This window comes from Brassica rapa, chromosome A02 (assembly GCF_000309985.2).
Source record: "Brassica rapa cultivar Chiifu-401-42 chromosome A02, CAAS_Brap_v3.01, whole genome shotgun sequence".
NCBI lineage: Eukaryota > Viridiplantae > Streptophyta > Magnoliopsida > Brassicales > Brassicaceae > Brassica > Brassica rapa.
The window spans coordinates 24,361,218-24,505,396 of NC_024796.2; the positions used below are offsets into that span (position 1 = coordinate 24,361,218).

The following is a 144,179-nucleotide window of genomic DNA, read 5'->3' on the forward strand; positions in this document are numbered from 1 at the left end:
TTTACTTTTTTTGTTTGTTTATAATGTTTTTTAAAAAATCAATTTTTAATGTTTTATAGAACTTCAAGATCGTTATAATGGAGAGGAGTGGCACAAGACGACAAGATCTGGTGGTAGATAAATAGAACAAGCTATCAGTTAGAGGTGGAGAGGATGCTATGAGGATCAGCGAGAGGCTTAGCCGAATGTCAAGATATAGGTGAGACCAAAGCGAGAGTGACACAAAGTACGAGATGAAATTGTGAAGAGATATGAGATTTTGCCGACTCTAAATTCTTACAACCGTAGGATCGACTCAAATCCAGGCGCAAATGTTACTGGGGAACACCATAAGAAGTGATGTTGACCAGAGAAAAAGTTAGGAGTGGGCGTTTAGATACCCGTTCAAGATCAGATTGAATATTTTGGATTTTCAGGTATTTCGCTGTAGAAGTATAGAATCCGTTTGGGTATTTTTATGATTCGGATCGGTTTCAGATATTTGCAGTTCGGATTTGGATATTTCGGGTCGGGTAAAATTACTTAAAAAAACAAGATCAGGATGAATATAGCTCGTCAATCAAAATAAAAATTCTGAATCACATAGTAATGTGTACGTTGTAAAATTGAACAATCTAGTATTAAGAAAACAACAATAAAATAAGTTTTTAACCAAAGAGAGAACATCAAATACTCAAAGATGAAGACCAATACTTCACCAAAACAACCTTAAAAGAGTGCATCATCTAGTAAAATCAAAAGGTGCGAAGAAATTGAAGACGCGTCCATTAGGTCCACAGCGGGGATGGATTTTGGTTTAGTTTGATTATGAAGAAGAAATAAAATTGTCTAAACTATTAGAGATTTAGGATTACTATATATATTCTCAGATATTTTGGATATCCATTCACGTATCGGATATTACCCGATTGGGATCAAGTATCCAATCTTCTCTAACTTAATACTCGTTTGGATATTTTTATAGATCGAATCGGGTTCGAGTTCAAGTTTTTTGGATTGGATTCGGATTTGGGTAAAATGTCCGTGCCTAGGATGATTAGCTGGAAGAAGATTTTGTTGCGGCAGCTTTGGTAGTCAGACATGAGAGAGAAATATTTTAGGCAGCTCCCTTTCTAGTTTGAGAGTTCAATATCTTTCTTCCTTTAATCTGGCCTTAAGCGTGGTTTTTATTCAACCACGCAATCATTGATGGCAATGTAAATTATGAGGGTAATTTCCAACTTGTTAATTAAAAAACATATATGTTCACACACTGAAGTTATATATAGTTACGTAGAGCTATAATATATTGATGCAGAAAGAAACCAGTGATATCCACATCATGCCGCCTCACATATTCCACACAACAATCGAAATGGATGCATAGTTTATAAATAAACACTCTCAAATTATCATATGTTTAACTCTCTCTCTCTTTTTAGAGGAATAATCTTTAAAAGAGACCAAAAGTCTTGGATTTTTTGGACACTGTGGATTGGTGAAGAACATTGCCGGAAATGTCATAGAAGACGAACTTAACTTCAGAGTGAGTGATGCGAAGAGACATGAAACCTTGTCCGTCGTAATAAAGTTTGAGTTCTTTTGGATCCCATGGCTGAATATCTCCTCTCCATGCCTTTGATCCTCCTCCGCTTGTCAGAAATTGAATTTCACTTCACAATTCCAAAAAAAAAAACTTAAAAAAAAAAACATTTAAACTCAACTAAGTTCATATAAACTCACGTTCACTATCAAAATAACTGGTATAATTAGAATTAATAAATGAAGATTAAGTAGAATTTTACCCGATGTCAAAAGAAAAAAAAGAAGTAGAATTTTACCCTTCAGAACCAATGTGTTGCAAACAATGATCATGTCCGTTTATGTACAAGTCCACTTTATTCTCCTTCAAAAGTAAATACATAACATTACGACAAACTACTTACTAGTAAAAATTTCGGACAAAAAATAAAATAATAGTAATTACCAGAAAATGATTATTGCAAACTATTTCTAGAAAACTGGAAGTAAACAAGAAAAATATTTACCTCTAGAATTGGAAGAAGTTGATCTACTAGCTCTTGGGTCACCCCATGTTGACCTGCTGTTTTGATCCCATGATGTCCCACGACAAATTTCCATGTGGCGCGCGACTTCTTAATCTCTAAATCTAAATCCTAATAACTCAATAATAGAAATTAGAATAACTAGAAAAATTCAAAACCAAAACGAGATTTCTGATTATTATTCGTTCTGAACAAATTGTATTACATGTAAGAGGTTGGAGATATATTTCTTTCTGGGTAAGACGTTGCTCCAATCGTAAGTGTGATCTTCTGGATCTGTGAAGTATTTTTTTACAAATGGATTTGTGTCCACGAAGAAAAACTCCACCATTCCTATATCACCAAAAAAAGAAGTATATATCAATCTTGGACTTATTATGCAGTAGTACATTAAAAATCCAAACTTCTAGTCTGAATCTGTTATAATTAATAAATCATTTGTGTCCAATCCAACTTCCTAAAAGAAATAGAATATGTATTGAACCTGAGCATAAGACAAAAGATCTGCGACAAAACCATCTCCAATCTTTTTGGGTGAGAACTTGACTTAGTTGTGCTGAAACATTTCCTCGGTAGTCATGGTTCCCCAAAACTGCAAATTGAGTTTTGACCACAAGCGGTTAAGAATGTTTTTTCACTAGCTTAAAGGGTTAAATCATTCAAAAACATAATTATGTATTAGTTAAACATACAATGAATTTAATTTTGAGTAAGTCAAATTACCAGAATACCACTGTTTTTGTAGACTAGGATGAGTGTAGATATGAGAGAAAGAAGCTTCAAAAGAAGTATCAGTGTCTCCTTTTAAACCATCGTCATAAAAATTATCTCCAACTGATATCACAAAATCTATGTCTAGTTGCTCTCCAACAATTCCCATCTGCCAAATTGTCAAAATTTTCACTCTTTAAAAAAAAATATATAAATAAATACTTAATTTGTCCCAAAAAAAATCGTAGCATGGTACATTTGACCATGTCAAATACTTTCAGAAATTAGTTACATGTGGTGTGCAATTTATTTATTTGATTAATAATAAAAATCTATTATTGAAGAGACCTTTTACTGTATTGCCAAACAAAGTGCGTTTAAGTTAGGATTTAGGCTCCGAATGGAGAAAGCGGATCAAGCGTTGCGGATCTGGCGGATCAAGTGGATCGAGTGAAACAAAAGCGGTTCTAGCAGATCTAATAGATAAAGTGTGGATCAAGCGTATCTAGCGGTTCAAACACATGTCTGAATGGTAAAAGTGGATAAAAAGCGGTCCAAAATACTGTACAAATTTTATGTAATTTATATACTATTTATTTTCATAATTAAAAGGGTTATTAAAAATACATTGTAATATGAAATAATTATATTTTGACAAAAACGGTGTAAAATCAATTTAAATTATTTCTCAAAAAAAATTAAATTTTATTTACTTAAATTTATAATATTTTATATAAATTTATATTACTATTTTTTAGAATTAGAGTAGTTATTTAAAATATATTTTATAAAAAATTAGGTATTCGGAATTAGAAAAAAAAGAGTTCCACTAGATTTTTTATAATTTTAGATGGGTTCGTTGGTTTAGATACCATTTAAATTATGTAGTAGTTCAAAAAATCAAATACACCTTAAGATTTTCGAAATCTACAAATAAATTGATCGATGAACTGAACTAATAAATGATTCTTAAATCATTCAAACTGAACTAAAACTATAATTAAACATAATGTAAAAAACATAATTTTTTGTCAGTTTGGTTCAAGTAAATTTCAGAATTAAAAATAGAAGACATAAACTAGAATAAAGAATAACGTGAGTTTGAATAATTTTATAGATGATATGAATTCTTATTTTTTTGAGACTAAATTTTGTAAACATTTATATGACTGAAACCATTTAGATATAAATATAGTATGTATTACATATTATTTAAACAAAATAATAATTTACTTTACAAATAAAACAAAAGAGAAGAACTGCTAGTACCACTCAAAAAGTGTAGAGTAATTACTGTAGTTAGTGGTTCCTATTTTTTGTTCACAAAATTGAACCACTTGCGGTTCTTTCACAATTAAAGTGAATCATTCTACAACTAAACATAATATGTTGAATGGCAAATCATGGTGTAGTTCGCACATGTGTACCCTCCATCTTTTTACTGTCTCCCATTCGAACTCTTAATATATTCTTTTGTAAGCCGTCTTATTTATGTTGTCTTATATTAAATAATCAACATTTAAGAATGTATTTAATTTAGGATTTAGAGTAGTTTGTATTAAAATAAATAAACTATTAAAATAAAAGTTAAAATATTTGATAGAATTCAATGTTATTAAATTTATAATTTTGTAATATATTTTAAAATCAAATACTAATATATTTTGGTGGTATCCGAAAAGCTTGTAAAGCTTTTTTCCCTAAGGATAGATGTGTCAAATTCGAGTTTCAGCAGCTACGAAAAATTAATTTAAAAATTGGTTCATATTTCGAGTTTCAAGTCCAAAACTTTTTATCTTAAAAGGTTATGGTGGAATTTTAATTAATAAATTAAATCTTTATTTTAATATCAAATTATAATAATTAATTAAAATTATAATAACTTTTTTTATTCACATAAATTTTATAATTCATTAGAAATTAAATCATTTTGAATTGTCTTAAATGTAATGAAAGGTGCATTTGATATAGGGGAGTGTATTTAATTTAGAATATGGAATGATTTGTATTAAATGAGAGTGTATTTAATTTAGAATATGGAATGATCTGTATTAAATGACAAATATTATATTTCTCATATATAAATTTAAAATATCTTTTAAAATCAAGTATTATTAAACTTATAGTTCCAAAATGCACTATAAAATTTATTATTATTCAAATATTTAATTGAAAGATTTGTTGTAATTCTAAGTGTTTTGATGAACTCTAGGTAAAAATACAAAAACAAATCTCAATTTCATGGTTTCAGATGATATTTTATCTAAAATCCTATAAACTTCCACAAGTTAATAATTTTTATGATTTTGCGTGAATAAATACTTTTTATTTTTAGTTAAAACACTCCATCTAAAAATGAAATTTCATATTTATATTTTTAGTCAAGAAATTCCACTAAAAATCTTACAATCACAATAATTGTCCAATATTTAAAATATTTTTAGTATTAATAGATCTCAAAATTAAAATTCAATAACATTAAAGTTTAAAAGAAATCTCCAATAACAATATGCTTTGTAATGAACCGTATCGGCTCTTCAATTTGCAATTATCAAGTCAATGTCTATATATTGCATAGAATGAATGTCTTCTTATTAGGAAGATATGGACGCAACATACGCATATATATTCACATATTGATAATCTAATACTATTGTTTCTTCTATAATTACGCGTATCGTAAAACCCGATAAAACAACTTTGACAAAAAGAGTATCAACTTTCAAAGTTACAATGAAAAATAACAAGATCAAATTAAGTACACATTTCCAATAAAAGATCAAACCTAATCACTTGAATGTATACACAAATAAATATTTATGATCCAAAATGTGCATTTCTATCCTACAAAGCCAAACATCTATTGTGTTTGCATCATAGATCTAAATTCGGTAGTAAGTGAGTAAGTTTATACTCCATCCGTTTTATAATGTAAGTAGTTTTGGTTAAAATAAAAAAAATTAAAAAAATTATTATGTTTTAAAAAATATTGTATAATAAATAAGTTAGATATAATTTAACCAATAAAAAATAAATATATTTAATTTGATTAATCACACTATGTTCAATAAATTTAAAAGTTATCTAGAAATATAAAAACTATTTATATTTTAAAAAAACTTTTTTTCCCTAAAATTACTTACAATCATAAATGGAAGGAGTATATGACAAGACAAAGTCCAAAACTTTAACCACATAACTAATATTTTTTCCTTCAAAAAAGAAAATTGTATTGCTGCCATCAACAACTATGTATGTGCTTTACACATTCAAACATTAATATCGTTTTTGTCACTTTACAGAAATATAAATCTTTTTTTTTTTTGCTAAAAGAGAAATATAAATCTTGAGTGCGTTATATATGATCAATAAGCTGTATTAGTTATTACCTGGTAAAAAAAAATAGTTCTTACCTGGTGAGCAACAAGTGATTGATTAAAACCTCCTTTCCGACCCCAATCTCCAAAGACAAGAATGTCCAAAGAGCCATCAGATTTCGTCACCGGATGCCCCAACCTTTCAAGCTTCGAGAAAGAACCATTGATGAAAATACATAGAATTAGAAACATCAAACGCACACTAAGCGTCAACACACCCATTTTCATCTGACTTCTTAGTTATGTTCTCTGATCTAAGAAATCCAGAAAACAATGTATATATACAGAGAGGAGTCTAAATGCCAATTAATATTAGATGAATCCGCAAGGAAAACACGGTCTATAAAGTATTGCAAAACTGATGTAATCATTTTACTATAGAAATTAAGAGGACTTTGAGCCTTTGACTCTCAAAATAAAAGTTAAGAAGACTTGACAGCTTTTTCTTATCTCAACTATTTTAAGCAAGATACTAGATCTTGACCCGCACAAAAAAAATATAGTTTTTGTTTGTTTTTATTCATATTTACATAGATATTTTGTTTTTACTTTAAAATAGTATATATTATAATAATCACATATTTTGAAATGTGTAAATCACTTTTTTCAAACTCAAAATTGTAAAATTTTACTTATTCTTAATCAAATTAATTGTTTCAAACTATCACATTAGTTTTTTATTTTCTTTACAATATATTGTTTGTTGAATTTTTGTTTAATTATTAAACTCGGTAAGCTCTTCTAATTTTGATAAAATAGAATTATTGTAATGTCTAAAAATATATTACATATGAAGGTTTATTATTAAAACACAAATTTATGTGACTTTACATGATAAAATGACTTTACATAAATAGACAAATCCTATCTAGTAAAAAAAAATAGTTTAAACATTTAAAAATTAGGAAAATGTACGAAAATATACTATCTATCTATAAATCCAATGGGCGTTAACATTTTAAATTCAATTATTCAAGAAATATGTGATCTATTACTAATATCTTTTATATATACACTTAGAATATATGATTAGTAAACCCACACACAATATTAAATGATTATGAATTTACCTTTTCAAAATGGATCTTGTGTACATTAGCTAAGGTCGATGAGCTTTTTATGGAGATCAATAATAAATCATGTCAATATTATGGTTTATAGAAAATATTGTTGAGAATCGTATATTGCAATCAAAAGGTTTAAAAAGCCTTTTAAAATAAACATTCGTCTTAACTAATAAATCCATAGAAGTTAATCATATTTTTATATAGGTATAATATGTACTTGGTTCTCAACTATAATTTATGAATTATGAAAGTACCCAAAAAGATGAATAGTATTTCATTCCAAGTACCGTTCAAATCTTATTTTGTTAGTTTTATTTACTGCATATAACGAACCGGCTGAATACTCAAGCTAATAATGTATTATGGCTTTGATTGGTAACATGTATTAGAGTTGATTTAGTTTGAGTTATGCTGAAAAATCAAAAATGTCACCGATCATGAATTAGTTTTAAGTTTTTAATGTTAGGTTTGAGTTATAATGTATTATTGTTGAGTTACTAGTTTGAGTTATATCCTTTGTAAAAATGATAAATCAAATCTTAAATCAACATCAATGAAATTCTCATGTATTAAGACTTGAGTTAAATAATTTTTTGGTTTTCTATTAACTACCCCACGTCCCTTTTTTATTTTTTTTAACAAATTAAAAAATTATAATACATGATCACATAGTGTACGTTTACTTGTTACTAATTAATACAGTATTTTAATAAATTACCTACTTGTTATCCAAAGACTTTCTAATTATTTTTCACTTAAGTTAGTTTTTTACAAAACAAAAAACTCTAGTTAGATAATCCAAATTGTTTTTATATTTTTAATTTTGTTTGATGATTAAATGTTATATCCTATGATTTTATTTGTTAATTTTAATTATTAATTTTGTTTTTAATATATGTTCTTAATTTTTAAATTATATTTAGTTTTCTAATTATTTAATTAAATATATAATAGATTTTACTATTTATGATATTTAGATTTTTTAAAGAAATTATACATACTGCAATTTATACATCAAAAATGTTACCAGTCAATTATTTCAAAATATATTAACTCAAATTTATATAGCAAACCTACTGCATAAATCTACAGTTTCTACCACATAATTTTTACTGTAAGTTACATCGAACTATACATTTTTTTGTAACTCAAAGCTAATACTATATGTTCCCCTATTCATCAAAGCTAAATGATGATCACTTGATGTTCGGTTAAGTCCAATATGTGATGTGGTTTATTTAGTGTTTAAATCGAATATGTTGAATAGTCAAACTAATCATATATTGTAAATGATTGTTAGAACCGGTTTAATCAAATGCGTTTTTTGTTTATTAAGTGTATAAAGCGAGCCGGTTCAAGAGTGAATCTTATTATAGGTTCGATATATATACATGTCCTGTATGTGATTTATAAATGATGCCACGATTTTATAGGCGTAAGTAATTACAGCCGAGTAAGTCAGAAAATATTAATTAGAAGTAAATGAAACATAATTTTTTAGTAAGGTCCATTTTTAAAAATATCACACATGAATTAAGGTTGTGACTTCTTTTTTAATATATACGATGGGTCATGCTACCTGTTACTTACACGTTTACGTCAGAGGGCATATCTTCCTGATTTGGTTTTCTAATTTTATTATTTATTTGTAATTATATATACTATTTTCCCCTATTTATGTCAATATTAATTTTATTGGATAATTGATGACTGAATATAATCTTTAAAATTTTGTTATAATTAGTAAAATATCCAAATAATTCTGATCTTCGAGGTTTAAGAAATTGAATCATAGAAGATTATATTAAGGATTTCTTTCTTTATAGGAACACGCATAAATAATAATTTGAAACATATACATATAGTGAGATATTATACTAATGAATTATACAAAGTAATGTGGACACTTTAACCGACAAACAAAATAAAAGGAAGGCAAATGTGTACACGCGTATCTTTTTTTTTACTCGGCTATATATATATATCAGAGTAGAAATAAAGTATAAATTTTATAAATTAATAAACATGATAAATTATTATTTTTTGAATTAAATACTGTAAGATATTATATAATATGTATGATAAAATAATAAAATAATTAATTTTTCAAACAGTTATGTAAATTTATAATTTAAAACTTATGTAAATATATAATTTGAATATAAATATAAATTAATAATAACTATATATAAGTTTATATATATAAATATAAAAAATGTTAGATTGTTTGTTCTTTATTTACACTGATATTTATTTTTATTTTTTTTCAAATGTTTCAAGATATTCGTTATTTTGTTATTTTACATCTACAAGTCTATTAATTACATTTAAAGTACATAATTTATATACATTAATTAATCAAATAAAAATAAAATGACATTTGTATTAGTAGGATTTCATCAATAGATACCGTAAAATCATTGCTTCTTTTTATTATTACGTAAATAAATAAATAAATAAATATGTATATATATATATATTGAAATATATAAATCTAAAAGAGTTATGTGATTTAATAATTATATGAATTAATAAAAAAATTTATTTTGAATATCATTAATTTATAGAGTTTTTACTGTTTGTATATGTCACATGCAAATTTTTCTTTCTTAAACAATTTATGCACTGGAAAATAATTACCGATCATTATTAATGATTATCCAACATGAATTATTAAGCATCATTATTGATAAGAGCACTTTGTGTATTTCCTATTTATATGACGACATGAGAGCGCTCTCAAGAACTTTCCAAGATGCCGTGACCATTTAATAGGAAAAAACATTGAACGACTTAATAGTCTAATAATAAATTTGTTTTCTCAACTTTTTGTAGTCTCAGATTGTTGACTATATAATATCGGAACTCGGAATAAGTGTTCCAACGATGCAAAACATGCCCATAACCATCGTAAGAAAACGACGAGTAGTTCTGATTCCGATAGATAAACCAACATGAATACTTGTCCATCGTAGTAAAACTTCATCTCTTGCGAGTCCCACTCATTCACTTCCTCTTTCCATGCCTTGGATCCACCGCCACTTGTCAGAGTATTCCACTGGAGATAACACAAAACATGTTTCCTCTATAATGAAATGTTTTAATCACCTGTCGGTGCTGCTTATGTGCTCCAAGGATCATGCCCGTTTATGTAGAGATCCATTTTATTAGCCTACATTTCAGGAAAACTAAGTAATTGTAGCGTTCAAAAAAAAAAAAAAACTGAGTAATTGTGTTTTCATTTTTTTTTTACTATTACAGAGTTTAAATCTGTATGATAATAATATTTGCCTCAAGGATAGGTAAAAGATGTTTCTCAAGCTCTATTGTAACACCATGGTGACCTGCATGCACTCTTGATTGTGTGGTGACCTAACACTAATTTCCATTTCGCCACATCGACATCCTATAATTTTTATTTATCCCCGATAAGAGTGATCAAAATATTTATCGATTTTCAAAAATAATGATATAAGTTGATATGTGACGTAGCTTATGGGAGAGTCAGAAGTTAATCACCGCTAAGAGATTGTTAAGATACTTATTTCTTGGTAATACGCCTCTCCAATCGTAAACATGGTTCTTTGGTTCAACAAAATATTTATCTACGAACGGTGTTGTGTCCACGAAGAAAATATCGACGACATCTACAAAAAGATTGTTTAAAGAAATTATAATATAACTTTAAATGAATATAATTTTCTGTTGTAAAGTTAAATAAAAAAAAGAATTAATTACAGGCGTTAACAACGCAAGTTCGTAAACAAATCAATCGGCAGTCCAAATCCGTCTTCCCTTAGTATGGGGATGAGTTGCGTTTCAACGTTTCCTCTATAATCATGACTAGACTTTGTGCGGGTATACTTTTATGTATATTTAATTAATATAAAAATATATCAAAAATTTTTTTTTTACAGTTTGAAGTTTTATATAACTTTATAAAACTATTGTTTGGTGCATTTTTCGACAAAATTGATATAAAAATGCTTATATTTTTATTGGTATTTTATTTTGTTTATAAATATTAATGAATATCAATTTGTTCTTTCAATATTTGGTATATAAAATTTTAATTTGAAATAATTAAATACAAAAATATCTTCAATATATAAACAGAACGATTTCTGATTATACAAAGTGTACATAAATTCTATTTTAAATTTTATATATTAATATATTTATTTCATTATATTTAATAAATTCAATAAATTTTACAAATTCAATAAATTTTACAAATTCAATAAATTTTACAAATTTTACAAAATATTATTTGTATTAAATTTTAGAATATTTTAAAATTTAATCTTAATATGTATATAGAATCCAAAGTTATTTGCTGTTATTTTAAATAAATATAAAATATTTTATCCCTAAACAAATTTAAATACATAATTAACCAGTTAAAACCATGAATCTTATTAAAAAATATAAGCTAATAATAAAAATGTAAATAAATATAACAGTACAATTTATTTATGTTTTCTGAAAATTTAAATTGATTATCAACAATAAAAAAAAATTACAGGGCACTGAAGTTTATGTTTTTAATAATGAACACAATCGATAGAAGAAACAAGAAAAACAAGAAATAAGTCTGATGTTTATCATCAGTATGCTGATCGAGGATGGTGGAGGTTTGGGTTGCTCAGTCTCGGGGAATACTTGATTATGGTTTCGTTAATGTGGAAGTGGGATTTTGAGGTTACGATTATAATGAGTATCTTTAAACCCGTATTTTCTGGCTCCAAGGAGCAATATAAATATTCTTATATATGAAAATATTAAGTTGAAATTGTACGAGAATTGAGAGTCATTGGACCATAAGCTATCTCCGAGAGATACGACATAAACATAAACCGGATTTTTTATTTTTATCTGAAACGAAACAGGATTTCGATTTTGTACAACGGTTTCAATCACACTTTGGCTATGATTGTTTGGTTACTGTGGATCCAAATAGAAGGAACCGTGGTTTAGTCCTTTTTTATAATAATGAGTATCAGGTTAAAATATTATACTCTAGTAACAGGATGATAGATGTTGAGGCGGTGGTTAAAGGAAAACAAGTTTTTCTTACTTTTGTCTATGGGAACCGGTACAAAAGTTAAGAGACTAGGTTTGGAAGCGACTAACTCGGTATGGATTAGCACGGTCTGAACCTTGGTTTATTATTGGAGATCTAAATGAGATTACTGGAAATCATGAAAAAGACGGGGGATCCCTACGATGCGTAATATGATAAGGAATAGTGGACTATTAGAGTTCCCGGCTCGAGGTAATAAATAGTCATGGCAAGGAAGAAGATGTAAAGAAAAAGTGGCAGTAACGATTAGATGTAGACTGGATAGGACATTGGCAAATGAGGTATGGCATACGCTTTTCCCATGTTCCTACACAGAATATTTGAGGATGGTGGCTTCTGATCACCGTCCAGTAGTAGCGTTTTTGGAGGATATTGTATCAAGGAAAAAAAGACAGTACAGATTTGATAAAAGATGGATTGGATAGAAAGGGCTTATGGAATCAATTGTGGCAGGCTGGACAGAAAATCAGGAAGGTCAAATAGAGGATTTTGTTACAAAAGTTTATAATTGTCGTCATTAAATTTCATCATCGCGAAAAGACAATCAACCATATGGGAAGGACAAAATTCACGATCTTCAACTCGCACTTGAAAAAGTTCAAGCAGATAATAGTAGATCACAAGAGGAGATTGTTGAGGTTTCCAAAAAGTTATAAAAGGCTTATAAGGATGAAGAGGAATATTAGCATCAGAAAAACCGGAATATGTGACACTCATCTGGGAATTTTAATTATTTATATTTAATTTAATGAAGAAATATTCTATGAAACACTATTATTGAGGATGCTCGGTAGAAAAATTGCATGATTTCGTCAATGTATTTATTTTAACTGATTTTAAAAAAGTAAATAATTATTATATAGACTTATTATAATACTAAATATATTTATTTATTTATAATATATATTTTTATTTTTTATATTATTGTTGAAAATAATGTTTAAACTTACTAAATTATATTTTAAATTAAATATATTAATTTTGAAAAAATATTATTGTTTTTAAGATTTTGTTTTGTTAATATAAACATATTTTAACATCATTAGATGGAATAAATTAATAATATAAATCATTTTAAATTTTCATAAATTTAATATGTAGTGTTACTAAAATTTTGATATAAGAACATAGAAGAGTGATCGGTCATTTAAAAGAGCGAGCATCTGCAATTTTTTAGTATTTTTTAATGTTTTTATTAACAATTATTAATTGGCCAGCAAAAAACTTGATGAACTAAAACCTAAGGGGGTGTTAGTGGGGATGAGATTTATAATGAGTCTTAGAATTTCTAAGTTTAGTGTTATTGGTTTATAGATTCTCATATTCTCATTAAAATCTATTGTTATTGGTTTGATGATTCTATAATTCTATACAAAGTCATTTGTTATTCAAAAAGTTAAAATTTTAATGATTCTACAAATCTACTAAAGTAAGTGTTATTGGGAGTTGAATTCTTATCATTTTAACTCACAAATTTAGATTTTGAGAATACTACATGTTTACTTTGAATTCTTAGAATCATTACATTACTCTATTTTCATAGATTTTCACAATAGACAAAATTCTCTACATCTCTTTCTAAATTTAACAAATCTCTCAACTTTTAAAATCAACAAACTCTATAGAAATCTAAGTCCCACTAACACCCCCTAAGTTGCTCTCTTGATCTGTCTCCCCCCAAAAAGTTTTTCTTTTGATGATTTTTGTTATAGATTTTCACATATATATATACATATATATAAGTTTTTCTTGGTATTTGTCTTTCATCATCTAAACTTACCTATAATAACTTTATATATATATATATTCCTCAATTGTTATCTAAACTTACCTATAATAACTTTATATATATATATATATATATATTCCTCAATTGTATACAAATATTAATATAGAATTGCCATGATTCTTTGTTAGGAAAGAATAATATTTCTTTGTAGAAATTAATCAGTGTTTTTTTTGTAAAAATGTTAAGATTCATTACCAATTTTAAGTTTTTTACAGAACAACATAGACACCAAGAACAAATTAACAGAAATAAACTAAACATAAACTCAGACATGGACAATAGAATGAACCGACTACAAGAGGAGCAGCTAACTAGCAAAAACGCACCAGAGTTGGAACCTACGCTTGCCGCAAAATCAAACCTGCAGTTATAACGAGGACTGAACCCGGTAGAATATGGCGAATCCCGATGATCAGTCCTTAAAGATCCAGGTTGTCAAGAACAGCTCGTGCAGCCCTCCTAATCCGCAGCCTCCACGAACAAACAGCTTCCTTCGCAACAGAGCGCACCCGCTCACACCAAGTCGAGCTTTATTTGGAGAAGAAACCACCAAGAGCCGCCACAGATTACCGGACCTACATCAAGAAAACAGAACGAGCAAGCACCACCTTGAGGCAAAGTGGACAGGAGGCAGCCCCAGACCATGCCCCTGAAACAAGCAGGCTCTGAACGTGCCGCCACCGAAGGAAGAAGCCGTGGTTGACAAGGCCGATGACTCTCCACCTCGCACACGCACCGCGACGGAGAACCCGTAGCGGACCTTCACGATATCGAACCGAAATCAACCCCTGGAAGCCCCCGCAAGATAGACTGACCGGTCTAACAAGGAACACCTGCGGAGAACACCAAGATACGCAGAGAAACACCGCAACGCCACCGCCTGGAGAAACCGAGAAGCGCCTTCAACCAAGTGAGCCTTCTCACCCACACCGAGAACGAAAGGTAGAGGAAGCAGAGGAAGGAGACGGATCTACTTCCGGAATCCAGATCTGACGCCAGATCGAGACTTCCACGACCACACCCGACCGAAGGAACCTCACATCCACTCCTCCTCCACGCTTCTCCGGAGTTCCAAGAGAGACAACACCAGATCTGGAACCGCGGTGGCGCAAGCCCCCAGAAGACCGAGAAAGGAAGCAAGAAGAGGGAGGGAGAGGAGAGGCGAAGAGAGCAGCGACTGGCGGGGGCGGACCGGAGCCGAGGAGGCCGCCAACCACCCAACGAGATCTGCAACTAGGGTTTTCTTTTTTTTAGAGAGAGAAGTATAAGAGAGAAAGGAGAGCGTTCTTTTTCTCTTCTTCTAGAAATTAATCAGTGTTTTTTTTTTGAATAATATTTTTTTGTAATGATTGTTTACAGTGTTTGTAGAATTGAGTCATGACTACTGATCCTTTTTGAAAAAATATTTTTTTGAATAATATTTCTTTGTAGAAATTAGTCAGTTTTTTTTTTTTAATCAGTGTTGCTTCACAATGTGTGAAGTCGAGTCAGTTTGATTAAACAAGTTTGTAATGATTGTTTACAGAATTTCTAATAAAACACAAATGTTTGGAAGAATCAACGTGTTTCTGTTTCTGTGTTTTCTGATTTTACACTGCACACATGATTAAAAGCAATGGTTATAAATGATCACTTTGACAGATTCCTTGGATACTACTGATCCTTTTATAAGGACTTCCATTTATCAAAACCTAGTAGGTGACTAACATGACTCAATTCATAATCATCATAACCTATAAATCTTATATTTTCGAACGTAGGTGATGGTGAATACAGTAGTTTTATTTCGAACGCTGATGATAGATTGATAGGAGAATATTTTTCATTTTACGGGTTTTGTGTTCTCCGTTTTCCTCTCGACAATTTTGACGTAAAAAAACAACTTTGACGTCCACACAAAAAGGATCTGATGATTTTGATGTTTCGGTGTGTTATCATGTTATTACCGGATTAACGAATGAATTCTGAATAAAAATGCAATTTTCGGATCCAAGAAAAACACATATATAGGCCCATAAATCTTAGTTATGCAATTCCTCATAAAGCCCCAGCGTTGGTCCAATGTTCAATTCAATTGATCAATTTCATCTTGCAACTGTTTGACTCTTGACCATCAATTACGTTATTCCTCTATACTTTTGGGTTATATAATTTAAATTATGGGTTATTCATCTCATATCTTGACAGCTGGCCATAAAGGATTTGATTTTGTTAGGAGTAAACATAAGTTTAAAGAGATGATTGGTAAGTGCTGTGGCTTTTATTTTTTGGCTTTAGAAAAATAGTTGTAGATTTTATTGCTCTAGCTGTAGATTAATTATTTTCAGAGCACTAAATATAAAGCTCTAGGAAAATTGATTTCCAAAGCTATTTTGTTTTCTATTTTAGTTTTTACGGCTGTAATTTTAAATTTTTTCTTAAAGCATGATTGGTAAACCAAAGTGGATGTAGAAAATATTTGAGCTGTGGAAAGCACTCACATCAATTACCAATCACCCACTAAATTTTAAAACGCTAATCCTGCCTACGATATTTTATTGTTCCAATGGTCCCCAAATATTGATGAACTTAAACTTTTTTACGCAAACATATCTATCTTTAAGTTGTATTACAATTTTTATAATTATTGAGAAATAAAAAGATGGTAATACTCGTAATTTTCTAACATTAAAGATACATGATTATTCATTTGTAATATTATAGAAATTATATATTTACATAAAAGATTAAATAGATTTTTTTTAATCTTCCTATCAAATTTTATTAATTTTCTACGAATCCAATTCCAGCCTAATAAATTAATTATTTATAATATTTCTTATTGTATTCATAATGTTTTACTGTATTTGTATTTTCAATCTAATCTAATGTACAATGACCAATAAACATAAAAGACAAAGTAGGAATAGTAAGAAGCTTACCAATATATATGGGCATAAAATAATTATTATAGTAAATTATTTAAAATAATCTTACAAAGAAAAGATAATGTATTCTCTTTACCGGCCAGCCAATAGAATCAGGTTCCTCTATTTTTAAGCGGGATTGAAATGATTAAGATTTTAGTAAGATACATTATATATCTATGTTACTAAAACTGAAATACATTTGAGAAATTTATTGTATTCTTACTTCAACTTAGTATTTATCAACTTATACCAGTAAAATTTAAGCCATTATATATTTCTTCTTTTTATAACTGTAGAGTATAATTTTACTTACAGAAAAGTGATCTTGTATTTGATTGCTTAGTTAGACTACAAAATAAAAGTTACAAAAGCACTGTATCCTAGTGGTTAAGGTTTAAAAGTTTTTACATCCAGTTTTGAAGTTCAAATTTTATGCTATGCAATTTCTTACAGATTGCACATTACAGAAAGTTCAGGTTTCAATTTCTAACAAAAGCGATTTATTAGACAATTATATAGATTACATAAAAAAGACTTACAAGAAATCTTCAATATGGTGCAAGTAATTCCGGTCATGCGTGGATCTTCATAGGACGACAAAGGTGATGCAGTCAAGCATAGATCTTCATAAGGCATATAATATTATCGGTTATCGAGTTATTTATGTAATCTTTCTCATAATTGTAATATCATAATAAATCAACGTTAAGAAAAAAAATTACAAAATAAGAAAATAAAAGTTAACGTTTAGTAACGTTCCATAAAGGGTTAACTAACTAAAACAGAAAATTTAGTCAAGAATTCGAAGCTACAGTTCTGAATTTATAAATCACAATATATATATATATATATGGTGGAATTGTTGTCCATTTGCCACCAAAACATCAAAAATCTTTGAACTCTATATGATTTTTATGGCGTTATATACTATATTCTTATATATAATTACCTATCTCCTTTATAAAGAAAATTACGACGACGACATCATATAAGTACAGGGGCGGACGTAGCAAGGATGATACGGGGGCATGTGCCCCCAGCTAAATTTTTATTTTCTTTTAGAAATTAAGGAAAATTAGTGATAGTGCCCCTTCAGAAAAATAAATATAGTGACAAAATGTTATGTGCTTCTTAAATCTAGTTTTAGATTCGCCCCTCTTTAAGTAGTTTATCTTTTTACCCTATGTATGCTTTTAAAAACTACTAGTTACTATATTTTTTCTAGAAACGTTTTATGATCTTAAGTCCAAATATGACTACAAGACTTGTCATTAAAAAGTTTGTACGCCGAAGAGAATAGTAGTTGGTTCTAAAGACATCTCTAATGGAACACAAAAATTTCTTTTACATTTTACACTAAAATATAGTAACTCTATTATAGAGTTGAATTTGCTCTAATGATTCACTCTATAATAAAATTACTCTATGATAAAGTAAAATATAGAGTAATGTTACTTTTCCACTCTATATTTGGAGTAAAAAAGTAACAATACTCTATATTTCACTATATTATAGAGTAACTCTATTATAGAGTGAATCATTAGAACAAATTCAACTCTATAATAAAGTTACTCTATTTTAGAGTGAAATATATAGTAAATTTTTGTGTATTATTGGAGGTGGTCTAATACATGCTAAGAAGTAATGCATGGTTTAAAATGTTGTTTTATGAGATTATATAGGGCTCTCATCTATACTACTAAAATAGAAATAACAATTTCTTTTAATGTGTGATATTTTAAAATGGACCCATCCTAAAAAAATCATCTATTTTAAAACATATCATTTAATTACTATTACTAATGGTTAGAAACATTGTTTATTATATAATAAATAATATTAATTTTTAAAAAATTATCAAATCTCATTTAAATAACTCATTAAACAGAAAATAAAATCAGACCAAACCGGTTCATGTTAACAGTTGAACGATTTAACATATTTTTATTTGGTCAACAATTTGGAATATATAAACCAAGTATAAAAAATTATAAACAACTACAAAAATATCTTAAAGAACCAAATTTAAATTGAACTCATGGCAGATGGTAGACTAAGAAATTATTAACCACTTGAAATCATAATATATATCGATCAGTTTTAAACTTATAATACTCCATAGAACATCAATAGTAAACTTACAAATGCAACTTACGCTTGACGTGTGCTAATTTATATGCATCGTTTCCTTGCATCCACACAAACACGGGGTTGTGGACAGAGTTCTTATTTCATCTCAATATTTGTTAGGGTTATTGTAGCTATTAATTTGACGTTTTCGGTTGATCATTTTTTTTTCAAGTTTTTTATTGTTATAGGATTAAAGTTGTGATGATGAACTGTGTATGCACTATTCTCCACTCATAAATGCCTAAACTATGTTAGTAATGTGATTGATATAGTTCGTGGTGTTGATTGTTGTGTCTGAGACTTATTGTTTATTTGTCTTTTTAATTTGTTACTTGTACTTGTTGAGATTACATAAGTTATATTAAGGTTGTTGAGAATACCTTTTGTTTCTGGATATTTTTCTCCAGTTTAGTTGTGTAAGTTGTGTATATTAAGTAATAATTTTTTTATTCTTATTATGTTGGTTATATGTTTTTTTTAACTTATTACTTTTACCGGATCTTTAAAACAAATACATAAAGACTTGTAAAAATAACTATAAAATGAGTGACAATTAGTATTTGAGCCTTAATGATCGAATATATGAATTTCTCATAACAAGACAATAGCATTGACCTGTTGACATTGGGCATGTAAGCTATTTTTATAAGACAAGAGGAGTGAGAAGGTGGAGATATTGTTGCCGCCTTTGTGTCTGTTGGGATTGTCTCTTGTATCTCCTGGTGCGGTTGTGTTTGTTTCTCTTTTATTTGATGGGTAATATGTAAACAAAAATCACTGTTAGTTGTATTTATCAAAGCTTGTAACTTACTCTGCTTTTTTGTTTAGGTAAATTCACTGATCTTGGTTGTCGTCTTTGTTTTCTTCGTAAGCATCTGCGAAAGTAAGTTTGTAAATTGTTAAATAGTTGGTCGTGTAGTTTGTATTTGTTTAGCTGATTCAATTTATGTGTCGTTGAGTTTTAGTTGAGTTGATTAGTTTGGTATATATTTGTTTTGAAGTTTATTTGTAAGATTAGACAAAAAGAGAGGTGATCATTAATGATTTGTCTTTTTGGGATTCTAGTTTTTGGTGTTTTGATTGTTTGGGTTATTGTGATTTCTTTTAATCTGTAAAATAAAAATTTGTGTAAAATTAAATTGCTAAGTAATGGAGATAAATAGACGACCACAAATCTTGGGTAGGAAATATTTTTGATTATTGATATTAGCACAATATAGACAATAATATAAGGGAATTATGTGTTGATTGTTTCTTACGGATCAATGAGGAGACGGATAACGACTCGAGTTGTTTCTTTGGTGAGGTCAGACCCTGGACAGAACAGATTTGCCAAACCACATCTACGAGTTTAAATATCAGTTATGATATCGAAACATAATATAAACCCATATGCAATATGATAATATGCCTGGGAGTTCTAGGTTTGTGCTCGCAATCACTTGAATATTTTCAAACAGTCTAATCTTGACTGGAGATTGATCTCAGAAGCACCCATGATGACTTCATTAATAATGGTTAGTGAGATGAAATGAATGAGGAATGAATGATCAGTTATCTTGTACATGCTTGAGCACCTAACAACCTCAAAACGATCGACTTTCACAATGGAACCTCCTTTCAAAGATGGCATATAATGATTAGTACGTTCGTCGAGAGTAAATCCACGAATCACAAAATCTGCAAATAATATTATTCAACAAAGAATAAGTGTGATAGATCGAAGATTAACTTACTTTTTTTTATCAAGGAAGAGAACCATGATTCCCACAAACTCCTTGTCTTTCATGAAGTTGAGGGAATCCCAGAAGCGGAGGAAGCCAGAGGCTATGCTCTGACTACTATGACCAAGACGGAGAGACTCAGAGGTTGAGTGACGGACAGCGGAACTCCGGTTTGAGGAATTGGAGAGGCACAGAGAAACATTTTCTAGAAGATGGTTAAAGCTAAGATGAATCAATGAGTTTTGTGGAGATGCAGATTGGGTTCATCAAAGATGAGAACAATATATATAGGTTTACAGAGGGGCTACAAATCAGGTACATTTATGATCAAGCGATTTAAGATGGAAACATGAAGAGTTCACCGGTGAAAAAATAGATTGCGAACAGACACACAGTGCAACTCTGTAACTCAGACTTATTTGAGACAATGATGAAAGAACCTAAGCTCATGTTAAATGACAACAATTTACAATATGAGAAAACTATAACTGTTGCAAACTTGAACCTTTTTCATATAACGTGATGAATATCATTTAAAAATGAAACCCATAATACACTTGTAGGCCCGATGCTCAGAAGAAGCCGAAGAAGTAAGGGCTTCCGACCTTTATAAATATATATTAGGTTCAGCCATCAATGTACAAAGTATCATTTTACTTAATGGTGTAAATGTTAGTGTTTATATCTCAATAACCCTGGTTCAAACCATGAACTTGATACATTTTCACACTTTTTAAAAGTGAAACCCACGAAGACATGATGTGCTGAGGAGTGAGAAAAAACTCAATTATTATAATATAGATTGATATGTATATTGTTATTTGTGATAACTATGGTTAAAACTTAAATTAGAAGATATCCAATTGATTTTCATGTATAACTTAACTTGTGGTACACTAATAAGTTATTAACTAAACTACTCACGAATACCATGTGCTAATTCATATGCATGTGCTTAACTTTATTGTCCACATTCTGGATTTCATGTATTTAAAAATTTCCATCCTATAATTTTAAGCTTAATAACTAATGATCACGATCTTTAAAACCTGTACAAAAATTGCAGCAAAATTTTATTATTTAAAGCATAATTAATGAATATTCCGAGTAGGCTGTAAAAAAAAAATATTCCGAGTATCTACATTTTTATCCTAATTCTCTACCAAATTTTCCATAAAATATAGGATGATCCAACAATTATAATATATTTAATTTATTTTTCAGATTTTACGAAATTTACATAAAATGCTATCCAAAAAATTGCAATATATTCAAAAAAAATATCGTTTTAATTTTTTTGTTTTGAAACAAGTTAAATAAACAATTTTTTTTTTGTTAATGGAAATTTTTTAATCTTGCTTTTTGAAAGTGTAGATAAAAATCTGATATTCATAATAGTGGAATATGAATATTAAACATAATCACACAAAAAATTATTAATATTTTAATAAAACCACAAAATATACTATATAAAAAAATAAAAACCAAAATCATCTACTATTAATATATGGAAAAATTCAAAAACAAATCTCAACATATTATATTTATAGATTGAAATTAAATCATAATGTATTATATTGAGTTTTCTTGCTACCTTAAACGTGATAGATACTTTAATAGAATAGCTATTCATTGTAAGAAAAAATGATAGATACCTTAATAATCACTAGCACAAAAAAAATAAGATTACACATAATGTTTTTCTCATTTAATACAAAAACGACAAGTACATACGACAGTTTGAAACAATTATAAATTATAAATTATTATATTTTAAAAAGTCGTATACATATTTACATATATGGTTAATGCTAAATATATATATCACTAATAATATAAAATAATCTTATGTAAATATAAATAAAAATAAATATCCACGTGGTTGGGCGGATTAAATTCTAGTTATCATTTATAATGAAACTTATCCACGCTGTGGAGAATTTGAAACCTCCTCACATCTCTTCCTCCACTGCCGCTTAATCGTATTTTATATAAACAAACATGTGTTATATACCTGATTTGATAAGTATCTAAGAATCTTTGTTCTGTTATTATGGATTTGATAAATTTTTAATGTCTCTGTATTTTGGGTCGATAAATTACATTTATTATATTTAAGAAGGATTTGATTTAAAAAATCATCTTACAATGAAACTTTTAGTATGATGTCGAACCAGCTTCCACTTTCCGCTTTTCGCTTTAGCAAACATTAAAAAACAATTATGGAAAGAAATGATTATATATTAAAATAATGGAAATAAATGACTATAAAATGTACATGCAAGTAAAGAATGCATTTTGCTAGTTAGCCGGAATACGGTTTACATAAATTATGGTTCTTGTTCATTTTAGGTTAGGTTGGATACTGTTGCAGCGTCATATGCTACTATATAATACATTATGAGGGGATCCACATACAAAATTAATATAATTAAACTGATGTTATATACCGTCCAAGTTACAACAAACCACCAAATTAATACGACGAATATTTCCCATGACCACTTGCCATTGTTGGTCGAACTAGCTCGTCAAAACTAGAAGCTGACTAAATGGAGAAATTAATTCCAGTAGATATCGAAATTAACATTAAATAGTTCAAATAGTGTTGACAAAAAAAAAGAGGTTCAAATAGTTTTTTTTTTGGTAAAAATGTTAAGATATTATTACCAATTTTTTTTTTGACAGAACTACAGAGAAAACAAGAATCGGAAAAAAAAAAACAAAAAACTAAACAATACTCGGATTAACCTAACACAGGAAAGACACAACAAGAAAGACATCTAACCACCGGACTAGACAGAGTCAGAACATCCCGCTTGCCGCAAAAAGAAAAACCTCAGTTAAACCGAGAGACAGAACCTGGTAATTTTGGCTTCCCCGGTGATCTGCTCTTTATGATCAGGTTGAACCAAGAACAGCTCGCGGGCGACCTCCAAAGCTGAGACAACTCGGTCAGACATCAAGAACTCGAGGCCAACCACAACGCAAGGCAAGTCGAGCTTTTATTCATGTAACAAGAAACCAAGAGCCAAACAAGCCATAGACCCACAAGGTTCAAATAGTTAGATATCAATGTAGCGGTACACTGGGATTGTGATCAGAACATCTCTAATTCTACTCTATTTTCCATTTTAAAATAGAGTTTAGAATACAAATGTTTCAATAAGACTCTATTTTCTACTCTATAATAGAGTAGAAAATAGGCTTACTCCAAATATATAATAACTTGTTTATTTTTTATTCATCATTCTATTTTTCACTTTAAAATATAATATCAATGCAGTATAATTCAACTATATTATAAAATTACTCTATTTTAAAGTGAAAAATAGAATAAACTATCGGAGATGGTTTCCGCTTTTACCGATCTAAGAAAGTTTTGATATAATACAACTACCAGTTTCAAAGACAAATACTAGAATTTTATAATTATAATTTATAAGTTAGTATTTTATCTTTTCACACTACGGTGTCAGCTCATTTATTCTTCTTCTTTGTATAGGTTATAAAAATGTAACAAGTTGGCTCGTGTCGTCTTGTTCAAAACCATGTAAATTAATTCGTAATTATTGAAAAAATCGTTTTCAAAGCCAAATTTGTAGTACAATTCCGAGGAGGACAAACAAAATGATTGGTTGAAAATTAATAAGCGTGGGATTTAAGGACGTATATAATGTAATTAACGTGGTTTGATGTCCAAGCAGTCCAACAACCAGTAGTAATAACGAACCAATCATCAACCTTCATTTCTTTTAGTATTTAAATATAGGCTTAATAATATCGACTAACCAATTAATAGATGTATAATAATCATCGTCCACGTCAGAATTTCACCTCTTTCTCTCCAGCTTTGCATGGCTCTTGCTTTCTCCTTATCTCCCTCCCTCTCCCTTATTACTTCCTCTCCAAATCCGCTGCTCCTCCAATAATCTCTCTCCTCTCTCACTTTCTCTTGCAATGCTTGGAAGTTATAAAGAAGTGAGTAATCTGTTTCTTTTTAATACCTAAATTGAAATAATTGATTATCCCATGCATTTTACTCATCGTTATTAATTACCTCTTGATCACTGATATACACAAAACACCACGATGTTGATGCTATATCTATTTGTAAGGTTATGTGGCCAAGACTTGTGGCCAACAAGATCCTAAGGAAAAGCGTTGGAAGCAACAACTTCGTTGCCGATTTTCCACCAGATGCTGATGAGCTGCTTCTAGAAGCTCCTGGATTAGTCGACGAACAACCTTCTTTCGATTCTAAATCAATCTTCGTCAATCAACACAAGACTACTAATCTCAACTACAAGTACATATATATCTTTATTCTCTTCTTTTTCCATTAAGAGCTTAGCATATGCTTACTTATGTGTTCAAATGCATATATATATATTGTTACTCGATTGTTTAATAAAAATATATTTTTACCGGTATATAGTTAGTGAAATTGGGGTGACAATTGACAACTAGCCCCTTAATCTTGAAGGGCTTCTGAATTAATGCTACCGAGGAATCTTGGTTCCTCGTGCTCCGTGAATCTACAACATTAAAATCATATTATATGAATATATTAGTTGCACGTATAAAGTTTTCTTTACGTGTAATTTAATTATATGTTTTAGGGTTCACGTTAGCACATGGAACGTTGGTGGAATCGTGCCGGAGGATGGATTTGACATGGAGGATCTCTTGGAAACACATAAAACCCCGTGTGATATATACGTTCTTGGGTAATTAATCAAACACTACAATAGCATCAAAAGTGTATAGTTTAATGATTTAATTGTCTTCAGCTTTTTTGAGTTAAATATACATGTCTGTAGGTTTCAAGAAGTTGTGCCACTCAGAGCTTCGAATGTTTTGGGATCAGATAACAACAAGGTCTCTGCGAAATGGAACTCGTTGATAAGAGAGACCTTGAACAAGAGCGTGGCCACTAGTGATGATAGGAACAAGGGAATTAATGGTGTTTCCCAAGATTTTAAGTGTATCATAAGTAAACAGATGGTCGGAATCTTGATCACCGTTTGGGTCCGAGGCGATCTCAGGCCGTACATCCGTGATCCCAGCGTCTCCTGCGTTGGGTGTGGCGTTATGGGATGCTTAGGAAACAAGGTAATTATATTAAAAATTTCCACTGTTCTATTTTGTTTTCTAAATCTCACTGTTATATATATTATATATAACGATTTAGGTGTTGACTGGTAATAGAAAATAGTTACGTATGCTTTCATGTTTGTGGCTGTATGGTTATTTTAATTGGCGGTTGTGGTTGAACCTATATATAGAATTAAATAAGATGCATTATGTTATGGACCTTATGGTCTGTGTTCATAACTTCATTTTACTTATATATTTGTTTATTCCTATAATAATACAAATAAGCAGTTAACCATAACTTATGATTTTTCTCTACAATTACCGAAATCCAAAGACGTAAAAAAAAATCCAAGTACGTTACAATTCATGTTTACAATTTTTTTTAAAAGTGTATAAATGAGTACTAAATGATTGAGGAGCACTTACTTAACTCTATAAACCGTTTATTTTTAGTTTAGGTGTTATATTTTATGTTTCTGTATAAAATTGGAGAAGAAAATTAGTTTAAAAGCGTCATTTGTATTTTATCATTAGGGATCAGTATCGGTTAGATTCCGGTTGCACGAGACGAGCTTCTGCTTCGTGTGCAACCATCTAGCCTCCGGTGGTCGCGACCGTGATGGAAGGCAAAGAAACTCCGATGTCATAGAGATTCTATCGAGATCGACTTTTCCTAGAGGCACATATCTTGAAGATTTGCCGAAAAAAATACTTGACCACGAGTAAGTTTTATATTTAATTAATTAAGTGCATAACAATAAAGTTACTAAGATACTGAAACACTAGGTAATTCAATCTTCTTGACTAATCTATATGTTTTAATTGTTTCTTAACGTATGTGTTCGAATTAACATACCTAGCATTGTACTTGTTGTCGTTGTAAAATGAAAATTACCAACTTGTTAGTAATTAAATGGTTATGGTCAGACCATTACTGCATAATACTATAGTTTAAGCAATTTGAGTGTTCAATTTAAAAAGTCTTGATATCCCGGGAAAAGTTTAGTTTGGTTACCTAGTTGTTAAAAACTATCAACTTGTGATATCTATTATTAATACGATTTTATCAACTATATGATTTTGGTTTGTTTTTGTTGAATCAAATTAAACAGCCGAGTTATTTTTCTGGGAGATTTGAATTATAGAATATCTCTACCTGAGGAGAAGACAAGATTATTGGTGGAACGAAAAGAATGGAAGACTTTACTCGAAAATGATCAGGTAACTATATATATATATATATATTTCTCTTTTTTTTTGACGTCATATATATATTTCTCTTAAACAAATTAATTAGTATATTAAAATATTATAATCTCACGTTAATTTATTTGTTTTGAAATTAAGCTAAGTATGGAGATCATGAATGGCCAAATTTTCAGAGGGTGGCAAGAAGGAAATGTCACATTTGCTCCAACGTATAAATATATTCCAAATTCAGATTTATATTATGGATGCATTGCATACAAAAAAGACGAGAAGAAACGAGCTCCTGCATGGTGAGTCTCTTGTTGAATTTACATGTTAAATTACTGTATTTTTGGTTTTTTCTTACATGCATTGTTTTCAAATAGGTGTGATCGAATAATATGGTACGGAAATGGATTGAAGCAACATGAATATACTAGAGGAGAAGTGAAGATATCTGATCATAGACCCGTCAAAGCAATCTTTACCACAGAAGTTAAAGTGTTACGATATAGCAACAAAATTCGTGATCTCTTTTTCTCAGAGAGATTTGAAGACAGAATTGATGGATATGATCAGATAGATTCCAAAGACTACTCGTGGATTTCTACCTAATTTATGAATTGGGATGAAATCTCGTTGTTGTACATATATATAGTACACCCAATTATAGGCTCTTAAGAAAACAAAAGGCATATAGAGTGTTCGTTTTATTTGTTTTTTAGATCATACTGCTTGTGATAAGAATATATATTGTGAAAGACTAACTTAGTGTAACAATATATTGGTGCGCAACTAATAAGATTTGTATGTTAAATAAGTATCTTGGGGGCGGGGGTGTTTCCTATCCATTTATTTAATAAATATGTTTATGGAGTTCAACAACTAATATATATATATGTTCATGGTGTGAGATTAATCTCTAAATTCTGTATAACTTATTACTGTACTCAATGGTGTTTGGAAGATGACTTTCCATGCAATATCACTAATAAATGAGTTAACTGGATCAGAGATGTGTTATGGTGGAAACAAAAATTCAATGAAGTGGAGTTTACATGGACCAATAGAGAGAGCAACAGAGCTGCAGACAAAATGGCGAAGCAACAAATTCCTTTTGATAATTCTTTCTACTTTCATTATTATGTTCCAGACTCTATCACGTTGGATCTCCATAACGATTACGTAACCTCTCATTGATTAATAAAGCAGACGTTATAAAAAAAACATTAATAAATGACTAAGGTAATATAATAACTCAAAACCCGAGCTTGATAATTAACGACTACAAATAAACGTATGTGGTTACAACTTACAAAAAAGTATTAAAACTATACTTGTTTATGCGTATATATGATTAATGGCGCGACTATGGATGAATGGACAACGGCATATGGTTTATTTGGCGTTATGTGTAGTGGAGCAAGAACAATTGGGGCTTTTATAATAATATTAGATCAATAAAACAAACTTTTTTTTATTAATTTGAGATTTAATCAAAAAGGAAAGAGATATGGTCCGGTTTAATTATAATAGCAAGTGGTTTTAGTAAATGCATATGGGTTGTTGTCGTTTGTATTCCAACATTAGTTGTTGAGAAAGGATAATATCAAATTATGAATATTTACTACAAAAAATAGATATATAAATGAGAATACGAAAATATCTCATTATAAATAAACAAATCAACCTTTGTCCAAAAAATGGGAAATATATATAAAACCCCCGTCTCCATTACCAACAAGTACAAAAACGGAATCTATGCATCACATATTTGTTTTTCCTTCACTAATTCAAACGATTATTGGAAAGGAAACCCGACCAGGCTACTTGATAATAGGCCACGGCCCAACATCTTAGGCCTAATTCTGATGGGATTAATTGTGGTTTGGATAACTTAGATCTGGATTAGTGTTTGTTTTCCTAGAATTGATGGATTAACGATGTTACTGCGACATCGACTGATCATTTCATTGGACTTTCGAGCATTATTTAATCTATTATTTTATGATCATATTATCTAAATAGAGAAAAGAGAAAGAGAAATTGGTTTGTATTATTCCATGAATAATAAGTCATTTATATAGGATTACAATACCATGGAGACAAAGTATAACTTGGAAAACAAGTAGACTTGACAATCAAGTAAATCTAAGACTTTTTATATGGACATCACATAATATTCATAACACTTTCCTTTGATGTTCATTATACCGAAGTGCTTTCAAAACACCGTAGATGTTGCCTCGTTAAAAACCTTACCACGAAAATCCAATGGAAAAAACTATAGTTAAAAGAAAAAGAGTGCAACGCGTAATAACTTCCCTTCATGTGTACATACGTCGAGATCTTCGAAGTGACATAATCAGCTAAGTTATCACTTGAACGAACATGTATGAAACGAATATCACCATTCTTCTGCAGTACATGAGTTTTGCTATGATTTTGATAATTTTCATCGATTCTCTTGATCTCAAAAACTTTAGAATATAGAATTCTATTACTGGAATTCTAATATTTCCCTTGAGTGTCTATCATATGTGTGCTTTTTGTTGCCTCATTAAAACTTTGTCATGGAAAAATACAGTGGGATAAAAAACCATGATAAGGGAAAAGAGTACAACCACATATATTTCACATTTCTTTCCCGGAAAGCAATATCTTCAGGGTATGCATTCCAATCAGATAAATGTACTTTTGAAATTGAGAATATCATAATACTCTTTCCATTAGAGTATTTAAGGTTTATAGACTTCTGGTCCACAATTCTTATTTGATATAGACAATATTTTCTTAGTCTATTTGGATTTCAAACCAAATTTCTTACATACAATCGTCTTGACATTCGTCTTGTACATGCGAGTAACTCATTCGTAACTATGAAAGTTACTATTATGACTTCCTTTCTTGTCATATGAAATTATATCTTTTAATTATGAAAAAGATTAGTAATTTGCTCAATAACACTTTAAATATGGTACTTCAAGACCAAACATATATTGGTCAATAAGATTAGTAATTTGCTCAATAAAATTAGTAATCTTTAATAAAATCCTTCAAGGATCTTTATGATAACATCTCATTTTAGATCTCCAGTTTAGAATACATAAAGACAATATGATATTGTTAAGAGTTTTCTTCCAAAATACAACTTTTCTATAACTCTTCATGAGTTTTTGATTATATTCAAATCAGTGACTCTATTGATCTATAATCTCTTGATAAATATAAAGATGTATAGATTAAATTCAAATATTTCATATATACCATAAAACATATTTCGATCGAATAGTTAGAGTTCCCGGGAACATGATTTTGATATCGCCAATCCTTCAAAGATTCTATCTTTTAGGGATTCAATCTCTTAGGGATTATTACTTTCCAGTAGGTTGTATAATTCAAGTTCTTCCTTTATTGCCAGACTAATAAAGAACATGAAAGTAGTTGCATCTACCACATGAGACTATATCTCTTCAAAATTCATTCCATATTGATCTTTCTTTGGTGCAACGATTCATTTCTATCCCACTTGCTTTATACCTTCTAGTGTATGGACGACTGGTCCAAATACCTCTATTTCACAAGAGTTTTTATCTTTGTCTATTGTTTTTTTCCTGATTTCGCCAATTATCTCTTTGTGTACACTTTTCAATATACTTTCTTTTATGATCATATTTCTTATTAATCATATCAACTGTCACTTTGCATGCAAAAATATCTTTTGCTTATTGGTTCCATTTTGTTTCATACATGACATAACATATCGAGATCTCTTCATTGTCATAGGTACCTGAATTTCTTTCAGTCATGTTTAAAATCTCTTCCGGAGATCATTCAAAAACTATATTTCCTCGTTTTGACCATTGTCAATATATGCTCCTTTTCATTTACGAGGATTTTTATCTTTGGAACCAACATGTACTAGCAGTTTGATATTGTTCTTATAGAACATCAATTCTTATTGGAGCATTTACATCTAGTATATGTGACTTGATCACTATTTATCTAGGTCAGTAAATGTGTCTGGCAACAGCTTTACTAAGCTATCTTTGTATTATCTTTTGGACTTCAATTTCACATTCACTTTAGGCTGAGGATCAATGATAATTCATTTCAACTTATTTTCGTTTCCAGCTGTTTATTTTCTCCTCTTTATGTTGTAAATACTAATTCACTTTTAGCATCCAAATCGGGCCTTACTTATATCTTTCATGGATGGCTCTAGATTCTTAAGTATCAATGACGATTCATATCCAACATATAATTCCAACCTCATTTGAAAACTCATCTTAATTTAAGCTCTATGGTGGAGCAATTGGAATGTATATCGCATATCAACATTCTTTGATGGAAAATGGTTGGTTTCTGACCCAATACCAATGAAGGGGAGAACCAATGATTACTTGTTAGCTTGATGCAAATTAGTGTTGCTCAAATTTTTTAACACTAATCCCAATGATTTTTCTATAGTCGTCAAAGACTTTAAGAAGTGGATTCACCAGTATTATAAAGATGCATAGTGGGTGATCAGTCTACTAACATCTTCTTTATTCATGCCAATAACTTCATTTGGCTGGTGAAAACCGTATTACCATTTTAGCTTATGAGCAAACAATATATGTGAAATCATTCGCAAGAATCTTCTGATTCTTCAATGAATTTTCACATAAATATTTATCTATCTTTTTGCATCATTACTGAACCAAAATGGTCTAACTGGTTCATACCGCATGTTTTGTTAACTTCTGGTTTACTATATATTTATCTCCATCACACTAATCTTTGTGTAGTACAATATATAAGAGGATATAGATACTTTTTTCTAAAATACTTATACTGCATTGATAAATATTTATGATTTGAAATGTATATAGCATTTCTTTTGCTTATTGTCTCAAAATAAGTGTCTCAAAATTCCAGAGATTTACTTTGAGAATGATTCATCAATCTTAGTTTTAGTGCAAACATAATCTTCTGGATGATTCACTTATCATAAAATGTGAGATTCTTTAACTCTTCCCCTCGAAATGATATTACTATGGGTTTATCAATCTGGAATGAATCTCATTTTTTTGAATCCACAACATACCCGACATGTGTCATGTATTCTTTCTCAAATCCTTTTAACTTTTGAGACTTATAAGAATAGAATACCGTAAGACCTTTAAATTTCATTCTTAGAAACTTTAAATTACATTCTTATGTACAGTAATACTATGTACTCTTCTTTATATATCTTCCGGAGCATTCATATATCTTCTTCTTGAATACTCTGTAAGCTTTATATTAGCTTATATTGTACTCACAATAATTTTCTTTCATCTTTACATGAATGAACATATCTCTTCTTTATTACCATGTTTAATTTCTCAACTTCAAGTGAAAGTATGAGTTTTATAAAAAAAACTCTTTGGATCTTGACATCGTTTATGTCCATGTTCATGTTTACAACCACTTTTATGTTCATTTTCTTGACCAATACTATTTTTGTGCTATAGTCCTATTCTCTTCCGGAGAATGGATCATAATCAACTAGACTTGATTTATGATCTTACATCAATAGCTCATTCTTCTTCTTTTTTTTGAGTCTCAGGGAGACAAGATACAAATATAAACTTGTTAATCTCTTTTTTTCAGTCATGTGTCTGCTGAACAACATTACTTGTATAAGAGATTATATTTTCTAATACATATGCATCTTTAAAAATTTCTTCAAGAAAATTTACTTTTAAACTTAACATTCAACATAGTTGGATTTATTTACAGACTTCAGGTCTTGTAATTTTTAAATGCAAAATACATAATGAACTTTAGGTAATCACTTCAGGTGATTATACCTTCTTTGGATTTTCTCCAAAACTCATGGTTTTTTTAAGATCAAGCCTTAAGCTTAAAACCCACATATATAAATGGTATTGAAATATGATAATAAAATTATTTCACGTTCTATACAGATATGTATTATCACAAACATTTTATTAAGAAATAAATAATACATATAGTAATTACTTCATTCATTACTTTTTTTTATTACTAATATGCTATTTAACAAGGTTCTTAACCACGCAATCAATTTACTGAATAAAGTTTATATCATTTGTGCCAACTTTTACATAAATTACTTTATTTAATCCAGATTTAATTAACCTTCTAAATAAAGCATACAAATAAAATACTTATCTTGAAGAACGCCCGGAGGTCGGTGATCCAAACACTCATATTTCAGGCAGTTACAGTCTTCTCTTTGATAAATAATTCTGAAAGACTTAAAATTTGCTCATACAAAATATGGCAATTATGCAAAATCAGAATACTAATTATAATACCAATAAAGTGAATACTAAATCAGGCAGAACAATGACCAATTGTTTACAAAAACTTAAATGGTTCAAATGAGTAGCCAATGAACATTGAACCAACAAAATAATAAGACAAACAATAATTATGCTTAATTATGCAAGTATGGCTATTACATTCGTAAACATTGATATTTGTAAAACCATATATCTCGAGTAAAGTGACTTCGTTTGCTAAAAAGAAATTTTACTAATATTATATCTATTCATATATACACATAATATATTGCATGCACTCAACGATAAGACTTTTACAGTATTGTATGCACTCATATATGTAAATAATATAGTATATGCATTCAACCGTAACAAAAATAATTCGTAGGTTCTAACTTTTAGTTCGCAGTTTCAACAATCAAATAGTTAAGTTAGCTATTGGTTATAATTACATGTTGTATGAAATAACAGTGGCAATATGCAACCGTATGAAAGTATAGGTTAATAACAATACAACATGTTAAGCGTAGATTTATAGCAATACTACGAATGAACACTATCTTGTTTAACAATTAAGTGATGACATGTGAAACATATAATAAAATCTAAAGCAACCACAACCGATTATGAAATCAAACACATACGAAATAAAATATGAACAGATTGAGCATTAGCTTGTAAACGTTGACGAGATCTCTGATCAAATGATTCTCTTTTCTTTGGAACAAGGCCAAATCAGTATTGTCGACTAAAGCTCATAAGCTCATAAGTGTGTATGAATCCACTCTTACAAACCATGAATTGATATAAACATGATTTGAAGAAAGATTAGACATAGACTATAACAGAATAAAAATCTATATTTATTAGCTCAAAGTTGCTTGAGTTTAGTGCTGATAACGTGTTATAATTACAGAAAAAAAGAAATAGGAATTTGTTTGTATTATTCTATGAATAATGAGTTCTTTATATAAGATTACAATAGATTGGAGACAAGGTATAACTTGCAAAACAAGTAGATTTGACAATCAAGTAAATCTAAAACTTTTCATATGGACATCACGTAATATTCATAACAAATCAACATTTGTCCAAAAAATGGGAAATATATATAATTATTGAATAATTATTTAATAAATAAAATAATAATGATATAGAATATAAAATATATTAAAATAATATAAAATATATTAACCTAATATATATGATTTAAAATTAATTTTCTTAAAGCGAAATGTGTTTGATTAAGTGTGAGTTTAATAAAATAAGCGATACATAATAATATTTGATGTGTGAAAAATATTTTACGGTTTTGTTAGATAAATATTAAAAATAGTGTGAAATATAAAATTTGGTTTCGATTCTTGGTTTCTAGAAATATAAGATTTGTTCAGGTAATTGGTATGGTCCAAACCCGAACCAACCCAAAAAAGAGGTTTGATTCGGTTCGGTTCTTCGGTTCTGGATAAATGTACACATGGTTATATATCCTTATATTTAATAAATTTTGTTTTGTTATTATTTATTATTTTTATCTTTGTAATTACATATTTTTAAAAATATTTCTTATAATTATTAACAAGTTCAGTTTAAATATCTATGACGTAAAAGTAAGTAAAGACTTATTACCTATAATATAAGGTTTTATAGTTCTGTTTTACAAATCTGATTAAAATAATGTGGTTTGAAACTTTTAAGAGTATAATTGTCAAGTAAATATTAATAACAATATTTATCTATATTTCATCACTGCAGAATTTCGTGAACGGCTACGTGGAGAGTGCGTTATTTATACCAAATGTGTTTTGCAAAATGGTGAACAAACAAAAAAATGTTGTTTTTGTTTTTGACAAGTGCGTTTTTTACGTAAAATATGTCCCGTTTTAGCATATTTGTGTGAATGGCAATTTAGTGTGTTTTATGTTCAATAACTACAAATACGCACAATGTGCTACATTTGAAATATGCAAGAGTCAATAAATACACATATACATATTTGTATGTATGATATAACTTTTACATTAATTAACTAAATCAAATAACTCTGACAACAGGTATCTCACTAATTAGTTAGGTAGTACCCTCTCCAACAGAGTCAGAACATATACGGTATAATATTTTGCTAAATTTTCACAAACCAAATGGTTTTTTAAGAAAACATTGTTTTATGCATGCACTTTTACATTATGCATGCACTTTTACACCACATATTGTCTACCGACTTTGCTAACTGAATTTTTAATAAACATTTATTTGTAAAATAGTACACAGAAAAGTATTTAGTAAAGAATATATTATGGTTAGGAATGGTGAAAGTTAATTCGCAGAATTTACTGCAGAATTGTCAAAACCGCATCATGTTTACCATTCGCAAATTTCTTTTTTAAATATGCGGTTTTCAAAAAAAAAAGTAAATACAAAACCGCGAACGCCAAAATTGCTGTGTAAAGTAGTGGTTTGTTGTCCAAATCCGCACCACATCTCAAACCTAGCGTTTTTAGAAAAATGAACTTATTTATTGAAATTTATCTTTTATACAATATATATTTACACTGTATTTAGTGTCTATTCACAACTTCATATATTTAAATAAAACTGCAATTGTACCGTACCGCACTTCAATTCTGCACGAACCGCAGTTGCATCGTACTGCACTTTAATTTCATACTGTTTTTATTACCAAATCCGTTGTCGTCATTCGAACCCTATATATATTCTTAACATAAAACAGAAGTTTTATTGTAAAGTCTAAACTTCACCGTCAAAACACAGCTACTTATGTCGGTGACTCTTCTTCTATCACCCTTACAAGAAAAAATTACTAAAAATACTCTCTCTTAACTCTCGTGCCCCTCATCCTTCAGTATTTTTTTTATAAGCCTTATCGGCTGATCCATTAGCCCCGGGAGGAACACGATTAGTGCTACAAAGTGGACTAACCCGAAAGCGTACCACACTGCCTGGCCCGAGTTTGGAATACCTTCCGACTAATGCCATGAGGTGGACCAATCATCTGTTATGGCCCAACATATAAACCACTTAAGCCAAAACCTAATCCCAGACTGGCCAAGTTGTGATATTTCTCATCCTTCAGTTTTATTGCAGCATATTCTCCACGCTGCTATCATATGGCAACGCACTGATCGTCTGGCCAGTTAACGCACTTTTCCGTGAAAGAGAGAATAATATATAATCAAATACCAACCAACGTTATAAATGAATGATTTTTTTTTGTCACAGGAATGAATGAGTATAATACAGTAAATTTTATATTAAAAAGAGGCTCATTATTGTTTGTTTTTTTCATTAACTTTTTTTTAAATTTATCTTTTATAAATCAACCCGAAAGAACGGGAATTCAAGTGTCGATTACAAGCTTGATTTGAACAAAAATTTTTAAATCTAACATTACGACACTAGCTTTGTTTGCCCACCATATCGACACATTCGGCTAGAGCGCTCTGCTGTCTTCATAAATCATTAACTGTTCTCTGCCACCGATGATAACCACTTAAAGGGTGAGGTTTACCTTGTTGCCTCGGATGCCGGTCTTTTCGTGTCATCAACGGAGTAGCTAGTCTCTGATGATCACTTCAAGCTTGCTTTCTACACTGACATTAAGCGCTAACCCGAGTGGAATCAGAGATGAGATAGCATACCAATGAAGCCGCCTAACCTCGCAACACCAACGGGAAGGTGAATGGAACCTGCCATAGCCATAGCCAAAGCCACAAACACACTCCACACCCACCGGACAAAGATAGGTCGCAATGGTGGCAATTCAGGAACAAGTTGACTTCTAAACCTGCAAAAGAAAACAGAGAACAATCTGCCAGACCATCCAAGAGGAATCCCTGACACTGGGATGATCATTCTCTAGACAAGCCTCCAAGCCACAAAACAAACCAGTCTGACTCAACCAGAGAAGCTGCGCGACAACCTGAGAAGGATAAGAGAACCTTATCCGATCAACCTTTGCGATTCAGACATCAAAACCCGCTGGAGAACGAGACGAAGTAACAAATTTGGAAAAAGAAGTGTCCATGCCTTGCGCGAAAAGGCTAGACCATCTTGAAGTCTAAACCATGAGGATCACGAGCAAAAATAGAGCAACCGCCGGAATGAATTTCCTCTGCCATAGACGACAGTATAAAACTCTAGACCTTAAGATGCACACGAAAACCACAGGGATGAGATGACCACACACCACTGAGAACACGCCGACAGTGCCAGATCACCATCTCCTTTGAGCACCAGCCATTCCAAAAGCCGAAACAAGACACCAAGCTTCGACAGACAGGAACGCCGATAGACTCCTCTCCACAACGAAGGAGACCTTCGGAAAATAGCATCAAGAAGAAGACCAGAGGAGAGAGCCCGTATCGTCACTCACGCGCCACCACTGCCGGAGACAAAACCCAAATCTGGAAAAGGAAAAAACAGATTTGTTGTGTCTCCACCTTCAAAAGCCGACTCTATCACCCCCCGGGAGGATCTAGGGTTCCAACTTCAAAGCCATACCAGAGATTGCACATATCGGAGAAGAGAAGAGACAAGTGGCTAAAGCAAAGGAAAAAGGAGAGGATGAGGAGGAGGCGCCTCCGACGCCGGAGCAAGACGGAAAGGAATTAGCTTTTACTTGTAGAGATGGAAGGGAGAAAGAAGAGAGAGGAGAGAATCAGTGGATTATGTATTTTGATTTAGGCAAATGCATGATTTTTTCCATTAACTCTTCTCTGTTGCTACCTGTCTTTCTTTTTGTTCATTCCCATTTTTAGAAAATGATTATCTTTGTTTGTGTATTGGTCTGGAAAGCAATGAGTGCTTCGTATAATCAAATAATGTTCGTCTGAAGCTTCAGATTTGCTTCTTGTTTCTGCAAAGTAGTTGTGTTCTGCTTTCTTGCTTCAATATTCTACTTTTGGAGTTTGTGAGTAATTAAGAGTGAAAAATGCTGGAAGTTGAAAGTACCAATGCTCTGTTTTTTCCGTACGAACATTACTTGTAATAATCTTCTCCGAGAGCTTCGGGTTTGTTCTTCATTCCTCTTTATTTTTTTCTTTTTAAATTGGTTTTTTTTTCAAGATAGTTTGTATGGAGAAAATGATTATTTTTTTTTACTTTATGATCTTTAGGTCATCTTGAGTTTACTAGTCTTTTGTTTTTCATTATCATTTCCTCTCTAGGTCAAAGGGTTCCTGTTTTTCATCATCATTTCCGCTCTGTGTTTCTTTATCTTATAGTCACCTTCCCAGTTATATCTCAGTTCTTGGAAGTTTTTTTATTTTTAAAGTCTACATGTTACTGTTGATGTTCTTTGGTAACTTATGTTTTATGTAGGCTAAATTCATGTGTTAAATGGCGTTTTTTTTCTTGGTGTATGAAACAGAAAATATGGGTTGAGATTGGCGAGAGTGAGGCTGAGAAAGACAGGATGCTGATGGAACTGGAGAGAGAATGTCTTCAAATCTACCAAAGAAAAGTTGATGAGGCTGCAAATTCTAAGGCACAGCTTCATCAGATTGTAGTATAGTGGCAAGTATTCCCGCCTGTCACGCGGATGACCCGGGTTCGATCCCTAGCAACGGCGTCAATTTGATGATAGGAGTTTCAAGGCTCCTAATCAAATGTTGTAATATAAAGATTGTCGAATCAGTTCTAAGTGATTCTAAAGCAAAGGAAATGCAAGACCATGCTTAATCTAAGTGCTATCAAGTTATGAGATGATTTTTGACTAGATTACTACTAAAATGCAATAAATGATAAAGCTTTCTTTCTCAATATGAAGCAAGAGGACTCATGGGGCTAGGCATTTGATCTTGGGTGATGTAGATCCAATCTAGAGGTGGCAAGCTATCAATCAAACACTTTCCTTATGCCTAGACACTTAGCTAAACAAGCTCTATGTCTAGATGAATGTTCTTTTGATAAAGCAACTCAAACATCTAATCTCTTAGGTTGAATGTTACTAAATCAAACATGGAGAACAAGTCTAATAGCAATCTTAACTCCTTTAGCAACTAATCTATTAGGTAAAGCAAGCTAAAAGCATTGAAGAGTTGGTTAAGGCATTTCAAAATACACCTTGTGGGCAGGAAATGCCTAGAGATCTATTTTAGTATGATCATGACTAAAATAACATTGAGAACCCTCAACAAGCAAGGAAACAAGCAGATCTATCAATAAACACCCTAGATCTTCTCTAATCACCCTTAATTACCTTAGCCCATAAATCTAAGATAACCTACTCACTAATAAACATGAATAACCCCAAAATCATGGATGATTCAAAGTTAATGATTAGAGAGCTAGATAATCAAGCAAAGATTAGATCTTTGAACTAGAAGTTCTTTTTGAATAGATAGAAATTAAGATAATTCTCAACTTTGTGAGTACAAGAGTATTTATATGTCTTTGGTAAACCTAGTGATTCCATTTAAAAAATCTAAAATACCCTTTAAAAACATTAAAATTCGACTAAGACAAAGATTCGACCCGTTGAAATCGCCAACTCCAATTCGAGTCACTCTCCCCGCGTTGGACCGTCGTTGAAACTCTTTTGTCATGCGAGCGGGTAGGCGAACCCGCGTGCCCCAACCCGCTTCAGGCCGTCGAGAGCTTCTCTTCGTGGGCGCGGCAAGGCTGTCCCGCGTGCCTTCAACCCGAGTCGAGGACGTCGACGCATCTTCCTGGCGGATGCACGTTAATGACTACGGGGTCACGTGCCTCCGATTAATTCTAGATAATATTTGTTTCCAGCCTAAACATTATCACTTAATTTGCTCAGTTGCTTATAGTGCCCCCATTAAATTTTAGAGCGACAGTTTGATTCTTCCGTTGTACGTCTATTTTTTTTTACATTTTCCTTCTTTTTTCTTTCAATTTTATTTTCTCATTTCATCGAGTATTCCATCGAGTATTAGACGTAATGTATGGATGTCATCTCTTCGTGTATTACTTTGTTACCACGTTTATGTAGATTTTTTGTTTGCTTTTTTCAACTAACTATTTCCTTTCTATTTTGTTTCAACAACTAATCTAACTCATTTTATATATTTACACTAATTTACACTACTAGTAAATTTAACTAACACCCTTGGATAAAACATTTAAACAATACAAAACAACTAAAATAATTTTAAAAATAAATATTAAAATCCAAAATCTTTTAAGATTTGTGTTTAGTTATAGTTTATGTATGCTATAGGATACCAATTTAAATGTACTATATACTTTGAACTTACTTTTGGTAGTTTATTTTAATCATACATATTATTTAATCTTTATAAAAAATATGTTATTAAATTATATATATTATTTTAAATATTTGTGCCCCCGATCCAAAAAATTTCTGGATCCGCCATTGGGTCGACGTATCTTCCTCTTCGTGCGCGTGGGTTCAGCTCTGGTAAGGCTGTGCTCTGCTGCGTGCCGGCTTCGTCTTCGTCGAGTTCGTCATCAGCTTCACACCGTCGTGGTCATCAGCTCCACGATTCAATCTCCTCCAAGCAACCGTGAAGCACCGTCAAAGTCGTCTCCTCCGTTGCCGTGCTTCTGTCTTTGCCGTCGGGATCAAGCCTCACCGCCGTCCGTCGGAATCAAGTCTCGCCGTCGTTCGTGTTGAAGCCAAGCTCTCGATCTCCGCGTCGTGGCCGTGCTCTTCCTTGCCGTGGTAATCTCTCCGTCGTGCTCTCAGCCTCCGCCGTCAACGGAATCGACAGTGCTTCAGTCGCAGGTGAAAGCTCGAGGAGCAGCAATGGTGGAATTTGGGGGTTTTGCACATCTGGCCCTTGAGGTTTCAGAAAATTACAATTTGACCCCAAAACTATCAAAAGAGAAGAAAGGTCCATCGGAATCAACCCCAAAGTTTCCAATCTTGCATTTAGCCCAGGCGAATATTCCAAATTTGCAACGTTGGTCCCTGGATTCTTGTTAACATCACAGTGGACCCAAAACTTTCAAAATGTACAATTTAACCCTTGAATTTCGCCCCAAACTTCCAAATGAGCATTCCAACCCCTATGATATGCAAATGAGTATGCAAATGCAACACAAAGACCTAAATGAAACCTAAAATGATCATAATAAGCTAAAAAGTTGAATCTAAAACTTATTAAAATCATGAGATATCAGCTATAGAAGCAGAAGTTGCTTCTCTAATGGCTGCTCTTGGAGTGTTGAACATCAACTCACCGGTAAGAGCTATCTTCATGATTTAAATTGTGAGTTTTAGCTTTCAACTGTAGCTCATGCTAATTCATCTTGCATTTTGATATAGTCAAGATAAAAGTGGATAAAAAAGCTCCAAATCATTGAAAGAAAAGCTTGCAGCTGTGACCCCCTGCTGTTCAAAAGGTAGCTTCTACATGTTTGCATTAATATCATTCTTCTCTTTCATATTCCTATACTGAAGGTGCCTTCAAATGTGCAGCTGAAGGATGTAGTGGCTTCGCTTTTCGAGCTATGGAATCTGATGGACACACCACAGGAAGAGAGAACTAAATTTGGTAGAGTTACTTATCTTGTAAGATCATCTGAATCTAAAATCACTGAGCCAGGCATCCTTTCAACCGAGACTATTGAACAGGTTTTGTAATAACACTTATGTTAATGTCTTTATATTATTATATATTCTCATTCTTGGTCTAAGTTTCTTGTTTTTGCCTTTCTAATAGGTGTCTGCGGAAGTGGACTGCCTCAGTAAACTGAAATCTAGCAAAATGAAGGAACTGGTGATGAAAAGAAGGTCCGAGGCTCCGAGCTAGATGATCTTTGCAGACTAACTCACATTCAACCTGATACAAGCACTTCAGCTGAGAAGTCAAGTGCATTAATAGATTCAGGATTAGTGGACCCTTCAGAGCTTCTTGGAAACATCGAAATGCTAATAAATAAAATAAAAGGAGAAGTACAGAGCCGAAAAGATATCATGGACAGAATAGACCGTTGGCTCGCTGCATGTGAAGAGGAAACTTGGTTGGAAGAATAGAATATGGTATGAGCAGCTAAAAGCTTGAAACATGTAAAGCTTCTAAAGGATGTGTTGTAAAGAGTGTTTCTTTGGTTTCAGGATATGAACCGGGATAATGCTGGAAGGGGTTACAATCAATAAGATCCCCAGTACTAGTTATCACAAAGAGAAATCCCCTCAAATGGTTTAAATCATGTTTTATGACAATATTGGCATACAATCCAAAACACCATTAACTAAAATAAAATAAAAACAATTTTTATTCTATATTTGAGTTTAGTGGTTAGGGTTTATGGTTTAATATTTAGGGAGTGAGATTAGAATTTAGGAATTAGATTAATTTAGTTTTTTTTCTGGGCAAAATGAGTGCTAGCTATTTTGGACATTTTATCATTAGATCTTTACTTTGTGTTTCAAAAAAAAATATATATATATATATATATATAATATCATTAGATACTATTTTTGATTAAATAAAAATTAAGTGTATTTTGAAGATTTTTCCTTAAACCAACTAGATAACCATATTTTATTCTTTTGTTTTTTGTTTTCTGCAGCAATGGTTGACAACCTAATCAAGAAAACATTAGTTTGCGAAAATGACGCGCAAAAGTTATTTCTATATGATGGTGTAAGTTACCAGTGAGTTACATTAATACAGCCAAAGTCTTTTCTGATTCTTGTGACTACTTTCTATAGGTTCGACTGGTTAACATACTAGAAGACTATATACCGACAAGGAAACAACAGGACGAGGACAAGAAAAGATACCGGGTTTGTCAAGGAAACACTCTCTTACAGTTCTAGATTTTTAAACTGGCTTGCCGTGACAAAGAAGGTATATACATTCTTGTGTTAGGATCAAAATTAAGAAGAGGCAGGATCTTTTGCTAACTCAAAGGGAATCCATTTATGGATCAAAACCAAGTCCAAGAAGAAGCAGCAGCTTTAGAAAGCCCAGCATCATCAACAATGGGAACGGTTCCGTGCCTCCCACGCCACGTAGAAGCTCGGTCGGAAAAGCAACGCCTGGCCTTCTTCTGACCCCGAGATCTTACTCGGGTCATCATCGCCAAAACGGATATTTTAAAGAAGTTAGGAGGCTCACTCCTACTCCTTTAAACTTTGTGGCTATACAGAAGGAAGATACTGTTTCGAGTACCTACCTACACATCGATTTATAGCTCTGAGCCAGACTCGCCTCTCCAAGACTAACTTTGGCTATCTATTTCACCGGTAAGAGAAATGATCAAAACTTTTTTGATGTGTTAGTTTGATAAAAACTTTGTTTCTGTAGAGATTGATTTTAGAATATGGATATGTGGGGTTTGTGAAGTAATCTTGATAATGATGTTATGGTAAAGAAGAAGGAAGCGAAGAAGAAGATGAAGACTTGTGAATACAGAAAGTGACTTGACTTGTTAGGAGATATGGAGAGATAAGAGTATAAAATAAAACTGAATCTGTTAATATTCTTTAGTGGTTACAAATTTTTAATCTTATGGTAAGAGATGCTACTTCTTGTCGTGTGAAAGTAAGTGTGTGCATGGTTTTAGTTATGTGTACGTATTTGTTCATATGTCTACGTATTTTTTGAGATGTTAAGCTGTGTTCTTCCGGCCACGCACTAACATACTAGCATGAGCGTTCCGTCCGGGTAATTCAGTCTTTGGTTACATTAGTTCAATCAATTAACCACGTGCTAGTGGTCAGGTGGTAGCATAGCGTTTCAATGTCGCTAAGCAAACTGATTTCGAATCCGACTATACTCAAATATCTCTAACACGTGACCACCAGTGATTTGACATTTTCTCGCCGGGAAACAGTTTACCGTTTTTTTTAGTTCAAGCAATTTTTTTCTAAATTAGACAAAATAAAAAGTTTAGGTTCGGTTTGCGGTTAGTTTAGCTTTTGAAAAACATTGCCAAAATTTATATCAGTTTTTCATTTCAGGCTAAGTTTAGTTAAAATTTTGGGTAATCCCAATTAGATTTGATCTGTTGGTTAAAAAATTTGGTTAGTTTGAAACATGGCTAGATATATGATTAAGTTAGTTTTTTAAAACAAATTAGAAAACCAAACTAACCAACAGAAAACCAAAAATTTTAATTTGTCAAACTGAACCACTCATAAGCAAATTTGAGCTAAAAGTCAAAATTGTCAAAATTGTCAAAATTCCATGCCCACTAACATCACGAAAATAGAAATTATAACAATTCAGTGAACCGATTGCAACCAGATGGTAATGTAGAAAGTACAAAAAAAAACTTTTTATAGCCAAGTTATGTTTAAAATCCCTTATATATTAATCCTAGAGCACTACAACATATTTTCGTAGCCACATGTCATCAAGATAATGATTCTTAAAATTGTTAGAAAATAAATTGGTCTATATAGACATATACTACGTTTTTTATTAAACTAACTATCAAATTAATTTATAGTGTACAAAATAATATTTTTATTTCCTTAAATAAAAGCTACGGAATTACATAATATAGTTAACATATATATGACAATTAATGATTATGAATAATACATATTTGATAAAAAAAATTACTAACCTCTCTCTTTTTTTGTTTAATTTTATACTATTAAAAGAAATTAAACAATCACATAAAGAATATAATATAAACAATCACATAAAGCATATAATAAAAACAATTTGATTTTTTCTAATATGTTATATTTTGGATTTCTAAAAACAACTATAAATTACTAAAAACGGTAAAAGTCTCATTAAAAATTTTGTGATCAATGGTTTAATTTTTTTTTGTTCAAGCAAGATACAAATAGGGATGAGCGTTCGGATACACGTTCGGATTTGTATCGGATATTTTAGTATAAACTATAAAGGTATAAAACCAGTTAGGGTATTTCTACACTTCGAGTCGGGTTCGGGTATTTTATGTTCTGGTTCGGATATTTTGGGTCATGTTCGTATATTTAAATTTTGAAGAAAAAATAAATAAATTATTCATTGTTTAAGTTTTTTGTATTTAAATATATTTTAACTTGACTGTTTTTTTTTTAATTTTTAAAAGATTAAACTATTAATAGGTTTGGAGATAAAACTTTAAAAATAGAAAGACATTAATTTAGTTGTTATTTTGAAATTTTAGATGCAACTTTTGTTAATGCAGGAAACAAGAACTTGATATGTATTTTAAGTGAGTAGCAAATGATTTTGTCCATGATTATATGTATATTATCTAATTTTGAGCAATAAGAATCATTAATATGATTATTTTGAATAAAATGAGAGAAATAAATTAGAAATATAGAGTTAAGCATACTTATGTTTGGTTATCTTCGGATATCTATTCGGGTTCAGATATTACCCGTTCGGATTCAGATATTACCTTAACTGGTGAAATAAGTAATTTGTTTTGTTGTTTTAATTATATGATTTTTAGACCGAGCTGGTGAATATATACTAGACAAACATTTATATTTCGAGTCTGCACTTATATTCTATAACAGCTTGATATATTAGATTTGAACACAAATCTGTTAATATAGTTTGCCGGTGATGTTTTTCAAAATTTTGATTCTTAGATATGTATATGGAGTGAAATTAATTTTTACAGATGTCTTTTTTTTTTAATTAACACTTATGTAATTCACTGAATTGAAGTACAAAAAAACTTAATTAATATCAAAGAAAGAAAGACGAGAATGAAAGCACAATTCTATAGAGGTAGAAAATGCAATCACTTATGGAGAGTCAATAGTAAACAAATCGAGAGCAGAAAACCTAATCCCCTTTTGTTATCATACAATTGATGTTGCCTATTTGGTTTTGGTCATTTGTGTCAGCCGTAAAACTTAATTTCCTTTTGTATATTTTAAGTTTTAAAAATAATTAAAATTAGATGTAATATGCTAACTCTTCAACAACGATGATATATTTAAGAGACCAACATTTATATTTATCATTTTATAATCGATAAATATTGTAGTGTTGCAAAATATTAAAATCATTTCATAAACAAACATTATTATAAGAACTCATTCCGCGCACATGCGGGTTATCATTTAGTTTATCTATTATTTGTGTACTAAGTACTAACTAGTTTGTGTTCAAAAAAAAAAAAAAATACTAACTAGTTTTGTATTAAAACTTCATTCATGCTAAAACATGTTTTCTGAAGAAATTGTACCGTACGTTTAGCAAAAAAAAAAAGAAAAGAAATGGTACAAAAGAAATGGTTAGTTTAATAGTATCCAAGATATATTATTGTTGCAAAATCCATATACGTTGAAGACTTGGAGTTTGGATACATATTTATTTTCCACACATTATTTAGGCCCATATACGAACTATTTAATCACATAGAGGCTCAAAGTTCCACATCGTTCACAATTTTAATTCGAAAACATATCCAGTGGATTGATATTCATGGCGCAGCCCTCTTTTCATCCAATAGATGATCACATTTTAGCATAGAAATGTATTTCTCTTCTTTTCCTTTTTGATAAAGGATAATGTATTTTTATCTTAGTTCCATTTTATTTCAATATTTGTAGTAAATCGAAAAAATATATACAGACATATGAATTTGTATTTGTATTATAGATTTGTATTTTGGCAACTTTTTAGAATTTATGGATGCAACATGTATGCCAAACTTGAGGATGAAGATATGAAAACAAAATACCCGAATAAAATGAGTAATGATGAAATGAGAATGTTATTATTCCATATAAATAATAATAAAAGTTCTTTTATATATTTTCTTTAAAATATATGAAAAGATAAAGAGAATCAAAGGAGGGGAGTTGGGGGAGATGATGGCATTTCTTTGCTTTGTAAATTTGGAGCATGTGACTTGATCCCTCTTTCCAACTCAAAATCTCACATTCATATTTAGTATTCTTATTCTTTATTACTTCTCTTATTGTCTTTTTAGTTTAATATCTTTTAGCATATGTTATATGTAATTGGAACATTCAAACAATGCTTGGAGTGAAGCAAGTGTTAAGCGAGATTTGGGAGTTTAATCTCATCGTATAAAATGATTACAAACACGATCTCGTTTCTTTCCTTTATAGAAAGCTGTCACCGTAACACAGTCCCATCTATTATCGTTTTGTTGGTTTTGTTTTGCCTTTCGGTCCATTTGGAACCAAATTTAGGCAACTGACAAAAACATATTGGCGCATCGTTCTTTTCTTTTTATCAGTCAGCAAAATAATCATTTCGCCAATAAGGAATATAACTGATATTTGCAATTGAAACAGAAAAATTATGTTTACACCATCTATCATTAATAATTTGCATTTTCTTTGAGTTTAATTCCAACTTGTTTAAATAATAAAATGAGTTAAAATAACTTAAGAGATGTATGTAATAATTTCTATTATTTTATAGTATCTTACTAAGATAGAAACATCATTGGAAAATAACTTTATTATTACGTGTGATTTACAATTTATGTCACTCAAATTTTAATTTTAATAAAATACACCATCACACATGAGATTATTTTGCCACTAAATTTTTAAATATTTAGGATATTTAATTTTTTTACTATAACAAAAGCTTATATAATTTTTAATTCATATTATTTAAATAACTAATCAAATTTGTAAATATTAAAAATACATCTAAATATTAACTTAGTTTTCAAAATTAAAATACAATATTAAACTTCTTATACTTTAAAATCCAACCATTTAAACTTAAACAAATATAAAAAATTTATCACAAAAAAAAATATACCAGTTTACAAATATAAATAAAAAAAACTAAAATAAAATTTTTAAAATTTAATTATATAGAAAAATAAGCGCGGGTGATAATCTATTAAGTTACTATTATATTTGAGACTAAATTTTGGGTACTTCGTAGCAGTGGTGTCAGTGTTAATAAGGGATATTTTTGATAGTGGAATAGTGAATGAGTTTAACTGTTTAAGGTATCTTATTCATTAATCCATCAAAATCAATCAGTCGACGTTGATAATTCCGTAACAATATCTTTTAAGAATCTTTGATTTTGATGTTATAAAAGATTATTGTAACAATGACGAGGGCTCGAGTATGGTTTTGTTTAACCGATACGATCTCCTTAACGATGCTTTGCTGCAAAACTAAACTAATTCTCCAAGTCCGAATATAACATACAAAGAGACGTAAGGAGATTCATACAGAAGACTCCATTCCAGAAATACTAGAATAGTTTGACCCAAAAAAAAAAGAAATACTAGAATAGTGAATAAATTGTTTTATTCATTCTAATAGAGTGATTACACTAAAGATTCCGACACTTATGTATAATTTCATTATGTTTCGATGTAAATTGCTTTTTCCCCTGATTTTTAGATCTATTAGTGAAACCTGCCTAAGGAAATGACTGGGATCTCTGAAGAAAGGCAAAAGCCTAAAAGTAGACGATAGTGGGGGTGGAAAAAAGGTCACGTGAGTAGATGAAAGGTCACGTGCGAAAGGGGTTGAATACTAATTTATATTAGCTCAAATCAGGATCCCGTAGAGGCGTAGAGTTTATATTCGTATAATACATAATACTTTCACATTTGTTAGAATTATTTTTCTATGAATCTATTTTGATTTATCTTCTGTCATTTACTCTTTTTTATGTTTTTTCCCGTTTAACTGTATGGGCAGTAGTACATCCAATATATAAGCCAAATAGAGAATAATAGTTTGTCTGCATTATTGAAACTTATATAATTTGGTATTTAATGCAATTATGCAATTATATTCTTGGATTATTCACAAGAACCATATACCATTTTCCTCTCATTTGTTTCCAAGTGTAGTTCGAAAAGAATCTTAACATGTAGTCATGTAGGTGTGGACCAACCTTGGAAAAATGATGACATAGTATTCATATATAGTTAACAATGACAAATTATCTAAAATTGTCGATATATTATTGGAATGCTTTAATAATAATGGAACGCAAAGCTGTATTAGTGATGTATAATCACACTATTTTTTTTCCTGAACGACATAATCACACTATTTACAGGACTTGAGAGTGTGACACTCGGAAAATAAATCACACTATATAAATATGTTAACCTGTTATTTAATCATGTCTTACGTCATCTATGAGTGAGCGCCGCGCCACATGAATGTTTGCAAATAACCTGCATTATAATTTGATAATCCTAGATTTGAATTGGATCGGAACGGAAATCCGCTTAATTACTGATCAGTCAACTAGTAGTCTATTAATGGAGATATAATTTCCACACAATGATCTAGTTCATTAATGAAAATTATATAGTATTATCTTAATTGTTTCTTCGACAAGTCAGGTAAAACTCGTGCAGATAATAACAAAAATATAAAAATCTTAAATTATTCATCTCAAATAGGTTATGAAGGTTCAAGAATATCAGACAAATTCATCAATCAGACAAGATATGGGTCCAATACAAAAACAATATATCCAACATACTCTAAGAAACAAAATCTAAAATGTAAATATAAAATAACAAAAAGAAAAATCTAAATGTATACCTAAATAAACACATCCCCCTCTCCTTCTCTCTCTCCATGAGTGTATGTATGTATAGATTGTATGTAGTGATGGAACAGTGCAATGAGCTTTATAAGCAGAGGCAATATCGGCATCAAAAGACCCTCTAACTTGATCTAAACTCTCTAGTGTACGAGAGAGAAAGGTTAATGATACCAAACAGCAAAGATAGAGCTAGAGAGAGAGAAAGAGAGAGACCCAAGAAAAAGCTTTCATCATTTAACATAAGAGAACTTTGAAGAGCCTAAGTAAAAGTTTTTAAAGCTTTGTTGCAGAAAGCTTAATTAAAAGAACTTTTCTCCCCCTATATCCTCCCTCTCTCTCACTCTCTTTATTAGTCCTTCCTCTCCTTTGTAAAGCTGCACCTCCCACTATCTTCAAATTTTCTTCTTCTTTTTCTTTTTTGTCTCTAGGTCTTGTTTCATCAAATCAATCTCTAGAAATTCAAATTACAATAAAGTCAAAAAGAGAGAAGAAAAAGTTGTAAATGATGAGAACAGATCAAGACACAGTAGTGATGTTGGATGCTGCTCCCAACAAGAACACTAGTAACACATGTTGTGTGGTTTCCTCTTCTTCCTCTGATCCTTTCCTCTCTTCTTCTGAAAATGGGGTCGCTACCACAAACACATCCAATCAGAAGAGGAAAAGAAGACCTGCAGGTACACCAGGTAATACCGTAATAATAAAGGGATCACCACTACCGAAAATTTTAATTCTAAAGTTTCAGTTTTTTTTTTGGTTTTTGTTTTATTTCCTTATTATACCAATTTGACGTCATGAGTCTTCTTGAGTTTTCCTGCTTTTCTCTAAACCCCATTAAACACACACACACACACACACACCTTGTTTTTAATGTTTTAATCATAGACATATTCCTTTGATAGGATAGATTTTAAAGTTTCAAATATTCCCCTTGTTCATATTCCCATTTTCAAGGTTATGGGTATAACTTGGGTTCCTGGTTCTCTTAAAACCCATTTTATGATTGATCATAAACAGGTCAATTAATGGTTTTATTTTTTAAATAATCAATTTCTTTTCAAGTTTAGAGTGGGGGGGTACTATACCATTGTTTTCTCTTGAACCTCATTACAAATCTCAACTTTTAAAAATTAAAGTTAAAAAAAGATTTTTAACTTTATTGATGTCACTCAAACAAAATACATGTGTTTTGATGGGTTTTGCTTCTTCTCTTCAGATCCAGATGCAGAAGTTGTGTCTTTATCACCAAGAACTCTTCTTGAATCAGACAGATACATATGTGAGATCTGTAACCAAGGGTTTCAAAGAGATCAAAATCTCCAGATGCATCGAAGACGTCACAAGGTTCCATGGAAGCTTCTGAAAAGAGACAACAATATAGAGGTGAAGAAACGAGTGTATGTTTGCCCTGAACCCACTTGTCTTCACCACGATCCTTGTCATGCTCTTGGAGATCTTGTCGGAATAAAAAAACATTTCAGAAGAAAACACAGTAACCATAAGCAATGGGTTTGTGAGAGATGCTCTAAAGGTTATGCTGTTCAATCAGATTACAAAGCTCATCTCAAAACTTGTGGCACTAGGGGACATTCTTGTGACTGTGGTCGCGTCTTCTCCAGGTTTAATTTCTTGTTCTTCTCCCAATAATTCGATTTTTAATCAGAATTTCTCTTTGAACGAAAAAAAGATCATAATTTTTCCAAATTATTTTTGGAAATTTGGAACAATTAATCAATTATTAGTAAACACTGGACGGATATGATTTTTTTTTTTTTAACACACGGATATGATAGGTTCAAAATTAGTTAGGATACAAGTAATTTTGCTCTGTTTGTTTTGTATCTTTAGGATATCACAGATAGTTACAAAGGAACTATAGGTATAAATAAAAAATTGTTCTAGTCACCCAAAACCATAGTTGATACTTTTAGTACTATCTGATTTGACTATCCCTCATGATTCTTACTAATTATGTGTATTGATGTGTATGCATATTTCTCTTGACTATTGTGTTTGGCTTTGGGACATAAAAGCGAACTTAATAAGTAGATTAATGACATTGACCCCCAATCTATAAATACATTACATATTTTAGGCTATTTAGTGGACCTTAACTCATGTTAATATAGTATAAATTATATAAGTCGTAAGTTATTAATTTCATAAGATTAAACTAAGAAGCTTAATATTTAATTATAACTTTACCATTATAATAATTACTTTGACACTTCATAACGCTATATCATATAGAATAATTTAATTGGTAGGTTTTTTTTCCTTTTAGGGTGGAGAGTTTTATTGAGCATCAAGATAGCTGCTCCATTCGAAAAGTTCACCATGAACCGCCGCCACCGCCACAAGCTACGGTGAATGTCCCGGCTTGCTCCTCTAGAACTGCCTCAACCGCAAGCACTCCATCTACGGAAACGAATTACGGTGGTGCGGTTGCTACTCCTTTACCTCTAGAAGGGCGTCCAATTCCTATAAGAAACTCATCAAACGATGTCAATCTCGAACTCCAGCTTCTTCCATTAACGCCAAATCAAAACCGTAATCAAGAAAACCAACAACACAAAGTTAAAGAACCATCTCATCATCGTAATCATCATGATACTACAAACTTAAACCTCTCCATTGCACCATCTGCACCATCATTATCTCATCAGTACAACAACTTTGATCGTATAAAAGAAATAATGGCGAGTGAACAGATAATGAAGTTAGCGATGAAGGAGAAAGCTTACGCAGAGGAAGCTAAAAGAGAAGCGAAGAGGCAACGAGAGATAGCGGAAAACGAATTTGTTAATGCTAAGAAGATAAGGCAACAAGCACAAGCTGAGCTTGAGAGAGCTAAGCTTTTAAAGGAACAATCTATGAAGAAGATAAGCTCGACGATTATGCAAGTTACTTGTCAAACATGTAAAGGACAGTTTCAAGCGGTGGCTTCGGCGGATGAGACATCTCTTGTGGTGAGTTACATGTCGTCAGCGAATACTGACGGAGAGGCATCCTAAAATTTGAAAAGGGGTTTAATACAAAAAAAAAAACTCAGATAAAATTGAAGCATTTTATCTTATTGTTTTGTGTATTAATTACGTTGTCTTATTTTGTCCTCTTTGTATTACCATATTTGTATGTGATTGGTTAATTATTGTAATTGTCAAATCTTCAGTTATATTAAAACTTCCTGTAAATCCTTGGTCCAACAGTATAAAGACTATAACTAATATAAACTAATATAACTAGTATATAGTGTTTAACGAAGCTATAACTAATATAAACTAATAATGGAGATCCGTAGATGGAAGTACCTGGTTTTTAGCTTACGTCCACATGGGAAATCTTGGCGAAATCTAGAAATCTAGAACGTTGGTAATTATGCTATCTGAATGGTTGATGTATTTGTTTTTTTTGTATTTGAAAGATCGATCGATGTTTTGGGGTATAATTAATTAAGATATTTATCTTTAACAGTAAAACATAAATTAAAATGTAAAAATATAAAGGGTGAAACTTTAATGATAAAACGGAAACTTAATTTATTTTTAATATGTATGAAAATTTTAAAATATACTCCCTCCGTTTTTTAATATAAGTCGTTTTAGAGAAACTTTTTTGTTCCAAATTATATGTCGTTTTCGGTTTTTTATGTAACATTTATTAGTAATTAATGTTGTCTGACCAATGATAATATATCTTCTATTTTTCTATTGGTTAAATTGTGGTTAGGTAAATAATTAATGATGTTTTTGTTTCGAAAATATAAGAAATTAATAATTTTCTTAATCTATGTGCATAGCTTCAAAACGACTTATAATAAAAAACGGAGGGAGTATATCTTATAAATATGGAAGGAGTATGTGTTATGTTTTGTCTACAATATTTTCGGTGAAGCTTAAAACGAGATATCTCAAATTTTATCAAAGCAATTAATGTAACATAATGAAATCTACATGTAGCCAATAATGGTTAGGTTTGGCCACAAGATTTTACCTTTAAATTGAATACAAAGTCGGTAAGCTATGATTGCTTGGGACGAGTTTACATTTGAGTGATGGGAAACGTACTATTATTATGTCGTTTTGGTCCGTGGCCGTTACACTTATAACGAGGTAGATAAACAAACATCGGTTTATCTTTCGTTAGATTCGGACAAAAAGTGTTGATCTATAATCATGATAAAAGAGTCCCACCCATTTTCACTTGTTATATTACAAATTTTAGCAAACTTCTTTTTCTTGAGAAATACTTTAGCAAACTTTCTAGCTACACATTTACTGTCTTCTTTTTTTTTTTTACATTCCTGATCATTTTATTTAGTACCAAATACCAGTAATAAAAAATAAGTTTATAAGAAAATACATATGCATATTTAGTGTCCACAGTATACTCAAAATAGCCCACATAATTTGTAGAGTTAAAGGGCGACTGGTTTTCCCGCTACCACCCGCAAACGTAGTTTTTGCGGTTGGTAGCGGTTGTCGGCGGTTTGCAACAATCACTCAAATCGCTATAAACTGTTTCAAACTGTTCTGAATCTCATAAATTCAAAAGCTGGCTCCAGCTAGCATTTGCGGTTGCGGGCGGTTGGTGGAGGGTAAATTTTTTTTCTTTTTTTTTAAACAAAATATATACAAAAGTAAAAATATTTAATAAAAAATTTAAAATTAAAATTATGAAAATATTAAAATATACCTATTATATTTTAATTAATATTATAAAAATTTATAATAAAAACAACTTCAATAAATTTTCAAAAATTAAAATTATAAATTTCTAAATATAAATTTTATATTTATTATAATTTTATGATTTTTGATATTTTTATAATTATATTAAATGTAAATATTGTTAATTTATTATTTGATTGTTACCACATTTGGTAGTTAACCAGTCATAAGGCACCCGCAAACGCATCAATTTTTAACCGCAGTACCAGTCGTACAAATCTCTTAAAACCGCTAGAAACCGCAACCGTCCTCATCCACAAACTCCCGCAACCGCAACCGCAACCGCTGCGTTTGAACCAGTCAGGCTTAGTCGAGATGAGATTCTAACTTAGATATTTAGTTTAATTAATACAGAAAATAGACAGTTAAAATTAAAAACATGTAAGTTTGCTGTATCATACATAAAACTTATCTAAACCAATCATCAGAACTATTTAAAAAAAAGTATTAGTTGAGAAGGGTTTGTATCCCAGTGGTCTCCATTCTCACAGATGACTGCCAGAAGTCGCAGGTTCGACTTTCTGTCTGCACAGTGGTACTATGACTCTCCAAAAAAATCGATTTTTCTGGATTTGTGGTACTGTTTGCGGTGGGATCTAGTTACTATAAAAAGTTTACTCAAAACAGTTTTAAAATTTTATCAAAAAAAAGTATCAGTTGCGTTTAGAAAATTTTTTGGTTGTTGCTAAACATGTTTAGAAAAAAAATATTTATTTAAATCAATAAATCCACTGCATTTTTTATATAGAAATTCGAATGTTTATCTTCGATGTCGAAATTTTTATTAGCGGAAAGCCACACAATAATGAGACATGTTTGAAAACCATTTGATTGGTATGAATACTTAAATTCTTTTTTTTGGTCAAAATTAATACATTATAGTGGTGATTTATTAGATTGGACAGGTCTATGATGTATGAACGAACGTAATAAATGAATGTCGTTACATGAAAAGAGAAATAGTTGGATTGAGGCAGGTCTATATGACTATAATATAGCAAAAAAAATAGAAAATACCAAAATAAGACAACCGTTTGCGGATGAGACTGAAGCAGCGCTACAAAAATCTAAAATCGGAGGTGGGTTTGGTTTGTGTACATCTTTTGGGACCAATCTCGATGCAAAAGTTAGGAAGATCAATATAGACTATTAGTGAGGAATTAAAGAAATAAATAAGAAATGACATGAATGTCTGTCTGAGAGAACTAAAGAAGTGGGTTAAGTAAATAGGAGAGTGACAAATGCCTGCCCGTTACTCTATCAACTCTATGGCACTGAAAATCATGACGTTTCTTTCTTTCGATTTGCATTTAAAGTGCACTCAATTGCATACTGTAAGCAACTGTATTTCTTCTCTCTCTTTCCTCTCGTTTTCATCATTGTGTCAACATATAGAGATAGAGGTTTTAAGGTTCTGCAGCTATGTTTGTCACAGAAAGAGAGGTAGAGAGAGAGAGAGAGCATTAAGCATATTAGTGTGATTTTAGTGTGCTTTTTACACCAAATCTTCTCTAATAAAATTGCAAAAATCAAACCATTTTAGTGCAACGCTAAAATTTGACACTAAATTTAGTGTGACACTATTTACCACACTAAAATACTACTCCCTCCGTTTTTTAATATAAGTCGTCTTACAGCTATGTACATAGATTAAGAAAATCATTAATTTTTTATATTTTCTAAACAAAAACATCATTAATTATTTACCTAACCACAATTCAACCAATAGAAAAATAGAAAAATAGAAAATATATTATCATTGGTCAGACAACATTAATTATTAATAAATTTTACATAGAAAACCGAAAACGACATATAATTTGGAACAAAAAAGTTTTTCTAAAACGACTTATATTTAAAAACGAAGGGAGTATTTATCCCACTAAAACACTGTTCATTTATTTTATTACTAAAACATACAATTAAATAAATAATAAATAAAAACCTTAATATATATAATATTATAAAATAGTTTTAGTGTGAAGTTTAGTGTTATGGTTGGAGAAAGACCTTGGTTTTAGTGTTGAAATTATACTAAAATAATGTGGTTTTGACACTAAAATGATGTTAGTGGTTGGAGATGCCCTTAGGCTTTTGGAATATAGATTTTTTTTTTGAAACTTTTTTTTTTGAAACTTGGAATATAGATTTGATGATGGCTTATGTTACAAACTCGTAAATTTGAAACATATGTACGTTATCATGTCTAACCATGTGCATGTGCATTGCAATTGAATGTAATTAGCGTACTTTGAAATTATAATTAATTATAATGCGTTAAACCGTAACAAGTGAATTATGATTGGATGTTCTGTAATACTATGTTGTTGCTAGAGTTAAAAATTTAATTAAAATAAAAAGCAAGAACAGTCGAACGTGCAACACAAAGAGTTTAATTTCTCAAAAAAAAAAACACAAAGAGTTTAAACTTTTTATCTCTTACAATGTCATTTCTTAGAGGAGCATGTGCATATCATGTGCGTCTCTTCCTCTAGCTTTCAAATGCATATATTTCTAACCTAACGGACTTTTGATATTGTAGCCACATCTTTTCTTAGCAAACTATATAGTACTTATCTATAGTCTAACATTTTTAAAAAGCTATAGAATAGGAAAATAATATCAAATGTTCATAAACCACTCAGTTATTAGCGCTGTTGTACTGAAGTTCGAGTTTTGTTTGTAAAGGGATTTTTTACCATGCTAAACTTATGTTATGATCTGAATCTAAGTGTAGTGATTTTGATAAATTTGGTGAACTCGTAAATCATAAAAAAGATTGGAGCGCCTTAAAAAAATGATTGGAGCGCCTTTCTATAATACATTTTTAGTTTTAATTTTAAGTATGTGAATGCGTAAAAGAATGATCTTGTAAGATGTCAAACAAAAACAGTGATCTTATAATATGTCAAAACGTAAAATAAAAAGAAATAAAAAAGCAAATAAAAATCTTTTAGTTATGCTATTTTTACCAAGGTTACTTGTCAACTATATTACAAACAATCTGTAATTTTAACAGTTTTTAGATTTTGTTATTACCAAATCTAATACTAATAATGCTTTTTGTCAACAGTGAGAGATATATATTATTAATGTACTCAGTTGTTAGATATGGAAGTGGCTTAGCATGAAAGTCTCTTATCACATGGGATTGCTTCATACTTCCCACAAAGGAACAACTATATGCTTAACTTGTATGTCATAACAAATATACCCCTCAATTCGTTGATGGGATGTATGAATCGACATCATTTATCAATGGGTGTTTCCGTCTTTTCTAGTTGGCTTACTCTCTACCTTTATTCAAAAATTCATTTGTTTGTTTTGTCTTTTGTAGAAAAAAAAATAGAAGCAGAAGGTTCAATTTATTTTTCTTATAATTACCAAAATTCGAGCTGGACTTTTTGTTTTTGTTTAACTTCCATTATTGGAAAAATCGCATAAAAAATCTTCAAGGTGGCATATTAGGCCTGGGTATTTTATCCGAACCCGAAGATCCGACCAGAAACCGATCCGAAACCGAACCGATCTTTTTATCCTATTGGATCTTATTGTGAAGGACCCGCAGGTCTTGGATCCGACCCGACCCGAACCCGAGACCCGAGTAGGGTACCCGAAAACCCGAAACTTCTAGTATATATTAAATATATATGGATGTTTCAGTTTATTTTTTGTATTATGGGTATTTTTTAAGTTTCAAATTTTAATTTTTGGGTATAGTTTTGGGTTTCGGATAAAAATTTAGATTTTAAAATATATAATTGGGATTATCAAATAAAATTTCGGATATTTTTCATGTCCTTAGATCAGATTTTAAATAAATTTTTTCATGTATTTTTAGTATTTAAATATTTTCAAATATTTTCTATGTGTTTTAGGTATTTTTTGGGGGTAGGACCCGACATGACCCAAACCGAACCCGATCCGTAACCGAACCGAATCCGAATCGACAAACTCTAATTACCCTATTGGGTCCAACTATCTTAGACCCGACTTGGACCTGAGAAGACCAAAACTGACCCAGAACCGAGAATTTTAAATTACCCTATTGGGTCCTAAACTCTTAGACCCGTAGGACCCGGACCCACAACAACCCGATCTGAATCCGATCCGAAGACCCGAATGCCCAGGCCTATGGCACACATTTACACTTTAAATTCTAAGAGTATTTCACAAGCATTTTAAACTTTCAAAGTGATACTTTTATCAAAAAAAACTTTCAACATGACTTACTTATACATCAAGTCAAAACGGTAACCGGTACTGTTCAAAATCGATAACGTCAGTTTTCTTTTTTTTTTGATTTTTAAATTATTTTATTAGAAAAATAAATATAAAAATATAAAATTCATAAAATTCAAACAAATCATAAAAGTCGCTACAAATTCATAAAAATCAAAATATTCACCAAAAAAACTTAAATTATTTTATTAATAAAACAAATATAAAAATACAGAAAAATAAAATTCATAAAAAAATTCAAAACAAATTATAAAAAGTCAATAAAGTTCACAAAAAATAGAAAAATCACAATTTTTTTTAAAATATTTTATTAATAGAATAAATATAAAATACAGAAAATATAAAAAATCATAAAAAATTTTAAAAAAGCATTCACGAGAATCATTTGAAGATAATGAATTTTTCTAATCTGAATTAGAGTAATCACAACCCATAGACTAACTACTATTTTGATTTTTTTAAATCTGTTGTGTTTTTTGTGTGTGTTGGTTGGATTTGGGAAAGTTCATGATTGTTAAAGGGAAGAATGGATACTAATGATAGCTTGAGGGTAGCCAGTCTATAGCACTCCTATTCCTTAGTCACTTTTATAAACCAATATATAATTTTATTCTTGATTTTTGGGAATTTTTATGATTTGTTTTGATTTCAATGATTTTATATTTTCTGGATTTTACACTTTTTTTATTAATAAAATAATATAAATATTTGTTGTGAATCTTTTATTTTTGTATTTTTAGGATTATTTTTATATTTATTTTATTAATAAAATAATTTAAAATAGTTTTAGTGATGTTTTTGATTATTGGGGAATTTTATTGATTTTTTTATTTGTTTTGATTTTGTTTTATGAATTTTATATTTTTATATATTTTTATATTTATTTTTTTATAAATATTTTGATTTGTTTGGAATTTTTATGATATTTTTTATTTATTTTAAGAATAATCTAATTTTTTTAAAAATTAAAGAAAATAACCGACACGTCTTCGATTTTGAACAATATCGATTACCGTTTTGACTTGATGTACAAGTAAGTCAGATTGAAAGTTTCTTTTGATAAAAATGTCACTTTAAATATTTACAGGGTCAATACTTTGGGCTTAGGCACAACTGTTGGATATAAATCGGACAACACAACCAGTAGAAGTTAGGAATCTACAATTCATCCCAGGGCGGTGGTGCTTTACATATGGGTCGTGGAAAAACAAGGAACCTTACTCATGACAAGGTTGGTATAGCATCTTAGAGGGTTTTGATGGATTGATGGAGGCAAGAAATGTTTGGGCGACTCTTTCACCTCTTCCTGCAGAGGTGGAGGCATTAATAAGAGCAATGGAGTGTATGAGGAATTTGCATCAGTTTCAGGTCACGTTTGCAATATATTGTTCTCAATTGGTGAAGATGGTTTCAGAACCAGAAAATGGCCAGCATTGAAATGTATCTGGGAGACATTAAGATTTTGAAAGCAAATTTCCTAAACTTAGAAATCATTCATGTACCTCGGACGGAGAATTCAAAGGTGGATAGTCTAGCATGCAGTGTCAGAGAACAACCGTTTTTCGTTGTTCACATGGATGGAATGTTGTCAGTTTGGTTCACGAAGTCTGTATGAGTCTGTATATGTTGATGAGAAAATAAAAAATATTTAAAATGCTTACGAAATACTTTCATGGTTTAAAGTGTAAGTGACCGCTATTTAAAGGTTTTTATGCTATTTTTCCATTGTTATTATATTTGGATATGAAATTATAGTTGGATTGTTCGTATATATTTTGCTCAATAAAATTATGGTCTGGTGTGGATTCTTTTAGCAAACAAAAATATGTTGTATGTTTGCGTAAGAAAATTATAATATAAATATAATAGCTGGCCAAAATGTTGTATATTTATTTAATCTATTAAAATAGAAGTACAAAGTTAAAATTACTCTATTTTTTCTGATATTTACATTTTCATGCCACTAAAGTATGAAATGACTTTTACTTTAAGCAATTACTAGATTTTGACCCGCGCAGGCGCGCGGGTGTATATTTTGAAAAATATGTTAATATTTGTTTTTCATGTAATTATTAGGATTTGGAAAAATGAATCCGAAGAACATAACCGATACCGATCCAAAAATATAGTACCAAACCCGAACATAAATTGATTAAATATTCGAATTATTCAAAATTTTGTTATTTAGAGAACCGAATCTGATCCGAACCGAAGTATTTGGATATCCAAATTTATCTAAAAATAGATTTATATACTTATATATATTAATTATTTTTAGATTTAACGTATATGAAACATCAAAAATGATACTTTTAAATTGGTTTAAATACTTGAAAATATATATAGATAGTCAAAAGTAAATATCTGAAATAGTTAAAGTATACTCAAATCACCAAAAATACTTAAAATAATTATTGATTCCGTATCCAAAATTTTAAATCAAGCCAATTGATATGTTAAGCTTAAGTATTATAACGTATGTTATTCAAATTTATACGTAATATATTATTTTATTTATACATTTTGATTTTAAGATTTTAAAATATATAATGATTTAAGATTTTAAAAATAATTTAAATTAGTTATCCAAACCCAAACCAAACCCGCAAAGATCCAAATCGAACTCAAACCAAAATTTAGAAACATTCTAATAAGGCTGAAATCTTAGACCCCGAAAACCCGAAATACAAACCGATCAGAACCAAACCCGTAAGAGTACCCAAAAGCCCATCCCTAGTCATTATTATATATCGTATTTTATCATCATATAATTAATCGTATTTTATATGTACCATCATATAAGTAATCATATAATTAATAGTATTTTATACATACTATCATATAAATAATTACATATATTATATTTTTTAAACTTAATATGAAATATAAAAACCATAATTTGAGTTGGTATTTCAAATTAGGCTTTGTATTATATTTTTCTTATATATATTGACAATATTTTTTTATAATGGTTATTGAAAAATAGTTTAGTAAAAATCTATTTTTGAATATATGTATATTTCTGAATCAATTTTTGATATAAATCAAAATTGAATTATTATTTTGATTTGAAATATGTATATAAAGTTTAAATTTTGTTTTATGGTTAGTTTAGAAAAAAAAATTAGGCAATTAGATTGACCCATTTTGGTATATTTTAAAAGTGGCCTAGATAACTTTCAATTTTCTTAAAAAACATAAGCCCATTACTTTTTTTCTTAATACTACTATCCTTGTTTTCAAATAAAAATATTTTTTTTAAAAGACTGCAATCCATGTTTCCAAACACTCTAAATTTTTTAATAGTCCTATTCAAATCTCCAAACACTCCAATTTTGTACTTGAGTTTTAATAAGATAGATGTCTTTTTCTATTTTATTAAATTATTTCTTAGATCAAGTTTATCTAAACTTTTGTGTTCGAAAAATTTCCTAAAATGATTTAGCTAAATTTTAGGAAAATTCAAGTTTAAAAATGATTTTTAATAATATTATGTAATATTTCTCAAGTAGTATATAATCCCTTCACCTCTAGCTTGTAAGGCCTAAAATATATGTATTTTGATTATTCCAAAAATATATGTTCTATGGTTACCATTAATTATTTTCAATAATAAAATGTATATATGCTAAGGTTAAATATTTTTGAATTACTTGTAGATTAATATGGATTGTTTACAACCGAATATTTATTTTTAATCTATTTAAATCTCGCTTAATAATATATATATATATCAAATATTTCTAAAATATCTTTTTTTAACTTTTCCACTTACTATTAATTATTTTCAATAATAAAATCTATCTATATTAATATTTAAATATCATTGAATTACTTGTAGAATAATATTTAAATTTTATAACAATATTTTTTCTCATGTATCTAAATCTCGTCATATGATATATATTTAATCAAAATATATTTAAAATATTATTATATTTGGGAAACAATTTTGTGTTATGAAAAAATTACTTAAATATATTAATGGCTTAATATTTGTCAAATGTTTAGTATAGCGCATAAATCAATGTGTTTTGGAGCATACAAACTATTTAATTATTATATTTATAAAAAAAATTTAAAAAGATAAATATTTAAAATATTAATTAATAAATATTTAAATAATATTTATGTATATAATAGTGAAAATAAGTATCTGGCATATCAAATTCTAGTTTAATACTCCCTCTGTTTTCTAATATAAGTCGCTTTAAAAATATGCACATAGATTAAGAAAATCATTAATTTCTTATATTTTCGAAACAAAAATATCATTAATTATTTACCTAACCACAATTCAACCAATAGAAAAATAAAAGATATATTATCATTGGTCAGACAACATTAATTATTAATAAATATTACATAGAAAACTGAAAACGACATATAATTTGGAACAAAAAAGTTTCTCTAAAACGACTTATATTAAAAAACGGAGGAAGTAATTATTATAAAAGAACTTGATGAGGTTTGTCTTTATTTCCTTAAGTATATGTAAAATATTTTAATAATGGTAAGTCGCTCAATTATGTGGATGGGCCCTCTCGTTGCTATATCTGTGTTTTGCACTGAAACCTGAGGCATTTTTTTGTCCTTTTCAGTTTTGTTCTTATATTTGCTCTCGTAAATTTGATTTTGGCATTTTCCTCTCTCTCTTTTTTCCAAATATATTTTAATCTTCAGAATATTGTTCATCTTTTTTTTTTCTTGTAATCTTTTTCTTTCTTTCTTTATGTCTATGTGTGTACTTTGATCATGTTTGCCCATGTCGCAATTTGTTCTTTGTAATTTTCCAATTAGCCACTTTCCATTGTTTTCTGTAATAATGCAATAACTTTTTTGATGTAAAATTTTCAGCTAAAACACGCAGCATGTAATACGGAAAATCATCTGAAATCTAATCAACCTAAATTTTTTAATGTGAATATTAAAAACTGATAATCTAGTTTTAAGTTTAACTATCTATAACTGATATCGATATTATAATCTTTGCATCAATGATCCAAGATTTAGTTTTTTTTTTGTAACTGAAAATTTAGTATTTGTTTGCTTTCATTTATTTCTCCACCCTTTTATAAGATGTGACAATTCAACTGTATTAGCATTTATTTCTCTAAACTATTAAGAATTATTTTGGTATACCTCAGTTTCTTTAATTTACCATTTCCTTTACTGTTAATAAACGAAATAATTTACATTCAGTAATAAAAACAAAAATTGTATTCCACAAAAGAGATAAGGCTGAAAGAAAATGTCAGAGACACAGAAAATGAAACATGCATTGTGGCATTGTTAGCTATAAGCCAGGAAACAAAATTCAAAATTGAGACATATAAAAAACAAAAATACATCAATATTCTTTTGAAAACTTATACTATTATATTCATTTACCCATTTGATCAATTATAGTTATGGGTGCTTTCTCCCAGGAAAAGTGATAAAAAGTTAAAATTAACAGTAAACAAGGAAAGTAAGACAAAATTTATTTATTTACCTTTTCGATGTAACAGAGGAAAGAGAAAAACAATTTGAGTCGTATTATCCAGTATGATTCGCAGAGACAAATATACCCCGCCCTGCAATATCCTTTACTCAGTTTTGTAAATTACTAAATCACCCTTTAAAGTTAGACCATGAGATGTCTTGTCAAACGTGAATTCCGACTAAGATATTATATTTCTCTGTTCCTTAATATAAGCTTGGGCATTTTAACCAGGACCCGAACTGAAACAGATCCAAAAATACCCGACCCAAAATCGAATCAAAAATTTACAAATACCCTTTGGATCTAAATTTTTCTTATCCGAAAAAACCGGAACCAAAAAAGAACCAATCCGAATAGATCGGGATCCGAAAAGAACCGATCCGAATGGACCCGACAGAACCGATTTGTACCCGATTTAAAAATATGTATATCTAAAACTATGATGTTTTGTGTTCTATTTTATATATATTATTTTTTCTTTAGTTGAAATATCTTTTGTAAACAACATTTGTTATTAATTTTTAATATTTTTTAAGTAATATAAAGCGTTAAAATGTAAAATTTAGAGTTTTAGAATATTTTATTTTAATTATTAATAGTTTCATTTAAGTTGTTTTGTAAAATTTTAGATATATATGACAAATATTCAACTAAAGTTGATGTAATTGAGTATATCATGTCCTTTTCAGATCCTAAATACCCGAACCCAACCCGGATCCGATATGGATCCGAGAAGAACCAACCCGAACCGAAAATTTCTAAATACCTATTAGATCTAAATATTTAGTACCCGAAAAAATCTAGACCCAAAAAAACTCGGATCCGAAAATAACCGATCCGAACTCGATCCGAAGATCCGAACGCCCATACCTACCTTAATACATACATGAGTTTACATGTCAAAGGATGAAAATGATTAAACCTCATGGGCCTGAACGATAAATATTATCATGGATCTAAGTCTTCTAAATATTTCAAATATATTTCAGGCTTTTCAGCCAACCCACTTGTATATCTATACAATTTTCATACATATATTTAACCAAGTTAAACTCTGATTAACAATCCTGCAGTCATCTAATATTATAGTGTTTTTCTTCTTAATCAAATCTAGGGTTGGGAAAAACACCCACATCCAAAAAACTAAGCAGAATCTGATCCAAAACAGATCCAAATCTAAACTGAAACTAGTTAAATACTTGGATGGATCCAAAATTCTAATGCATTCAAAATCGGAATTAAATTCGACCCGAACCAAAATATTTCGGATACCTAAAAATATCTAAAATCATAATTATGTTCCCGAAAATATCTGAACCATAATTATATGTTTTAATATATTATTTATTTTTAGATCCAATATGCAAAAATATCCAAATACTTGAAAATATCTAAAAATTATCAAAATACATAAAAATAAAAAGCCAAAAATACTCAAAAGAGAGAAAATATCCTAAATACCTACCAATTCTCCACCAAAATATCCAAACCAAACCAATTTTCATATTAGTTGTAGATATTTGGTCATATAATATTCACATTTATATGTTTTATTATCTTTTATTTTCAGATTTTGAAGATTTTAAGGTAAATTTGAATTTTCAATGAGTGCCCTGAACCGATCCGCAAGGGTCCATTACAAATACCAAACCAAAATTTATAAATATTCAAGCTGGAGTCTAAATCTTTAATCCCAAAAATTTCAAATTCAAATATACCTGAACCCAAATGGATATGCAACGTCCACCCTTGAGCAAACCATTGCTTTGTGATTTAAGCTCTGGTAACTGGTTTATAGAAAATATATACTTCTCGTCAAATCTTTGTTTTTAGTACTCAACGGCTCTTTTTCCTTCTTACATTTAAGTTGTAGTAAAATTAACGGTTTGTGAATCATCTTTGCATCTTCTGCATCTCGTTTTATTAAAGGAGAATTTCGCACTCTATCAATGCTCAGCCCAAATCAAAGAAAAGCTCATCATATCTCAAAAGCTCAAAAGAAAGATGTGGGTCTTCTTTGAAGTCTGACAAATGCGAGCGACGTATCAAGTGTGAACCTATATTTAGGGAGACAACTTAAAACGAAGGCGTGCTCGACAAGTCGCATATACAAACGATGCGGTTTGGAGGACATTAAAGACCTTTGGAATGAATCGAGTTGCATGCGATCGCATTAGGGGTGTCAAAATGATCTATAGCTCATGATCTGGCTCAGCTCAGCTCCTTTTAGTACGATCTCTATATTTTAAGCTCATTAATAAATGAGTTTAATGATCGAGCTTAAATTAGATCATGAGTTATATGAACGATATTTAATGAACATGAGCTGACTCATGAGCTTGTTTATTTTCTACTTACAATAATATAATATATTTTATATATTATATCTGGATAATTTATATTTTTTATGTTAAAAAGATAATTTCTATATTTATCATATTTATCTTCTAAAATTAAAATGTCAAACCAAATCTTCTTAAAAGATAATATCTATATTAATCATATTTATCGTCTAAAATTAAAATGTAAACATACATATAAGACATCGTAGATGAATTGGCTCAAGACTCTCATGAAGAATAGAGATTTGGATCATTAGTTTTGCGTTAATTTAATTTATATTAGGTGTTGTTTTTTTTATTTTTGTCATGTGTTGGTTTTTATTTAGTATTTAATATTTATGTTTTGGATTTTTTACTATAGAAGTTATTCTATCACAATTTTATTTTATAATTGTTATTTTTATTTAGATTACGGGTTAGCTCATTTAACTCATGATTTAGATGATTTGAATTCGAGTTTACATATTGAAGCTCATATAATAAATGAGTTGAGCTGAGTTGAACTAGTTTACGAAAGAGTCGAGCTCACTATGAGCTGAACTGAATTGAGCGAGTTAACTCATTTTGACACTCCTGATAGATCGCATATATAACCTCATCATATATAACCACAGAATAATAATCGAATATATGACTTCATCAACAAAAATAATATGTTCTCTTTGTCGTATTCAAAGCCTCTTTAAAACTTATAATCGACTGTGATTTACTTCAACCTAATTTTTCGCTAACTAGTTCATTAAACACTTAATCACACTCCTCTTTCAACAATCTTCCTCGCACGAACCTCGACCGCCCAAACAACCAAAGTTACTTCCTATTTGTCAACAACTCACTTACGACCGTTTGAATAGGAAGGGATTACTACTAGTACATCAAAGGTACTTACGATTCACCAAATCTGTTTTTATGTTTTTATATTATTAAGAATATAAGTTACTATGATATCGTTTATTCATCTCTAGTTTCTCTCTGTTTTGAGATTTATTACTGTCTGAAACTAGCATGTTTTATGTAGTGAACTCAAGAAACGAAGAACATTATAGAAACAATGTAGTTAACTAATTACCCAAAAAGATAGAAAACATTAAAGTATAAGAGACTCCCTATAGCAAAACAATTTTCAACATAAACATTAGACACAAACTTACGAATATAAAACCTTAAAAAGTCATTTGATGTTTCGATCTGTGGCTTTAAAACAGCGTCTTTATCTACTTACCTAAAGTACGGATCTCTTTCTTCATCTTCTTTGTTCTACCCAAAAGAATCGCAAGTGAAGCTTTGAGAGTGTGTGGTTGCCAGCAACAGTTTTACTCGCATTTAATCGAAAATGTGACGGACGAAGAGAAGAGCGGCACGGAAGCCAACAGTCCCAAGCATGAGGAAGAACCCGTAGCAAATGCAAGCCATGTAACCGAAAAAGAAAGATGTTTGCATGAAACCAGACATGTCTGATCTCGCATAGTAATAGTATAAACAGTACGCGTAGATAAACAAACCAGTCGACCCACCGCATAGGAATGATTTGCAAATAAAGATTAAAAGATTCAAAATCTCTGCGAAGGATGTAATAAAAGTGCAGCAACGTGATCTTACCTCCACCACCCTTCGTGATCTTCAGCGGCGAGTTGGAAGTAAGTGAGGGCAACGGTTATAAAAGCGGTAACGATCAATAGGATGATAAAGACGATGATGAGGATGCTGTAAATGGTGTAGATCCGATGGCCCCAAACACTGGCAAAGATGTAGTATAGCTCGATGTAGATGGCACTGAAAGGAAGAAAACCAGCCATGGCCATCTGAGGTATAGCACTCCTGTACCATGGGAGTGGCGGGATCTCACGTGGATACTTAGTTGTGCTGACTGGAGCTTGGAACTCCGCTTTGCTGTTTTTACCGGCGATGCCACCCAATACAAGTAAAGGCGAGGTCACTAGTGTCCATATAAGGACGATCACAACGATAGTTCCGAAGGGAAGAGCTGCGGTTGCACTGTAGGCGATTGCGACGGTGTTTAGGAAGCAGAAGGTGAGGAATAATGGGCCACAGAAGAGACCTCCAGTGAGTAACAAGTTTCTCACCTGAGAAGATTAAATGAGGATGTTTAATTGCTTTGTGTTTAAAATAGTGAACTTGAGAGGAAGGGTTTGGTGTTTTCTACTTACCCAGTTCTTTCCTTCGAGTTGGCAGTAGAAAGAGGAGGCGGTGTATCCCGCTATTCCAGATGTTAGAGCGTGGATAACGACCAAAGCGGTGAAGAGTGCTCCTCGGTTGTATGGAGAGAGCGCACCAACAAGTGAAAGCATGAAGATGAATATGGTGCTGATGACATACGAGGGATAATATTGTTAGTTATCGGTAATAAAAAAGCCATGGGCATGAAATGAAGAGAGGCTTACAGAGTGAACAACTGTGTCCCGCTACCGAGTGATGCAGCAAATAAAGATTTGTGCTTCGGGAACCGGAACACGTCCCCGTGAATGTACTTCCATCCAGTTTCCTTACAAGTCGAGAAACAAGTTTATAATCGAGGATAGTTAAATCAAGAGTCAGCATTTTTTAAAACTTACTTCATGAAATCATTCTTGAGGACTCGCATCAAGATGGTCGCAAGGAAACCAGTCAAGAGGAGGACAGTAACACACGAGTTTATGATAGAGAACCAGTGAACCTCCAAGTGATGCGGAAGAGAAGACGACATGGCGTACTTATCCATCCTCTTCTCAAAAGGAGTCTCCGTCTCCGTCTCCTTCCACTTCACAGTGTACATAAACTCCGCATCAACTTCCTTATCCTCAGTGAGATCCACAAGCGAATGAGGATCCATCCTAGCATTAATTTCGATAACTCGGTCGTTATTATACAAAATCTCGAACTGGATGTGCTTGTAGAGGAAGTACTTGAACTCGCTCGGATCCGATTTGCTCTCCTTGTCAACCTTCCCAATGAATCCCCAGATAGGAAGATCATGGTAGTACATCTGAAAGTAATAGTCTTTCTCAACAGCTCTTCGGAACTGTTCAACTTCTTTTCTGCTAAGCTTCTTTTTGCAGTTCTTTCTCATCTCTGAAGTTAAGCTTATACGGAGCAGCAACGAGCCTGTCACCGTTCAAAACCTCACCAAAAGCTTCCTTCTTATCTTTCACACCCTCTGCCAAACCAATGGATCAAAATAAACAACACTGAGTCCCTAAGATCTCAAGATTCACAGTGAAAAGCAATCAATCTTGCTCGTACCTGGAACACAGAATGGTATAATCAATCAGTCATCTGATGATAGAAATCGCAATAAGCATCCATCGCAGCTCTTTTACAAATGTATAGTCAGCGATCAAATTCTCTAATCCAATTCAATCTCAGATCTAAACTAAGATCTACAAGTAAAATCAGTCATCTGATGATGAAATCGAATCTCAAGGTCTCGAAATCGCAATAACATCCATCGGAGCTCCTTACAGCAGCAATCGCATGTGTAATCAACGATCAATTTCTCTAATCTAAGGCAGTTTCGGATCTAAGATTTGAAAACCTAGAGAGAAGGTAGTGGAGTAGAGATCGTTATACCTTTGGATTGTGAAACGTAAAGGGGGACAGAGTCGCCTTCCTTGTAACGATGATCGGAGGCATCGGATCTGACGTTTCCAGCGGCGAAGAAGATAAGAGCTCCGACGAAGAGGAGCAGCGTCGTCGGTGGTTTCATGGTGTTGCTGTTAGGGGAAATTGTGAGATCTGATTTTGGTTTTTTATTTCGGAGAAACGCAAATGGTAAAGACATCTCATTGCAAATAAAATTAGAAATGTAACAAATAAAATTCAATTTTTTTTGCCATATGAATATTTTACATTAAGATATTTGAATTTACTATACTATATGATTTGTGTTATTTTGTATTCTTTGTATGTTTTGGAAATATACTTCTTGTGAATGGAAGATATAAGACTGGAAAATACATGAAGCAATACAACATCTATAATCGATTTTTATAATATTATTTTCTAGTTTCTACTATACCTTCTGTTTTTAAAGGCTTTCAGATTTTATTTCTGTATTTAAAAAAATAATGTTTTAAACTTTAATTGATGCATTTTAAAACTAACATATAATTTAAAATCTATAAATATAAGTAAATGAATTTTATTAGAAAACAAATAAAGTTGATTAAAATTAATAAACAAAATTATGTTTTTATTTTTTATGAATATAATGCAAGTTCTAAAGCATCAATCTTTCAAATATATATGGATTAGTTTTCTAGTAGTACATTTTTTTTAACACCATTTCTAGTGGTACATTATTTTCCGACTTTTAGTAGTTACTTCCTTCGTTTTAGACTTCGGCACACAGATTAAGAAAACATTTATTTTTGTATATTTACTAGATAAAGACATCATTACCAATATACCTAACAACATTTCAACCAATTAAAATATAAAATAAATAAATTTTGCATTGAAATTATAAAATGGCCTTTATTTTGAAACAAAAATTTTACCCTACAACGACAAGTAATCTAAAACAGAGAGAGTACTAATTACATGTAAGTTTTTAATTCGAAAGTGTTTGTAGTATTATAGTTTGTAGGACTGTTCACGAGTCGCGCGTGAAATTCTATCATAGTTTATCTTAAAATCTATATCCACTATGATTCGTCGCACTTACGGAGCGAATATTAAATGTTAAGGAAATAGATATCATATCTCGACTCCATGGTCATGTTTACAAAAACGTTTTTTTGTCGTCTTTATTCTCTATTTCCTTAATATCATTTTATTTAATAGTTTATGTAAATTCGGTTTTCCTGCTTCTTACAAAAAGAAATTTTGTTTAACAATTTCTGCCAATTTGAAACCCAATTCTTACTGTATTCAATTCATGTTTACCTTGCTCATTTTCTCCTCTCTTTTTTTTTTCCGTCTAAAAATATTCATTCATTCAAGAGTTTGTTACAAAAGCCTAAAGAAAAGGCAACTTTAACCCACAACGGAGCAGCTTGAGCCCACACCAGGGCAGCTTACAGACACAAAACAATTACGATTAAGAAAGAACCTATCAGCCCACACCAGGGCACCTTAGGGAAACTAGAACATCACAACGAAAACATCTATAGACAAACTTCAATTTACAAGACCCTCCCAATTTAGGAACCACAGTGATCTGGATAAATCGAAGCTGCCCTCGGCCAACCGACGATTCCATCCGCTTCAAAACCCGAAGACCCTCAGTCTTCTCAAATCGGATCTATCGCTGCCGCCTATAGCCTGCCGAACGATATCATCCCCACTAGTAACCAGGAACCACGACTTCACAACCCGACAAGTAAGACCGCAAAATTTTCTCCTCTCTTTTTATCCCCTTTGGCTACGGTCAATTTTTTAATAGGTTGGTTGTTGAACAAATGGACCCGACTCCACTGAAATGACGTCAAAACTTATGTTAGTTTTCTTTTTGAACTATAAGTTATGTTCGCATTAGAAACAAAATATGGTTAACCGTCGAACTCTTATGATGACCAGTTGTGTAATAATGTATCTGAGACTCTCAGAGTTGAAATATAAATCACGTAATTCTTTATACGAGTTTGGCAATGTTTAGCCAATATTAACGTTTCAAATAATAACCGGTTTTCTTAGCAAAATAAAAATAAAATAATAACCGACTTTTCGGATACGTTGGAGTAGACAAGTAGTCTTTGCAATCGTTAAGCCATCAGCTTGGCCAGCTCTCAAGTTCTATACCTCAAAGCTCATTCCAATGCTCCAAGGTTTTTTGAAATGGTGTGTATTATGGGCATCACGCAAAGTTTTTAGAGGGACTATCCAAATTGCTAATAGCGTGATCTCTGAGAATCTCTTTCAATCCTATATTGCTATTGGGTTTTCAACTGGGCTCAGATTTTTTCATGTTTAAAGTATGTTTTGTCTAGTCTGTTTTTAAACCCTGTCTTTATTGGGATTTACTCTGATCCTACTTGTAATCCTTTGAAATAGTGTTTAAAAAAGACAAGTAGTCTTTGCATTCGGTTCAAGATCTTCAAGTATAAGAAGAAAAAAGGTTAAATAGCTAACATATTACAAAAATATCACTAGTTTTAACCAAATCCACGATGAGACACATGCATGCACTATCAATATGGATATAGGTCACATACCACTTTTCTTATACATTTTTTGTTTGTCGTATTAACTCATGCCGACATACGTAACATAACAAAAGCACGACGTCATGAGCTTTGATCCTCGTCGTGTGGTTTCGTCAATATATACATCAAACAACGGTGGTGATCTAAAGCTGATAAAGATTGGACCTAAACGAGATGCGGCTATTATAATACTGACGAACTTTCATCTTTTGTCAAACACTAGTGAACTTTATTTCAACACTACTGAGTAAGTACTGACCTCATTCGATAAAGTTCTGATATTTTCTTCTAGTAATTAATTCTAGACTCGAGAGTTTTATATTTTCTTGTAATTAATATGTTTTTTCTTTGAATAAATTGTAATTAATATGTTGTTATGTTCCAAAACAGAGTACCAATCATTTATAAAAATCATTAAGAATTGTTTTAAACTAATAAATAAAAATATTTAACCAAAAACATTTAAATATTTCATATTATTTATCTTTTTAACCTTTTACTCTTTTCTTTTTTCATTTTAGAATTTCATTTTTTGCTTTATTTAATTATTCTTTGTTTTTTTTTTCTTTATTCTTCTGTACGTATCATACTTTATATATTTAGCCTGTGATGTAATTCTCTTAATAAATAACATGTTTTGGAAAATATGATAAAATAGTTTAAAAAACTCAATATCAATATCAAGAAATTCAAAAGAAGGTAATGTGAGTATTCATATCTGAAAAATCCACCGGTTATATTGTACAGCATTTTTCGAATTATACCTCCCTATTTTCTTTTTACAAAAGTTGAAAGTTTCTCTCATAGCCAATGATTACTTTGGCTTTCTATTCTACAGTTAACCTCAATTATATTACACATACAACCACAACCACAACTGACTACTAATATTAAATAATTCACCCCGTAGTTCTGATTATAGTAATTGTACCCCTTCCTTGTGTTTGGATCCTAGTAAGAGCCACCACGGTTTTACCGGAGAGACCTGGCCCATGTGTCGAGATGCACGGTCTAGAGGCAAAGTCTCCAACGGGATGTCGAACCGGTCGAGCCGGTGGCATTAGAATCCTCTTATTTACGTCATTTAGGGTTATGTCTTCTTCTCGACCACCTGGTTTCACCAATCCAAATGGATAGACTAGTCCTTTGTTCTTATTAATACAATTAGACGAAGATGGTTCGGTTGTAGATTTTTCTCGGACATAGATTTTGTCAGGAGAAACAGAAAAATCGGGAGACTCGTAGACGGTCATTATCGGCTCCTCAAGGCTAAGTTTTCCTTTCATACGTTCATCTGTACATCCGAAGATTAATCAACAAGTTTTATGTTAGTAGGTTACTTTGAAATGAGACCATAAAGTTAAGAGTGCAAATAGAATCGACGTGTTGGCTAGAAATCCAGCAAACTAACTTCTAAACACGTATTGTCATATGGACCGCATGAAATTATTTCCTTTATTTTTTATTGCGGAATTTAGAAATGCATTGTCATTTCAAATTTTAGAACTATTCAAAAGTCATCCCAGTTAAAGAATAACATCATCCTGCTTAGTTGACAAAAAAAAACATCATCCTGCTTATTTTTTAAAATCAAATTTAACATTTTATTCAAAAAATAAATAAAATAAATAACATCATCCTGCTGATTTAAAAAAAAAATTTATTTTGTATCCTACAATTAATTTTTTTTTTCGGGAACAAGATCCGACAATTAGTTTTTTTTTTCTTTTTTTTTGGTAAATATCCGACAATTAGTTAAAATAATAGTTTCTTCTAAAAAAATTGTATAAAAACATAATAAAGTAGGTCTCACCTGTGTTAACAGGTGGAGTGACAAACTGACTTTCCAAACAGCTATAACTCTCATGCAGGCCCCAATCGTTCTGCATTTTCAACGATCAACATTTTTAAATTTAATTTATATTGTTGCAAAATCATTTGGAAATGATAATCGAGGAGAATATGTATAGAATTTTAGGAAATAATTCAATAAATCATTAGACAGATATAATAAAATAAATTATCAAACTCAAACCTGCGATGAGTAGCTATCGTTAAGAGATTTTGATGGATCCTCGAACAAAAGACGTCTTCTTTTGCTTCTCTCACAAGACTCGATAAGTGCGTCCTCAAGGTAACCTGTGGAGACGTCGGAATAATCCATCTCCGGTGATTTGTAAATATGTTGCGGCGATCCATTTATGTATCCACATGCATCTGCAATTTATAACACACTTCTTTTTTTGTGGGAAAATTTATAACACACATTTCACTTCTATATTTTTCATCGCATAATCGTAAATAACTACATGCACGTCTATACAAAGATATATATAATATAGCAGAGAGAGAGATAAATAACATATATATATATATACATATATATAATATATGTATGTATGTATGTATGTAGATACCAGGATTGAAGTCAGGCTTGAAGAGTGATCCAAGGTTATGTAGATCCCAAGTGGGTAAAGAGTAGAGAAGCTCACTCATGTTAAATTTGTGTTTTTTTTTCTTTCTGAATGATTTGCTAAATGTTTTGTAAAACGAAAACCTATATGGCTGCCTATTTATCTTGGTGTTGTGTGTCGAAAGTGAAAGTAAATTTAAATAAAAAAATAGAATTTGGAAGATAAAGTTAAAAAGCAGTGGATAGTTTTAGAAGATGAAGAAGAGATTGTGCTCAATACAGTCAACGGTAGAAAAAATAAAGCAAAAGAACAGTTGTTGGATAGTGTCCTTTTTTCTCTTTGGGGCATGAACATGATTTATGATTACTTAAATACTTTTTTTTTTTGTAACTGAAACTTAAATACTTTTTCGCCAAATGATCTATAATATAAGTTGTTTCGCGAGTTTAATTAATTCAAAACGTACTTGTGTAGCTAAAATGAATTCAAAGTCATTCTGTTAGAAACAAAATTTTTTTTTTTTTTGTTAAATAATTATGTCATTTCGTCCGTGAAATAATAGCATGGTTAAGTGGAAAATTATTATGAGATTTTTATGTAGAAGAAGGTGTTTGAATTTTTGTTAGAGTTTGGTTAGATGGGGGACCTAATAATGGCTAAAGGTTATGATATCACATCATGCTGTTATATGTTCTTTTCTTACAGTCCACCTTTAGGCAAATTTAGTAAACAATCTTAATAACTTGACTCAGTCAATGTATACTAGAATCAGAAACTATCATATGTGGATTGTAAAAAAATGTCGGCAATTTCAAAACGCATTAGATATAAACGTATTTGATTAAGTAATTGAAATGATCTAACACCAAAGAAAAAGTTTATTTTTAACTACACTTAGCTACTACCAGGTCTGAAATATAATTATATATGCATATATATTCTTAATATATCATGTACTTAGAGAATTGATAATCTATGAGCGACTAATTAGATTTGGTTGTTGCAAATTATAGATCATCATTAAAAGTTTATAATGTAGGATCGTTTTTTAAAGGGAAAATTCCTTAAAAATACACAGACTAATTTTCATTTGCTAATAAAATACACAAACTATTTTGACTCCCCGTTTAATACACGAATTAATTTTCGTTGCCTATTTAATACACAAACTTTCAAAATTCGCAGGTTTTACACATAGTTTTAGACGGTGTTATCTATATTTAACGGAGGTGAAGACGACGTTAGTGTTTAATTAAACATGTGTTTAATTTATGAAAAGAAAATTCCTTAAAAATACACGAACTAAATTTTATTTGTTAATAAATACACGAACTAATTTTCATTTGTTAATAAAATACACGAACTATTTTGGATCCCCATTTAATACACGAACTAATTTTTGCTTCTCATTTAATACATAAACTTTTAAAATTTTCAGATTTTACACATCGATTTAGACGACGTCAACTATGTTTAACATGATTTAGTGGATGTCAACTATGTTTAAAGTGAAGTAGATGTTAGTGTTTAGTTAAACATGTGGTTAAACTGCGAAAGGCAAATTCTTTTAAAAATCCTTCTGATAGATTATATTGGTAGTTTTCTTCTTCATAACACTTGCATAGTGTAAATTAACCTTGATTGACAAAAAATAAGAATCGGAAACTAATTCCAAAATCAGAAACTCGTTTAAAATTACCTAGTTTTCTTCGTCATTTTTCATGACATGGAAATCATCTCCACTTTGAAGCAATATAAAATGAAATCAAAGCGAAGAAGAAGAAGAAGAAAAGGAACAGAGTTTGATGAGTAAAAGAGGTTGGAATAGATTAGGGTGTCAAACTTGAATTGAAGCTAGCTTAAATATAAGTATCAATCGATTCGAGAGATTTTGGTTGAGGGTGAGCGTGCTTTTCACTTTTAACCATACGTTTAGTTAAAACTAAAGTCATTTCTGTTATACGTAGTTGACTTCGTTTAAATTGATGTGTAAAATTTACAAATTTTAAAAGTTTGTGTATTAAATAGGAAACAAAAATTAGTTCGTGTATTAAATGGGGATCCAAAATAGTTTGTGTATTTTATTAACAAATGAAAATTAGTTCATGTATTTTTAAGGAATTTTTTTTTCATAAATTAGACACATGTTTAATTAAACATTAACGTCGTCTTCACTTCCGTTAAACGTGTTAACGCCGTCTAAAACGATGTGTAAAACTTGCGAATTTTAAAAGTTTGTGTATATAATAAACAACAAAAATTAGTTTGTGTATTAAACGGAGATCCAAAATAGTTCGTGTATTTTATTAGCAAATAAAAATTAGTCCGTGTATTTTTGAGGAATTTTCCCTTTTTTAAATGGTGACAGTTGAGAAATGGATAAGACAGTAGACACGTTCATTTCAAAGTTTATTCAGTGAAGACGATGATGTTGTACGTTTGTTTTGTTACTGTTAGTTCAATGATAAAACATTGTTTTTGATTGAAAGATTATATGATAAAACATTGGTGACAACATTAAAATAGTTCGAAAGATTAAAAACAGGTTGACCAACATTAAGAACATTTTAAAAGTTTTACATAAAAAGAACATTTTAAAATTAATATATACGTAAACTATGGTTTCCGGTTCTAGTTTCTAGAACAATTTTGATTTAATAGCTGACAGACAATGTTAATGCATTTCGTAATGGACAGCGCTAAGCCTTAATATTGTTAAAAAAAATTAAGAAGCGATGTATTCCACAGCTCATAGCCTCATAAAACCATTTTAATCAGCAACAATGAGTCATGCAATATCTACTTCTTCTTCTTTTTTTTCTTCTGCGAACCACAAAGTCATCTCTGAAGAATTTTGTGTTCTTTGGACGTATAGGAGAACTTCCTTTTGATTTTTAATCCATTCGTTAAATCGTGATTCTACTTTGCTTCTGATTTGGTGAACAACCGTTCTTCTTTTGGATGCTCTTTTGTTTTTTTTCTTCATTCATCACAATGGTGGGGATTGTGTCACGTCCTTTCACGTTTACTTTCTTCCATTATTACATGCCTTTATTTCATTTTATAATTCCATTTTAATATAACGATCTGATTTGATTTGATAGGTTGATGTAATTATTCGGAATGGTTCCACTAGTCGAAGCGATGTAATCACTGTAGAATAACTGAATAAGTATGGTCGTGCAATCAGACCAATCGTTGTTGTAACACCCCGGCCCAGGCCCAAATAGAAAAGGCTCAACAGAGGGAAACCCTAAGTAACCCTAATCCAGAAACCTATATAAAGAGGAGTCTCCCTACAGCTGAGCCATCAGACACTCACCAAGCGAAGCCCTGCGAGATCCGAGAGCCGCCGCCGCCGCCAGCCCACCGAGGAAGCGCCGCCGCCGATCCCGCCCGCGTAGCCCAAGTCGCCGATCGCGGGTACCAAGCCGCCGGCTTCTCGATTCTGTGGCGTGTAACCGTCTTCGTTTGGATTACTAAGGTAAACCTCATAACCCTTGTTCTACCTAGTCACAGTAGACGACAAATCTGAGATCTAAAGCCTCTTCTTCCTCACCCAGATCTTTGAGTACCAGATCCGGAACCCAACCTATCCTCGCCGCTGTCTTGGAACCAGATCGACAATCAACTAAGGTGAGGACTTGTCTGTGAACTTTTCTCAAGATTCCTAACATCGTATAGTATTAGGGTCTAGCTGGTACGGGCTTGATTGATTGATTGATTGATGATTGAACTCAGTGATGAGATTAATGTGTGATAATGGTAAATGATGAAAGAACCTAGTTGAACTAGGAAAAAGAAAGAAAGAAAGAAAGAAAGAAAAGAAAGAAAGAAAGAAATGAGAATGAGTCTAGAAAGACTAAGAAAAAGAACTAAGAAATGAATGAAATACGATCCACCGAGGAACTGGTGGGAAGTATGGGAAACGCGGCGGCCGTAGCGTTCAAAAACGGCGGAGATGCGGGGCCATAGCATCCGATAAAAATGGCAGGGTAAGAATAGAGGCGCCGGTAAGATTGAGTCACGCCGAGTCTTGGCGGGAAAGGGTCGTAATACACTGCAAAGACGGACCGAACCCGAGGAACTGGGCGGCGGTCCTACCAGGGCAGGCGACTCCACAGGAAGCAGCAAGAAAAGGGGAGGAATGGTCCGCTTGAGCTGTGTAGGTCCTAGGTGTCTAGGATGATGAAATATGAACTTGCTGGTTTTTATTAGTTTATTCCTTAATGCTTGCTGTGTTATGTGTTTTGATATGAGTTAACGGGTTCCTGGAACCCGTTGTCACTGAGTATTTCCCCAAATGCTCACCCCTCCTTCTGCAGGTACGATCGGGGAGACGCAGGAGTGAAGTCGGAGTGGTGCCGGTTCTTGGGTCGGGATAAGCTTTTATTTAGTACTTTAAAACTGTGTTTCGTTCCAAAGACTAGTATGCGAATCTGTTTTCTAAAGATTTTCCTAAGGTTTTAAGAAATAAAAGACTACAAGTTGGTTCCTCATTTTCCTTAAGTTATGCATTTCAAAAAGGGGACAGTAAGGGTTACACAAGGAATGTCCAAAGGTAGACATGTGTACCCTTAACCCGTCCTGGGAACCCCAGAATGATCTGGGGAAGGGACGGGTCTTTCAATTGGTATCAGAGCCAGGTTAAAACCCGTCCGGTTCCGTCCGGATGGGTACTGGCAGTCAAACCTTGTATTTTAGTAGGACGTATTTTAATCAATTCTTTTGGGGATGGGTCTTTTCCTCTTAAGGCATCACTTCGGCTGAATCCTGCACTACCCGATAAGGTATAAGAATTTTATGCTACTTAACTGCCAGTACTTAACAATTTCGTTATGACAGGATGCCTCCCAGGAACGCCAGACTAGCTCAGCCCACAACCACAGCTCAGAGAGCAGCCAGGCGGGCTGCCAGAGCCGCGTCGCAGGCTACCAGCGACAACGGAAGTCATGCCGGGGATGGTGTGGAAGAGAACCAGGTGAATGGACCTGCCCAAGGAGGTCAAGTGAACGGACCAGCCCAAGGGCAAGGCCAGGCCGCCATGGACGCTGCGGCAGTGGAAGAACTGCGGAGGTACCGGGAAGCTTACGGGGGTAGACTGCCCGGGGAAGGTGCCGCGGGCGGAAGACTCGCACCACCCCTAGCGGTGCCCGCCGCTGACCACGTGCCCTCCTACTGGGACATGATGAAGCAGCTAAAAAGCATGCAGATGGAAATGTTCAGCGGGGGAGCCGACCCGATCGCCGCAGAAAACTGGAGGAGGAAGCTGGAAAAGAACTTCCTCTCGGCCAGGTGCCCACCAGAGTACCGTAGAGACTTGGCTACCCACCACCTAAAGGACGACGCCTTGGTCTGGTGGGATTGTGTGGTGGACGGTGCAAGGGATCAACCGGAACTGACCTGGGAGGATTTCTTAGAAGAATTTAATAACAAATACTTCCCCCGTGAGGCAATGGATAAGATGGAAGGTAGATTCCAAGACATCAGCCAGGGGTCTCGGGATGTACGGAAGTACGGGGAAGAGTTCAACAGGCTCCGAAGGTTTGCAGGACGCCATATGACTGAAAAGGAACTGATTCGCCGCTTTATGAAAGGTTTGAGGATCGAACTCAAGAACAACTGTAATGTTCGGGAGTTCCGCTCCCTGAACGAACTACTGGAGAAGGCAGCCGAGCAAGAGGCAGGGATAGAGGAGGAGCGCAAGCAGAATCAGGCCACCCGAGCCGCGAAGCGTCCTCGCGAAACTACCACCCCTGTGGACAACGGAACAGTCCGCACGCTTTGCACAGAGTGCGGGAAGATGCACTACGGAGAGTGTAAGGGAACAGGATGTTTCAAATGCGGACAACCGGGGCATATCAAACGGAACTGTCCGCAGCTCAATGACGGGTCGGTTACCAAGACCCCCAATATCACATGTCAGCTGTGTGGACGTTACGGGCATGCGGCCCGGGACTGTCGCGACCGGACTGAAGCAGGGACCGGAGCTGCGCTTCCGGCGCCACCGCCAAAGAAGCCAGCAACTCAACCGAGAGTGTTCGTCGCAGGGAACATCCAGGGAGCTGAGACCATAGCAGATAAATAGTCTTTCTCTAGCTCTTTATATCGAATAAAAAAAAAAGGAAGTTTTAGGAAAAAGGTAAAATAGACACTTAGTTATAGTCTCCGTGTAGGGAGGGTGAAGGTCGGAGGAGTTGTAGCTTACACACTCTTCGACACGGGAGCCACCCACAGTTTCGTGAGCCAGGCCCTAACCAAGAAGTGGAACTTTCAGGGGAAGTACGAGGCACGAACCACCCGGGTCGAGACCGCGGGTCCAGACGAGATATCCGCCATGGGAGTATACATGGGAGTGACCGTAGAACTCGCCGGAGTGGTTATGCCAGTAGACTTGCTGGAACTAGAAATGGGGCGGTACGAGGTGATACTCGGAATGGACTGGTTATCACGATACGGAACGGTTATCCACTGTAACGGAGCAAACATACGGATTCCCAGAGAGGGAGGACGAGTAGTGTTCGAAGGATCGAAAACTAAGACCGGGGTCACAATCATATCAATGGCACAAGCTGGAGACCTAATTAAAAAGGGACACGATGCTTACTTAGCCACGATAGAAATGTTGGAAGCACCAAAATGACCGAGTTTGGAGGATGTGGCTGTAACGAATGAATTCGCGGATGTATTCGAACCACTACAGGGACCACCACCAAATCGGGACAGTGCGTTCTCCATTGAGTTGGAACCGGGAACTGCACCCGTCTCCAAGGCCCCATACCGCCTGGCGCCAGCAGAGATGACCGAGTTACGGGAACAGTTGGAAGACTTGATAAGTAAGGGTTTTATACGACCCAGTAGCTCGCCTTGGGGAGCTCCAGTGTTATTCGTAAGGAAGAAGGATGGGAGTTTGAGACTCTGCATTGACTATAGAGGATTAAATAAGGTGACTATCAAGAACAAATACCCACTACCTCGAATCGACGAATTGTTGGATCAGCTAGAAGGAGCAACATGGTTTTCCAAAATCGACCTCGCGTCAGGATATCACCAAATCCCTATAGACGAAAAGGACGTACAGAAGACTGCTTTCCGCACACGTTACGGACATTACGAGTTCGTTGTGATGCCGTTCGGACTAACCAACGCACCAGCAGCCTTCATGGGCATGATGAACAATGTGTTTCGAGATTACTTAGACCGTTGTGTGATAGTGTTCATCGACGATATACTCATCTACTCGCGGAGTAAGGAAGAACATGACTGGCACCTCCGGTTGGTGTTGGAAAAACTACGGAAACATAAGTTGTTCGCGAAGTTAAGTAAGTGTAGCTTCTGGCAGAGGAAGATAGGATTCCTCGGACATGTCATCACAGAAGCTGGAGTAGCAGTAGATCAGGAAAAGATTAAAGCCATAACCCAATGGCCTACCCCGAGGAATGCCACGGAAGTAAGGAGCTTCCTAGGGTTGGCAGGGTATTACCGGAAATTCGTACGGGATTTCGCCACTACAGCAAAGCCTCTCACCCGACTAACCGGGAAGGATACCAAGTTCGATTGGGCAGAAACCTGCACAAAGGGGTTCGAACAACTCAAATGCCAACTGACCCAGACGCCTGTTCTTGTCTTGCCACGAACCGGTGTACCTTTCGTGGTATACACGGACGCCTCGGGGGTGGGGGTAGGGTGCGTACTTATGCAAGAAGAACGAGTAATCGCTTATGCGTCACGACAACTGAAGAAGCACGAAGTCAACTACCCCACCCATGACCTGGAACTCGCTGCCGTTGTCTTCGCCCTAAAGATCTGGCGGGCTTATCTGTACGGAGAAAAGGTGCAGATTTTCACGGATCACAAAAGTCTAAAGTACGTCTTCACACAGGCTGACCTGAACCTTAGACAAAGAAGGTGGATGGAAATGTTGGCTGATTTCGATCTACAGATTGATTACCACCCCGGGAAAGGAAACCCGGTAGCAGATGCACTGAGCAGGAGAAGGACCGATGTCTCAGGAGCTAGGGAGGTACAAGAACTCTCGGGGATGCTGGCGACTCTGAGCTTGAGGGCCACGACGGTTCAGGAAGATGGAATGGGACTCGAGGCATTGGATCAGGCCGATTTGCTATGGAGAATCAGAGAGGAACAGCGGAATGACATCAACTTACAGGAGAAGATTAGTAAGCAAGTCGTAGGTTATCGTACCGCAGAGAATGGAACCATCCTATTCAGGAATCGGGTCAGTGTTCCTAACAATTGGGACCTTAGGAGGGAAATTTTGAGACAAGCACATCAGACACGGTTCTCCATTCATCCCGGGAGTACCAAGATGTATCGGGACCTTATGCGGTACTATCACTAGGAAGGAGTGAAAAATGATGTGGCCACCTGGGTCTCCCAGTGTCCCACTTGTCAAGTGGTAAAGGCAGAGAAGAGGGTACCAAGTGGTTTACTGCAAGGCTTACCCCTACCCCAATGGAAATGGGACATGGTCACTATGGACTTTGTGACAGGGCTGCCCCGGGTCACAGGTAATAAGGATGCAATATGGGTGATAGTAGATCGACTCACGAAGACGGCACACTTTATCGCGATTAAAAAGACGGACGGGGTGGAAAAACTAGCCCGCAAGTACCTAGACATCGTGGTACGGCTGCACGGGGTGCCAGTAAGCATCGTATCAGATAGGGACCCCAAGTTCACTTCGACCTTCTGGCAAGCATTCCAGAAAGAATTGGGCACCAAAGTACATCTTAGCACGGCCTACCACCCCCAGACCGATGGTCAGTCGGAACGCACAATACAGACTCTGGAGGACATGCTACGATCGTGTGTCTTGGACTGGGGAGGGAAGTGGGGAGAGTACCTCCCTCTGGTGGAATTTGCGTACAACAACAGCTACCATTCTAGTATCGGAATGTCCCCATTCGAGGCTCTGTACGGGAGGCCTTGTCGAACCCCCATGTGTTGGACCGAAGTGGGGGAGCGATGTGGTGTAGAACCAGACCTAATAAGCGAGACAGTAGAACAAGTAAACGTGCTGAAGGATCGCCTCAAGGAGGCTCACGACTGCCAGAAAAGCTACGCGGACCAGCGCCGAAAACATCTAGAATTCACGGTCGGGGACGAGGTATACCTAAAGATGCGTACGTTCCGTGGAAACGATCCAAACCGGAAACTAAAGAAACTCAAGCCTAGATACATGGGTCCATTCGTCATCACCGAATGGATTGGGGCAGTAGCGTATCGGTTGGTATTGCCACCCGAAATGGCAGATTTTCATGATGTATTCCACGTGTCGGTTTTACGGAAGATGGTACGGGAGCCTGAATTGGTACTGTCCCAGCTGCCTTGGGACGCGCAACCCAACCTAACACTGAATAGTACCCCCATCAGGATAGTGGACCAGAAAGAGATAGAGGTCCGCGGGAAAAAGGTGTGGATGGTACTAGTGCGATGGGAAAGAGATGGAATACCCGAAGAGGTATGGGAGCGCGAGTCCCAATTTCTGAAGGCCTACCCGGGGATGTCTCAGGAGAGAGGCAACCAGGTTGATACTCAGCAGAATTCGGGGACGAATTCATTTCTAGTGGGGGAGAATTGTAACACCCCGGCCCAGGCCCAAGTAGAAAAGGCCCAACAGAGGGAAACCCTAAGTAACCCTAATCCAGAAACCTATATAAAGAGGATTCTCCCTACAGCTGAGCCATCAGACACTCACCAAGCGAAGCCCTGCGAGATCCGAGACCGCCAGCCCACCGAGGAAGCGCCGCCGCCGATCACCGCCCGCGTAGCCCAAGTCGCCGATCGCGGGTACCAAGCCGCCGGTTTCTCGATTCTGTGGCGTGTAACCGTCTTTGTTTGGATTACTAAGGTAAACCTCATAACCCTTGTTCTACCTAGTCACAGTAGACGACAAATCTGAGATCTAAAGCCTCTTCTTCCTCACCCAGATCTTTGAGTACCCAGATCCGGAACCCAACCTATCCTCGCCGCTGTCTTGGAACCAGATCGACAATCAACTAAGGTGAGGACTTGTCTGTGAACTTTTCTCAAGATTCCTAACATCGTATAGTATTAGGGTCTAGCTGGTACGGGCTTGATTGATTGATTGATTGATGATTGAACTCAGTGATGAGATTAATGTGTGATAATGGTAAATGATGAAAGAACCTAGTTGAACTAGGAAAAAAAAAAAGAAAGAAAGAAAGAAAAGAAAGAAAGAAAGAAATGAGAATGAGTCTAGAAAGACTAAGAAAAAGAACTAAGAAATGAATGAAATACGACCCACCGAGGAACTGGTGGGAAGTATGGGAACGCGGCGGCCGTAGCGTTCAAAAACGGCGGAGATGCGGGGCCATAGCATCCGATAAAAATGGCAGGGTAAGAATAGAGGCGCCGGTAAGATTGAGTCACGCCGAGTCTTGGCGGGAAGGGGTCGTAATACACTGCAAAGGCGGACCGAACCCGAGGAACTGGGCGGCGGTCCTACCAGGGCAGGCGACTCCACAGGAAGCAGCAAGAAAAGGGGAGGAATGGTCCGCTTGAGCTGTGTAGGTCCTAGGTGTCTAGGATGATGAAATATGAACTTGCTGGTTTTTATTAGTTTATTCCTTAATGCTTGCTGTGTTATGTGTCTTGATATGAGTTAACGGGTTCCTGGAACCCGTCCTCACTGAGTATTTCCCCAAATGCTCACCCCTCCTTCTGCAGGTACGATCGGGGAGACGCAAGAGTGAAGTCGGAGTGGTGCCGGTTCTTGGGTCGGGATAAGCTTTTATTTAGTACTTTAAAACTGTGTTTCGTTCCAAAGACTAGTATGCGAATCTGTTTTCTAAAGATTTTCCTAAGGTTTTAAGAAATAAAAGACTACAAGTTGATTCTTCATTTTCCTTAAGTTATGCATTTCAAAAAGGGGACAGTAAGGGTTACACAAGGAATGTCCAAAGGTAGACATGTGTACCCTTAACCCGTCCTGAGAACCCCAGAATGATCTGGGGAAGGGACGGGTCTTTCAGTTGTGATAGAATTGAGTAATGAAATGAAATTGTTAGTGTTTCTTTAGTTTTGAATATTGTTAGAATAATTATGAGTGGTTCTTACGAGATAAATAAACTGTTTAGATGATGAATTACTTACATATTTAAATAATATTATAGTAATTGGCTTTTTTTTATTCATGACATAATTTTCTTGTACATTTAAAACTAATTATCGCAAACCTATCAACGTGAGTGGTATTATGATGGTAGAATTTTATATCGGCGAGCAAATACTGATCGACTGTGCTTTAAGGCTTGACTGTTAAGAGGCATATGCATCAAGCATCCCGATTTGACAGTAAAACACAACTATTACTATCTCGATCATAATTTTTTAAACTATGTTGCGTTTATTTTATTTATACTATGTTTTTCCAAAAAGATTATTTTATACTATGTATTTCCAAAAAGATCACAAATCCTATTTTTTTGCTGAATTCCAAAATACATTCATTGAGTAAAATTTTATTCCTAAACTTTTTTGGAATTTTAAAAATAATTTTTTGAAAAATTGCAACAATGTAAGATCCTCTAAATGACTTTAATTAAAAAATTTACAATAACCTCACCACATGATCTTACAATACTAAAAGTTAAATATACTTATCAGCTAAAGTATCCATATCATTTAAAAAAATCATCCAATCAGTAGGTGACATGTCAGCCATGAGAAAATGTTATTGATATCAAGTTTTCTCGAAGACATTTTGACCTATAATAATGTTTTATTTCAAGTTTTTATGAGTCCACCACGTCTTGGTCCAAACTTTATGTAAAAAGACCTACTAATCCTCTTCGTCTTTCCAATTTTTTTTGGTTGATCTCTTCATTACTCCTCTGTGATATCGGCTTCCCATATTCAATAGTCAAAAAGCTTCATTATTGACTCCAGGCCAAAGGAGTTTTATCAGTCCAAAGACGTTGAAGAAAGATTGGGTCTTATTATTTTCATCGCATCCACAAAACAGACTTCTTTGGGCCGAGAAAATGATTCAAACAAATTCACTTTGTTTTGGATGAAGCTGAAATTCGACCAGACCCTTTATCAGAATGTTTCTAATTCATTCTCATCAAGTATACCAAGAGAGAGCCAGCAAGGAAGTCTTTGTCGTGCATAGGAAAAAAAATTCAACAAAAATCATTAATTTCTAGTTTCTATGTTTCTTATTTTTAGCACAATCATTCTTGTTTTCTACAATTTGTAACCTATATAATCAGACCTAAGAGCAACGAAATGAATAGCCTGTTTTGATTAAAAACTTTTTTTTGTTTGAAAGTGTTCTTTTGTTCCTTTGGAATATTTCGAATTTTTAGTGTGAGGCTAAAGATCAAACCGGTAAATCACGAGTTATTCCGCAAACTCTTGTGTGACCATTCTACCACCAAAGTTTGTTGATTGAGGGTTGAAATATTTCAGGTGTTGAGTTCTTACACTCGTTGTTGGTTCTACACAAACAACATCTTAAGGTTCATCGCCTATCTTCTGAAGAATCGTCGCTAGCATCGGACACTAGGTTTAATATACCTTCTTTTGGATCTACACGAGTCTAAAAAATCTTAGGGTTATCTCATTACCACCTTGGAGTGAAAGGTCTTGGACAGATCCGAACCAAGTCATCAATATCTTGGCCCGGGTCGCATCACTAAAGAGTACCACTGTGAAACGCTAAGACCGAGACTGTTTTGACAAATTAGACCAGATGACCGAAAGAAAGAGAGAGGTGAGACAACCACTTTCGGTCCGAAGAGGTTGCCGGGAACCGGAGAGCCTCCACTCACAACATTTAAAAGTGATTTGGTTTGAAAGAGAACGAGGTCGCGTATGTAAGACACACCGCTCAGAAGCCGATAGCTGTCATCATATAACAATGATTAAGGTGTTGATTTGTTGGACATGGATATCAACTATGTGAAAAACCAGAGATATCTTCTAATTTAATATTAACTAAATCTTGACTTACGCTTTCGCGCGGGTGTTGAATTTAACTTGCGTTCAATGTAAATTTATAAACCATTGATTTTATAAAATGTCTATTTATATTTTTATGTTTTGTAAAATATATTTAGAGTAGAATATATTATATTATAATATAAATGTTTGATAATAATTTTTTATCTGTACATACTATTATATTTATAATTTTATAACTTGATGCAATTTGATGTAATTGTAAAATTCATATATTAACCTATTGATTTTTTTTGTTAATTTATATAAAAATGATTTAATTTTTTTACACTAGGTTTTTATGAATTATTATTAATTTTATGATATTTGGTTTTCTTGAAAATTGTATTGTATCAGATTAATATAGACTATATATTACAGTTTGTGTTTTTATTTTCAGAAAAAAAGAAATAACAATTCATTGTAATTAATTTAATTTTTTGATTTTAAGTTAAGTTGCAGATTTGTAAATAAGAAAGAAATGCAATGGCTAAATCTGTAAATAAAAAGAAATATTTAATCTTCTATTCGTGTTTCCAAAAAATTCTCATTTAATCTGCTATCCAAGTTTCCAAACGACAGAATCTGTAAATGAGAAAGAAATATAGTGACTAAATATGTAAATAAAAAAAATATTTAATCTGCTATTCTTGTTTTCAAACAACTTTTATTTAATCTAATATCTAAGTTTTTAAAAAGTACCAAAAGGTACTTCAGTTTTAATAATATAGATATAATTTAAGAAACTTTTGATAATAATGATCTTACTTATATATTGGTTTAGTTAATAGAATAAAGTACATGAGAAGTGTTATGAAGTTGATGCTCGGCAATTTTTGGATTTGTATCCTTCATTAGACCTAGCCGATGATGTAAAAACAATGAAGAGTAGATAACATATGATCTTGGTTTCTTTTTTTAAACAGTTTTCATTTTTTTTTCACTGGTTTATATTTCAAACAATTTGATAGCTTAAAATTTATTCAATGTAATTTTAAAATTATAACGTTTTTATATAGTCATAAAATATAAGTTTTTATTTATTTTATTTTATTCAAGTACATGAAAATTATAAATCATCAACATCAAATCATGAAAAAGGAAAATTTGAAACCAAAAATAATCTGAGCAGCTGGCATGGGAGAAAAGGGTTTCAAAGGGAGCATTATTAGGGATAAAACAACAGAACATTAATTCATTAAATTTCATTAGCAAATCCTGTTCTTGTTACTCTTCTTTGTCTCCACAAACTTCTTCCAATACGCAGTAACTTCCCTCGTGGTTTCCTCCTCAGTCTTCTTAACACCGTTAGCTTTTCCGTTGGCCATCTTAGCGTGAACCCTTGCCGGAAGCGTATCAAGCTCGTGAAGCACCTTCTCGAAGTCTGCGACCAACCTCTCGGCTAAGGTTCGAGAGAAATCTTCTCGAATCACCACTCGGAGGACGGTGACATGTTGAGCATCCGCGGGCATCGTGTAGGCCGGAACAATCCACCCAAAGCGACGGAGAGTCTCAGCCACTTCGAACTCGTCGTGGCGACTACTGTCTTTTAATGAAAACGCCACTAATGGAACACCGTTTTCCTTGGAGACTATGTTGAAACGTCCTGTCTTCTCTAATCCTTGTCTTAGGACCATCATGTTTTCACGACAATTTTCCATCACGTTGCGATATCCCTAAACCCCCAAAAAACACTTTAATTATCGAATAATAGTATCATAATATATGTTGCACAAAAACTAGTATCATAATATATATGAAGTTACACAGATTAACATTCGGTCTAATCATATTCAATAGTACTTACCTCGAATCCAAGACGAATCAGCTGGTAGTACTGAGCAATCACTTGACTTGAACCTGGTTTATAAACACAAGCATTAATTTATAAAACATTTCCATATGTGTATATACAATATAATATATGTTTTTGATAAACATTTAGAAATGGTAAATGTAATATGTTACCTTTGGAGAAGTTGAGAGTGAAGGTCGGTTGGTCAGCGCCAAGATAATTGATATGGAAGATAAGTTCATCAGGCAAATCGGATTTGGTTCTCCATACAACCCAACCGATTCCAGCGTAAACCAAACCGTATTTGTGACCACTCACATTTATGCTCTTAACCAATGGTAACCGGAAATCCCACTCCAGCTCTGGATACAAGAAAGGAGCAATAAACCCACCACTCGCTGCATCCACATGGATCCCCGTATCCCATCTGCCAATTGCATCTCCAAAATATGTTAAACCGGACCCGAACCGGTTAATTTGATTGATTATTAGGCTTTCTGTATATTTTACTTACCCGGTTTGCTTGTTTTTCTCGACTAGGAGGTCGTTAAGGAGCTTAACGTCTTCGAACTCTCCGGTTAACGTTGAACCGAGAATGGCTGCAACACAGATTGTGTTCTCGTCTACCAATTCGACCGCCTTCTCAGGGTCCATCACGTAGTATCCTTCTCTTAGCTTCACTTCTTTAAGCTCCACCTCGAAATACCTTGCGAACTTCTCCCAGCAAACCTGTATTAAACCGTAATTTCAGTAAAACATGGGCTTAAATCGGTGAAACTATCTTTTAATTAATAATTTCAATTCTGTGGTCTAACGTTTAAGTTTTTTTGGTTGACCATTGAGAAAACCTTAAACAAAGCTCAACTATATAATTTTTGGCCTAGTTTCAAAATTTCGGTTTAGAGAAATAAAGAGCCAAACTGGTTTAGTATTTTGCATTTTTGTTTGTTATGTTGGTTTACCTGAACATTAGCTCCGGTTACGATATTGGGCTTATCATAAGGAAGCCCTTGAGCCTTACGCTTATTCTGCCATTGTCTCTTAAAGGCCAAACCAGCCAACATAATCGCCTCCGATGATCCCACGGTGCCGACGCCAACCGCAGCCTCACCGTCACCGAGCGGTGCGTTGAAGAGACGCGCGATCATGTTGACGCATCGGTTCTGAAGCTCGGTGGTGACAGGGTACTCATCCATGTCGACGTAGTTCTTGTTGATGGATTCCATCATGAGCTTGTCACACTCTGGCTCCATCCACGTGGTCACGAATGAGGCTAGGTTAAGCCTAGGGTTACCGTCGAGCATTAGCTCGTCGTTGATGATTTGGTACGCTGCTTCCTTTGGGATCGAGTTCTCAGGCATCTCAAATCTGATCATGAAAATATCACGTTAATATTACGCAAAATAAACCTACAAAATCAAATTAACGCGTATAATAAAAAATGCTTTAGTCAGGACCTTCAAAATCCTAGAGCTAAGAAAAAACTAAAGTCTTAAAACATGTTAGCTTTTAAAAAAAGTCTTGAAATTTGCAAGAAAAAACGTAAAAGCCCTCGTATAAAAACAATATAGTATATGCTAACAATGCAAACGAGATGTGAGACAGAATAGTAAATAATTGAAGGTGAAACGTTCGAACATCAGACAAACAAGTCATGAGGTGAAATGTTGGTGCTAGTTTTTATTCAATCTTCAATAAAGTAAAACATCAGACAGAAAAGAATTGTGTTTAAATGATAAAGGTTTGTTACCGTGGCAGAGAGGTACGGACGTAACGAGAAGCAAAAGTTGAATGGATTGAAACATCAGATTCCGAAGCTGTCTTAGACAAAACCATCTTCTTTCAATTCACTTGAGTTCTCCAACCTTTGTGTTTCTCTGGGTTTGGAATGAACAAAAGAAGAGTAGATGGAAATTATATGTAATGTTTATTGTTTGATATTGAAGAATTTGTGTAGTTAGAAGATGATGAGCAAATGGTTTATATAGTGAAGAGAAAGGTTCTCTTGGTTTCGTTTTGTAACGTGGAAGGAAGCATCGCTGGTCTTCGTTTATGGGCTCCTTTCAACTTTTCTCCAACCAATGACTTTTCATTAGTATAATATCAAGACTAACGAATGATCAATGATTACACCAGAAATTTTTAAATTTAATTACTTGATGATTAAAATTAAAAACAAACTCCAATCTACCATCATCCTTTGATTGGTAAACCCTGAACATCTTAGATGGAAGAATAATTCTCTTAATGTCTTCTTTTTTTTTCTTTTGATAAAAATTCTCTTAATGGCTTGCCAAGTAGTCCGTATCCCATGTTTTTGAATTTAGTTTTTACGGTTTATAATCGATGACAACGTGAAAGATCAAATAAAATTATTTATTTTATCGACACCAGTGAATATAGTAGAAATTTCAGGTACATTATATTGTTTATGTCTCGAATAAACAAACATATGCTTATATGCGTATTTTAATATTGTCAATTTGAACTATTCGAACTTAAAAAAAATAGCTTCCTGTTTTTTTTTCACATGCAACAAATAAGAGGAAGGCAAATCAATTAACGAAAATGTGGTTGGAGAAAAATAATAAAATTATAATTTTAAGTTGCATATTAAACACCAAATATATTTTTAATCGGATCAGGTCGGTTTATCCGAATTATAAAAAAAAAGATTAGATACCTTGTTTATACACGCAAAAAAAAAAATCAATTCATACGATCAATACTTGGTTTTGATTTAATTCTAAAAAAAAATTACATGGTTTTGATTTGACTATCGTTTGACGAAGACTTTACTCAGAAAAAAAGAACCTAATTGCCAATTGGAATCAGAGGTCTTGGAAAACTGTCGTCTCCTTTGTTTAAAAGTCAACACCATCCTGAAAAATAATTGATTTGGATTTTTTTCTTTTTTTTCATTTTTTTTTTCAACACGATTGAATAGTTTTTTCGTGGTGTTTTCATTGTTGTCAAACAAAGTTAAAGTTCATAAAACAAACAGAGTTGGTCGATAAATCAAGCCTCCCACAGGTTTAGACTACCCTGAGTTTAGTTTAATTAACTATGTTGAAAAGTAAAAACTAATGCTCACTCTGTTTCTAAATGATGTAAGTTTATATGTTTTATATACCTTAAGAAAATATTATAAATCTTGATTTAGCAATAATTCAATAAAAATACTCCAACTAAATCTCGTTAAGCTTTTTAATATTAAACTAGATTTTCACCCGCACAAACGTGCGGGTATATATTTTCACATTTATATATATATATATATATATAAATATTTGTTTTACATATTTATTATATATTTTTAATGTTACTCACATATTTAAATGTTTGTATAATTATGTCAAATATAATAATTTTATATTTTTCATGCTGTAAATTAAAATCATCACATATATATGTTGTTTATTATATATATGTCCAATTGAATTTGCATTTGATTGCTAAACTAATTTTTTTAATGAATGAAACAACATATATGAAAACAATTTTGTATTTAATTTATTATAATCATATCTGTAATTCAAATCGCTAGATTTTTTTAGTAATTTTTTAATGTTTATTAATTTTATATAATAAATTACTGTATATTAAAAAGTTTAAGATAAGTTAAATTTTTATACATGTGTTATATAGTTTACTAATATTAACCTGTTTTACCACCATATTATATTTTTAGCATAAATATTTTATATTTATAAAAATAAAATATGTTAACTTATCAATTTAAAATAATTTTATCATGTTCAATATAACATTTTTATTTTAAAATGAAAGATATTATTATAAAATTGATAAAATAGGATATAATTTTATTCTTTTAGTAAAATTTCATTACTAATTACCAAATTATATGAAAATATTTATATTCAATTTATGACAATTAAGATCTTATTATAATCTTTTTCAAGAGATTTGTTAGAATTTTAATTTTTTTAAAAAAATTAAAAGATATAAAAGATATTATGATTAAAGTAGTTAAAAATATTATATATATTAGCATTAGTGATATACATTTAATATAAAATTTAAATGATGGTCCAAATAAAAATATCACTCATCAAAAAATAATGATTTTTATTTTATTAGAAAATAAAATTGAAAAAATTAAAATAGAAATAAATCTTTATTTCTAACAATATCTTTAAAAATTATTAGTAAATGTATTTTTGAAATTAATTAATTTAATTTTATTTAAATTTTCGTATATAAACCAAAACTATATTCAATTTTAATTTCTAATTATATTTTATGATAATTTAAATTAAAACTAACTAATTTTTGAAAGTAAATTTAAAAAGATTCTAAGAATATTTTAAAAATATTTTGTTAGAACATTTTAAATATATTCATTTGTATTTCAAATAAAAAGATAAATATATTAAAAGATATAATAATAAACTTATGTAAAATATGATATTTTCTAGGAATGGTTCCAACTAAAAAAATCACACATGAAAAGAAGTTATGACTTCTGTTTTAATATATTAGATTTTTTTCACTACCCAAGTTGATATCTTAACTAATCATTTTGCTGAATTTAATTCACAAACTTCTAAAACTGTACCCATTTTAATATCTATTTTGTTTAATCAAAAATATTAATAAATTTCAAACAAAAAATTTAAAATTTCCAAAATACAAAGAAAAAATAAAAAAAGTTAAATGAAAGAAAGTAACTAAATTATGGAAACATTTTTTTAGAAAAAATTAATTTTGAAGGAAAGTAAATATTTTTTTTTCTATTCCAAAAAAAAAACTAAATTTGATATTTAAATCTTAAAACTTATATTACAAAATAGAAGATTATATACACATAGTTATTTTTATTTCCAAAGACTTAAAATTAGAACCTTTAAGGTTGTTTTGTGAATTTTAGAGATTTTAAAAACTTTATTTAAATTTTATTTATATTTTTATTAAAATAAACACAGTTTGAATATTAAAATTTGCTCCATTTTAAAATTTTTTATATTAAAATAAGTATAATAATTAGTTGAAGTATTAAAGTCGTGAGCAAAACAGTATGGATATTAAAAAGCTTAACCAACTTTAGTTGGAACATTTTTATGGAATTTTCTCATTATTTTTTGTGTTTACCAATTTTTAATAATTTTAGATCAATACGATTTAAGAAGTATAATTTTTAAAAAAGTTTGTATCATCAACTAATAAAACATACCTAAAAACGTAAAACATGTATTTTTGAAATAATAATCTACATTATAGTTTGGCACTTTGCTCACTCTTTAGCATGCCATGTCAACGTTTTGTGGGTCTTACTTTTAAAAAGTGTGAAAAAGGTGAAGCCCATGGCTCGAAACCAGATTATTGCGACATAAACACCAACATTTATACCACTAAACTAAAAGATACTTTGTACATTGATGGCCGAAACTAATATATATTTATGAAGGTCGGAAGTCCTTGCTTCTTCGGTTCCTCTGAGAGTCGGGTCTACAAGTATATTATGGTATTCATTTTTAAATGAGATTCATCACATTATATGAAGAAAAGAAAAAGCTCAAGTTTGTAAACTATCGTCGTTTAACATGAGTTATGGTTCTTTTCGTCATTGTCTCAGACAAATCTGAGTTATAGAGTTGCGTCGTGTGTCTGTTCGTAATCTATTTTTTCACCGGTGAACTCTTCATCTCCCCATCTTAAATAGCTTGATCATAAATGTTCATGATTTGTAACCTCTTTGTAAACCGCATATATATGATTCTCATCTTTGATGAACCCAATATGCATCTCCACAAAACTCATTGATTCCTCTTAGCTTTAACCATATTCTACAAAATGTCTCTCTATGCTTCTCCAGTTCCTCAAAGCAGCGTCCCCGGCGTCCGTCACTCAACCTTCGAGTCTCTCCGTCTTGGTCATAGTAGTCAGAGCATAGCTTCTGGCCTCCTTCGCTTCTGGGATTCCCTGAACTTCAGGAAAGACAATGAGTTTATGGGAATCACGGTTCTCTTCCTTGATGAAAAGGTAAGTTAATATTCGATCTATCACACTTATTTAACATAATTGTTTTTAATTGATTTCTTGATTCGTTGTTGAATAATATTATTTGCAGATTCCTTGATTTATGGATTTATTACCGCCAGACGTGCTAATCATTACAAGTCATCTTTGAAAGCCGGTTCCATTGTGAAAGTCGATCGTTTTTAGGTTGCTAGGTGCTCAAGCATGTACAAGATAACTGATCACCCATTGTTCATTCGTTTTGATGAAGTCATCACAGGTGTTCTTGATATCAATCTCCAATCATGATTAGACTATTCGACAATCTCCAAGTGATTGCGAACACAAACCTAGAACTCCCAGGTATATTATCATATTGCATATGGGTTTATATTATGTTCTGATATCATAACTGATATTTAATCTCGCAGATGTGGTTGGGCAAATCTGTTCCGTCCAGGGCTCTGACCTCACCAAAGAAATAACTCGAGTCGTTATCCGTCTCATCATTGATTCGTAAGAAACAATCAGCACACAATTCCTTTAATATTACAGTCAATATTGTGCTAACATCAATAAGAAAAAATATTTCCTACCCAAGATTTGTGGTCGTCTATTAATATCCCTTACTTATCAAACTAATTTTACACAAAACTTTATTTTACAGCTTAAAAAAATCACAACAACCCAAACAATCAAAACACCAAAAACTAGAATACCAAAAAAGACGAATCATTAATGATCACCTCTTCTTTTTTTTTTGTCTAATCTTAAAAATAAACTTCAAAACAAATATACCAAACCAATCACCTCAACTAAAGCTCAACGACACATACATCGAGTCAGCTAAACAAATACAAATTACACGGCCAGCTATTAACACGTTACAAACTTACTTTCGAAGATGCTTAAGAAGAAGACGAATAAAAGAGAAACAAACACAACCACACAAGGAGATACAAGAGACAATCCCGACAGACGCAAAGGCGGCAACAACATCTCCACTTGCTCACTCCTCTTGTCTTATGAAAATAGCTCACATGCCCAATATCAAAAGGTCAATGTTATTGTCTTCTTATGAGAAATACATAAATTCATTTAAAACCCATTAAGGCTCAAATACTCAGAATTGTCATTTATTTTATAGTTATTTCTACAAGTCTTCATGTATTTGTTTTAAAGGTCCAGTAAAAGAACAAGTTTAAAAAAAAACATATAACAAACATAATAAGAATAATAAAAATTATTACTTAATACACACAACTTACACAATTAAACTAGAGAAAAAAATATTCAGAAGCAAAAGGTACTCTCAACAACGTTATATGATTTATATACTCTCAACAGTACAAGAAACAAATTAAAAAGACAAAAAAAAAACAATAAGCCTCAGTGATACAACAAACAACACCACGAACTATATCAATCACATTACTAACATAGTTTACTCTTTCATAAGTGAAGAACAATGCATACACAGTTCATTATCACAACTCTAACCCTATAACAATAAAAAAACTTGAAAAAAAATGATCAATCCAAAACATAAAATTCACAAATACAATAGCCCTAGTAAATATTGAGATAAAACAATAACTCCGTCGAGCGCGAGCGCGGAGACAATGCCCTTTTACAATACTATATAATTCACCGTTGTTTTCTAAACGTCTTGGACATTAAGATCTTTAAAACCTTTTGATTTTGAATACTTAACAACGGTGGGTTAATATTTTCTTACCCTTATATTAATCAAAACCATATTTCCAACAAATATGTACAAATTTTGACACTTTGTGTATTAAGCGAAATTGTCAAATTTATTTGTTCATTAAATTTTATGAAATAAATTCTAATATATGATAAACAAATCCTTTAAATAAGACCCAATATCCTAAAAAAAAAATAGAAAGACCAATGTAAGATTTTAGAACTATCCAATGATGGTATCCTAGCTATATAGGAGTATCTGAAACAAATTTATCACATCTGTAATGGTTTTATCAGAAAAATTCTATAATGACTTTATCACGAAATTCCTGTAATTTAATGGTTTTATTTTATCAAAATTTGATTATCCTAATTTTTTCAAAAAAAATGAAAATAAGCAGAAAATTTTGATTATATGAAAATAACAAGAAAATTTTGGTTATCCAACTTATAATTTTGAGAATTAGAACATAATAAAACACTGAGAGTAAAAACAAAATACTCAATAGAAATTACAAGATCATGGCTATCAATTTATAGATTTAGTTAAGATTTATAGATTAACTGGTTATATCTTAATTATTGTATTATTTGCTATCGATATTTTAGTCAATAAAGATATTACTCCATGTTTATTTTCAAATTTTCTTTCTGTAACAATTCACTGCCAGTTATTTCCCCCAGAAGATGTACATTTCGTGAAAACATATATTTTTTTTTTTTTTTGTGTTTGAAGGAACAAAATTATTATTTTGTTTAACTCGTCCAATTGTGTTTTTATCAAAGTTGTTTATGAATGGTACATATACGTAATAGCGGGGCGGTATAAAGGGTATAATTGGCAGACGAAAATAATTAAGAAAAAGTCGAGCCAGCAAGTAACTCTCAACGCGTCAGTCAATGGGAATCTGCAAAAGGAGACGCCAATAGACGAATAAGCCTTATACCGGCAGTTACGGTTTACCAGTTTACCTTTTCCAAGTTCTGACTTTGCTTTAATCAAATGGCATGCAATGCAAGTGTAACACGATATTCAGAAAAAGGCATTCCGTTTGTTTTTCTAAGAACTCGTCCAATTAATACACTATCCTCCAGAAATAGAATTGAAGTATGGCTGTGCACAAAAAAAAAAAAAAAGAATTGAAGTATGGTACTTAATGATGATCGGACGTTATCCCTTATATATTAAAAGAGAAGCATTGTAATAAATGCATTCACATTATAATAGACACGTGGCAGCCTCACAATGATTTGATAATAAATATGCTAACGCGTTCACACTATAGTTATAAATGTGTTCACACTATGTACTTTGTGATTTTTTTAATATAAAACTCACATACATAGTTTCAATAAAACTCTGGATTTTTCGGTTCGAATAAAAATAGATATAGAATCAAAAGCCAAACTATATATATTATTTTTATTGTTTACAGATAAAATTGAGCAAAATATTCATAAATTTTGATTCGATTTGTTATCCGTTTTGATTTGAACCAAAAAATCTTGATATTTGAAACTTTACGAAACAAATCAAATACTAAAATACAATATCCAAAAAAGAAGCAAATCACTAATACCAATATTTTTAGGAACATATATCTAATTCGATATGTTATATGCATATATATACATATATGAAAAGAATTATATATATTATACTTTATATCAGTTTTACAATATAAATTTATTATATTAGGTACTAGAATTAAAAGGTTATATAATGTTTTATTTTTGTAATAAAATGTTATTATTAAATTATTTTTAAAATTTTATTTTATTTACGAATCAAATCGGATATTCTTTAAAATTCTAAAACATTTCGGATATCGGAGTCACCGAATATCTAGGTGGCTAAAGATCGAATTGACAAGAATGCTTTCAAATATCCAGATACTTGATATGTGTCCACCCCTATTTACGAATATAATTTTATTTTCTTTTGATGAAAAATGACTAATGTCAAGGTCTTTTTTATTTTAAATAAATTTTAATTTTATCTTTCATGTATTATTCTGAACAAAAATGTCATTTAATATTAATTAACAATATCTTTATATATTTTTCAATTATTTTTATATACTTTTTACATAAACATACATGTGCACCTTGATGTGAGCATCTTATAACTAAGTATTCACCACAGCTGAAGTATCTAATTTTTTTGAAAGTTGAAATATTTTTTCTTAATGTTTCTTTCACTACCGACCAAATTATAGTGAAATGATTTGTCTTAATAATTTTCTTTTCTTTTTCTTAAACTATTATCTGTTTAAAAACTATAATATGAAACTATTGGTTCGACATGACAACTATCTAAACTTCATAATATGAAAATAAACATATAATATTAATTTTAGGTTTTTATCCGAAAAAACCAAAAAATCAAATGTTTTAACCGAATAAACTAAAATGAATATTAATTTAAAATAATAGTTATATTTTAGAAGATTAAAAACAAAAAAAAACGTAAAACCTAACCAATATCCAGATTAAACAGATTTATTGTCTTTTTTATTAAAAATAACGAAACTAATAATCACATTCCGCGCAAGGCGCGGGTTATTACCTAGTAAAAAATTAAAAATGTATGTTTGTTTCGACTTTACATGCCTTGCATCTTTACGTGATGTATATGTGTTATACAAGTTGGACTTAAAAAAAAAAAAAAAAAAAAGATGGACTTTTGAAATTTCTTATTACAATGGGCCAGTAAAGATAATTAAGAAACTCATTAATATTGAAGCCCAAAAGATGCAACCATACTGGTTCAACAAAATCAAATCATATCTGCTTATACTTTTAAAACGTGGTTTTTTTTTTTAAAATTATACAGACATATCCCGGCTCCACAGAAGTGATGCAGACTAGTCACGTATTGTCACGTGTCGGTCATCTGTCCCTGGCGATGCCAAATGTTAATTCCCCAGTGACCGGGATTCGAACCCAGGTGGCAGTATTCACAGCTGTAAGCTCTTTACCACTAGAGCTAGAAGCCCCAGTTAAAACGTGGTTTATTTGGTTTAGATTCCCTTAGAATATGTTCTTTTAGAAAGAATATGGTTCTGTGGTGACTAGTGAGTGACCACTCACGCAACAACTTGTTCAGTGCGAGAATATTTTTTTAGTCGAGAAGCTTAAGTTAGCTTTGAATGAAGTTTGTTATATTGAGTAGAAAGTAAAGAGATGGGTTCGATTGATGAAGAAACGTCACTCCTTGAAGCTGAACAATCTCTTTTACAGGTTCAGCCTCATGGGTCTATGTAATATTTGTGACCGTTTCATAAGTCTCTGAAGAAGATCCATGTCTGATTTCTTTATTTTCCAGGAAGAAGTGAAACTGTATGCTGAAGATGGGTCAGTAGACATTAATGGAAACCCACCATTGAAGCAGAAAACAGGAAATTGGAAAGCTTGCCCATTCATTTTTGGTATAAATCAATTCTAATACTTATGGTCCTCCTAATGTCCTGTCTGTAACTTTCAAGAACCAGTATGCTTTGATGTGCAGCCAATGAATGCTGTGAACGGTTGGCTTATTATGGCATTGCCAAGAATCTAATCACTTACTTCACAAATGAATTGCACGAGACCAATGTTTCTGCAGCTAGACACGTCATGACATGGCAAGGCACATGTTATATCACTCCTCTACTTGGAGCTCTAATAGCTGATGCTTATTGGGGAAGATATTTGACAATTGCTTGTTTCTCTGCCATTTATTTCATCGTAAGCATTTTTATAGCGAAAAAAAACCTTGCTTTAGTTAAAAGGGTTTGCAAGAAATGAGCTGAACATTTTGATAAACCAAGATACGTATGCTTACTTAAAATAGGTTCATCTACTCAAGCTTTGGGTACCATATGACTTATTGTAGAGATTTGGTTAAAGGGTTACTGAGGGCTTGGATGGATATTTGGCTAAGAGTTGATAGATAGCCAAGGCCGGTCCTAGACATATACAAGTGAAACATTTTATATGTGATACTTAAAATTTTAAGAGTTAATATAAATAACATATAGCTTCTAAACTGTTAATTTCTTTTATTAAATTTTCTATAGCTCCCAAAATCTTGCGGTCACTAATAGTCTATTTCACTATGGTTTGGTGAATTTTTGAACAATGAAGAACAGTCTCACAGCATCTTTTCTTATCAAACTATGCTGGTTATATTCATTTGGTTGATGATGTTACTTCTTATCTGTTTCAGGGAATGGTCGCACTGACACTCTCAGCTTCAATTCCGGGTCTGAAGCCAGCAGAATGTATAGGTTCCATCTGTCCACCAGCAACAACCTCTCAGCAAGCAGTTTTATTTTCAGGGCTTTACCTTATCGCTCTTGGTACTGGAGGAATCAAACCATGTGTCTCCTCCTTTGGTGCTGATCAGTTTGACCAGACCGATCCAAATGAACGAGACAGAAAAGCTTCTTTCTTCAACTGGTTCTACTTCTCAATCAACGTTGGTGCGTTTGTCTCATCTACTCTTCTAGTATGGGTTCAAGAGAATTGTGGGTGGGAGCTAGGGTTCATGATACCAACCGTGTTCATGGGACTCGCTACAGCTAGTTTCTTCTTCGGCACTCCTCTTTATAGGTTTCAGAAACCTAGAGGCAGTCCCATTACTAGAGCTTGCCAAGTTCTTGTAGCCGCATACCGTAACATGAACCTAAGGCTCCCTGAAGAAAACCACACACCTCTGTCCGAAGTAACGGACGGTTACAAGTTTCTTGACAAAGCCGCAATGATCTCAGAAGAAGACACCATTCACGACCCGTGGAAGCTATGTACTGTGACTCAAGTCGAAGAGGTTAAGATTATATTACGTTTGTTCCCTATTTGGGCCTCAGGGATCATCTTCTCAGTCCTCCACTCACAGATCTACACTCTTTATGTCCAACAAGGACGGTCCATGCAACGAACCATAGGCTCATTTGAGATCCCTCCAGCTACTCTAGGCATGTTCGACACTGCAAGTGTTCTCATAACCGTTCCAATCTATGATAGACTCATCGTTCCCTTTGTGAGAAGGTTCACAGGCTTAGCTAAAGGCTTCACTGACCTACAACGCATGGGGATTGGACTGTTCGTCTCTGTCTTGAGCTTAGCAGTTGCAGCTGTAGTTGAGACGGTTCGGTTACGTTTAGCTCGAGAAAGTGGAGATATGACAATCTTCTGGCAAGTCCCTCAGTACTTTCTTATGGGGACTGCTGGTGTTTTTTCTTCGTTGGTCGGATTCAGTTTTTCTATGAGCAGTCTCCAGATACAATGAGAAGTTTGTGTAATGCTTGGGCACTTCTTACTACTACGCTTGGAAACTACTTGAGTTCGATGATTGTTACGGCTGTGGCGTGTTTGAGCGGGAAAGATGATGGTTGGATTCCTTCAGACAACCTTAACAACGGACATCTTGATTACTTCTTTTGGCTTTTGGTCTGTCTTGGGTCTGTGAACATTCCAGTTTTTGTCCTCTTCTCTGTTAGATACACGCAGAAGAAGGTTTAGTGAGGTTTTATTTCATTCTTCTTCTTGGTTCCACACCTGAAGTATGTAAAACTTATTTCGTCATTTGTTAATGCCATGGAGGATCTTGTTTGTACTATCAAGAAAACTTGTTAAAGAAGAAACACTGATGTTTCTTAGATATGTTTTAGATAGAATGATGTGCATTATATAAATCGTCGTAGTTTATCTTCTTGGCGTTTGGTTTTCGATTCGGTTTCTGTTCAAGTTCAAGTTTTTCAGTTTTTCTGATTCTAGACATATAGAAATTCTTTGCTATTTATGAAATTTGGTTTGGTTTGGTTTGGATAAATTTGGCTGACTTGTAGTCTAAATAATTTCACAGCCGTGTCTAAGAAGTCTACAGGCACTATATATATCGTAATAGAAGTAAATAGAGTTTATTCTGTTAAGCTCAATTCTCAAAATTTATTTGATTGAAATGCTGAAAAAAATTGTTTCCAAGAGAAGAAATATGATAGTAAGTGTGGTTGTATTCTTTTTCCTTATCATGGTTTTTATCCCATAAAATTTTTCTATGTCAAAGTTTTAACGATGCAATAAAGAACACACAAAAGATAGACACTTAAAAGAGAATGTTACAATTTGAGAGATGAAAGTCTATCACTGTTCTAAAGTTTTTGAGATAAAAAAGAAAATTATCAATTCAAGACTCAAGCACTGTCGAAGAATGGCGATGTCAGTGTTCTATTCAAGTGACAGTTTAGCTGATTTATTCACGAAGGTGTTACCCACTGCTACTTCCAAGAAACTAATTCATCTTATCAGAATACTTTGTCTCTAAGATCTCGACGTATGTTACACATGAGTAGAAGTTATTACGCGATGCACTCTTTTTTCCTTAACCATATTTTTTCCCATTGGATTTTTCTAGGGAGTTTTTTAGTTAGGCAGCATCTACGGCATTTTGAAAGCATGGTATAATGGACATCAAGGAGAAATGTTATGAATATTATGTGATGTCTCTTATAAAAAGTACTAGATTTACTTGATTATCAAGTATACTTATTCTCCAAGTTCTACTTGGTACCCAAACTATTGTAATCATGTATAAAGAACTCATTACTCATGAAATAAGATACACTAATTCCTCTTTTTCTCTTTTCTACTTATAATATCAGTACGATTTGATGTTCCTTTAATTTATATTGATCTTTCTTTGGTGCAATTACATTAAAATTGCTTTTACAATTCTTATATGTTGAGGATTTTCAAAAAAGAAATTACTATCAAATAATTTTTATTAAATAAATATATATTTATGATCAATATTTTTAACACATGTAGTATTTATTGTCATGTGTCACAATCATGTTTATTAGCAATTTTTAAGAACAAAATTTTATATAATAAGATATTTACCTAGATTTTAGGAAACATTTTATCTCTACATCAATAACTTCCTTGTCCTTCTTATCTTTTTCTGCTTCTTTGTTGGTGGTTCCGCCGCTGACGAAACTTCAGCCTTCGTTCTGTTGTTCTTGTTCTCATTCCTCTGCACATCTCAAAATCTTCTAACAAACCTACCAGCATGTATATATGTTATAAAGTTCACAAGTTGTGGGTCATCTGCTTCAACCGGCCACTGATGAAACAGATCTTGTAGAGACTTCTTCATAACCATTTTCCTCAATGGCACGTACAAAAGTAACTAATAACTCAGCCATTAATAACTCAGTCACCAAACCTCATAACTCAGTCAAGAATAACTAATAACTCAGTCATTTCTCATAATTCAACTATCAATAAATTATAACTTAGTCACCAGTAACTCATAACTCAACCACAATATAAATAAAAACTCATCCATCGATACCTACCTCGTCACCATGGATACGACCTCATTGCTTCATCATCGAATACTCTTTTTGCACATTCAAATGGTATCCAAAAATTGTGATGCAAAGCATAAAGTCCCATAGCTTGAAAAACTAATAGCCCTAACCATTTACGCTTTTCAAAACTCAAGGGCCGATAGACCTCTAATGCTAGCCTCAGTTCATCTAACTTCGGTCCCACCCCATGTGGCACATTCAACTCCTTCCAGAATGTTTTGTATTGGTGAGGTTCAAAACTTTCTATCGGTAGTGGACATGTATTTAACCCAGTGATCGCACCGAATTCGTTTAAGCTAAACCTCATAAGTTGATCAACAACGAGGCTCCAAATCTCCTTCTTATATACTCGCAGCTGCCTACATAGTAGATAGTGTACAGTCCTACAAAACCACACAAATTTGCTATCTAGCTTAGCAATCATTCCAACGGGAAACTCCTTCAGGTGATCCCACGCATCATGTCCTATTGCTTCTCTGACGTTAGGGAACTCTCCCTTATGGCAACTGTGATTAATCTCTTTATTTTCTAGATTGGAAGCCTCTTATGCGTAAAGTTTGGAAGGTAATCCCGTGCTTGATCTTCAGGAACATCCATCTAATAATAAAAACATATATAACTTAGCCGAAATAGATTATAAATCAGCCGCAATTGAAAACTATCTCCGCAAAAACATATAATCTAACTCAGCCGCAAATGGAACACTAACTCAGTCAGAACATAATATATAACTCAGTCGGAATGAAAATCAAACTCAGACACAACATAAATAGAACACATCAACATCATAAATCAAACTTAGTGACACCATACCGGAGAAGACGATTTTGGGAGATTGCGAACAAGACGGTTTCCGAGAAGAAGAATACAATTTCGACGAAGACGACGAAGACAATATCGGATAAAGCAGGTTCGAATGTAACAAAAAAACGATAAAAAATAATGTGTTACGGTTTAAACAAGAGAACAAAGGAAGTTGTGGTGTTTGAATTAAGACTAAGACGTCGATTGATTAACCTCTCTCTTTTGATCACTGTTTTGATGAGGAGGATTACAAATTTAGTGATGTGGTATTGATAATTAAAATTATTCTTAACTAAAAAAAGTTAAGCAAGAGTCTTTTGTGTGATTTACTAGGGACTAAAAACATTCTAGTGATTAAAAACTTTTCTATAATACTCTAGTAATATAGCAACTTTTCTGTGTTAATCTAGTTATTTTCTCATGTAGGACATCGGATTTTTTTGTTAGGTACTTAGGTTCCAGTTCTGTTTTCGGTCCTCGTTCAACGTATCGCGGTTTAAACTTGGGCTTTGTAATTCAACAGGCACAATATGACCCGGAACGAAGAATCTGATTATGTCCGGGTCAAGCACATCGGAGACGCCAAGAGAAAAAAATAAGGAAAGGAATCGCGACTGTTATTCGAGGAGAATGGAGGTTCATCGAAGAAGATGATCGCAACGCAGGAAGAGATGGTCGCAGCTAAAGTACCTCTCGGTTACAGAGACCAGTGCGCTCATCTCCTGATTCCGCTCAACAAATGTCGCCAGGCCGAGCTCTTCCTCCCATGGAAATGCGAGGACGAGCGTCACGTCTACGAGAAGTGCGAGTACGAGCTCGTCATGGAGCGAATGCTCGCGATGCAGAAGATCCGCGAGGAAGAAGCCAAAGCTAAACTACAAGGGAACGGTGTCCCTCTGATCCCTAAGACCGCTAACGCTTAGCCTCTCGATTCATCGGTTAGTCTAGTACCGTTGGAATTAGGGTTTTGGTTTAGCGTAAACCGGCTGGGTAATTGGATTGGATCACAATTGCAGTTTCATGTCGCTAAACGAACATGAGATTCATTTATTGTTAGAAGTTAAACAGTACACAACTTAATTTTATTCATTCATTAATCTTAACACCCAAAAGCTTCATATATTAGTCTCAAAGTTAACAAGGCAGCCCAACTTTCATTCATTCGTCAATCTTGATCACTCAAAAAGCTTCATATGATAAGTCTTAAAGTTAACATGACGCAGTCTCAATTTTCATTCATTCATTCGTCAATCTTGATCACTCAAAAGCTTCATATGTTAGTCTTAAAGTAAACAGGGCATAGCCCAATTGTTTCTAGATTTGATTTTTGTTCTCTGACTTGTACGCTTACAAGTTCTTAATACTTGATCAATGTGTGAACTTGTTTGTTTTATGTCTACAGTCACTTTGTTTAAAACCTTAAGAAGCATTATGAAGTTACAGCCACGAACTACAGAGTTACACTTCTTGATTTGGTGGAATATACTATATATTTCATATAGTATATATGTCACAACAGCTACAGAAAGATTCTCCTGATATCTCTTTTTCTCCTTCTCACTTGCATTGAGTACTACTCTTACATATTGTGTGGTTCTTTATTTCCTTTTTCATGAGTTTCTCTGCTCTAAAGACAGACCCCTATATATTTGGTCTAAGATTCTCTAACATTTCAATGATTTTGTTTCACCTGATGCTTTTTATCCATTCTTCTGAGTTCTTATTCTTACTCTGAAATTTATTTGGACAGGGATTCTCTGGAACTGTGAAGAAGGTGGGGGCTCTGGTTTTCAATATATTCTTCTTGTTACTGATGAAACATTTGGTTCTACATTTTCAGATGTGTATGTTCTAAGGCTCTCTCCCATTGAAAATAAGATGTAAACACATCTCTGGTTTAGTTTACTTTCTTTAATACTTTGAGAGACAAAAAAAAAGAACTTATGAGTTGAAAACGTTTCTACCTCTTTTTTAAAGGTCCACATATCACTTGAATTATTTATATAATCATATCATTTACGATGAATGGACCCATCTAACGAAATTATTGAAATACAGTATTTTGACTGTATGTCTTAAATTAGCAACGATTAAAGACAATAATTCTGATATATAGGCCGGGTTCAAAAACAAAACGCCAACAATTCATTAAATTGAGGGTGAAGATGCTGGCAATTGTCGCTATTTCGAAAAAGGCTGCATGTGGTGTCTTTGTTATTTTCGGCGTTTCAGAATCAATAAGTTTGAGTTGTAGTAACAAAAAAGTGACAAAAACTATAGAAAGAGATGAAGGAGAGGTGAAGGCTATCTTTGAGTCTCCGATCACTATCACTGCGGTTTTGGGGCGAACAAGGCTATACTCTCAATTATTCCCACCTTCGTATTATAAGTTTGACTCTTGCTTAGCTGTTTTTTCCAATGTTTGTTAAATTTATTTAATTCATTCTAACAATTTCACCGTTTTACTTTTTCGATTTTGATAATGAATGGGTTATGGAGTATATGAAGACGTTTTGACAGCTTAAAATAGTTTTCGCAACCGACTGTTTTGATTTAGAGTATCCTCACCGATAATGACATGTTGGCTAACATTTTCAACACACATCAACGAATTTGAGAGAAAAAACGTATTATTCACGTTCTTAGTTAATCATCTATGTTCCATATGCAAAAAAATAAAAAAACATAGAAAAACGTATTTTCCTCCGATATGGCTACATAAACTGTTCTATTGTTTTTTTTATTTACTGTTACATGTAAATCGATAGATTCCACATTTCACAGAGTTAAATTATTTAGTTAAAATATTATATTTTCAATATTTTGAGCCAAACCCCTATATCACATAACATTCTACAATTTGACCCACATGTATGCATACGATATGTACCACCACATCAACCCGTTACGGGAGCATAAAGAAAAAAAATTTAACATCGAATGAGAATAAAAGAGGTTATGCTAAGAAAACAATATCAAACCTTGTCAAAAAAAAAGAGAACAATATCAAACCTAATTCCAATTCTTAACGATGAAAAGTCAGGAGTTGTTTGGTCCTACTTCCAATAATTATGCACTCACTACTCTTAAACCTTTTCACATAACCAGGCATGTCTATATCTATCCATGTATGATTTTGTATATTATATTATTTATTACTTGCCTTTCTAATTTGTATATTAGTTGTGGCCCATCCATTCTCAAATCACACTTTTAAACAACTCTTTCACTTTTGTTCTTGTGTTATTATAAGTGTGAAAGCTTAATTCTTCTCCGTTCTCTCTAGGTGTTTTATGGATTACACCTTTCACACTACTATTTGGTATAGAATTTGCCTTGTTTTTGCAAGTGCTATGATTGAATTCAATCAATGGGTGATAAGAAAATTGACCCAATAGAAAAATAATAATATTTACAGTTGTCAAATGACCTAAATCTATATATACTTTGGTGAGATTTGCACATCCCCAAATAACCCAAAAACTAAATAAATAAATAAATAAAAAAGAAAGAAAAGAATATGATTGTCATCGTTTTGCAATCCAAAATCTAATTGGGTTACATTATCTTTTATTTTTGCGCGCCTAATTTTGTATAATAATATATATTTTAATGATTTCAAAACTATTTATGTGTGTTTTTAGAAGAAACAATATTAGCAAATATGAAGAAATTTAAAATTTATTTTACTTTATTTATCATTTTTTGAACTTATTTTTACAATTAGCAAAAGTTAAATATATGTATAAAAACATCACACAACCAATATTTGTTTATGAATATCATGCTCTTAAAAATGAGTTTTTTTGTTACAGTTATATCCAGTTGTGGAAAATGCATTTGGAATTTGTAGATTACTTTAGCTTATTTCTTGGGTGACCTTTGCTGAAGATGTGAAAACACCTCAAGACTTGTCAAAAAAGAAGGTGTAAGTGAAGCTAAGTGTGATTACTACCTTGTTCTTTGCAACCATAGCTGTGGCTGCACTTTTCATATCTAGGGCCATGTAAACGGGTGTAAGGTAGATTTCTAGGGCCTTTCACTTTAATGGATTTACTTCCATTATTTTCAAGCAAGTAAGACATATCTCAAGAAATTAAATGATACCTTTAAAATTTACTTTACATTTTTATTTTATAACACCTATTTTAACATTGCATTCACCTTTGTACAAATTTAATTGTATTACTACATAACCAAGACGTTTTGTTGTTCTAAATTTGGTTTTCTTCATTTTGGATTTAAAATACAAAACAGAAAAAAATGACATTTTTAATTATAATTTACACATTTCTAAAAAATTCACATTTCTGTTATAGTTTTGTCGTTGAAGGCATATATGAAAACATAAAACTTTTAGTTAGTTTTGCGTTCCCTTACATTAACAAACGGAACACGATTTTTGGATGTATTACTTCAGTGAACAGAAACTGATTTTGCTTTACAGAGCAATGGTGTATTATGTTTGACTGAAACCCAGTATGAATCAGTCTAAAACCAATTTTGCGTTGTCTGAACCGAACCAAATAAAATTTCATTGAAGAACATACTGGATGGGACAAAAAGTTAAACCAGCCCTGTAAGCATACAATAACCTCTTGTTTCTATGATTCAGCCCTTTTTCAGATGCTTCAGGACCCTATATGCACAACCCGTTTGATATCACTCAAATTATCCTAAAAAGTGAATTACTCTCTCAAATAAAAGGTTCAGTTGTAGTACTTAGGGATCAAATCCACAGAGAGATAGGAAACCTAATAAATCTAATCAGATTTGTTAAGCTATGTTGTTTAATGTTTTAAATGTAAAGTTGCGGGTTTGTGAACAAGTGAATATTCGATTGATTGATTGGAGTTTTGGTACATAAATAAAAATAGCGAGACTTACGGTTTTTATTTAGGAAATAAAAGATTATAATCCTACAGATGCCTAATAAGTAGTATGCATGATATTATAGAGCTCAACACTTAATAATAAACCATTAGGCTTTCGCTTTGTCTATTGACCAGTGTCGATCGATTATCATATAGGAATATCGATCGATACACTTGTTGAAACGTCGACCAATTATTCGATTGGAATATCGATCGACGCACTTGTTGAAACGTCGACCAATTATTCGATTGGAATATCGATCGACGCTCTTGGTCAAGCGTTAATGCGCAGATTGAATATGCTCACTAAGCTTCCTAGCTGAGCTCTCGCCTACTCTAGCAATCTTAGCTCAGTTAGGATGGATTCAAGGTGAGATGCAAGCTATCGCTTATGTCTACAGTTCCTAGGGAAAATTCTAGGTAGCTAGTCTAGAAACATGCATTAATGACAATCCTAAAGATGAATATCACAACTTAGCAATCTATAGTTGGGGCTAATCCCTCATAACCTATTTAAACCCTAAATCTAACAACAGAACTACTCAGACATGGTCAAGCAATTCATAACAGCAATAAAGTATAAAAACTGCATAGATAAATAGATAGATATCAATGGAGTTCCAATCACAAATCTCTTTGGATCTTCTCTCCAATCTACTAAAAATCCTAGAAAACTTTTGTTGTAAAATCAGTAAAACAAGAAAGCACACTTTGCCTCTAACATGTTGGCAAAGCTTATATAATTAGGTTAAAACTCGTCAGGGGTAATCTTGTAAGTAGGTGAAGACTTGGGCTCTATGTCTGCTGAGACCAAACGGGCTTTCTGCGCGCTTCGCTGTCGATCAATGTCACGATGTGAACATCGATCGATTATTCTTCTTCAGTGTCGACCGATGGTCGTGCTCGATGATCATCTCGGGTGCTTACTCCAAAAATCTCCAAAATGCTCCAAAATCATCATTTTTCTCCAAATCACTCATGATCCTATAAATATGCTAAATAGACTCTATAATATAATAATTAATAGTTAAAACACTTATAAACCATGGGTAAAAGTGGGTAAAATACATGGTCCATCACCCGTCTCTATTAATAAGAAGAACAATTAGAAGCAAATCAAAACTGAGAACAGTAATATCTATAGATTAACAAAAAAAAAATATTTTGAGGAAAAAAATAGTATAACTAAAAGATATCTACAATGGGAAGGCTACCAACTACTAATGCTACATCGAGAGCAAAAGATCCGGTAGTGTATAAGGTGACATATCTAGGAGGAACCTGAAACCAAAAGGAGTGAACCAATCTCTTCTGGTGTCAATGGTTTACATCCTTTGTTTCTTAGTTCTCCATCTGGGGACCGTGAGTCTTAGGCTCTTCCTTGACAAATCACCTGAGACAAAGTGAACAACGGGAAATTTCATGTTTGTTCAAAACCTGCTCTAGATCATTAAGCAGAGACAATGATGTTGGTAACTCTATAAGTCTAGAGAAAGAAGTCATTCAACATGATGGCAGCAATGAGAGAATGTAAGAGATGAGTCACCTAAAAACTGTTACTAGTAAATCAAACTGATTTTTCAATGGTTGAATATGATGGTTGTTGCACGATTAGATGTTGGACTTCTTGTTAACGATCATCTTTTTGTGATGAAGAGTTTTAGTTAGGTCCAAATCTGCAATTGTTCTAGTGACGAAGCTATTAGCGACAATCTATTGAACAACTCAAATACACATGATTTCTCACATCAAACAACAAAAATAAGATCATGAGCAAATGATAAAAGTATTAAAAATATAATGAGCTGATAGATAAATAGATACATACTTGGATTAGATAAATTAAGATCTTAGGCTTAAGTTGTGCAGTACATGGTGTATTTCTTGGTATTTGTGTTGAGTTTCCTCTTTCTTCTTTGTTGTGTATCCAACCACTGTATCAGCAGCCGCTGCTGATTTCTTTTCCTATTTCCGTTAAATACTCAAATTTCTCTAAACTTTGTTACCTGCAGTTTCTCTAGCTTCAAGAGCTTTGTGTAAGTGTAGTCTTTTTCTCTTGCACTCTTTTTTTGAACATCATCTTGCATCGTATTTAGCTCTCTTTTAGTGAGTCCCACAAATATTCGATAAGATTATAGAAAGAGATATCATTGCAGCCATCTTATACTAATGCTACAAACTATAAACAAACACTTGATTGACTCTTGGTTTACCAATTTCTTGTTGCAAGGTTTCAGGTTTTTCTCGTAGTCAACCTTGCGCATTTTAGCCTCAACAATATGCGGTTCTTTGTCCATAATTATTGTGAAATTCAAGTATTATATTCAGTTTTAGAACATTTAAACTGAGATAAAGTACGTACAACATTTGTCAAGAATTTCCATTGTATCCAGAAGCTTTTCCAGCTTGTTTATCCATACAAATTTAAAGTTAGTATGCCTTTGAAGATGAACCTAAGGTACAAAATAACTTTGAAGGTGAGAAAGAAACACTCACAGCAGCAACATATTTGTTCATGGGAATCTTTTTCTTGAAAGTCTCTCGTAAATCTTCACTTCAGATCTTAAAAACTTGTGATGGAAACCTTGAATCAAGCTTGACTGTAATTTTAGACGTTGTGGCTTTTAGGCTCATTAAAGTAGGCACACATAGAATCAATCAAAAGAAAAATGTATAAATCAAGTTTATGAGTACCTTCTCGTCAAGTAGAACCATGTCGACTCCAATTAGGTCGCATCCTTTAATATTGCGAGCCTCCCAGAAACGAATCAGCGGTGTAACCACAACAACCTTACATCGTCCACCCATCAATCGGAAAGGAGGATTCAAGAATTAGCCATAACTAGAAGCTAAGTTTGAATTTGTTTTGTGAGATTGGAAAATGCAGAAACTATAAGTTTTCTTTGCAGCAAGAAGCCGATATATACATCGTTGACTCTTTACCGAGAAGGTGGAGCATCTCAACTGAAGAGTACTTAGTGGGTGATATTGTTTATATGATACATAGAAACGGAGACGGGTACGTGGAAGCGTAAGCGCATAAGCGAGGTTTTAAAAAAAAATTAGGAAACGGGTACGAGTTGGAAGCGTATATCCATATATCCATATATACATACATATATATATATATATATATATATATATCAAAATATAAAAAAATAGGACTAAAAATTATATGATTTAAATTTAAAATAAAGTATTTATTCTTTTATAAATAATTTTGAAATGATTTCATATTAAAACTGTGAAAAATACACATAAATTAAGTTTAAAATTGATTATTATATCAATTATTTTAATACTTCATAAATAATTGACCCAGTATATTTGATTATAGCTATATCTTTAATAAAAATCTCAGTTCATCAAGATAATTTATAGTATTAATTTTGATGTTTGTATATTTTTATTCCCTCTATTTCATTACTATTAAAATTTGGATTATATCAATTAAAAACTATGATTTTATATTTTCATCGATTTATGACATTGTGTTAAAAAAAACAGAAGCGTGACTCCAAAATATAATCGTAAGCTTCCAAAATGTTTTAACAGAGTATATTTTAGAATAGTTTTGGAAGCGAGATTCTGTAAGCTTTCACAAGGTTTTGATTCTGATTTCGAAGCGGGAAGTGGACATTTGTTGAAGCTTCCGTGCAACCTAGGATTGATTGTATGTCATTTATAATGAGTTATACCGTCAAAGCCAGAAGGAGTGAGAAAGAAGAAGAGCTGTCGACCGTTGTACACAACATTATCATCTCTTAGGTTTCTGAATGTGGCTGTCCGGCGAGCTTGCATATTGAGCTAATGGGTCAAATAAAATTAGAAAGTCTGGATAAATAAAATAGATTTATCAGCCTACTAAACAAATAGATGACTTTAGGTGCTTTAATTATAATGTAACATGTGTCATCAAAAAAACCCGAAAGAGAGAGAGAAGTCTATTTTATAGGTATATAGATATGTACAAACCCCTCTGTTCGAAAACGCGGACTAGGCGGCCGCCTGTCCAGCGAGTACATGCTTGGCGGTCAACTATCTGGGCGGATTGACCCTAATCGATGATAAAATCAGATTTATCAAAAAAAAAAGATTTTTGTTTAGTTTTGTGTTAAAATCATGTGTATTTTAGTTGGATCTATGAAAATTTGAATTATAAAGTGATGAAATCGTGTGTTAATGAGTGTAAAAAAAGCTGGAAAAATGGAGTCGTCGTGTTGCAGTATTAGGTTAAGAAAGAAGATGATTGCAAAAATACGTTTTTGTCCTTCTTTAAATGAAAACATTAAAAAAATAGAAAAAAAGTTTATAAAGGTCGAACCCGAGTACACACAACATTTGATAATGCAATCATCACTTGAGCCAACGTAACTTATTATTGTACATAGTTTACATATATAATATTTATAGATATATATACACGTAAAAGCTTAGAAACTAGACCCTGATTAATCAGTGAGTAGTTCGCTAGGTTCATGTCAACCGTCCGACTAATGCTTAGCATAGTTTCGAACAGAGGTATAAACTATAAAGTCTAATGAAAAATTTTAAAAAAAAAACAAAGAAAGAGAATTATTGAATGGTGTGATTGTGGTAAAAGCCATGAATCATGGATCTCTACAGTTAATTACTCATTCAATTTCTCTTGGAGCTATTTGTCTACCGCCAAACTCATTTAATGTATAGTTTTATTTTATTATTCTCCCTTTGGTTCTTTCTTACTGTAGTTATATATTTATCACGGAACAATTACAACTTTTCCACTAGAAGATTGGATTCCGTTCACAGGTTATTGTTAAAAAATACTTTTCAAGAAATTGAAAATGTGATAGCCGATATGAAAGACGAAGTTAATAGGTTATATCACAATGCCATGAATTTGTTTTAGTGTTTATGTTAAAGTTTAAGACGATTTTTTTAAAACATATAGATAAATAGTAGATGATTTGACATGCATTACGTTATATTACAACTTGAAAAAACACTTCGGTGGTTTAGTTCAACAAGTGTATGCAATATGATGAACCATACGATTGTTAACTCAAATCTCAGTTTAGGAGATCTGGAAATGTTATTCAGGAATCTCATGTGCAAAAAGTTTTATATGAATACTAGGGTACTACAAACTGAACAAAAGATACCAACAAAGAGCTGATCTATTGATTAAATCTCTTGGACTTCTTACTAGAGATTAAAGAGTTATGAATTTAATTCTGTTGGGAGGAATCTATTCTCCTAAAAAAACTTATTTAAAATAATATAGGTATCGTCTTAGAAGATACACAAACTTACTTTTGGATGAGACATTAAAACAAAACAATAGGTGGTGTATTTTGGCCGAGGCGGACTTCAATTGGAAACAACATGTCTGGAACCTGAACTGTGCTCCTAAAGTGAAGCATTTTGCCTGGAAGGTTCTCAAGCGAGCACTACCAGTGGGGGAACGCTTAGTAGAACGGCACATTGATGTGGATCCAAGATGTAAACGGTGTGGGGACAGTGAATCTATCACTCATCTTCTTTTCCATTGTCGGTTTGCACAAAAGGTTTGGCTCCTAGCCCCTTTCGTTACTGAGAAGGACTACAGAGGAATTATAGATTTGCTACCTGTTTGGCCCTCGCTCTGCGCCCAAACCTGTCTACCACCGTCTGGAGTCTCATCTGGCTCTCTTTTCCCATGGATTCTCTGGACCTTATGGAAAGCAAGGAACAAGTTTGTCTTTGAAGGTTTCTCTGCTTCCCCCGAGGAAACTCTCTCGTCTGCAATCGTACTAGCTCGTGAATGGAGCAACAACAGCGAAACAGAGCCCTCGGCCTTTAAAGGAAAAATGCGTGAAGAGACAACACTGGCGCCTGGCGTTATCATAGTTCGATCGGATGCAGCGTGGAACTCAAGTATAAATGTTGCTGGATTAGGCTGGACCATTCTCTCCTCGCCCCAGACTCGTGGTTTCCAGCAGAGAAGGGAGTTTGTAGCCTCCCCATTAATGGCCGAAGGTTTAGCGATGCGTGAAGCAGTCGTTGCTTGCAGGGATTTGGATTTGCGGGAGATGCGTTTCGAGTCGGATTCCACTCAACTGGTTAACTGCGTCAACTCGGGTGCGGGCAGCACCGAGATTCATGCTATTGTTTCTGATATTTTAGCTATTGCTACTGAATTTCAGTCATGTTCTTTTGCTTGGATCTCTAGGGAAAAAAACTTGGTAGCTGATAGTTTGGCTAAGAGTGCTTTATCTGTATCTGAACTTCTGGTGGTTGAGGATGCTTTTATTGCTCCTCACTAACCTCCCCCCGTATCAATTAAATGCGTGTTTCAAAAAAAAAAAAAGGTGGTGTATTTTGGCTGAAAAATTATATTGTTAGTCAAAATTTTGATCAATAACAAAAATCTTACAATTTTCACATTAAATAAGTTTCATAAACCATTTTGAATGTCTCTATTTGATAATTTCGATCAATGATCATAATCTGATAGTGTTTTCACTGTTATAAAAATTGGATGAGGCGGCGTCTAGGTGTTCATTTAGTCGGTAAATCGGTTTTAAATAAAAAAATTAGAACATTTAAAAAAATATCAGTTTAAACACCCTTCTAATCAATAATTTCATATAGACTACCTAACTAGCGTCTAGTAATTTTTTGAACATTACCTTTTTGTAATAGTCTTCTCGTCAATTTATAGATAATATATGTAACTCGTGCGTCTTTGATAAGCTGGTGATTGAATATTTATATTTTAATTACCGTCCAATCAAACATTAACCTTTTTCAACAATACATTGTTTACATTCTCTTTTGGTATATACGTAGCATTCCACGTGTTTTTAACAATATAGAGAATGTGCATGAATGAGAAGAAAAGGCAGATCATAGTAATTTACAATAAAGGTCAATGACCTCACTTTGTGTGTAGATCTATATAGTTGTTCATGTCTGATTATGTTTTTCTTCCCAAGCCATAAAGGTCTTATCTGTGGGCTGAATAAAGATGGCGACTTCGTTAAATTAATTTTAATTCTCTTAAATGAATATTTATTTGGATTCTGTTATTCTTGATACCACGTCAAAACAACGTGTTACTTCTCTTACAAAACAATTGTAATTTTTAATGCTACGTGAAATGATATATTGTATGCAAAACAGTGTTTTGGTGTTTAAAATATGAGTAATCAATCGTAAACAATTTATAATAGTATTATGCTTTTGAGAATAATTTATTACTTTTAAAAATATGTCTGAAATAATATATGGTTGATAGATCAGCCCTCTAAAAGAGATTACATTCAATAAAAGTTTCATCAAATGTTGAATTCATTAAATGCTTTTTTTTATATTTTTCCATATGATTTACACCTTAGTCTGTAACTCTAGGTATACTTTGAAAATTAACCTCCATCATTAAAGTGTTCTATTGGTCCATATTAAATCTCTATGTCATTTTTTATTGTTTATCGTTCTGTTAATCTATTTTTTTTCTCACATTCATTATAATAAATTGGTATCAAGTATTCCATCAATAAAGTACTTTATTGATCCTTGTCAAGATGATTGTGTTGGTAAATCAACAGGGTCCTTGGGCATTGTTGCCAAGAAAGAAGGTTGAACATGTTACATATGAAATGGAGGTTAGTGAAAAAATGACATATTCAACAGTTTTTGTTGAGTTTGACAGATGAAATCAACATCAAAATTTATGGTGTTGATACTGCAACTAGTTTGTGGTCAAAGTTAGAGATTCTATGCATGATTAAGTCTCTATCTAAGAAGTCACTTCTGAAAAAAACGTCTTTCGCTATTCGCTATGAGAATGCAAGAAGGTACACAACTTCAGGATCACAATAACAATTAAGTTCCATAATGTTGGATATGCATAATATTGATGTCAATGTGGAGAATGAGGATGCATCACTGATTTTTTCGGCATCACTGCCAAACTCATATGACAACTTTTTTCAGTCACTCATAGGAAGCAAGGATACGATGAGTTTGAAAGAAGTCGGGTCGGCAGTTCAGAGTAGGGAATTGCGTCACAAAGCATCATGTTCTGGTACAGATGACCAAGCTTTGGGTTGTTTGTTAATGGTAGAAAGAAATTTGAGAAAGATAAGAGGTTGAAAGACAAAAAGTTATTTATAACGGTATCTAGGCAGACATTTTAATTACTGCAAAGAATGAGGGCATTAGAAGTCTGATTATCCTAAGAAGAAGAAGCAATCTGGTTGCGCTGCGGTAGTAGTGAATGAAGCTAAATCGGATGAATATATTGCTTTAGTTTTTCATGGAAAAACACACCATAAAGATGTATGGATTCTGGATACATGAGTGTGTTATCATATGTGTCCAAGGGGGAATGATTCTTAGAGTATGAGGAAGTGTTTGATGGCAAGATTAAGATGACGAGTGATTTTGCTTGCAATATTGTTGGAATTATATCTATAAAGCTCAGGACACATGATGATAGAGTCTGCACATTGATTGAAGTTAGACATGTTCCTTTGATGTCCACGAAACATCTCAGTTCGTCCCAGGTGGAGAATGTGGGGAATGGATTTTCAATGTCTACATGGATTCAAATGTAGTTATGAGAGGTTTAATTCATGGTACTATGTATTTTCTGGAGCGTTCTATAGTTTCAGGTTCAACAAAGTTGCATCTCCACTGATTCACAATGAGGAAATGACAAACAGTGGCATACCAGGCTTGTCATATGGATGAGCGTGGGATGCAGATTTTGCCGAAGTGAGATCTTGTTTGTGGTTATAAGACCAAGAGTCTTGAATTCTGTGAGTACTGTGTGTTTGGGAAGTTACACAAAAAGAAGTTTCCTAAGGCTGTTCATAAGATAAAAGACACATTGGATTACATTCATTCAGATTATTGGGATCCATCCAAGCTGGAGTTACTGAAGGGTCACATGTATTTTGTGTATAGAGATGGCAATCATGAATCTGGACCGCGGGCTTGACCCACTCGATGACTAACCCGCCGCGGTACGGGACGGAACGGGATGGGTAAACCTGTTTGACATCTCTATTTGTGTACATGATTGATGAATATTGAAGGAAGACTTGAATCTCATTCATGAAGCACAAAAGTGAAGCTTTCAATAACTTTAAAAGAGTGAAAAATACTGGTGGAGAATCAAACTCAGAAAAAGATAAAGAGGCTTCATACTGATAATGGTCGGGAATTCTGCTCACCAAAGTTCATTTTGTTTTGTAGGGATGCAAGGGTTGCTAGACATCATACACACATGTATACACCAAAGCAGAATACTGTATGAAAGAGAATGAGCCAGCCATTGCTAGAGAAATCGAGGTGCATGATGTCTAATGTTGGTTAAGAGAAGAGGTTTCGGGCCGAAGCAGTGAAAACGACTTGTAATTTGATCAATTAGAGACCACACACATGCATCGATGTATAATACCTTAAGATGTGTGGTCATGTAGATATGCTGATTATTCCATTTTGAGAGTTTTTGGTTGCATAGTTTATCTTCATGTTGATGAAGGAAAGCTAGAACCAAAAGCAAAAAAAAAAGTGGTTATGAGATATGGAGATGGAGCCAAGGGATACATTTTCTGGTTTCCATCATAGAAACAAGTTGTAATGAGTAGGAACTTTGTGTTTGAAGAGTGTTTTATGCTCAAAATTTTAGTTGAGTCCATTTTAGAGCAGAGAATGAAGATTTTCACAAGTAGTTGAAGCTGCAGAAAATTCAGTCGGATTACCCAGGATCGACCGATCCATGTCAGGGATCGATTAATCTATGCTAGATGACACAAGATCGGGTGTTCGCAATGAACAGATTGATGATCAATGTCCGTTAACACATGATCGATCGATCTACATAATTAGATCGAGCGATCTACATAATTAGATCGATCGATCTATGTCCGACAAGCAGTATGTGTCTTCTAGAAATCAATGTGCTGGGTTGGAATAATATAGTATTGCTAAGGCTAAACCAAAGAAAGTTAATGTCATACCACCACAAAGATACCATTTTGAGGATATGGTGGGTTATGCACTAATGTTGTAGAGGAAGTGATACTTACAAGCCATCCACTTAGAGATAATTTATATCAAATTATGCGTTTGAGAAAAGGTTTGTTGCAATGGTAGATGAGATGATTTCATGATAAGAATCATACATGGGATCTTGTTAGCCTACCATCTAGAAGAAAGGTTGTAACTTGAAAGTGGATTTACATAAGTAAAAATGAACAATCACCAAAAGAGAGATTTAAGTATAAAACTCGAGTTTTGCTAAAGGTTTAAGTCAAAGAGAATGGGTGTACTACAATGAGATATTCTCACTTGTAGTCAGACACACTTATATCAGAGTGTTATTAAAAATATTAACACTTGAGTATTTAGAATTTGAGAAACTTGATGCGAAGACTGTTTTTCTTCATGGAGTTTTTGGAGGAGAGTTACATGACTCTGCCTGATAGTTTTCTTGTTCCCAGTAAGGAAATCATGTGTGCAAGTTGAAGAAGTCATTGTGGACTTAAGTAGTTTCCTAGAATTGGTACAAGAGGTTTGACAACTATATGGTCAAGTTGACTTACAAAAGGAGTTCATATGACTATTGTATTTACATGAGCAAGGTGGGAGATGATTCATATATATACATGGTGCTTTGTGTTGATGACATTATGATAGTTGGAAAAAAAGATGTGTGATGGTCAGAAGTTGAAAGAACTATTTAGTTTTGAGTTCGAAATGAATGATTTGGATGTAGCAAAGAAGATTTTAGGGATGAAAATCTTTAGGGATATGATGAAAAAGTTGTTTTTGTCACAAAAGGCATATATTTGAAAAGTTCTGAAAAATTAAGGATGCATAATGTTATGCCTATTGATAGTTTGTGTGCTATGAACTTTCATCCTACCATGTATGGTGAAATATTTGAAAAGAAAAATGAGTATATGTCGCGAGTTCATCATGCTAGCATTGTATAGAGTCTAATGTATGTTATGGTCTGTAAAATGCCAGATCTTGCACATGCAGTCGGTTTTGTGAGCATGTTTATGGTTAAGCCATGAAATGAGCACTGGATAATTTGAAAGAATTTCTAGTATTTTAAGGGTACATATGGTCTTATCTATAGTGGCGAGATTCCGGACTTGGTTACAAACTATTTTGATTATGATTATGCACGAAATGTGAACTGGTTATATATTCATCTAAGGTGGTTTTATTGTGAGTTGGAAAACGATTCTTCAATCATCTATGACCTTTTCTACTCTATTAATAAAATACTATTTTTCTATGGACGTAGTTCTAGTGCTACCACATTAAATTTATTTGTTATTTTTAATTTATTTTTTTCATCAACATAAATAAATTCTATACTCATGAAAATTTTGCAAATCAAACCGGTAACTCTACTTCTATGTGAACGACAAAAAAACGACTGTTTTTTGATACTGCGTACGAGACTATTCCCCGATATGTCATTCTTAATTAAATGTTAATATGTTTCTTTTAACGCTAGTTATTATAGCATAAAGTATATTATACAAGCCCAAAATCCTATAATTTTCTCACCAACGAACAAAAATTGCAAATAAAAATATTGGATTCGTGGTTGGAAATTGTGGACTATCACGTAGGTATATGATGCTTGTGATTCGTCATCGATATACATGTGCAAAGTAACAATGAAAATAAGAAGAAAACAATATGGAAAGGACCCAGAGCATGGGGTACGTTTTATAGTTTGAGAAAAAAATTAAATTATAAAGTGTTACTCCAGAGAAGTACTATTAGTATATACATATACAAAATTAAACTAGTGGTATTCCGGCGCTACGCGCCGGTTCATATGTTTCATTCTTACATGAATTTACAATTTATTTTATGGTCTTAGTGAATAGAGTATGTTCGAAAATATGAAAATGAAAATATGTTGAAAGAGAATGATATTTTTTCTGATCTATTTAAGTGGTTAGCGACTATAAGGTATTACTTTGTTTTGAAGTAGATTAGTTCAAAGTGGAATAGCATAAGTTGTAACTAATCGATTTAATAAAAGTGAATAAAAAGCCGATAATCGTAAAAAGGTTAATTTAGTTAAAATTTAAACATAAAGTAAAGTTAATATTTTATTTAAAGAACATATTTATACGGTTAAGTACCATGTGGTCAGTATATAGACGGAACAATTTTTAAATTTTTATTTTTATTAAGTACCAAATAGTACCTACAGGCGGGTGAGCAAATGAGCAAATAATATAAATATTATTTAAAATTTAGCAAACTTTTGAAATTTTAATTTATTTTAATTTAAAATAGTATTAAATTTTTACTATTTGTTATTTTTTTCAAGGAATTTCTATCTCTTTTATTATTCCATTTAGAGATTATATACTTGTTCGACCATTAATGTGTTTCATGCAAATGAATTTGTTTTAAATTTTTAAATGTTTTTCTAATTTGACTATGGTGGTCCCAAATATTTCTTGACATTGATAACCGAGTAGTAATTGATTAGCTAGACAAACTTAACTTATTAAAAGCAGTGACATGGTTTAAGAAAAATGTCTTAGTTCATAGAAAGTGTTTTTTTCTTTAAAAAAAAAAGCCTTCAATGCAATGTTCATGTGAGCGTGTCTTCGTAGTCAATAACAATTATCATTATATATATACCTAGAACCAAATCTTTAGTTATATCATAATTCTTTGTCTTCTTACTCTAATCACTCAGTATCATGTTTTGAAACACTATCTAAGAAGACCTGTTGTTGTCGCAGTGATTATAGTGATTATAGTCAGTCAAAGATTTTTGTATCACATATACTATAATAACTTACACCTGTATCTTTTAGTGATTATAGTCAGTCAATGATATCACAGATTAACATGAAAACCGATTTTAAACGTGTTTTTTTTCCTTGTCTGTAAACAATACGACAACATGTTAAAAAACTGATGATACATCTTTAATCAAAGTGAAGCTTTGCTGTGAGACGAACTTTTAAATGGAGAAAAACATTGTTCATAAACAGCAGCCAAAGATGAGATGATAAATGATTTTTGCTTAGGTTATATGAATCCTTTGTATGGGTATTATAATAGTTTGATGCTTTGGACTCTGCCAGGTTGATTTCAAGGAATTATATTTGGTGAGCGATGCTTATGGTGATCATTTCAAATAATCAAAGCTGCCATATTAACCGCCCGTTTGTTTTAGCTCTGAATTTGTCAAAATTAAGAAGTTGTGAGGATTCCCAAAAAAAAAGATGAAGTTGTGACTATATCAATTTGACCAATCAGATGTATATTGATCGTAAAGACAGCACTCGAAGTTGGTAAGGTGTATTTTCTAAATGCTGAATCGTATTTATTACAATAAACCATAACAAAAGATTACTCATACGAAAAGGAGGTCTCTTACAACATTTTCCAATTAAAATAAATATATTACATGTTTGAATGGCATAAATTACATGGGAACAACATCTAAAGACTTTGAAACACAGAGAAGAAGAGACCAACCTCAACTCAGATCTTAAGTTCTCCTTGTTGCTACTACCCCCGTGACGTTTGAGCTCACCTTTTATATGTGGTATAGCAGGCGGCCCGCGGGACGGTTGATATAAGAACGGTTGATATAAGAACTTGTAATTCATGCATTATGGACGTGAGACCCTTGACTTTTAATTAACCAGCGAGCAACATGTCATGAGGGAGACTAAGCTTTTCCACTTGCATGTACGGTCCTAACTTAATCCTGGTGCGTGACTGACATCTAATTCTATGCCCAAAAGCTTGAAAGTCAACATGAGATCGAAAATTTTCAACATATTTAGTTCAGTTTGTCCTTGAGAAACAATATGAGACAGAATGACTGCACATAATTGGTGTTTATTAGAAACTATTGTTGTGACAATAGTGCTGTAACTTAACAGGAAGACCGAGAGAGATATGTTCTATGAGCTGATACTATACGTCTGCTCCAAAATAAAATGTAACTAAACAGGAAGATAGAGACAAGAAAAAAAAAACTGACCTATGTGGCTCATCTTTGAAATAAAAGAAAAAGAATGTCAGGAGAGGAATTTGATAATCACCATGGGGTATGATACAGATTATAACATCAAGGCAAATTCAAACGCAGTTATCACAAAGAAGTCAGCTCCTGTAGGTGCAACACTTGAGCCAAAATAAAAATACGTAAGTGTAACTTATCGACATGCCAGTGAGTGTGAAGAAAACTCTTTGCGTTAGCCAATGATATGAAGAATACAGAGGAAGCACCATTAAAGTTTGCTCCTTTACGAAAGAAAGAAACATAAATTTGTAAGTTCTTTTGGATTAATAAATAAACATTTACATTGAAATTCGTGAAAATAGAGGAAGCAAAATGGACAAACCAAGTGTGTTGACCTTATTGCCATGAAGAGAGAAAGAAACACAGAGCTGTGATTGTGAGAAAAAACAAATGAAAGAACAAAATAACTTGTATTAGGAAAGTTTAAAGTTAATAGGAAAGAAGGAAGGAACTTGGAGCTATGATAGCGAGCAAAAAATATTAACCTCGTTGTGATGAAGTGTTTGTGATAATTCCTCTCTTACTTCACTCTCTGCTCTAAAAATATATTCCTTTTCAAGTGCTTATTGAGCTTCTCCTGCCTAAATACCAATGCGAATCATAGGGAGTGAGATTTAGAAAGAAAATTAAATTGGCTTTGAGATCTCCATCAAGCAAAAGGAAGATATCAAATACCTTCATAAATATCAATTTATCTAAGCATCGTGTTCTTGGCAAGAATATTGTCTACTCATGTAGCAATTAACAACCTTTGGCTGACTCCTTATTATGAACCGATGAATACTGAAATGAAAAGCCAAATTATTTGTAACCTTAAAATAGAGATCAACATATTTATAGATTGACAAATCAAGTATAACTCACCAATATTCATCAATCTATGAAGCCTGATATCCTAAATTAGTGTAACAAAATCCAGTGGCCAGAACCAGTGGTGAAGCATCAATCTAAGGTCTTCAACCCACATGCAGAAATATCAATCATCGGAATTCACCATAGTTGGAGTTGATGTTTGACAGAGAGCCACCTTTACGGATTTCGTACCGGTGGGACTATTCATCGCAGACAACAAACACATTTATAGGTGGAGCTTCAGTCGGATGGATGCTAATGGCGATTTAATGCGAGAGAGTGGGAGAAGTGGTGCTAACCACATGAATGCTTGGATTAATGTATCTGAAAGAGTAACTGAAGCCGTTTCACAGAGGGTGTTAGGATTTGGTGAGATCAGAAGGAACACGGCGACTGGACTTATGATCTCCTCCGTCAAATTAAAACAAACCCTAAATAATTGGGCCAGTATGCAAAATCATTTATAGGCTCAATAAATATCATAATTTACACAATACGTAACATAACTCAGCGAAAAAAACAAAATTTGATGTTCTATAAAATTGATGCCAGGTGGCACAATTTGCCCCATTCTAAAATTTGAGGTGGAGGCCTAAGGAGAGAGAAAAGTCTCCTTTATTGTATAAGATTCCAAGAACTATTACTATTACTTAATAGGGAAGAGAAAAAGAATAGAAACAGAAGAAAAAAATGAATGGGAAATGAGAGAAAAGTAGAAAACAAAAGAGAATTAGGGGAATGAAGTCAAAACGGTGGTCCAAAAGACAATAGGAAGGACCATTGTAAATTTTCTAATTTATTGATATCAGAAAGTTAAACAAGATTCCATAAGAAAAAAAAAAAGGAAACTAAGAACAATAATTATGCAATGGTCAAAGCTTAGCAGTTGGGCTTTTTAAATTTGGTCTAAACAAACCTGCATGGTAAAAAAATAAAGCGAGTAAGGTCTGAGGGTAGACGAAACTTATTATTCATTTGAGCAAATCCCAAATCTATAAAAGGTAAATATCCTGAGTTATAAGTTTTTCATTTTAATGAGGCCCTGTTCGTTTGCTCACCCAGGTGATCCATCTGGGTGAAGATGCAAATTGATGTTCGTTTAATGCATTATAATACTACATCCAGATGGATCACCCAGTTGAACTCATCTCAAATTCTCACCCAAATGAAGGTGAGTCTTGATGGTGCATCTGGATGCAGATGCATCTAGTTCAGTCCAAAATAATAAATGACAAAAATGACCCTTTAAAATCAAAATATTATTTTCAAAACCGGAAAAATGTATTTTCCCGCCAAAACCGGAAAAACGCATTTTTCCGCCAAAACCGGAAAAATGTATTTTACCGCCAAAACCGGAAAATGAAATTTTACCGCCAAAACCTGAAAAACGCATTTTCCGCCAAAATCGGAAAAACGCATTTTCCCGCCAAAACCGGAAAAACGCATTTTCCCGCCAAAACCGGAAAATTGTATTTTTCCCGCCAAAACCAGGAAAAAAAAACTTATTTCCCGCCAAAACCGGAAAAACGCATTTTCCCGCCAAAACCGGAAAATCGCATTTTCCCGCCAAAACCGGAAAAATGTATTTTCCCGCCAAAACCGGAAAATGTATTTTCCCGCCAAAACTGGAAAAATGTATTTTCCCGCCAAAATCGTAAAAAAAAAACTTTTCATGCAAAACACTTTTCCCGCCAAAACTTCAAAACATACCTTTTCCGTCCAACCCGCAAAAAACGTATTTTTCCGCCAAACCCATAAAACGTATTTTTCCGCCAAAACCATAAAAATGCACTTTTTCGCGAAAACACACATATTCCCTCAAAAACCGCAAAAATATTTTCGGCCAAAACCGTAAAAATTCTATTTTTCCGCCGAAACGTAAAAAATTATATTTTAGTCATTTTATTAACAAGTCCACCTAGATGCAGATGAAAGTTCAAAAATGACAAACAAACGAACATAGTTGCATTCAGATGATTCATTTGGATGCATGGACGAAATGAAAAAACGAACAACACCCAGATGGAGCATCTGGATAAGATATCTAGATGGACCATCTGGATGCATCTTCCAGATGTACAAACGAACAGGGCCTGAGTCTTTTTTCCAGCTAACAAAGGTACGGTTATTTGATTATTCATGGAAAGAGATTACTATTAATATCTAAGAATGTACAATGTTTCTTCACGCAAGTTGTATATATAGCCATGTGTAAATTTCTGGTACGTCGACATGCAATGATTCTCTTTAAACTATTACAGAAATTAAGATAATACTGAATAGGGTCAAGAGTCTAGTCTAATGTAACCAATGTCATAGTGATTTTCGTATGATTAGATTACCATTTTTGTAGGTTATGTATATCCTTATAGCTAGGTCAAAAACACATGTCACCTCACTCTTTGAATAAACCCACAAGTTTGTAAAGTAACAACATTCCAGCTGTTCGTTTATATCTTTATTCTTTCTATTTTGCTAGTATTCATTGTCTAAATAAGTGAAAACAAAAGAGACGTGAAGCCAAAGAGAGAGAAAAGAGAGAAAAGAGAGATCTTGTTTGGGGTTCGGCGCGCGGCCGGCGCGTGAGCGTCCGTGCCGGCGCCGGAGCCTCTGTTTGTCCTTCGTAGTGTTCCCCCTTCGCTCTTCTTCGCCAACCTGTCAACGACTGCCTTGTCCGAGCTCTGGATTCGACCTCACCGCTTACGGTGGTTTCGGTCTTGGAGTAACGACGCTCTCGTCGGGAGGGTCCTGGTGGAGGAAGTGGCATGCATGTTCAGTGGTGGTGTTTTCCGGGAGGTGGAGGCTTTCGTAGATCCACCGCCGCCGGCTCTAGTTCCCGGGAAGGGAGTCTTCTTTAGATTTGCCTTCGCCGGCTTTAGTTTTGGAGAGCGGAGGCTAGCACAGCTCCGCGCTTCCACTTAGGATCCCGCGGTTCTTTGGGAAAAGTTTTCTAGTTTAGTTTTGTTTCATGGTCGGCGCAGTTGTCGGTAAGTCTTGGGTGGGGTCACTGCGGATGAGATCTTGGTTGAAGACAAGGTTCTCCGGCGAGGTGATGATTCTCAAGGAAAGGAAGAGATGGCTTCTTGAGTCGCGTGTCTTGGGTTTGAAGTATGCTAAAGGCGGAGGAGATCTCGAGGTTCGATTGATCTCTCCGGCGGGATGACACGGCGGTGAAGAATGGCTTTGCGTTTGTTTGGAGGCTTGTCTGGTTTCGAGCTCCGACGAACAAGGTGCTCGAGGGTGTTTGTTCCGGTGGCGTAAAGGCGGAGGTGATCAAGTCGAGGCGGTGACGACGTGTGTCGCGTCAATGGAGCAGATCACTCCACTTGTCGAGCCGCCTCCTTGATGCGCTAGCCAGCTGGCCGGGCGGTTTCTAAGGTTGGGCCGAGGGCCTGTTTAAGTTTTTATTTTGCCCCTGGGGTTGGGCTTGCGTTTGTTTTCTTTGTAATCGGGCTTCGGCCTTGTATGGGCTTGGCCCAATCATCTTATAATATCAAATCTTTGGCGGAAAAAAAAAAAAAATAAGTGACCAAAAATTGACTTTACGAGATTTACGAATCGTCAAATCATCACTATATTGTCATGAACAATTCATAAAAAAGACAATTATCTATTTTATGAGTTTTAACTCTTTTAGTGTAGATTTTGTTCGAAAGCTGTAACATTGTTAACACAATTTGAACCCAAATCCAAACCGTACTAAACATGTATGTCTGATCCAAACATAATATAAACTCCATGTGATATATACTTATATTATTGTGTTTCTAAAACCAATAAAAAAGTATTAAATTAAATTAATTCCAGTTTTAAACATAGCTACAATGGAATATCCGGCAAACAAAAAAATTAAATGAAATTTTCTAAAGTTTAAATTATTATTATTGTTATTTGGCTTTATGCAAAGATATATGTATAGAGAGATAAAAGTTTGAGTGCATCCAAAAAAGACAAAGAGAATAGATGGAAAAAGAGTCAGTCATCTTTTAGAAAAAGCCAGAAAACCAAATCAGAAAACAAAAAAACTTACTCTTTTAATCCAACATAGCCACGAATCCTCTCTCTCTCTCTCTCTCTCTCTCTCTCTCTCTCTCTCTCTCTCTCAGTGCTCTTCGTTTCTCTTTCTTCAGTTTTGTGTTTGAAGAAAAAAAATAAACTCAAACAGACTTCTTGTTCTTGGGGTTCTTTTTAGGGTTGTTGGGACTGATATCTTTAGAAAATGGGTAAAGCTGCTGGGAGAAACGGTAACGAAAACTATAACGGCGTTGGATTTAACGGTCAAAGAGGCGGTGGAGTTAGGCCATATGTACGGTCTCCGGTGCCTCGGCTCAGATGGACGCCGGATCTCCACCGTTGTTTCGTTAACGCTGTAGATATGCTCGGTGGCCAACATCGTACGATCATTTTCTCCTCGAATCTTTTGAAAATATGCATTTTTGTCACTTTGTTTTTATTCACATGTCTCAAAGTGAGTTTTTTTCACGATATTTCTAAAATGATTCTCATCCTTTACTTTGTTTTTTTTTTTTGAACTTTTGTGCTTTACTTTGTTTCATTCATATATACCTTCAAGTCTGAGTTTCTTGGATTGTATTTAGAAAAATTGAAAGTTTATCGTTTGTTTATCGTGTCATTATCTTGACGGATCATCTCTCATTCATGTTTTTGAACCAAGCTTCACACTTTTGGTTATTGGTTTCATTCATATATCAAAGTGTGGATTTTTTTTGTGTCGTTTGATTTTGTTGTAAGAGTTTGCAATTTCTCGTTATTATTTTTCATGAATAGTTGTCATAAAGAATCATCATAGTACCTTTCTAACGTTTTTTCTTTCTCTTTTGTATTTTTGTTGGGTTTGATGAAACAGGAGCGACTCCAAAGCTTGTTCTTAAGATGATGGATGTGAAGGGACTCACAATTTCACATGTCAAGAGCCATCTCCAGGTAGTAATTTTACCCAACATTAGTTTTTCTCTTATCATAATATCCTGAATATTAATCACCTTTTTCTCTTAAATTTTACTACCACATATAACAGATGTATAGAGGTTCTAAACTTACTTTGGGGAAACCAGGTAATGTATATTTCTCCTCTGTGTTTATTAATTTCCATAAATACTCTGAAATGATTTTCGAAAGAGTGGGACCGTTGATTTTAATCTGAGCTGTTAACATCAAAACTATAATAATAGACGGAATTTAATTGTTTTACTGTTTCTGTTTGTAGTATGTACTATTGGTCTAGTGTCATGATTCATAAGACAATTGTCATAAATACATATATTTCTTTTAAAAAACAAGAAAATGGGTATTGCTTTTTTATATAGATCAAGAGAATATTCATTAAAGTCATTTACTTAATTCTTTTTTTCTTGGGGACAGAGGAAAGCTCTTCATCTTCAATAAGAAGACAAGACACTGAAGAAGATAATTTTCATGACAACTTGTCTTTACACACAAGGAATGATTGTCTTCTGGGTTTTCACTCCTTCCCTCTTTCTTCACATTCTTCTCTTAGGTAAATTTTATTTATTATATTTTTATATATATATTCTGACATGTTTTTAATTTTGTATCAGAAAAGATATCATATCATACTCTTTTGTCTGCATTTGAATTGTCCTTTTTATTGTTTTTTTTTATATTTACTTTGGTACAGGGGAGGAAGAAAAAAGGAGCAGACTTCAGAGTCTAGTGGTGATGATGATGCTGATGCTGACTTCCTTCACACCATGAACATGAAGAAGACGAAAGAAACGACGATGTTTCGATCACATCATTTCCACAAGGTGTATATTTTGTCAATATGAAATTTCCTATAATTATAAAAATATACTTTCAAATATAATAATGAATAATCATGCTAATGGAACTTAGATCTGCGTGATATCATGCTGGGGGATTACGGTTTGGTTTAAGTCTTAACCGGTTTGATTGAAATCGGAGTAACACGACTACACGAGCCCAATCTTGTCCGGTTTAGTAAATTGATCTCCTCATCTTATTGGCTCAACAGAAAACAGAGAAGGAGAAGAACACTTGGCAAGAACACGAAGAAGAAGAAGATTTGTCGTTGTCTCTGTCGCTGAATCATCATCACTGGAGAAGCAACGGATCATCAGTGAGCGAAACGAGTGAAGCCGTCTCCACATGTTCTGCACCATTCATCTTCAAAGATTGCTTGGGTTCTTCACCAAAGATTGATCTTAACCTTGACCTTAACCTTTCAATTTCTCTCCTCGGCAGCTGAAATCTATATATAAGATCATTGTTTCTTAGATTAGTTTGCACTTTTCAGGATTTTGTTGTGAAACTACTAGAATTTCTTTTTTTCCGAGATTTAAAGTTAATCTCGAAAATAAATGTTAGATTCACGTAAATATCAAGCTGAAGCTGAAACCCACAAATTATAAAATACAGTAACAATCACATACAGTTACAATATAAAAATAGAGACAAAACTTTACAGTATGTTGATTTTTCATTTCTGGAAGATAAAAATCAGATGACGACAAAAAGCTAGAGAAAATTAATTTATACGGATTCAATGTACCGTCAGCAATATTCGGAAAAAAAAACTAATATTGTGACCTTTTCTCTTAGTAAAATAGTAAAGAGATGAAAAATACTTTTAAAAGAAAAAAAACTGCTGACAAAAAAAGAATATATAAAAAAAACTGATAAAAACCACACGATTAATTATTCTTTAGATATTATCATTGGTGATTTTCTGTTTCACAAGTTCTTCTTGATGTCACTGTATCCTGAATTCTGATTCTGGTATGTTTGATACCAGGAACTTGAAGTAACTAAGCTGGAAGTTGTTCCGCGTTGAGCTACAACGAGAGATAATACAGTGATTCTAACAACTTTGAATTAAACAAACATGCTTTTGAATGGATAAAACAACGTATTCCCGTCGCCGAAAACTGCATAAGCATTGTTTCAGCCTTGAAACAGAGGAAGTTGATTTCGTGGCCCGGCCCATTCTAATTTCATGCCTAATGTAGATAATATTTTCTTATGCCCATCCACAAGTATAAATATTAAATACAAAACAAAAGAGAAAATTTTGACATTGATCAAATCACTAATGAACTGAAGGGAAGATGGAGCTTGTATATAAATAGGGCAAGTTCTAGAAAAATATCTAAAAAAGTTCTATCAAGTTTCAAGAGTGCCCTGAAATGTCTATCTTGTAAAGTTGAGTCCAAGAAAGATTTAGACTGATCATAAAAAGGCTTTGGAGGACTTTGGGAAAAGATGGCCAAAGGTGCAAAGCTAGGGCCGCCGTACGGCCTTGCACGGCCTTGGGCGATCCATAAAGGTGTTTGGCTCAACTAAGAAGGATGTTAAGGCGAAGTGCAAAGATAGGGTGAGTAGTACAGACATGAGGTCCGTACCATCGACCGTACAGCCCAATCCTATCTCCAGTCTTTGTATCTAGTCTCACGTTCTCAGTCTCCAGTCTCTCAATCTCTCACTCAGTCTCTTATTTTTCCATTTACAAACTTCATTCTTTTATCAGTTGCTTTCATTGTTGACATAAGACAAGATCTCTTTCCCTTAAGTGCGTATTCATCACACACACAACCTGAGCTCTGTTAAAACTTATATGGTATCAGAGCCAGGTTCATTAGAATTTGGTTCCAGCTTCCGCTAAGCTCAGGACTTACTCCCATGTTACTTCCAAACCAAGAAGAAGCTTCATGTACAGCCGGCTGTTCAACCCCTTCAAGAAGAAGATGCACTCATCCATAGCGTCCAGAAGCTGTCCTTGGTCGTTCTCCACTCTCTCATGGTCATCCTGAAGAAATAAGGCCATTGGAAGCATGTCCAAGCCATTCCTATTCACTGTTCAAGAAAAAAGGCGAAAGCTTTCAACTTGTAGCTGATATGGCGACTCAAAGCATGAAGAGAGGAGGTGTTTTAGGCATGGTGGATTCAAGAGGAAGGTCCATGAAAAAGGAGATGCTGGAGTTGACACCAACAACTCAGCTCTCCCCATGTACTAAGGAGTTTTAAGGAACTACCACTAGTTCCTTTGCTGTAAGAAAATCTTTTTCTCTTGTATAAAGCTTGAGTGTATGAACAGGTTGTGATGTGATTGAAAACCTGAGGATATATTTAATATTCCTAAATGAAAATGGTTTAGAATATGTCCCATGATGCTTAAAGAGGCTTGTGTGCTGATTAAGAATGTTTTAATATGCTTAACTCCAGTTCATAGTGATGCTTGTTGTGATTGATTGAATCCGCTTGCATACATGTATTGAAACTGATTGAAAGTTGGTGCATATAGTCTTGTTGCTGCCTAATATTGAAGCATTAGATTCATGTCTAAATTGCTGAGTAAAGAAGCTTTAAAATTGCCTAATTAGCTTGTCTTGAATATGTTATGATCTTGTTTGTGTTTAGAGAGTTAGCTTGCAAAGATTATAACTTGATAATGCATTGTGTCTATCTATTGCATTGCTTGTGATATTGAGAATCAAACTTGATGATTTATTAATCAATAATTGATCTCAATACTATTGAAAATATTGAAAATATTTAATGCCAGTTATAAATTGAATTTATTAATCAAGAATTGCCTTGATGCTTTATATTGTTGCATTTAGATTAAAGTCTAAGATGCATATTAAGGAGTTGTTAAGATTGCCTAAATACTTTGACTTGAAACTAATAAGGTTTTGCTTAGTATTTAGAGAATAGTTTCTTGCATAGATGAGAACTTGACATTGTCTTGATTTTATCTAGTGTAATAAAGCTTGAGACATTGGTGATCAAACTTGATGAAGTCAAGGATTGATCCCAATGCAATTGTATCTTATCAATTGCTAGAGTTTGAGTGATGTTCCAGGCTCACAAGAGGTGCTCTTAGTTCATCATCAAAACCGAGTTGAAAGAGAAAGAATGGTGCTCATTATGTGTGCAATGGAGAGTTTTTACAAGAAGGGTTAAGCGCAGATGGTTGTAAAACTCACTTAAGCTCACTGGTAGTCTTCTCTTTACCATTGCAAGTAACTGAAGAAGAAACCAACCGGGTCTAGGCTGTGGCGTGTCTATTCAAGAGAGTGCTCAAACTAAGAAAGAGCACTCTTGGATGTGTGAAGAAGAAGGCTACTCTATCAAGACGGTTTCTAGTGTGAGGTGATTGAAGAAGTAGCTGAAACTTCCACAAGCATTCCATCTTGGTGGCGAATTCAGAAGGGTGATTGCAATGGTTTGTTGTTCCGGATCAAGAGACTCTCACCTGCCCAAGCTTGGTTCTTCCTAGACTTAATTCCAAGCTTAAGAGGGAGTGTTGAAGAAGTTGCTATGATTCTAGGGAGAAGAAGAAGAAGTATGTATTCAAGTGGCAACATTAAGGACCACTCTTCATCATCTTAAACAAGGGAGTAAACCTAGTCTCATCTATTTTAATATGTCTTGATAGGTTTATCTCTTGATTATGCTCTGTGATTTCCCCATCTAAAGTTCCATTTATAGTTTGTAGCTTCTAGTAGAATGTCTAGGCTAATTGAATAATTGTACTGAAATTGTTTTGCTGTTGCATTGTCTTGTTGACATTAAGTAATGTCTAGTTCCCCAGAATCTCATATCTTGTTTATTACATTGATTTGTGTGTTCCCATAGCTTGAATCATCATGAATGTGTTGTAGAATTGAGTATAATGTCTCTGCTGCTTGCATCATGTTTGAAAGGCTACTTTGCATTCACATAAGCTTGTTTCAAAGTGTCTTGATTCAATCTGGTTCAGATTGTTGCTATGTCATAGTTAAATTCATCCTTGATGTCTTATAGCATTTAAAAGTATGTCAAAGCTACTTGAATCATTGGCTTTGATTAAACTAATGAACATTAGCATATATTGTTAATTCATTCTTGTTGCCTAGATTGCATAAGTGTCATCTAGTCTTGCATTTCATTTGGATTGAATATGTTGCATTCATATAGTTATTTTAAGTGTCTAATCTAATGCATTCATCTATTGTTGCATTTAAAAAAAATGAATTAAGTTTAAAAGATCAGTTTATTGTTAAAAACATTCATTGTCTTTGACAGATTAATTGTTGAAAACTGCTTGTTGCTGTTCTTGCCTTGATTGATTGGTTGTTTCAAGTTTATATATTGTTGTGGCATTGGAGATCAAACCTGATGGATGATTTTGGTTTGGTCCCAATGGAATGAACTGATCTTGCATTGAGTTGTGGTAGTATAGTGTTAGGCACATAAAAAAGTGATACAGTGACAAGCCAAACCAAAGATAAAGGTCTTGCGCCATTGCATATCATCACTAGGACATGTTAGTCCATAATCTAGAGGAAGTATAGTGTGATTGATTATGCAATGAGAGATGACCATTGCATAATACCATTGGACAAGTCTAGTCCTTAGTCTACAGGAAGTGTAGCATGGGTAATTATGCATTGAGAGATGGCCATTGCATAATACCATTGGACAAGTCTAATCTTTAGTCTACATGATGTGTAGCATGGGTAATTATGCAATGAGAGAAGTGTCTTGTGAGTCTCTCTATGGTGATTCAAATACCCTAGTTCATGGTTAAGGAAGAAAGTACACTCACAAGAAGAAAGCTATCATGAAAGATTAATGGCTATAAGACCATGGGGATGCATAGGATCATCACAAGCTTAGCTCCTTCTAGTCTTGGTTCTAAGCTTGAGGGGGAGTCTTAATGCATATGTCCATGGTCAGTCTTCTACAAAGGATCATCAGCTGGAGCTATCCTAGGAAATCTAAAGAAGAAGAAGCTGATGTTGCCACTAAAATGGTGCAATGACCGAGTGGGAAACTCACCAAAACAAAAAGAGAAATCTACTTTACTTATCTATTTTGCTTATAAAGACTGATATCATGTTGCTTAAGATGATAGATTTAAGGGAGAAAGAACTGATTCAATGTTGCTTAATCTAAAATGATAAGCTTATTTCATTTGATTGATCTGAGATGATAGGTTTATTTCCTAAAAAACGGAGGCATGATGTTCACATTGTATCAGGTACTTGTTATCTTGATAAGCAATTCCTAGGAGATATAAGTGATACCTTGAGAGACTACTTGAGAGAGATTCAAGTGGAGAGTCAAGCTGTTTGGGAAACTTCAAAATGTTCATAGAACGCTCCTCACTTAAACAATAGGAAAGTATCTTAAACTCATGTCAATTCAATTCAATTCATTCATCATGTCATTGTTTAAGCTTAAGATGATATTTAAAATATTTTGAGTAAAATGTGATGCATTAATGATGCAATCTTGAGGGTCTTGATAAGTACTGATACACCTTTGGAATAATGTATCATGTATCATTGTTTGAGCCTCACCAAAGATGGAACTGGTTGGTTCCTAGCTTTTCTAAGATGGCTGAGATGTCAGTTGAGAGGGGGAGTCTCAAATTGGCTACATGAAGAGGCCAAGAAGTGTTTAAAGTGTGCACAAGCCTTGAAGAGTTGCTGCACCAGTTAGGCCACGATCCAGAGTTCTTTGTGTCCAACCACACTGGTTCTAAGGCACAAAGGCTCAATGGCCAATCGCTAGGCCTTGGAGAGCTCTATTCTTTTTTCTTTGAAAGGTTTTGTCCCAATAAGTTTTCTTTGTAAGTTTTTTAATGAGGGAGACTCTTCAGGGTTCCAAGCTTGACTTAGGATATCCTAGAGTCAAGCTTGAGGGGGAGTGTTGAACTGAAGAGAAGATGGAGCTTGTATATAAATAGGGCAAGCTCCAGAAGATGTCTAGAAGAGTTCTATCAAGCTTCAGAATGTCCTGAAGTGTCTATGTTGTGAAGTTGAGTCCAAGAGGGACTTAGACCTGGACTCAGACTGATCTTAAGAAGGCTTTGGAGGAGTTTGAGAGAAGATGGCCAAAGGTGCAAAGCTAGGGCTGCCGTACGGCCTTGGGCGATCCATGAAGGTGTTTGGCTCAACCAAGAAGGATGTTAAGGCGAAGTGCAAAGATAGGGCGAGTGGTACGGACAAGAGGTCTGTACCATCGACCGTACAGCCCAATCCTATCGACCATTCATCCGGTACAGCCTAAATCAAAGATGTGCAATGTGTGGGCGGTTTAATCTGATCCAAGACCTTTCTCTTATGTCCGTTGGAGTAATGAGGAGGCAAGGGATAAGTGAGCTGTGTATATGAGCTGGAAAGGTAAAGGTACTTTACATTTACAGCCATGACCAATCCTCATCATTTATTCAAAAGGAGCAATCTGAGCTATCCATTTGAATGTAATCAGTCCAAGACACGTCAAGTAGCACCAGAACATCAAAGATCAGCTTTTTCTCATCATAGCCATCCTTCTATCAAGTATTATCAGCCATTGATATTAGGTTTATTGCTTACAAGTTGTAAAAGTTATAAAAGCTTCTTTGTATCTGATTTTGTAACTCAAGAGAGTTAGGAGGATTTTCCCTTCCTCCTTCATAGATTTATGATACTTTGTCTCTCTAATCTCTCTATTCTTTGGTTCTAAGTCAGTCTCTAGTCCCACGTTCTCAGTCTCCAATCTCTCAATCTCTCACTCAGTCTCTTATTTTTCCATTCACAAACTTCATTCTTTTATCAGTTGCTTTCATTGTTGACACAAGACAAGATCTCTTGCCCTTAAGGGCGTGTTCATCACACACACAACTGGAGCTCTGTTAAACCTTATAATCAGCAACTCAACCTTATAAAAAATACACTCAATCACTTTACCACAAACTAATTTTACCAAATTGATGCCTCTTAAAAACTCATTTTTGTGATTAAACCCTTATTTGTTGGATTTTAGCGAGGATCGACCATGAGCTTTTGCAACAGTTTTTGTTTGGTGCGATCTATATAGTATTAACATACTCTGCATGTACTATTTAGTAATCTGTATGACAAAAATCTTGTATGTTACATCTTTTGTAAAAGATCAACAAATGAATACCAGCGTAGTAACTTCTAAGTAAACTTGCAAACCCAATCCATATTAGGAGAAGATCGCTGCACTTGATAGGAGATGGAACTACATGAGACTACACCGGTTTGGATGGATCATTGCCCAATAGGATTTATAGTCAGGGACAAAGCCAGGCTATAAACTATGGGGGCCTGTGCACCCGTAATTATTATATATAGTTTAAAGTTAGTTAAACAAAACATAGAAAATCTCTTGGATCAGATGGAAAAGTAAAGTTGTGCACCTACAATAACCTGGGTTTGATTCCTCCTTCTCCACCTTTTCTGTTTTATTAATGATAGTGCACCGATTAGATATATTGTCTAGTTTCGCCCATGTTTGTAATGTTACATGTCTTTCTGAATTTATTAAGTGCTTATTGCTTTTGCCAAGTTATGTCAATCTCTTAGACGAGAGAAGAATGAGTTTGCTCTTTTTTGTTCTCTTAAAAACGTTAACCCATAATTAAATATCGAGGTATGGCTCGGGTCATGCACATGTAGTACTCAGTTATTTAGTCGGCGGCTTTACATGCCAAATTGTTTTGTGATTTTAGCACTCTCGACATCCGTACTCTGCCAAGTCCATGAGTTATAAGTTATAATAACATTGTGAGGTTCGCTTTTGTCCCAAAAAAAAATATTGTGAGGTTCGCTAATCTTCCACTGTAACTTTGAGTCCAATTTATATGATGCAAATATTATGTATAGCCTAATATAATTAAGTTTTAAGTTTTTTTCAAACAGAAACTAATTAATCCTAATATTAAAATAATAGAGTAACTATATATCAAGCCATTCATCTTCTTCTCACAGCCACAAATACTTTGGGTGCAACTGGTTATATTCCGAATAGGAATGTTTAGGAATAAAATAAATGATTTTTTATGGAATAGGAAAAATTAGAATGATGTTAAAAATGGAATAAAAACTGAAATTATAAATGGAATAAAAATTCCACACATTCCATTCATTCACGAAGGTTTAGAATCATGAATAAAATGAATGATTTTTACAAATGATTTATTTTTTTGTTCTATTCCAAAAATGGAATAAGTAGAATTTATTTTGAAAAACATTCATAATAACTGGTAACTAATTCATGGAATCCCATGAAATGATCCATTCCAAATGATTTTATTTCAAAAAATGTCATTCCAGTTGTAGCCAAAATTTGATTTAGCTAAGCCTTTGATTTTTCAGTCTAGTTTCGGGCTTCCAAATTTATATTTATTTTTTGGATATCAATTTGCAGTGTGGTTTAATAAAACTTGCATACATATTCAAGAACGTCATAAAAAAAGATTAGTGATTTAACTTTTTTATTTATCAGAAGATATATCGTTAAAGCATAAGTTTAACTTAGAAGTTTGTTTAATGATAAATAGAACCAAAAGGAATAAATATAATATTGTGATGACCTTTACACCAAGGGTGATATTGCAATCATCTTCATTCACAAAGCAGAATATTTGTATCGTCGACTAAACTTATTATAGCCTTAGAAACACTTATACTAATTTGGATCCCGACTATTATACCACATTGTAACATCACAATCGCCTCAATTTTTTAGTCCATATGCCTATTATTTGTTATGGGTAATTTTTACTCACGTAATATTACAAATCACTTTTTAATACTAGCACTTATCATTTAAAAAATTCAACCTAAACACACTAACTATAGATCTTAATTAGGATAACACCAAAAAACAATTGTTTTCAGTGACAAAATAGTCAAAACTAAGCATTTGTACCACCATATTTTTATGTATCTACGTATTACATACTATCCCCTATATATTATTTGAGAAGCATTGCAACATTTTTTTGTAGCCACATGTCATCACTAAAATCATTCTTACAATCCTTAGAAAAATAGGTTGGTCCATTTAAATATATAATAAGCTTTTTATTAAATCACAATAAATACATTATTAATGTGCTTCATTATTTCCTTAAATAAGATTACGGAATTGCCAAATGTGGCTAAAGTATATATGACAATTAATGATTTTGAATAATAAAGATTTGATAAAAATAAGTGTGTATTATAATTATATTTGTTTAATTTTAATCTATTAAAATAATTTAAACAATCATAGTAACCATATAATAAAAATTAAAAAGAATATTTATATATTATATTTAAAATTTTTAAAACGAGTATAAATTACTAAAATTGTTAAAAATTTCACATTCAAATTTTGTGATTTATGATTTAAAACTTTTGTTATGACATGATAAAAATAATTAAAAAATAATATCAGTTGAGAGTCTCATTTAATAAGTATCAAAAATAAAAGATACTAGATTTTGATCCGCACTTTTAAAATGCGGATTTTTTTTCTTTTTTTTTCAATTGACAAATATTTAGTAAATGTCATATTTTCATATATTTGTGTTTTATTTTATAAAAGACTTAAACTTTTGATCTTTATTTATCGTATTTCATTTTAAATGACTATTTATGTTTAAAAAATTAAACTTTATTTCTTTAATGAATTAAGTTGGTATAACTCTGATAAATTAATTTTATCATGTGGTTAATATTTTAATAAAAAAATTATATACTTTTAATAAAGATTTATACTTTTCAATGAAAAAATCAATTTTTTTATGAATGCTTAAATTATATTAAAAAAAGAAAAAATAATAACTAAGAATAGTTGAAAAAAAATTATTTGAACTTGGACTCAGTGGCCCAAAGGAAAAAAAATGTGAGCATTGGATCTGATTTTTTTAATCGGCCCAAATGGCCCAAGAGAGATCTGATGTGGGCTGGATCCGAAAAAAATGACTCAATATAGATGTGTTATTAATATTACTTGATTGCCCTTAATGAAACATGCAATGTTAGTAAAGAAAATGGCAGACTAAGGTAAAAATGATAATAGGATCATGTTTTAATAGTATAGATATAAATATATGTATCATTTTAAATTAAACTATATTCCATATAAAAATACATAAATATCTTAATTTTGAAATTTACTTTGAATATTATTTTGATAAAAAATTTGAAAAAATATTGACAACTTAATTTTTTAAAATATTATAAATTACTTACACCATTCCCACAGTGAAAATTTTGTTATCACTATTTTAGACTTTTTGCTATAAGAGATACAAATGATAAAAATAAATGAGAAAAAACATCATTTAATAAATTTTAATATTAAAATATACTATATATATATGTTACTATCATTTAAATTTAATTATATATCATATCAAATAGAAAATATATTTTTTCGATTTTTTCGATTTATTTATATATTTGCACCAATTTAATTATATAAATAGTAGATAATGACTTTTTAATTATTCAATATATATTTATTATTTCATAATATGTTATAAACATATAATATATAAAAATAATTTATATATATAATGTTCATCCCGCGCAAGGCGCGGATCTTAACCTAGTATTTTATTATTTAAGGTAATGAATTATAAATATCTCTGTAGATAAAAATATCAATTTATGATTGTAACGCTCGTGACTATAATATATTCAAGATAGATATAGAAGATTTATGAACTCTTCATGATTGACGCGCGGCCAACATTTACTTGGATAGATATGAAAGATTTATACTCTCATGACTTACAAACTTCCAAACATCTACCATGTTAGAACTGAAAGATTTATAGACTCTTCATGACTTACACGCGGCATTATATTACTTTTAACAACTTTCGTCCAACTATTATTTAGGTAACAATTTGAAAACTTTGAACGTAATTAATTAAAGTATTTAGATTTAGCAAATTAACTCTTCTTAAATTTACTCTTACCCATTTATTACATGCTCTCTGTGTGTGTGCATGTATTTATGTTTACATATGGTTTTTTTTTTTTTGTCACAATGTTTACATATGGTTATTCCATAAGAAAGAAAGACGAAGCAAGTGATACCAACGCCACAAAAACATCTCAAACTCGGCAAGCTAAAACAGGTGAAGTTTTATTTTGCTCTCCTTATTTTAAATATTACCGTGTTTTAATATTATTATATATACTTAATATTCCGGTTCAAATGTCGTTGTTCGGAATGGGAGGTGTTCATTTTCCTGAAAATTCTTTGGCATAATAAAAAAAATTGTGTAAATAAAACAATAGTATTAAGCTCACATTAACAATCTCCTTCTTTGGAGAATAGGCTGAATTTAAAATGACTTTGTTGAACTGTTGGAAATCTCCTTTACATATATATAAATACAGTAGGTTTACCATATATTTTTTTCAGATACCGCTATTATGATATTTATGCTCTATATATAATGTTTAAAAAAATTAAAATATAATATATATATATATATCTTTTCTAATAAACTATATTATGTTTTTTCAGACAAATAGACATAAACAGAAAAGTTTGAGAAAATATGTGTTAATGTTTTAATTATTAAAATAAAACAAATAAAAGATTGGGGATCTACCCATTTTGGGGAATTATTAATAATAGAGTTGTTTATTTTAGTTCTAACCCATTAACTGTTTTAATATGGGAAGAGGCGACGAAATTGAAACAATTGGAGTAGCTTTTGTTCAAAGAAAAAACAATTGGAGTAGCCTTTATGTTTTTTAATTTACCACATACATGAAAATATATACATATCATTCTTTCTTTTGTCCTTTTCATCTTTAGAATATCTCTCTTTACATTCAACCTTCCATGATTCACAGACATACATACATTCATATATATATATATATGACACGATACGAACTTTTTAAAACCAAAAGGAGACCCATATGAGATGATGATGACGATTGTGACAAATAATCGTATTTTGTTAGGAATAAAAAAATATTAGATGCTTTGTGGATTAAATTTTTGAAAAGTCTATAGATCTGTCTATATATATATATATACATATAATTTGAGATAACATTTTAGATAATTTTTGGAATTTAAAATATCAAATCAATGTTTTCCTGTTTTAAAGTTTTATTGTTTATATTTAACACATAACAGACATTTTTAGAAGTAAGTATTATTTTTAAATATACCAACATAGTCGGTTAGCTAATATTTAAACATGTTTTACATATACTCGATATTTTTATTGTATTTTCTTATGCTCGATAGTTTAGTCAACTAATTCATGTTTAAACTACAAAAAAAATTAGTTTTGGATCCACCAATAGAAACTGGCTAATTTAAATATTTATATTATTATTATATATATTGAAAATCCGAAGCCGGAAATTCACAGCCTAACCCTTCGCAAGCATAGCCAAAACGCTGTGACCGGAACCTTAGCCCAGTTTCATAAACATCTCGATCGAGAGACATGAGAAGAAAAATGAGCAAATGGAAAACGAGGAGACAAGGGAGAGAAAGCCTCCGGCTTCGGCAATTACTCTCACGTGCGACCAGACACCGAAAGAAAATTCAATTTAGCTTCGAGAGTTTGAGAGGATTTGGAAGAAGAGAAAAACGTTCTCCTAAAAACACCAACTTGAAATTGGCTAAGTATTTGGAAATATATTTCACGGCCTTATAAATAGTCAAATGTTTAAAATTAGTTATATCTAAGTACGCACAA

At 32.6% G+C, this 144,179-nt stretch overlaps 8 protein-coding genes and 1 pseudogene across 25 annotated transcripts in view; 5 read left to right on the top strand and 4 right to left on the bottom strand.

Annotated features, from left to right (window-relative positions):
• LOC103854031 (purple acid phosphatase 7-like) overlaps positions 1 to 9,248 on the bottom strand; it is a 19,787-nt gene extending 10,539 nt beyond the window's left edge. For all 10 annotated transcript variants that reach the window (XM_033283794.1, XM_033283793.1, XM_033283792.1 and 7 more), the window contains exons 1-7: positions 6,170 to 9,248; positions 2,769 to 2,925; positions 2,530 to 2,637; positions 2,251 to 2,378; positions 2,028 to 2,156; positions 1,821 to 1,885; positions 1 to 1,652 (exon numbers count right to left, since the gene is read on the bottom strand). The exon at positions 1 to 1,652 is cut by the window's left edge. In XM_033283794.1, the coding sequence (XP_033139685.1) occupies positions 1,433 to 1,652; positions 1,821 to 1,885; positions 2,028 to 2,156; positions 2,251 to 2,378; positions 2,530 to 2,637; positions 2,769 to 2,925; positions 6,170 to 6,361 (999 nt within the window). In that variant the 5' untranslated portion in view covers positions 6,362 to 9,248 and the 3' untranslated portion in view covers positions 1 to 1,432. The remainder of the gene's footprint in view (positions 1,653 to 1,820; positions 1,886 to 2,027; positions 2,157 to 2,250; positions 2,379 to 2,529; positions 2,638 to 2,768; positions 2,926 to 6,169) is intronic.
• A 15,673-nt stretch (positions 9,249 to 24,921) lies between these two features.
• On the top strand, positions 24,922 to 44,623 carry LOC103854030 (type IV inositol polyphosphate 5-phosphatase 9). Of its 8 annotated transcripts, XM_033283827.1 has the most exons (8): positions 24,922 to 25,144; positions 25,458 to 25,565; positions 25,659 to 25,950; positions 26,470 to 26,657; positions 27,048 to 27,156; positions 27,283 to 27,434; positions 27,510 to 30,125; positions 30,161 to 39,197. In XM_033283827.1, exons 1-7 carry the CDS (start codon positions 24,957 to 24,959, stop codon positions 27,736 to 27,738), a joined length of 1,266 nt encoding a protein of 421 aa, XP_033139718.1. In that variant the 5' UTR covers positions 24,922 to 24,956; the 3' UTR covers positions 27,739 to 30,125; positions 30,161 to 39,197. The 8 variants fall into 8 exon arrangements, 1 of the variants encoding a protein (XP_033139718.1); XR_004454787.1 differs by lacking the exons at positions 24,922 to 25,144; positions 25,458 to 25,565; positions 25,659 to 25,950; ... (1 more) ...; positions 27,048 to 27,156; positions 27,283 to 27,434 and adding exons at positions 43,087 to 43,161; positions 43,247 to 44,623 and having other exon boundaries at positions 27,805 to 30,125; positions 30,161 to 43,018; XR_004454784.1 differs by lacking the exons at positions 24,922 to 25,144; positions 25,458 to 25,565; positions 25,659 to 25,950; ... (1 more) ...; positions 27,048 to 27,156; positions 27,283 to 27,434 and adding exons at positions 41,848 to 42,003; positions 42,092 to 44,623 and having other exon boundaries at positions 27,805 to 30,125; positions 30,161 to 41,771.
• A 1,053-nt stretch (positions 44,624 to 45,676) lies between these two features.
• LOC103854029 (zinc finger protein SHOOT GRAVITROPISM 5) lies at positions 45,677 to 53,079 on the top strand. 2 transcript variants are annotated; one of them, XM_033283779.1, is made up of 3 exons: positions 45,677 to 50,562; positions 51,102 to 51,504; positions 52,170 to 53,079. In XM_033283779.1, exons 1-3 carry the CDS (start codon positions 50,388 to 50,390, stop codon positions 52,897 to 52,899), a joined length of 1,308 nt encoding a protein of 435 aa, XP_033139670.1. In that variant the 5' UTR covers positions 45,677 to 50,387; the 3' UTR covers positions 52,900 to 53,079. The 2 variants fall into 2 exon arrangements, with proteins under 2 accessions (XP_033139670.1, XP_018511767.2); XM_018656251.2 differs by having other exon boundaries at positions 45,681 to 50,571.
• A 14,645-nt stretch (positions 53,080 to 67,724) lies between these two features.
• On the bottom strand, positions 67,725 to 70,522 carry LOC103854110 (annotated as a pseudogene).
• Positions 67,774 to 76,240, bottom strand: LOC103854028. The gene is made up of 8 exons (XM_009130933.3): positions 75,245 to 76,240; positions 74,863 to 75,044; positions 74,641 to 74,710; positions 70,252 to 74,121; positions 69,258 to 69,924; positions 69,087 to 69,187; positions 68,853 to 69,009; positions 67,774 to 68,768 (listed from the first exon to the last, which is right to left on the bottom strand). Exons 1-4 carry the CDS (start codon positions 75,321 to 75,323, stop codon positions 73,727 to 73,729), a joined length of 726 nt encoding a protein of 241 aa, XP_009129181.1. The 5' UTR covers positions 75,324 to 76,240; the 3' UTR covers positions 67,774 to 68,768; positions 68,853 to 69,009; positions 69,087 to 69,187; positions 69,258 to 69,924; positions 70,252 to 73,726.
• Positions 76,241 to 89,304: 13,064 nt separating this feature from the next.
• LOC103854027 (glutamate decarboxylase 4) lies at positions 89,305 to 93,702 on the bottom strand. The gene is made up of 6 exons (XM_009130932.3): positions 91,774 to 93,702; positions 90,986 to 91,391; positions 90,538 to 90,752; positions 90,197 to 90,450; positions 90,036 to 90,088; positions 89,305 to 89,904 (listed from the first exon to the last, which is right to left on the bottom strand). The coding sequence occupies exons 1-6, from the start codon at positions 91,857 to 91,859 to the stop codon at positions 89,437 to 89,439; spliced, it is 1,482 nt and encodes a 493-aa protein (XP_009129180.2). The 5' UTR covers positions 91,860 to 93,702; the 3' UTR covers positions 89,305 to 89,436.
• Positions 93,703 to 100,128: 6,426 nt separating this feature from the next.
• LOC103854026 (protein NRT1/ PTR FAMILY 8.4) lies at positions 100,129 to 114,934 on the top strand. The gene is given in 5 exon segments (XM_009130931.3): positions 100,129 to 100,952; positions 101,038 to 101,140; positions 101,221 to 101,438; positions 101,920 to 102,922; positions 102,925 to 114,934. Coding segments are annotated over 5 exon segments (1,671 nt in total). The 5' UTR covers positions 100,129 to 100,895; the 3' UTR covers positions 103,215 to 114,934.
• A 12,428-nt stretch (positions 114,935 to 127,362) lies between these two features.
• Positions 127,363 to 133,879, top strand: LOC103854021 (putative Myb family transcription factor At1g14600). The gene is made up of 6 exons (XM_009130928.3): positions 127,363 to 130,056; positions 130,530 to 130,606; positions 130,701 to 130,737; positions 131,045 to 131,180; positions 131,322 to 131,451; positions 131,679 to 133,879. The coding sequence occupies exons 1-6, from the start codon at positions 129,882 to 129,884 to the stop codon at positions 131,910 to 131,912; spliced, it is 789 nt and encodes a 262-aa protein (XP_009129176.1). The 5' UTR covers positions 127,363 to 129,881; the 3' UTR covers positions 131,913 to 133,879.
• A 10,213-nt stretch (positions 133,880 to 144,092) lies between these two features.
• Positions 144,093 to 144,179, top strand: part of LOC103854020 (protein indeterminate-domain 5, chloroplastic) — a 10,659-nt gene continuing 10,572 nt past the window's right edge. The window contains exon 1 of the mRNA XM_009130927.3: positions 144,093 to 144,179. This exon is cut by the window's right edge and continues 1,358 nt beyond it. The gene's annotated coding sequence lies outside the window, so the exon portion shown is untranslated.

Excerpts from the sequence above, each read along its gene's own strand:
- LOC103854028 (XM_009130933.3), bottom strand. The coding sequence starts at position 75,323 with ATGAGTGAGCTTCTCTACTCTTTACCCACTTGGGATCTACATAACCTT. Across the intron at positions 74,711-74,862 it reads ACGATAGCTACTCATCGCAG|AACGATTGGGGCCTGCATGA; the intron begins GTTTGAGTTTGA and ends TTGAAAATGCAG. Across the intron at positions 74,122-74,640 it reads CACTCCACCTGTTAACACAG|ATGAACGTATGAAAGGAAAA; the intron begins GTGAGACCTACT and ends TCGGATGTACAG.
- LOC103854030 (XM_033283827.1), top strand. The coding sequence starts at position 24,957 with ATGTGGCCAAGACTTGTGGCCAACAAGATCCTAAGGAAAAGCGTTGGA. Across the intron at positions 26,658-27,047 it reads AAAAAAATACTTGACCACGA|CCGAGTTATTTTTCTGGGAG; the intron begins GTAAGTTTTATA and ends CAAATTAAACAG. Across the intron at positions 27,157-27,282 it reads CTTTACTCGAAAATGATCAG|CTAAGTATGGAGATCATGAA; the intron begins GTAACTATATAT and ends TTTGAAATTAAG.
- LOC103854027 (XM_009130932.3), bottom strand. The coding sequence starts at position 91,859 with ATGGTTTTGTCTAAGACAGCTTCGGAATCTGATGTTTCAATCCATTCA. Across the intron at positions 91,392-91,773 it reads GTCCGTACCTCTCTGCCACG|ATTTGAGATGCCTGAGAACT; the intron begins GTAACAAACCTT and ends TTTCATGATCAG. Across the intron at positions 89,905-90,035 it reads TGATTCGTCTTGGATTCGAG|GGATATCGCAACGTGATGGA; the intron begins GTAAGTACTATT and ends TTGGGGGTTTAG.
- LOC103854029 (XM_018656251.2), top strand. The coding sequence starts at position 50,388 with ATGATGAGAACAGATCAAGACACAGTAGTGATGTTGGATGCTGCTCCC. Across the intron at positions 50,572-51,101 it reads AAGACCTGCAGGTACACCAG|ATCCAGATGCAGAAGTTGTG; the intron begins GTAATACCGTAA and ends TCTTCTCTTCAG. Across the intron at positions 51,505-52,169 it reads TGTGGTCGCGTCTTCTCCAG|GGTGGAGAGTTTTATTGAGC; the intron begins GTTTAATTTCTT and ends TTTTCCTTTTAG.
- LOC103854021 (XM_009130928.3), top strand. The coding sequence starts at position 129,882 with ATGGGTAAAGCTGCTGGGAGAAACGGTAACGAAAACTATAACGGCGTT. Across the intron at positions 130,738-131,044 it reads ACTTACTTTGGGGAAACCAG|AGGAAAGCTCTTCATCTTCA; the intron begins GTAATGTATATT and ends TCTTGGGGACAG. Across the intron at positions 131,181-131,321 it reads TCTTCACATTCTTCTCTTAG|GGGAGGAAGAAAAAAGGAGC; the intron begins GTAAATTTTATT and ends ACTTTGGTACAG.